A 144,179-nucleotide genomic window follows, 5' to 3' on the forward strand; every position below is an offset into this window, starting at 1 on the left:
TGATGAGAATGGCATAAGGTTTTTACTTTGTCAGTGTCCTATATATAATACTGCCAGCAGTTAAATTGTGTTTCTAAAATCAGTTTTACCAGTTTCCTTCAGATGTATGAAAGGCCGTCAAACCTACTCATCCCGCCGCTTATACATTTGTCCGTATCGTTTATAGATCATTGAAGCGCTCTTAAGGCATCGCCACAGTCACAACTTAGTATCAGCTAGCTTTCATATTTTCAGGCAGAGTATTTTTCTCTTGAAAATTGCACTAAAGCCTTAACAGCTGGTCAAATTATCTTCAACATAAGAAGCATATGATGATTTATAGTACATATGTCATTTGTAAAATGTTAGAGTCTCGTTTAGACCGAAAGTTTACTCCATAATATTGAAATTTTATGTTCAGTCAAACTCCAATATAAAAAATATTACAAAGACAAAATTTAGTTAATTTCATAGTACAATATGTATACTGCAAACTCTTATGGATTTTTGTCGAAATTGTTCCTGGTTATTGCATTAGACACAAAAAGACAACCCCATGTAAATTTATTTTAAAATGTTGTTTGTACATGCATTACTGACCACAGGTAGCCAGGTAAATCTATACATAATCCTATAATATCACCTGTTTATATACATGTAAATTATGTGTGAACAGATAACACAAATTGGATAATGGACCTCGGACATTTTCCTATTCAGATTGCCTATCCGATTAAGGAAAAAGTGACATAGGGATAGACTTCTGAAATTGCATAGTTATGATAGTTGAAGACCATTTCTTGATAAATGCGACTTCATTTTAAGAGTTTATTAACAAAAATGAAGACTTTGTAGACATTTCTTATTCTCTTTTCTATTAAAATATGAACATAAATCATTTTTACGTTTTAAACATCTTTCCCACCAGTGACGCAACAAGATAGTTCACATGCCTTTGTAAATAATTATTATATACGTATGCTGCAAAAATGGCACTTGGTCACAGGTGGGAAAGTGTTTAAAATTGAAAAAAACTACGTACAGGGTGTCAGCAAATAAATTTTTACATAAATATTTGACACTTATTGCATGTGTTTCCTAAACCTTACATATATACAGCTTTATTCATTTTTGTAAATATTTCAAGCACAGAAAACACTAAACTAAATAAATAGGGGACATAGAAAGTGAAGCTAGAAAGCAGACAGATCCTTATAAGTATATCTTATGAATTTTTCAATCAGATTTGTTACCTCTTGACAGTCTAAGTCCGTCGATTGAGTGTCATCAGGATTTAGACAACTGCATCTGTCGTAAGTCAAGAACCAAGCAAGTGGCTTCGATATATAACATATGTGTCTTCAGCGTAAACATGACAAAGAAATATAGATGAACTTCTATGGAATAGTGCCACTTAGGTGCAATTTTTTTATCTTTTGTAGGACACAGTTGAAGCAAACCTAGAATGCATTTTAAGAGCAACATTTGCTTTTATTCGATCCAGCATCCTATACCCTAACAGAACTACACCAGACACCATCTCATTAACTAACCTAGTTGCTACCAGAACTTACACTGACACCCATAGAACTAATACTGACTTGACCATAACTAACACTGACACACCCAGAATTAACATCAATTCGCTCACACGTCTGAAACTTATTTCGAAGCCAACCGAAATACTAGTAAGGACCTCAAAGAACTAACACAGACACCCCAAGAATATCTATATAAATGTTAATACTAGCTAGTGAAGTTCTGTTCCACTGATATAAAATGCTAAAAGTAAGGCATCCCTGAACCCGCAGTGGAATCGGCAGTTTCCTGCACCCCTCCGTTTCAACAGAAAAAGGCCAACTACGCCAATGTATGTATTCAATAATAATCCTCCACATAATGCCCGGTCAGTATTATACATGTGTATAAATACAGTATAGCAGTAGATGTATAGAAAACAAACAATAGGATATGATCAATGCATCAGTGTTATCATGGGCACTTGGGTGGAAATAACTGAAGTACAGTTAGGGACCAAATGTTTTGTTCCACTTTTATTTTTTTCCGTTTCGTTTATTTTCAAAAATGTCAATAAAACTGATAATCTGCATGGTATCAGTTTATTTATTGTGTTAAGATATTTCATAGTAGACATACCTTAAATACCAATGCTTATTTTAACTAAAAATACACATTTTAAATTTTTCAAAAATATGACCCTTAGTTACAAACTGTTTGAATTTCAAGAAAACGAATATAAAATAAAACTATTTTTTGTGACAGTTTGATAGGAATATAACTTATTTATCAGTATTTGAAGCTGTTATATAAAACTATCAGCTACTGAAGTCAAGAAATAGCATTGAACTTAGGGCAAAATCCCTAGCATAATGTCCGATGTCCTTGATGGTGTTGGGATTTTTGTATATAATTCAGTAATCAGGTAAAATTTCTAAATAATTTCTGAAGACTTTATTCTTCACAGTCTGCTTTACAATTGGCTGTAATTATCTTTGAAATGTATTGAATATATATTGAGTTTGGCTGCACGTAAAATTGCAAAATTTTGTCATAGAAAAATATCGAATAAAGGCATAATACAGGTAGTGAAATGCACATCCTTTTACTTGCATATGTTCACATAGATATTTAAAACATAATTATGACAAATTTATTGACTTTATTGTTACCACTTAATCATCTTTTATTTTTATGAAAATTTGCATGTAAAATTTTGAGTCAAATGGCCGCCAATGTAGGCGATGCCTTCATCTATTTATACATTCAGACTTGTAAACCAAGTCTCGTGCGCATTCATTTGTTCTTAATACATTTAATACCCGCCCGCTTAGCTCAGTAGGTAGAGCGTCGGTCTACGGATCGCGGGGTCGTGAGTTCGATCCTCGGACGGGGCGTATGTTCTCCGTGACTGTTTGATAAACGACATTGTGTCTGAAATCATTAGTCCTCCACCTCTGATTCATGTGGGGAAGTTGGCAGTTACTTGCGGAGAACAGGTTTGTACTGGTACAGAATCCAGGAACACTGGTTAGGTTAACTGCCCGCCGTTACATGACTGAAATACTGTTGAAAAACGGCGTTAAACCCAAAACAAACAAACAAACAAATAATACATTTAATGTTTTTGGATCGCGCACGTACAACGTCCAATGACATTCACTTTTTGTTACAAAATTACTCAATGGTCATTTCTTCTACGGACATTGCCGAAGACTTGTTATTTTCTGTTGCTAATTGTTACGTCCAATGATTTCACATCTGTGCTTCTTCCACGATAATGAGGCGGGTACAGTGCCGAGTCGAGATTCAGCCCGTTACAGATGTTATCGCCAGCAGGTAAATGATGTTTCTACGACCAGCTTTGTCATTTCTTTGGGTATGTCACTGCCAGCAGTTAAATATTGTCACTTACAGTTGCAGTTTGTGGAGTTTTATATATGATATTGAAAGCTGTTGAAATACGAATTTTTGAGTTTTTTGTTTTTACATTTCCTATAGCAGTTAAATGACGATATCTGCTATCATGCAGTGTCAGAAAGATGTTACTGTCAACAGTTACATGATGTTTCTACGATACGTTTCCTGTATATGTTACTGCAGGTAGTTAAATGATGCCAGCAATAAAAGGATATTACTAAGAGCAGTATCGTCACCTTTCTTACCATTTTACTGCCAGCAGTTAAATTGTTTATGAGAACGTTTACCAGTCTCCTATATACGTAACTGCCAGAATTCAAATATAACTAAGAACAAATTACCAGTTTCATATATGTTAATGGTTTATGAGAGCAGTTTACCGTGTTTTATATCTGTTATTGCAAGCAGTTAACTGGTTTATATGAGCAGTTTAAAATTCACCTATACATTTTGTAATACCAGCAGTTAAATGGTTTACCAGTCTCATTTATGTTTCTGCCAGCAGTTAAGCGGTGTATGAGAGCAGGTTACTACTAGACATTGTCGGTTTATGTGAAGTCTGACTGTGAACATCGAATGCGGACTGTCTAGCTGTCTAGGGAGCGTTTCAAAACACCTTTATTCTTTTTGTTGTTGTTGTTGTTGTTGTTGTAAGCGCCGTTTTAACAGTATTTCAGTAATGTAACGACAGACAGTTGGCCTAAAAAGGGTTTCTGGATTGTGTAATGGTGCAAGTTAACCTGTTCTCAGCAAGTAACTGCCAAACTCCTCAAATGAATAAGAGGTGGTGGACGAATGATTTCAGACGCAATCCTTCCTATCAAATCGTCACTGCTACTATAATTCTAAACATTGTGTGTCTCAAAACATTAAATTTCATTGATTGCTTATAGTTAATACTGTAACATTTGAAATTAAACATTTGAAATTAAAAAGAAAGTCCGATACTGATTAAGAAACAATTGTCTATATATCTGTTTCTTTTTGCAAACATTGTCATGAACCAGGTTGTATGGTCTGTTTGGATGAAATAAGTCTGACTGAAATTGGTCAGTACTTCCTTCCTTTTTGAGCATATGTTACATTTATGAAAATTATTAGATGACTGTTGCTGTTTATTCATGGAAAATGTTAAAATGTAACGAATAGATAATTTGTAAGTTGCTTTAACACAGTGATAAGTCACACCCATTAACTGTGCATACTGAAATTAGACTGACTGGAGACCATGTAATTACAGTTTGGTGATCATCTGAAGTTCACTTCAAATTAGTGTGTTTTTAAACTATCACTATTTGTACGCCTAATGGATGAAACTGTAAGAACCCGTGGGTTTCATTTTCAGTGACTGAAATTACGTGCTTAAAGTGCGCAATCCTATACAAATTATGGTCTTTTTTACATTATTTTCTCGACAATCTCTTATACATGAGAGTGCTAGTCATCCCCCTGGGCGGATCTGTAATTATTTTTGAGAGATATTTCAACAAAAAGTCCTAAACATCACTTGATATTTGTTATAGGAAAAAGATTTTTCTCCCTTGATGAGAAAGTTTTTTTTTCTTGTTTTTTTTTTTCGGAAATAAATCGGGGAAGTTAATGTTAACTTACAGCAACATATACTGAATACTATGAAACGTATGAACGGTGTTATGTGAAATTTAGTGTTAAAATCAAAGGATCATAATATTATATCAGTGAAAAATTGTTTAACGGCAGGACCCGTACCTAGGTTTGCTACTCATTTTATTCAAAAAAGATTTTAAAGGTAATAACTCCGGAACAATATTCCGAGCGGGACGTACCAATGATATGCTCAACAAGGCTTTATACCAAGCACTTCCTACTATCATTAAATTATGGACTAGAATTTTAAAATGAAGCGTTGACAAAAATCTCTCAAACAGGGCTTTTTCCCCCAATAAATCTCCAGTAAAAGGAGATAATCCCAAAGCAAAAAAGTATGTTTTTTCCCAATTCTACATTTAAAATTCCCAAACGAGTATTACCTTTTAGGAATATTGTCGTTTTAAAATAGTTTTGCAAGTTTGTATGTATATTGCTGTTTAAAACAACAGTTATACTGTTGAACAATTACTGAAATGCAACCATTAATATTTCACACAAAACATATCTTACATAGATTTTGTTTATTTGCAAACTTTCCTAATTAACGTAAAATCCATAATTTATTAATAATTAGGCCTGTAACTATCATTCCTAAGAAGTTTCAGAAAAAGCACACAAATAGTATACTAGGAGAAGTAGTCCGAACAAATTCTATTAATAAAATCATCGGAATAATGAACATAACTCCGGAAAAATATTATTTCGATCACTCCCGTAAAGCTTCAGTGAAATCTGGGTAGAAAGATTGGAGATGAATTACATAAAATAATCTTTTGATAGACTCTATGTATGATAATCAAAGAGCCATTATAATCAGTACAAGATCATTGAAATATGAACCCCGTAATACATGCTACATAATACATAAAACAGAGTTGGTGCGGATCATTCCTATGAAATTGTATTGAAATCCTACCAATTATAAAGCAATTCGGACAAATCTTATTCAAAAAATACTTTAAAGGGACCCTAACTCTACAAAAAAAAATCCGAGGATACTCACTACAAGGCTTCATACATATCATTTCTATTAAAATCCTAGCAGAGGATTCTGAGAAGCTCGATCAAGCTATACGTAGACGGACAGACAGACGGACAGATGACGAAGGCAGAAACAAGATGTATCCAATGAAATTGGAAACATAATTTATGGTATTTTGTAGATTAACTCTCTGTTTATATAATACTTGAATGACGTTCTGGCATAACCAAAGTCAGCTACAGTGAACGAAATACAAGTATGTCTTGAGAAGACCCCCAGGACTTACAGCACATTCACAGTTCATTGTCCGCATCAGCTTAGGCCGACAATGTATAGTACCAGACTCCTGTTACTACCAGCAGTGAAATGACCAATGAAAGCATTTTCCGAGTTCTCTGTGTGTTACTGTCAGCAGTCAAATATAATTACATTGTATAAGACCAGTATACCAGTTTTCTACATGTAACTACCAGAAGTTAAATATTTTATGAAAGCGATCAAGTTACCAGACTCCTGTTACTGCTAGAAGTAAAATGGTTTATGACAGCAATTAACAAGACTCCTGTTATAGACAACGAGAGCATTAAACAATTTTGTACAAATTTCTTGAAAGAAAGCTTCAACCCCGTGTTCCCCTAAACAAGATTTTTCCCGGCAATAACCGCCCGACCTCGACCCGGGTTTCTCCCAAACAAGAGTTTTCCCGGAATGGCGGCCACCCGTGCCTGGTGGGAGACAACCCTCTCTACAATGGCCACCCGGTCTCATCCCAAACTCAAGATCCCCTAGGGACCTCCTATTAACTGCTGGAACGATTTTAGGCCACCCCGGACCCACCCCCGCCTCACACCTCGACCCGGGTTTCTCCCAAACAAGAGTTTCCCGGAATGGCGGCCACCCGTGCCTGGTGGGGGACAACCCTCTCTACAATGGCCACCCGATCCGATCCAAAACTCAAGGTCTGGGGCGGGGCTGGGGACGCCCAAACTAAAAAAAGTGAAAATTTCCGAAAATGACCTAAAGCCAACTTTGAGACCCGCTCACGAGTAAACAAGAGTTTTCCCGGAATAGCCACTATGCTGGCCCCCCATAAACCGTCACCCTCTACAACGGCCACCCGGTCTCAACCCAAATTCAAGATCCCCTAGGGACACCCTATTAACTGCTGGAACGATTTTAGACCACCTCGGACCCACCCCCGCCTCACACCTCGACCCGGGTTTCTCCCAAACAAGAGTTTTCCCGGAATGGCGGCCACCCGTGCCTGGTGGGGGACAACCCTCTCTACAATGGCCACCCGGTCCGATCCAAAACTGAAGGTCTGGGGCGGGGCTGGGGGCGCCCAAACTGAAAAAAGTGAAAATTTCCGAAAATGACCTAAAGCCAACTTTGAGACCCGCTCGCGAGTAAACAAGAGTTTTCCCGGAATAGCCACTATGCTGGCCCCCCATAGACCGTCACCCTCTACAACGGCCACCCGGTCTCAACCCAAACTCAAGATCCCCTAGGGACCTCCTATTAACTGCTGGAACGATTTTAGGCCACCTCGGACCCACCCCCGCCTCACACCTCGACCCGGGTTTCTCCCAAACAAGAGTTTTCCCGGAATGGCGGCCACCCGTGCCTGGTGGGGGACAACCCTCTCTACAATGGCCACCCGGTCCGATCCAAAACTCAAGGTCTGGGGCGGAGCTGGGGACCCCCAAACTTCTCAGTTTTGCAAAATCTACATGATCTGATAGATGGACTCCTAGATAGATGGACTCCTAAAACCTAGTTTAGTCCTAATTGTCTTTTCGGAGTCAGGAAATTCGATTCCACCGCAAGCAACTTTTTTTTAATATTTGTTCCTATCGTCACCTCAATAATCATGAAAAATATCTCATTGAATATATATGCCTGTTAAATACACGTACTCATTTTCTTTAGAAAACGTGCCACATACGAAACCATAATTGATTATACATGTAACTATCTAGAAAAACGCGGGTTTTTCTACTTTCATTTTCATAACGAGCAAATCAGGGGAATTAATTATATCAAACTTGTTGAAACAACTTTAACATAGGCGTATGAGCAGGAGGAGAGGCGTGGGGATTGGGGGTGGGGGTAGGGGATGGGGGGGGGGAGTTCGGGGGGGGGGGGCAGGTAGCGCACCCCTCTCTCTTATTTTGAGCTTGAAATAACGGTACATAAAGGAAAGATTTAGATGTACTGAATGTACTTATATATGGATCTACTTGATGTGATGTATATTGTGAAGAAGGTGAAGTTTTTTCATTTTACACAAAATACACAAAATACCTGATGATGTCAGCAACATAATCAAACTAGTGTAATAGCTTATTAACTGCTGTAACTGCTGGCAGTAGGAGCAGTTCACTGCTGTAACTGCTGGCAGTAGGAGCAGTTAACTGATGTTACTGCCAGCAGTAGGAGCAGTTAACTGCTGCTACTGCTACTCCTGCTGTACTGCCAACTTCACGCCGATAAAAAACTTTAGGAAATAGCTGGTGTTCATTTAGCATTGTTCGGACAATAGCTAGGTTGGATAAAATGAATCCATTTACCATGTATTTACTCCTGATATGGATTTTTTGTGTCTCAGGGTCAAGGCAACAGAGACGGCAGGGACAGCAAGGTAAATTGTATCTAATTTTCTAACAGAAAAATTACCAAACACAAACGGTTATATACTTTATGTTACTTCTAATCAGCTAATTATATCCACGCTTTAGGTTACAACACACTAAATAGCTGTTCTTTATTCTATATAAAATTGACATATTTCCAATGGCCGCAGCACTCATCAGGTCTGTAACTTACATTTTCTTGAAGATTATTGTCAGTGCAGTATAAAAATCAAAAGAAAAGTGGGGGTCATGTTTGATGCAAGAAAAATATTTTCAGTCAAACACACAAACTGCAAAATCAGCTAAAAAATGAGACCCCAAATTGTAGTTGTGGTGTATGATCTATGTTTCCATGACAAAACCTGTCATGTTATTATTTCATTATGAAAATGCTACCTACATGTCAAGCATAGATCTGTCATGTGATTTCAGAAAAAAAAAATGCAAAGGAAATAAGGAAAATAGCTCTATAGAGCAAAAAAAAACTGAGGACTATTTGAATCCGCCATTATGCGACTACCATTCTTTTGCGCCATTTTCCTATTTAGTGTCTGTATGCCTATAGCACATATATTTCTAAGGCGTTTTGCTTTACGGATTTTTATTCTTAAAGGGTTGAGCCAGGGGTTCGAACGTATTTGGGCTCGTTAAAATTTTAAGCGAGAGCAAAAGGTTAGTTAAACTAAAATGGCGGATATCAGCGAAAGTGAAAGTAGGTAAAGACACATTTTACCTAATTTATCTCAAGTTTGCTAATTCAAAGAATAAAGTCGTCCGTACACCGTGTGACGACTACACTGGTTAGTATGTTACAAGTTTTAACAACGCGCGATGAAACGTATTAAAAAAGTTATTGAATGCATAAGTTGTTGTGTTTGTAAACAACAAAATCCGCACACTCGGCGGGCTTTTAAAACTATTTCATTGTTTTTTGGTTGCGTGCATTTTAGAATTTCAATTTATATGATTACCAATTGATAATACATTGTTGGTAAAGGACCTTGTATGATAAGGGGTGTTATGGGCCCCCGATCTAATTTTGCTTTTAAATGCATCATTAGATTATAAAATATGTCTTTTCTTGATTTAGTTGCCAAATATCTGAATAAAGACAGTATTTTAAACAAAAAAATACTGATTTATATATACATGCGTCCAAGTGTGTAAATATTTGGTTTATGAGGGGGTATGCTTAAAAAAGTGCCATACTGAAGTTATTATTTACTTAAATTAGAACTTGACCTGATCATTCATTGCTAATACAGTGTACAGTTCATTTTGACATTTAATACCCATTATAATACTTGAATAAGAAAAACAATATAAAGGGAGATAACTCTTCTTTACTCAAAACAGCTGAAAAGTAAGGTAAAAACTGTATTTTCTCAATTTTCCAAAATAAAGACAAAAGAAATGTTTATTGTTTTATATCTATTTTATCTTATTTTGTAAGTTTAGAACTTGTCATGGTTACAAATCTAATTACTTGTTACCTTGGTAACAGATTGATTTTTTATGCATTGTTTTTTTTAAAGCATCTATTATTTCTCCTCAAATGCTTGTAAATGACCTTGTCAAATCAGTGTAAAACAAACAGCAGGTTGACCTGATACTATAAGATTTTCAGCAAAGCATTTGATATGGTGAGCCATGAGAAAAGTGTCAGCTGGACTTGGATATGGAATTCAATTCTTCCAAGTGTCAAGTTATCCGCGTCAAAAGAAGGAAATATCCTATTCCCTCATAATACCACCTGCATAATACATTACTAGAATATGTCACCTCAACAGAATACATTGTCGTGGATATCTCAAACGATCTGTCGTGGGACGCCCATATAAATAGGTCAACCAAAAAGGCAAATCAAACTCCATGGCATATCAGACCCTCGTCAGACCACAGCTGGAATATAGTTCCGAAGTCTTGTTTCCATACACACAAACCAAAATAGAACAAACAGAAGCGGTCCAAAGACGGGCAGCACGTTGGGCTATGTCTGACTTTGGCCGCAACTCCACTGTCACTGACATGCTATAGGCCTACAGACTAAAATGGCGCAGGCTAGATCTCCGGCTCTCTCTAATGTATAAAATCTCAAATCAACTGGTTACATTCCCCATGGAAGATTATCTCATCCCCTTAACAAGGCAATAACGCCATTATCATTAGCTGTCTTACAGGGTAATCTCTGTCACCACTGACAACCTCGAATATTCCTTTTTCCTGTGGAATAATCTTCCACCTGACATTCCCTTCCTTCCAACCCTTGTGCAGTTTAATGCCACTGTTTGCAACATTGAACATACTTCACCATAATCTTGCTCTTCATCCCTGTTTTTATTACTAACAAATGTTTCTTTCCCTTTTATTTGGCTCGATTTTCTTTTATTTTCTACTAACGGTTTTTTGGGGGGCTTGACGCGGGTTGGTCAGTATCGGGAGATAGATAGTGTCGGAAAATAGTTTGTATGAGCGGTTAGAACAGTCCCTGACAAAAATACGAAAGGAGTTCATGTGACTTTAGCCCAAATTCGCTCAAAACACAAATCCAAGGGTACAACAAGATCTTACATAACAATTTTAACTTTTCAATATAGACATAATTAAACAATCCAAGCTCTTTGCGCTGTGTAGTTTTATAAAATGAAAAATAAGACAGAAAAGATTTACAATATTAGTAACAAGGTACCAAATATATTTTGTTTTCTGTCTATTATACATTGTAACTCAATAATTTACTATGAACTATCTAACAAACATACATAAACAATATGATATTGAAACACATCACTTAAACACTTGACCCATCTTGTGGTGTAAAAGAGCAAAATTATATACGTTACCATTTACTTCCTGTTGCAATTCACGTTTAAAATAAGTGGTTGAAACTAAATGACTTGCTGTAAATACATATTGCATTGTCTTCGTTTTATTCAAGTGCCGCGCGACGCCCGCAAGAAGTCACTCTGTAATTGTACTCAGGAACTGACTCATGAAAATTAGGGAAAAATTCATACAGTTATCTTTTTATATAGCAGTTTCACTCATTTGATGATCATCAAATAATACCAGATTAAGTTTCATATATACATGCTTTTTGAAACTTTGTTTTATGCTGAAAGGCTTTTCTAACTGGATACCTGGCCTTGTTGTTACTGACATACATTGAATCCCACCAGGATTGTATTAATTCTTTAATCTATTATTTAGGATTTCAATAATTAATATGATGTGTAAAAGATAGTACGAAAATGTTTATTCCCATCCCAACGCGTAAGTATTTCAATTTATTTTTAAGTATATTTAATTGTTCAAATTTCTTCTTCTTAGAATACCACACCTGTCTTCCTTGTTGTACTATTTGTCATTCTTAAAGACAATTAGTCCATACGGACATTTGAAATAGGGATAGGACACGAGCACTTGAGATGCATTGTGTTTAAAAGCCGTCTTCTTAGAATACCACACTTGTCTTCCTTGTTGTACTATTTGCCATTCTTAAAGACAATTAGTCCATACGGACATTTGAAATAGGGACAGGACACCAGCACTTGAGATGCATTGTGTTTAAACGCCGTTACTTCCAGTTAATGATCACGAATTTTTCGAAAGAAGAAATCCAAATTCAGTGGATTGTTCTCGATCATTTAAAGTCAATTGAGATGATTGTTTTCCCTTGAACGGAACAAGGAACTTCTAAATCACGTATTGGCTCTAAGATGCAGAAGAGGTTTTTGGAACAATCTTCTCTCATGTATCATTCTCCGTGTTTTTGTAATCCTCAACACATATCCAAAAACTAAAATTGTTCTCCCCTGCGCTCGTATCGTACTTTGCTGATAAAGTGCATGAACATGTCTAAAAATGTACAAAATCTGTGTTGATGACATGAAACTAGACCATGGATCACGACTTTTAACGCAAAACTGATACATTTTTTCTTCGAAAAATGCAAGATTAATCCTTTATCTTTCAAATAATCCATATCGTTGAGATGTATTTTTACTTTCATTTTCTTCGAAATTTGGGGGCTATTGTTAATTCGTATGTAATATTAAGGCCTTCGATCTTTTTGTCATTTGTATTTGGGTTCAAATTTTTCCTAAAAGGACAGTTGGTTTTGGAAATTTTATTATCTACCTTTAAAGGTATACTAGACTCAAATTACATATTTGAAAATATGGAAAATTACTACATAATGTTTATGTAGTTTATATGCACACATGTATTAACGGTGTTATGAATAAGGTTTAAAAAAGTGGACACTCTAAACCTAAATAGCAAAACACAAGTTAAGTGTGCACTCCCAATAAAAAGTGGCAGTTTTTTAAACAATAGACTATTTCTGCATTACTTAAATTATAATTCTAACACGATCCGATTCATTTTCCTATTAAACAAAGAAGGAAGAAAGCAGTGAATTATCATACAACAAATCACTGTTCTGACGTCACAATTATTACGTCATGGCGTCAAGCGGCATAGCGGCGCGCTGGAAAAGAAACCGATTGAAAACGGGCAAATATTTAATGCATGTCATCAAGGATGTACTTTAAAATCCTTTATAACGTGTTAGAATCGAAATAATATATCTCATTTAGTGATTTGCTCTTGAATAAATCATTGCTTGTCGTTCAGATGCGTATTATTATATCACTCGGGCTACGCCCTCGTGATATAATTCCTTCGCATCTGAACTCCAAGCAATGATTTATTCAACGACAAATCACTGGATGAGATATATTATTTCTTAATTCTAACACGATTCGATTCATTTCCTATTAAACAAAGAAGGCAGAAAGCAGTGAATTATTATACAACAAATCACTGTTCTGACGTCACAATTATTACGTCACCGCGTCAAACGGCATAGCGGCGCGCTGGAAAAGAAACCGATTGAAAACGGGCAAATTTTTAATGAATGTCGTCAAGGATGTACTTAAAAATTCTTGGTAACATGTTAGAATCGAAATAATATATCTCATTTAGTGATTTGCTCTTGAATAAATCATTGCTTGTCGTTCAGATGCGTATTATTATATCACTCGGGCTACGCCCTCGTGATATAATTCCTTCGCATCTGAACTCCAAGCAATGATTTATTCAACGACAAATCACTGGATGAGATATATTATTTCTTAATTCTAACACGATTCGATTCATTTCCTATTAAACAAAGAAGGCAGAAAGCAGTGAATTATTATACAACAAATCACTGTTCTGACGTCACAATTATTACGTCACCGCGTCAAACGGCATAGCGGCGCGCTGGAAAAGAAACCGATTGAAAACGGGCAAATTTTTAATGAATGTCGTCAAGGATGTACTTAAAAATTCTTGGTAACATGTTAGAATCGAAATAATATATCTCATTTAGTGATTTGCTCTTGAATAAATCATTGTTTGTCGTTCAGATGCGTATTATTATATCACTCGGGCTGCGCCCTCGTGATATAATTCCTTCGCATCTGAACTCCAAACAATGATTTATTCAACGACAAATCACTGGATGAGATATATTATTGATATGAAATATAATAATACGCATCTGAACGACAAACAATGAATTATTCAACAGCAAATCACTAAATGAGATATATTATTTCGATTCTAACACGTTAGCAAGGATTTTTAAATACATCCTTGACGCCATTCATTAAATATTTGCCCGTTTTCAACTGGCTTCTTTTCCAGCGCGCCGCTATGCCATTTGACGCCATGACGTAATAATTGTGACGTCAGAACAGTGATTTGTTGTATAATAATTCATTGTTTTCTGCCTTCCTTGTTTAATAAGAAAATGAATCTGATCGTGTTAGAATTCTTAATTCTAATATGATTAGCAATGCTTAAATAATCACAACAATTTTATGTTGACGTCACGTCGACGTGATATTTAGCGCCATATTGTATGCATCGAGAAATATACACTCGGAACGAGCTATTTTATAGATTGAGAATTATTATCATTTTGAGAAAAAATGTCCAACCTCACATGTGTAAACCCTTCACTGTGGACACATTTTTGCAGCTGGAACATGTGTCTCATTAAAACAAATTACTTAAGAAATAATATATCTCATCCAGTGATTTGTCGTTGAATAAATCACTGCTTGGAGTTCAGATGCGAAGGAATTATATCACGAGGGCGTAGCCCGAGTGATATAATAATACGCATCTGAACGACAAGCAGTGATTTATTCAAGAGCAAATCACTAAATGAGATATATTATTTCGATTCTAACACGTTATAAAGGATTTTAAAGTACATCCTTGATGACATGCATTAAATATTTGCCCGTTTTCAATCGGTTTCTTTTCCAGCGCGCCGCTATGCCGCTTGACGCCGTGACGTAATAAATGTGACGTCAGAACAGTGATTTGTTGTATGATAATTCATTGCTTTCTTCCTTCTTTGTTTAATAGGAAAATGAATCGGATCGTGTTAGAATTATGGATTTTTCACTCGTCCTTGTTAAATGATGTGGTCCAGAGTAACGGGACGGACTGGAAGTAAGGTTACCGGATAATAACCATAATCTGATTTAAATAGTCATATTGCTGAAGTAAGATGTTCCAGAGGCCTTACCTTTTATTAAACTGTCTTCATGTAACAATACACGAAACCCGCAATAATGGGATGCGTATGAAAAACTTGTCTTGTTTGGATACAGGTCTGCATATAAACTGCATTTCCATGTGTTCATCACAGTTTTATATTAACCGCAGTGTATGCCATGAATATGCTATACATACCCTGATTTGTAAAGGTACCCTGCTTATACTAGGAAAAGGTATGCAATGCATACCATGTATCTACCACAAAAAGGTATGCTATGCATACCCTGCTTCCACTACTAAAAGGTATGCAATGCATACCCTGTATCTACCACAAAAAGGTATGCTATGCATACCCTGCTTACACTAGGAAAAGGTATGCAATGCATACCATGTATCTACCACAAAAAGGTATGCTATGTATACTCTGCTTAGACTACAAAAAGGTATGCAATGCATACCATGTATCTACCACAAAAGGTATGCTATGCATACCCTGCTTATACTACAAAAAGGTATGCAATGCATACCATGTGTCTACCACAAAAAAGATATGCTATGCATACCCTGCTTATACTACAAAAAGGTATACAATGCATACCATGTATCTACCACAAAAAAAGGTATGCTATGCATACACTCTGCTTAGATTAGGAAAAGGTACGTCAATCTACAGTGTATGCCGTGCATACCATGTGCCTACGGTAGCAGTGTATGCTGAGTATATTACTAAAACTGCGTATATCGTGCATATCCCGTATCTACTTAAGTAGTGTTTGTCGTATCTACATACTATAATTCCCACCAAAACAATATTTCGCCATTTTATTTGAACGCTAGAACTGAACATTTGTATGGGACATCATTCACTGACCTATCTTAAACATTGTCTAAATACATGATAACTTGGTTCTGCTATCTATTATTTCATAAACTGCAATTATAACAGAATACAATGCCTAGGAATATACATTTTTTATTAGTTTTGATTTATACATAACATGTCACACAATATACAAGTCATAGCATCACAAAATAACTAATAATTTTATAAGACATCAAATTCTATTGACATTATTAAGAAAATGGGGACAAGGGACAGTAAATTTGAAAATTCCACAAATCTGCGTCGATACCAGTGAAAAAAAAATCATACGCAAGAAGGCAAAGATGGCCCTAGGTCGCTCGCCTGAGAAACACACCATAACAGTGTAAACATCCATTTCAAATTCGTCCGAGTTTTTCATGTAATAAACATTCTGCCCAAGTTACATGAACATTGGAGCACAAATGTATACTTTAGTGTATAAACAAGATTTGGCATAGTGACCTAGTTTTTGACCCATAAGACCCAAATTACAACTCGTCCAAGCTTTTACAGAAACAAATATTCTAACAAAGATTTGTAAAGACTGGAGCAAAAGAGTGGCATCTACAGTGTAAACAAGCCTTTCCCTTGATTTGACCTAGTAACCTAGTGTTTGACCCCACGTAACCAAGATTCAAAATCCTCTAAGACTTTGTGAAAACAAACTTTCTGGCCAAGTTCAATGAAGATTAAATGAAAAATGTGGCCCTAGTGTGTAAACAAGCTTTTTCTGACATGGTGACCTAGTTTTTGAACCGACGTAACCCAGATAAACAAACTAGAGATTTCATGGAGACAAACATTCTGACCAAGTTTCATGCATATCAGATAAAAATGCACACACCAAGTTTTTCTATAAGTTGACAGAATGATCCAACTTTTTGACCCCATATGACCTATATTTAAACTTGACCAAGATCTGATCAAGACAAACAATCTGTTCAAATTTCACAAATATCCATTTAGAAAACGCAGCCCCAATTGCTTACACAGCGTTTTTGTCAGATTTGACTTGGTGACCTAGTTTTTTACGACAGATGACCAATATTTAAACTTGACCTAGATTTTTTCAAGAATATCATTCTGATCGAATTTCACGAATATTCAGTGAAAAATGCAGCTCCTGTTGTACACACACACACACACACACACACAGAGTATTTCTTTTTCCTTTTTTTGATCGGGTGACGTTGTTTCTAAACCCAGATGACCCATATTTAAACGATCTAGATTTTACCAAGACAAACATTCTGATCAAAGTCCACGAATAATCAGTAAACAAGAGGGTCATGATGACCATATATCGCTCACCTGTTAAACTTGGCCTTTGAATCATCAAGATAAACATTCTGTCCAAGTTTCATGAAGATAGATACGTGTGGCCTCAATAGTGTTTACAAGCTTTTCCTTTGCTCTGACCGGGTGACCTAGTTTTTGACCCAATATGACCCAGTTTTGATCTTGGCCTAGGAATCGACAAGATAAATATTCTGAGCAAGTTTGTATTACCTCAAAGCATAAATCAAACCTCGATATGGCTGAAATGGCCAAAATAAAATTTTTTGCCACTTTCAGGGGCAGTAACTAGAACTCGTGATGGAATCTTATTGTGACTTGTGTGTCAGTTTGGTTAAAATCAAATATAAAATGTCACTTATTTCGTGTTCACAAGGTAAAAATAACACATTTTGGCTTTTTCAGGGGTCAATCAGGGGCCGTAACTTGGGAACCTATGAACGGATCTGACAGATTCATCATGGAATCCAAGAGATATTGTTGTTAAAAATATTCTGCAAGTTTGTATCAAATCAAACCATGAATGAAGTCTCTATATGGCTGCAAAAGCCAAAATAGCACATTTTGGCCCTTTAAAGTGCCATAACTCTAGAACCCATGATGGGATCTGGTCAGTTTTCGAAAGGAACCACGTTATTACGCCAATACAAATTGTTTGCAAGTTTAGTTAAAATCAATTTCAAAACGTCTACATCGCGTTCACAAGCCAAAAATAGCAAATTTTGGCCCTTTAATTGGCCATAACTCTCGAACCCATGATGAAATCTAGCCAGTTTTTGAAGGGAACCGAGATATTATGCCAATACAAGTTGTGTGCAAGTTTGATTAAAGTTGGTTACAAAATGTGGTCTCTATCATGTTCACAAGCCATAAATAGCAAATTTTGGCCCTGCAAGGGGCCATAACTCTAGCACCCATGATAGGGTCTGCCTAGTTTTCGAAAGGAACCGAAATATTATGCTTATACAAATTGTGTGCATAGTTTGATCAAAAATGATTGCAAAATGTGGTCTTTATCGTGTTCACAAGCCAAAAAATAGCAAATTTTGGCCCTTTAAAGGGTCATAACTCTGGAACCCATGGTGGGATCTGCCTAGTTTTCGAAAGGATCCGAGATATTATGCCAATACAAGTTGTGTGCAAGTTTGATTAAAGTTGGTTACAAAATGTGGTCTCTTTCGTGTTCACAAGCCAAAAAATAGCAAATTTTGGCCCTTTAAGGGGCCATAACTCTAGAACCCATAATGTGATCTGCCTAGTTTTCGCAGGACAACGAGATATTATGCCAATACAAGTTGTGTGCAAGTTTGATTAAAATGGATTGCAAAATGTGGTCTCTATCGTGTTCACAAGCCAAAAATAGCAAATTTTGGCCCTTTAAGGGGCCATCACTTTGGAATCAGTGATGAAATCTAGCCAGTTTTCGAAAGGATCCGAGATATTATGCCAATATAAGTTTTGTGCAAGTTTAAAATTGGTTGCAAAATGTGATCTCTATCGAGTTCACAAGCCATAAATAGCAAATTTTGTCCCTGTAAGGGACCATAACTCTAGAACCCATGATGGGATCTGCCTAGTTTTTTTAAAGGAACCGAGATATTATGCCAATACAAGTTGTGTGCATAGTTTGATCAAAATTGATTGCAAACTGATGTCTCTATCATGTTCACAAGCAATAGAGGACGGACGATCACAAAAGCTCACATTGTGACAGGTGAGCTAAAATGCAGCCCCTATTGCATACACACAGTTTTCCTTTGATTCGACCAGGTACCACGTTTTGGAATCCAGTTGAGCCATATTCAAACTTGACCTAGATTTCCTCAAGACAGACTGATAGATCCAATTTCATAAGGATCAAGTGAAAAATGCAGCCCCTATTGCAAACACAATGTTATTTTATTTGAATGGGTGACTCAGTTTTAGTCCCAGATGACCCATATTCATACTTGAGCTAGACTTCCTCAAGACGAACATTCTGATCAAACTTCATGAAGACCTAGTTTTAAATGCTGCCCCTATTGCATATATAGGTTTCTCGTTGATTTTTAATCGGGTAACCTACTTTTCAAATTTCACCGGGAAGTCATCAAGACAAACATTCTGACTAATTCTCATGAGTTTTAAACTTATGTGGTCTCCAGAGTGTTAACAAGAGTTTCCTTAATTCTGGCCTCATGACCTAGTTTTTGACCCCACATGACCCAGTTTCAAACCTGGCCTAAAGATAATCAAGACAAACATTCTGATCGAATTTACCGAATATTCAGTGAAAAATGCAGCCCCCATTGCATACGCACAGTTTTCCTTTGTTTCGACCAGGTGAACTAATTTTTTACCCCAGATGATACAAATTCAAACTTGACCTAGATTTTATTAAAACAAACATTCTGATCAAATTTCATGAAGATCAGTGAAAAATGCGGCCTCTATTGCACACAAGGTTTTGTTCTTTTTTATTTGACCGGGTTACCTATTTTTTGACCCCAGATGACCCATATTCACACTTGATCTAGATTGCATCAAGACAAACATTCTGATCAGATTTTATAAAGATCCAGTATAAAATGCAGCCCCTATTGCATACACACAGAGTTTTCTCTGATTTAATCGGGTGACCTAGTTTTTTACCCAGATAACCCATATTCAAAGCTGACCTTGATTACAGCAAGGTAAACATTCTGATCAAATTTCATGAAGATTCAGTGTAAAATGCACACCCTATTACACACACACATACAGTTTTCCTTTGATTCGACACAGAATCAAATTTAACCTAAAAGTTATCAGGACAAAAAAATCTGACTGTCATGAGTTTTAAATTTAAAAAGTGGTTTCCAGAGAGTTAACAAGATTTTCCTTTAATCTGGCCAAGTGACCTTGTTTCTGACCTCACTTGAACCATTTTCGAAACTTGCCTAAAGATCGTCAAGATATACTTTCTAACCAAGTTTCAGAAAGATATGTTCATAAATGTGACCTCTAGAGTTTTTACAAGATTTTCCTTTGATTTTGATTAAAATTGCTTTAAAATTGTTGATGCTAGAGTGTAAACAGACTAAATTTAACGGACGGACAACGGACATTCATCGATCCTAATCGCTTACCCGACCTGGACCTTAAACCTACTGGTCGCTAGAATAACAGGTTTCATCTACTGGCCACCTGCAATTAGCTTTTACATTTAATGTCCGAGGAAAGATCATTATTCCAGATAGTCTGCAGTAATGAGATACCTGTCACCTTTACTTTTTACCTAAATAATGTAAGAGGTAATTTTCTGACAGCAGGCTACTACAGTATGAAGGTTGACCATAAGAAGCTTTTTATTTTGTTTTATACCTGCCTAATACATTTTGACAGGTGTCTTTATAAATCAATTGTCAAACGAACAAGAGCACCGCCTTGCGGGTGCTGACGCTCATCTGATTTTTTTTTGTGTAATAGAAATATTGTCCTACCCATGATTTTCTAAGTCTAAAAAGGGCCATCATTCTTGCAAAAAGCAGGATAGAGTTATGTTTCTTGATGTACAGTGTCCACTTATGATGGTGAAAAACTGTTGCAAGTTTTAAAGCAATAGCTTTGATAGTTTATAAGAAAAGTTGACTTAAACATAATACTCAACCAAGAAAATGATTTTCTAAGTCCAAAAGGGGCAATAATTATTGCAAAAAGCAGGATGGAGTTATGTTGCTTGCTGTACAGGGTCTGCTTATGATGGTGAACAAGTGTTGCAAGTTTCAAAGCAATAGCTTTGATAGTTTAAGAGAAAAAGTTGACCTAAACATAAAACTTAACCAAGAAATCTGATATTTTCTAAGTCCAAAAGGGGCCATAAATCTTGCAAAAAGAAGGATGGAGTTATGTTTCTTGCTGTACAGGGTCAACTTATGATGGTGAACAAGTGTTGCAAGTTTTAAAGCAATAGCTTTGATAGTTTAGGATAAAAGCTGACCTAAACATAAAACTTAACCAAGAAAACTGATTTTCTAAGTCCAAAAGGGGCAATAAATCTTGCAAAAATCAAGATGGAGTTATGTTACTTGATGAGCAGGGTCTGCTTATGATGGTGAACAAGTATTCCAAGTTTCAAAGCAATAGCTTTGATAGTTTAGGAGAAAAGTTGACCTAAACATAAAACTTAACCAAGAAATCTGATATTTTCTAAGTACAAAAGGGGCCATAAATCTTGCAAAAAGCAAGATGGAGTTATGTTTCTTGCTATACAGGGTCAGCTTATGATGGTGAACAAGTATTCCAAGTTTCAAAGCAATAGCTTTGATAGTTTAGGAGAAAAGCTGACCTAAACATAAAACTTAACCAGGCAACGCCGACGCAGACGCCGACGCCGACAACCGCTCAAGTGATGACAATAACTCATCATTTTTTTTCAAAAAATCAGATGAGCTAATAATATGGATTGTCCAACAAATAAAAGTCCACTGCATTAATTCCGTTTACACTAGTCCAACTATGATGCATCATTTGTTTCTGGAATTCTGGATTGTGGAACTGTTTTGCTCTACTGGGTAATCATAGCTTTGTCTATCAGCACTTCCTAAACATCTACTGCGGTACCTGTTTTCAAATATAAGAGGAATTTTAATACAATAAACCATTTGGAATATGCATTATTGCATCCTGACACTAAAATGTAATAAAACATACAATAATAAGTTGGATACTTGGAACACAACATGGAGATAAATAGAGAATATTAGGTTACTGTCTGATAAATTTAAATTTATTAGGCGAGTTGAAGAAAATATATTAGGCGAGGCTCTGTAATGGTTTCGAGCGATCCATAAAAAGAATAGACAGTATAAGAACAAATGGCAGAGGCTCGTATGAGTTGCCCGAAACAGCTCTAGTGCCAGAGTTGAGCGATACTCGAGCGAGCGGTGTCACTGCTCGTGTATCTTTTTATTTGTTATTTCATACATCATTGAAAGTCACAGAAACCATGCCGTTGCAGTTACAATAGTAAAAAGCTATGCACAGTGGGTAGCTAGTTAAAAACTGTAAGGTTTACTGTATTCAGGCATTTCTGCTCTTTGGTTGCTCTTTGGTTGTAACATCGTAAAGTTATCTCATAGGTGTTTGGGGAAAGCCAAAGCGAGTGTCCCGAGGTTGCGAGGACGACTTTCGAACTGTTGCCAGAGGCCGATAGGTCAAGGGCTATAGTTTGATAATAAGGGACAAAAGTTATTTCAGTGTTCCCCTATTATCTAAATAATAAATATTTTTTATCATCTAGTTAAATAACAAGCGCCATGTGAGATATTGTATACGCATCTCTGTTGCGCACGAAACTGAATCACAGGGGCAACAGATTCAGGGTTCACACTTTGAGCGAGAAAAGGCTAATTTCCACTTGTATCATTGGATAATAATTATTATCAGAATAAATAAAACAAAACTTTTGAAGTCTGAAAAATACCATGTACAGCATGTTGCATTCTTAAGAAAATATTATGAATTTGAGCCCGCGAAGTGGACATCATTTTTTTTCTCATTATCAAAGTAAATCACGATTATGTTTGTATTAAAACAATGCTACATTATGTGTGAATTTAATTATATCGACATTTCCTGTGTCATTTTCTTTTGTTGCCTAGATAAAGCCATTGGTATAAAATAGTAAAGAAATAGAAATAGAATAGAAATAGTAAAATTGATACCTGTATTTGTCTCTGAAATTCTTAAACAGGGGAACAGTACTTTTTTTAACATTTTATCTTTCGTTTGCTGCAACGTCAAACTGCGCAACAGCAACGCTATATTTCCAAGGAGGTTTTTGCCGGGAGAAAAGTCTGCTCGCAAATTCCAAATTGCAAATTGCTTGTTTATAATGATCTAGCCGTTAGCAAAACTCAATTACTGAACATATAAGTAAGAAAACGCTTGTTTTCTGAAATGTGTCCAAGAAAAAATGTGTTTAAGTATTCGTTCCAAACTGCTATATATATAATTCTGCAGGACATGACAAAACATTGCTTAAGAGCGCTCGTCTTGTCTCTCGGTTACTCATGACTTCTCGGGTCTCTGTAGAATTAGTTCTAGTCTTTAGAGCAGCGTTCGGATATATGAGCCGTGTCATGAGAAAACCAACATAGTGGCTTTGCATCCGCGCAGTCTGATCAGGATCCATGCTGTTCGCTTTCAAACCCTATTGCAATTGAAGAAACCATTAGCGAACAGCATGGATCCTGACCAGACTGCGCGGATGCACAGGCTGGTCTGGATCCATGCTGGTCGCAAACCCACTATGTTGGTTATCATGGCGCGGCTCATTATAATCCCAGCGCAAAGACAACAGCAACTCATCTGTGTTAAAAGCTTTTCAAGTAAATGTGCAAGGACTTTAATAGTGCCTTTGCAAGACCTTTAAAACACCTGTCATAAATAAAGTATTTCGTCAACGTAAAGCAACATTTTAAGTTATACAAGACAATAGGGTTATTATAGGTCTATATTGCTCACCTGAAAATAAGAATGACATCAGTGAAGAAATGATGTCTGATGAAAGATCGCATTTTTTGCTAATTCAAGGGTACGTAAATTTGGATTAAATGGTCCTGCATGGCCCTAAATACAAACTAAAAAGATTTAGTTTATACTAATTTATTTTAGCTCGATTGTGATGAAAGCTTCAAGCTTATTTGAACCACTCTCGAGTCCGCTGCCTGGAAAAAACCAGTACTGGTGTCATATGAGAAGGCGTGGTCGTGATCGAGTGGGGCTCGAACCCACGACCCCCGGGTTGAGCAGCCGACACCTTATCAATTAGACCACCGTTCCCCTTTCTATGTGGGGAAAAAGCTCTCTAAGTCTTGGTAGGATTGGTAAAGAAACAAAGATGCTAGAGTATTAAAAAGGTGAAACCGTATAACAAGAGGGTCATGATGACCCTATATCGCTCACCTGTTAAACTTGGCCTAGGAATCATCAAGATGAACATTCTGACCAACTTTTATGAAGATGGGGTCATAAATACAGTGTTAACAAGCTTTTCTTTTGATTTGCGTGGTGACCTAGTTTTTGACCCCACATGACCAAGTTTTGCATTTGGCCTAGGAATCTTCAAGACAAACATTCTGACCAAGTTTCATGAAGATAGGATCATAAATGTGGCCTCTAGGGTGTTAACAAGCTTTTCCTTTGATTTGACCTGGTGACCTAGTTTTTGACCCCACATGACCCAGTTTCGAACTTGATCATCAAGATAAACATTCTATGCAAGTTTGTTTATCAATGCATAAATGAAACCTTTATATGGCTGAAGGAGTCAGAATAGAAAATTTTGCCCCTTTCTGGGTCAGTAACTCAGTGTGGTTAAAATCAAATGTAAGATGTCACTTCTATCGTGTTCACAAAGTAAAAATGAACAAATTTTGTTTCTTTCAGGGGTCAATCAGGGGCCGTAATTCCGTTATCCATGACTGGATCTGACGGATTCATCATGGAATCCAAAATCTATTGTTGTTAAAGATACTTTGCAAGTTTGTGTCAAATCAAACCATAAATGAAGTCTCTATATGGCTGCAAAAGCCAAAATAGCAAATTCTGGCCCTTTAAGGGGCCATAACTCTGGAACCCATAAAAGGATCTGGCCAGTTTTCCAAAGGAAATGAGGTATTACTTCAATACAAGTAGGGTGCAAGTTTGATTACAATTGATTACAAAATGTGGTCTCTATCGTGTTCATAATCCAAAAATGGCAAATTTTGGCCCTTTCAGGGGCCATAACTCTGGAACCAATGATGGGATCTGGTAAGTTTTTGAAAGATACCAAGATATTATGCCAATACAAGTTATGTGCAAATTTGATTCAAACTGATTGCAAAATGTGGTCTCTATCGTGTTCAAAAGCTAAAAATAGCAAATATTGGCACTTTCAGGTGCCATAACTCTGGAACCCATTAAGAAATCTTGCCAGTTTTCAAAAGGAACCGAGATATTATGCCAATACAAGTTATGTGCTAGTTTGATTAAAATTTATTGCAAGATGTGGTCTCTATCGTGTTCACAAGCCAAAAATAGCAAACTGCCCTAACTCTGGAACCCATGATGGGATCTGGCCAGTTTTCGAAAGGAACCGTGATATTATGCCAATACAAGTTGTGTGCAAGTTTGATTAAAACCAACTGCAAAATGTGGTCTCTATCGTGTTCACAAGAAATTGTGGACGGGCGGACGATGGGTGATCACAAAAGCTCACCTTGTCGCTACGTGACAGGTGAGCTAAAAAAGGCATATATCTCAAGAACACATGGTCCGCTTTAACAACTGAGACCTTACCGTTTAAAATTCTGCTTAGATATTAATGGGACTGGCAAAGAAAATTTAATAATATTGATGAAGGTGATAAAGTGTATAATAGTATAATATAGTATCTCCTAAATCAAAAAGCATATACAATGTATATCTATATATAGACGTATTATTCCGATCTGATGACCCAGTATCAAACTTGCACAAGATTTTATCATCTTTTCAGTCTAAAGTACGCTGCAACCTTCACCTTAACAAAGTAGTGTGTGGTTACTGACCAGAGAATCACATCCTATAAAGTATGACAGCTGTACATCGAAGCATTCCCTATATGAGCCACGCCATGAGAAAACCAACATAGTGGCTTTGCAACCTGCATGGATCCAGACCAGCCTGCGCATCCGCGCAGTCTGGTCAGGATCCTTGCTGTTCGCTAACAAAGCCTATAGCAATTAGAGAAACCGTTAGCGAACAGCATGGATCTTGACCAGACTGCGCGGATGCGCAGGCTGGTCTGGGTCCATGCTGGTCGCAAAGCCATTATGTTGGTTTTCTCATGACACGGCTCATATATTGATCAGAATCATTTCCAGTCTCAAGGTCACTGTGACCTTGATCTTTGACCTATGGATCCAAAAGCAATCAGGGTCATCTCTGTCCCATGGGCAATCATCCTATGCAGTTTGAAAGCAAATGAAACAAGAATTCTCCGTTTGTTGGTCTGAAACTATTTTTAGTCTTGATGTCATGTGACCTTGACCCTAAACAACAAGGAAAGGTAATCATATTAAGAAGTTTGGTCCAATAGTTCTTAAGTTACTGATTTAGAAACTGTTTCCAGTTTCGAGATCACTTTGACCTTAATTTTTGATGTACTGAACCCTAAAACTTCAAGGTCATACACTGATCAAAGACAATTATCCTGTTATGTTTTACATCAATATGACCAAGAATTCCCACCTCACTATTCAGAAACAATCTTCAGCTTTATGGTCACTATGACCTTGACCTTTGACATACTGACCCCACAGCAGTATGGGTCATTTACTGACCATAGGCAGTCATCCTACACATATAACACCAGCAGGTCAAAGCATTCTTTTGTTACTGATTACAAAACTTTTTTTCAGTCTCCAGGTAACAATCCTATGAAGTTTGATGGTTATAGGGTTAAGCATTCCTACATTATTGACTGAAAACTAGGGGTCTTCCACTGATCACATACAACCATCCCTAAGTTTGATCATACTGTAGGCCTAAGCTTCCCCAGTTATTCAATCCATCCTCTCTACTTAGAAGTGGGCATTAATCAATAGGTGTGTGGGTACAAAGTTAACAAAATACATAAATAATTTCATACATTTTATTGGTTTTTGTATTCTTCATTTTGATTTTTTTAAATATAAATATATATAATTTCGTTCACAATTTTATGGAATTGATGATCCCTGAATAATATACAACATGATGACAATCTATACAATATATTACACAACAAAAACTATTAACAACAAAAACAACAAAATCATACATTTATAAATAAAACACTCCAGTACAAACTAAGGTCTTAAACCGAACTAAAATTTAACAGTGCTAGCAAACGATAGTTCTGCTACCATATTTGAATATTATTTAGTAATTGAAGGTCAAAGCTCTAGGCAAATGTCCAAAGTTTGAGGGTTTATAAACTTTAGTGGAATCTTTAAATTCAGCGGGTTAGGACAGTTTTCCGTCTAGTCCTATTTGGTTATCAGTATTCTAAGTTGTAAAATTTAGAGTTTACTCTTTTCACTTTTTTTTTCTTTGCTGGTTTTACTATCATAGCACTTTTTATACAACACCCTAACATGTTAATAAGCTTACTGATGAATATATATAGGCACTTATACCATAATCTGAGGAACTAAAAGTTTTATCAATAAGCATTTAAGATATCTGACAAGGCCAAAACCCTCTAAATGAGATCAGTTTCATAAATTAGTTCACTTGGCCATCAAAAACATACACATAATTATATAAACATAACATGAGATTGGCACACATATTATTTTGATTTTTAGACATGCCATACAGCATTAAAAGACAAGACTTATACAGTCAAACTTATATGTAAAGACCATGTTTGGGACAGCTAGAAAAAAACGTTTCTTGTTGCAGGAGGTCTTTCTTTTGAGTGTTTAAATCTGAAAAAAAGCTAGTAGTCTTTTACAATATGGTCTCTCGGAACAGATTTGAATGTAGATAAAACTGAATAATATGTGAAGCATATATTCTACACTTTACATCATTTTCTAAAATTCTGACATTTTTTTATAAACTTTGTTGCCTTGACAACACTTTTTGCATATCACATTAACTGTTAAGCATTCACACTGTGGACTGCTTAATACACTGTTTGATCATATAATTTATTATGTTGAAAAACCCAATGGGAAATTGTTAAAAACCAATAGATAAGAACAATTTTGTATAGATCTGATAATGACTAATTTCACTTTTATTTTTCTAGTAATGAGATTATTGTCTCTCCTCACTAAATTACGAATTGTGTGGACAATTTAACATGACAAAAACCATAATTTTAACAATTTAAAGATTTGAGTTTCACCGGAAAAAAAAAAATCAGAAAATATGGCAAGAACACAATTTAGAACACATCAAATATTCATTTATACTACATGCGAAATTAAAACATTGCTCAAATAAAGTTACATTTGGTACATGAAGGTGTGTTTGTTTCAACTGATGCAAAACAGTATGCAAACCAGATTATATACAGAGTCTATCACTTTTCACACAAATATATGATTATTCTGTATAATAATTTATCTAATTAGAATGATATACAGAAGACGGAACTGAAATTTCATAGATCAGTCTTTATGCCAATTAACTGTCACACTATAAAAATCTCAGGGGCAGTTTTTGACGTAACTGTTCACCATGAATAGTTTTCTTGTCCCACTACCTTGCACCAGGCTTTAAAAACTGACTTAGAAAACCAGTCTCAAAACTCTAGCATATGACTGGTTGATTTTGAGTTCAGTCTTGAAATTGACCAATGAAACAGCTAAATTCCAAGACTGGTCTCCATATTCAAGTATTATAGCCTTGAATCCATCTAAGTCAGCCTCAACAACATTCCACAGACTGTTTCACTGATGCCTATTCAAATCTGACTAAATCAAGTGAATTCCATGTTTGTATTAGAATTGCACAGCCATTTTAGCACACACAGTTTCAGTTTATTACAAGTTTTACAAATTCACTAACCCTGTTAGGAAATAATATCACATACCGCACAAGTCTGAATATTATAAGTCAATTATAGCACAATTAAGGAATTATCACACGAAAGTATCCGGCTTATAGAACATATCTTTGGTTTCTGACGCTAATATATCGTCCTGTATATCATTTATTGTATAACTTCCCGACGTCGTAGTCGTATTATCGTCATCCTGAGATCGTCCCGTTATACTTTCATTTTCGATTGAATTTCCGAAATTAAGATTCGATTGTTTAGAAGAGTGTAATAATGGATCGAAATCCATTTTATTTTGCACTGATTTCATACCCTGTCCATTGTTTACGTTTATGGCAGGCGGGGGAACGTTTATTTCACCCGGATGTCTATACTGACTGTACAAGTTATTCCTATGTGGATTTGATAAATCGTTCATAGGATATGAGTTTTTATGTGCTTCATCATTTTGCTGTCTTTTCTGTTTTTGTTTTAAAAATGATGATAATATAGGACCAGTCTTATGTACATTGTTTCCATGGAAAGACGAAAATGTGGGTTGACGATTGTCCGATGTGTAGAACGGATGCGAGGTGGACGTGTTTGGACTCCGTGACTCATCTGTAACAATAAAGAAATAATTATAAATGAAAATTTAAGATTTCAAATGAATTCAATACAATATAAATACTGAATCCTACAAAAAAAGATTTCAAATCATTAAATTTGCTTTTTAAACAGGGAAATTTAAAGTAAATTTTTGCTATTAAAAATGCTAACCATATTAACTGGAAAGAAATTTTAAAGTACTGTCACCCATGTACAAAACATTGCTTTACACTTCACTCAGAAAAGTTACAAATCATGAAGCAAAACATTGTGCATAAAATTGTGCTTGAAAACTGCAAGTAACTCTGTATAAAATATATTGTGGATTTGTTGGAGTTGTTTGCCTTTGATATACAATACTGCTGCTACCTGCGTCGTGTGAGATTGTCATACTGCTATGGATGTCTTCCTCACTCCCGCCACGTCCCGAGTCGCTCGTAGTGGTCTCCCCTGAACTCTCGCTGTGAGAGTCGTCCAGATTGTGGCGTTTCGTCAATCCAATAAATGTCCTCGCCGGCTGTGAAAGTGTGAAAAGAAATAAGCCTCAAACAGTGCATAAACAAAATCTGAAATCCCTCCATCACAATTAATCTACAAACTTGAAAACACCTTGTGCTAGAAGACTGTTCCCTTAGGCCATACCAAATTGATTAATAGTTCTTCCGAAAATTTTCAAAAAAAATAGGAGCGAGCGAAATTTTTATTTTATTTTTTTTCTTCTCAATTTTGATTTTTTCAGAGGCGGATAGATTTTACATGGAGCGAGCAGGCTTTTTTAATTTTTTTTCCCAGCTTGGACCCTTGAGCAGGCGGTTATAATTATACATGAAGTTAACATTTCTTTAGAAATAACACAAAAATCAAACATTTACAGTGTGGGTAACACAGTATATAGCTTTTCTATATGTTTTAGAGACTACATGAATGATTTTGCAAATAAATTCTTGCCAAAACTCACTGAATCACTTTGTTTCTTTATTTTGTAATTATAATTACCGAGGGATGAGTGCCTTATTTTTAATTTTGATTTTTCTACATTAATCTGAAGACGTGTCTATTTAACGGCACAGGATGAGGAATATTTAAGACAAAACAGGCACATGTGTGGAATAACATTTCTACTGAAACACAGTTAGATGGATTCGATACATGAACAACTTTGTGCCCCTAGTGGAACTCCAACCCATAGAGGTGAGGGGAAGTAATAAACCACTTGACCAGTGAGACCAAACAGAGTTGGGCATACAGATGCTTCGACATTGCTTTAATCTCTTTGGAATAATTTCTTAACAGATCAGGCTAGCTTATTTTTTGTGTTAGAGATTCATTTCAGGCAAAAATGATAACAGACGGCCAAAGAATGATCCCAATATGGCCACCCTTAAAAGTGTTATTTGCTGTGCTTTGACTGATCTAGAAATTTAGAGTTGGGGAGGTCTGTTTTTTTCAGTTTCTTCCGTTTAATCAATTCACAGCCAATTAATATACGAACAGGCAAAATTAGGGTTACAAAAGGACAGATTTTGTTAGAAATATTTTTCATATCTACACTACTTATTTGAAAAGCTAAACAATTTATGAATTGACTAAATGCATTTTGATAGAATATCTGACTGCTGTACTAAAAATGTTACGTTCAAAAAGATTTGGGCCGAGACAGGATCTGTGAACAAACATTTTTTTTAAGATAGGAGTCGGCCTCGGCGTTGGGGTCTAGATCTAACATACTGAACTAAACAACTGATAACAAATGGTTTGAAAACTTTATATCTGAACAATATTTTCTATGTTTAATCCAATTCCAAATATTTTTAATTGCATCCCCGTGCACGTCTTACAAGTCGGGCTTCGTTCTTTTTACTGTACCGAACAAAAGTAGAACGTGGCTACTCCATTACCTACCGGCACATCGATGGCCATGTGTGGCCATAGCACAGACACTCCAGATTAAAAACAAATGTTGAACAACACCATAATTCCTGACTTTATGAGTTTGGGTCATCAGCTACATGTATTACGGACGCATGAAATCCGATCAATATCACTTTGACGCATTAAAACGGCGATAAAACCTGTCTTACCGTTATTATTCCGGACCGCGTACTCGGAAAAAAAATATTTTTTTCGGAAATTTTTATGTACGTGCGGGCGGGTGATTTTTTTTTCTCGGGAAAGAAATTATTGATGCGGTAGTTCCGACGAACGACATATCAATTTGGTATGGCCTTATTGTGCAATTTACAGATGTAAATAAAATCATAGATATTTTTGAGAAAAGCACAAAAAAATGTAATTACCTTGTGCTACTTATTAAAACCATTGTTCATATGCAAAGAAAGAGAAAGAGATAGGTTCAGCGAAATTTCTTTGTAATGAAGCAACTTCTATAATAACTATAATAACATATATGTGTATAAGGAAAAATGTTTCGACCGGACTTTTTTTCTTTTACTATTCAACAAAAACAAATATATAAGTGTAACAGATATACACACACAGAAGAAAAACCATAAGACCATGTGCACAGTGTTTTACCCCTACCTACAACAATGAAAACTCGCACAAATTTCATGTGCACACCACTGAAAAAATCCCAGCCCTTAGTGCGTTGGTACCTGATATATATGTTGATGAAACAGATGCCTTTGTAGACATTGTTCTACGTGGAAATGTCCAGTACCCTTCCTACAGAGAAGTGTTAAAATGTATTTAGTTTATTACATTTTAATCGATTTCAATCAAAGAGACAAACTAGAACTACCGTACGTATAGGGACGTATTAAACACATCCATAAAATAAGCAGTTACGCAGAAACAAGAGACAAAGACTGTTCAATTAGAAAAACCCAACCAACACAAAAACAAAAATATCAAAAAAGAGCTTCGGCTTTCGATATTTCAGAAAGAAACGTTCACTTTTTCCACAAATCAACAAGTCATTTGACCTTAAAAATCTGTCTAAATCAGACTATCTTAATTCAAATTCGACTTTTAACGCACTGGTCAATTTTTTGAAATTCAATATGACTGAAGCAATTAATGTGTCTTTTGAAATCCGGACAATTTGCTGTAGGTGATGGTCAATTGTCTATGACAGACTAATGACTAAGGTATCTATAGCAGATTGTTAATATTTAACGAGACCTCAGGTTGATCAGGCAAAAGTTCAATTTCGCCATTTTTATGCTAAATATATAAGGTTAAAGTTGAAACTTCAAGAAATACGCCACCACCAACAAACACAATCATGTAATTTAAATATCATCTTCTAAAAAAACGATTAAACAAAGACAAAAAACGACTGAAAGCACACTTAGTTAAATACATGTATGTTATTTTTTTTCTTTCAGATGTACCCAAAGACAATAATTAAGCAAAAAGAGAAAAAAGGCACATAACACATAAATTTACACTTTGTCATTACCTAATGTAAATGTTACTGGTTATAAATTAATGAAATAAAGTCAGGAAACGTAACAAACTTTACAACCAATGAGTTATTTGCGTTTTATAATAAATTAGGTGATGCAGATAAACTTAATGGCTGCCTTCGATAATTAGAGATTCTGAATGACTTTAACATCTCATTTTATGTTTGACGATATACTGCCGAACCGTAATAGCTAGATAATTACAAGTGAATGCCTATATTTATATGTCATAAAATTTTCCGAATAAAAACTGAAATCAACACTTTTAATGATTTATGTAACTTGTTTGTGAATTTCAATGTCCTTATTTATATGAGATACAAAAAACGGAAAAGTACGCTTATGTTTAATTTCATTTCATTTATTACTTCTCGAAACTGACAAAATTGATATAAAAATTCAAGGAACTTTATAAAGATTTTCTATCCTGCCCGCTTCAAGCTGAGCTTTACTTTTGATTGGAAAATGGTATTTTTTTCAGTTTTGGTTTCAGTTTTACCCAACAAAACATCCTTAAATGCAATCTTTCCTGTTTTCCATAAATTAAGTTTCTACACACGAGCTAGACGAAAGTCCAAAATATCTTATTTTTTTTCTTTTTGGATTTTTTCATTCTGTTCATCAGCCAGATGCCACGAACAATATTTTCTTCTTTTTTGTGCAACGATAAAAAACAAACTGAACAACTGCAACATATGTTGGCTTTCTGTTTTGTCCAACTGATTTATTAAATTTTAAATGTTTGCAATTACGTTTTTCTTTCTCAAATGTCTTGCGAATCGACAAAAAAAAAGCTTGTAATTGATTACGTTAAACCTCAATACGTTTCCTGTAATGTGGTACGATCTGACAATTTAAGTGCGGACATTATTTGTTTTTCTCTACAAACAAGCAATATAAGACCTATCTATCAAACTCCTAAGTCATTCCTTATCAGTTAAAAGCAAACAAAACTGTAAACTTCTTCTTTTATTTTATCTTGATTAAGTTTAACTCCTTGTTGCAAAGGGTTTTATATTTGCCCGTAAATAGAACCAGTCTAGACTATGGCTTAACACAAAAACTAGAGAAAAAAAACCCATATCAGCTATTTTTCTTACAAGAAATTATCCAGTTTTCAATTAAATTTCGATCATCTAAGATTACGCCATAATCACTAAATCACTTAAATTTTGGCTACTCTGTCAATAAAAGTAACAAAAGTGGTTTATTCTCTATTTTTGTTAAATATTTTCACTTCTGTATGAAAACAAAATTTAGTCTGTTTACAGGACCAACACCTTTTGTGTAAAATCAGCCCTAACAAAACATTGTCTCCATTACGCTTTCCTGCGAAGTGGCCGGAATTACAAATGTGGCTCTGGCTAATTTCACGCACATGAATTACAAACAAAATAAATCAATTATTGACCAATCAGATTATCTGTTAGATAATATTTACTGATCGACTATCTCAGCAATGAAATCAGGGAGTGCTTCAATGATGACAGTATTCCATAATTAATGTCAATAAATTTTGCTTTGGACAGTGAAAAAAGCAGACAGAACCAAGGTCTGGTGAGAATGTTACAGCTGATCAAATTATTGAAGTCTTTCCAAAGATAAATCTATATGGAACAAAAAATAGATGAGACCCGTTATACTGAAGAGATGAAAAACAGCTATGCTCAAATATGCAATATAAATGTATACAGAGCAGATGAAAAAACACTGCTCACAGATCTACCTTGTTTTATCATGAATGTTTTATTCTTTATCCCCAGTAAATTAAGATCATAAAGAAGATGTTTCACTTATAATGCAGTTCATCATTTCTAAGACAACTAATCTGCTACAATTCAAATTCTAACATGATGCACTCTAAGGATTATTGTTTAAACCATTTGATTTCAAACTCATATTATATATCTCCATCTCTTGCTTTTCCCAGCTGAGATGATAGTTCTAGATCAGATATCTGTATATGCAAACTGGGTCCAAGGTTCTAAAGCTAAATTTAGAGACCAGTCTATAAATCGCAACACCTGATTGATTGTTTCCGAGTTCAATTTGAAACTGACCAATGGTAAGGCTGTATTCCTAGTCTGGTCTTCATACTCACTTCATACTCTTGGACCCTGAACAATCTCAGTCTGAGAATAGACAATATTTGCTCTGTGTATTACCTCATCTCCGGGTGACTGCGGCCACTGTTTGTTGTTGTTGTTGTTATTTTGTGACTGAATAAGAGCCTGATGTACACGTAGTGAAGTCATTCTGTGAATCTCGCGTTGTTTGTCTTCACTTTTCTCTGACCTCGGCGGTGAAATTTCTTGATTATAATTCTCATATTCAGGACTCTGAAATAAAATTAACAACTACATTTTCTCAAATCTAAAAATAACAGGTAATGACGAATAATTGAAAAAATTCGATAAATTTATGATGATTATCATCAAACTTAAACCAGCAGGAACCAAAAGAATTCATATATTGATTACAGCCATACATTTTAACCACTTAATTCATTTTTTTCTCAATTTATTTTCCTGATATTTTTATGGATTTTTTTTCTATTTCTCACTTTACTGGCTGAAAACATAGTCATTGTATATGATTATATTTATCAAAGCCTTACATATTATTAAATAACAACAGCCTGTTGTCTTGTTTTTTCTTCTTCATTTTTTTATGTCATCAAGTCAGGAGTTAATGAGCAAATTCCTCAACCAGTAATTCTTTGTGCATTTTATCAGTTTAAATATTTAAACCTTTAATAGATCAGGAGTCAACAATAACAGGCAAACATTTGGTCAGTGAAAGTTTACATACAATCTTTCTCCTTTTGTCCGATATGATGTAATAGCGAGACTTAAAGTCGGGTGCCTACATGGACATCTTTAACGTATAGAATTGAGAAAGGGATTATGGGATCTTATAAAATTTGTGTCATATATCTCAAAACCACAGTTGACAGGTCTTTGCTAATTGTAAGGCGATACCCTTAATCATTGTTGTAATATTTATTCCCGATTATTTACGTTCCGTTGACAGATTTCTTGAAGATGTTTAATATCTGCTAGAGATGGGTACCGATCACGACGATCAAATATAGCCATACTGGGGGGCTAGTAAATAGATTTTGTTCTCTCAATTAACGGTATGGGTCATCGATGTCCGGACCTTGTTAGCTAATATAACATTTTATTAAAAGACAGTCACTAACAAACGTTCAATGTTTAAACCTAAAAATTCCGCTGAACATATGTTCATTAAAATTGAAAAATAAAATCTGTCATTAGTTCTATAATCATAACATTTTGCGAAACTTCGAAACTATAAGCTAAACTACCTACTAGTAATATTTGTAAAGAACAAAATAACTTTTCTGTATATCAATTAAACATGATTTATATACTTCATCAGTACTTAACAAGCATGCCTCTGAAAGTAACGAATACAGTTCCCAAAAAGTGAAACTTAGTGTATAGAAACAAAATTGTGGATTTTTAGAAACTCATATAACTTAATGGTACTATAGACTTTCCTTCTAACTGATGCTTCATTTATTTCATATATTGTAAAAAGGTAACATATAAAATCATAGTTTCTAACAATTAGAACAAGTTTGAATGAATTATAGAAATTTACGTTTTAGATTCCTAATGATAAAATTATAGCATATAGAACATTACAATCAGATTTCAATAAGAACATCTTCATTGGTATCAAAGTACTTGAACATCTGTCTATTTAAACTATATGAACTCTGTTTATCATATTTTTCAGCTGCAATTGGTACATACATGCAAATTGTAAATCAGTTATTAACATCTAAGTCCTATTGTCCTGTCTTTTCTTTTTGTTCTATAGATATAGAAAAAAATTACTGCAAAAAAAAGACAAGAGGGGAAAAAAATCTCGTGGATAAAGTAAATTATTGGCCTGTAAGAAATTTCTCAATCCTGTAAAATAAAAAATGTTCAAGAGTTGTTTATTTCAGCTGCTAAAAATAATTACCGGTACTTGTGACAGTTGTGTTGTTATGGATATTTGTGTATATTTCACACACATCCTGAATATTCTACCTAAAACTAAATCCAATTCTAAATATAGACAAATTTTCACCTAGTGAAAATCTGATTTTAAGGTAACAATTTTTTCTTGAAAAACTTTGATTTTAAGTAAATGGTGCATATTTCATTATATAAATCAATTAAGGTATTAGATCACTAATAGAGAACCTCCTTTTTGAAGAGTATTCAATTCCTACCATAAACCTACTTTTACTGCAGTTCTTAGGGGTGCGTAGGTTCAAGCCCTACTGGGACCCAAATTTTTTTTGCCTTATTTTCCTTTTTTACTAGTAAGTTTTTACTTCTTTCAAGACTTAATATTGATTTTTTGTACAAAAATGGAAAAAGATGAATCTTATAAGCGATTTCTTGGTGTTCAAAGTGAATTTACTACTTAAACAGAAAGGGTAGAGTTACACATCTTTAAAAATATTGAGTTACAGGCGGTGAAAGTTCTCTATTTTGCTTTCACTCTTAGATTATATATTGTGGAAGAAATTTAGGTAGGTTTTACATCTTGTCTAAGGTTATTTTTAAATGGAGTAAGTAAAATCCAAAACTGAAACACATCATTCGACCTTATTTTTTCAATGTTGAAGTATGAATTCTGTCTCATTAAATCCGTTTACTTGAGACACCATGGAAAAAATTACATTGACATGTTTATTTTGTGTTTTATAGTTGTTTACCAATAGTGTGATGTTTCCTCTATTGAAATTAATGGTAAAATGAGTTCTCTGCAAACGTTTTGGATAGTGGCTATCACTTTGAAATTTGTCTCTACTTGAGCTTGAGGAGATACCATAAGTTATTCAAAATTTATAAAAAACGGCACGGTAGAAGTTGTTTAAAATTTGCAAAATAGTGCAAAACACGGTTACCTTTCAGAATATACCAAGCAAATGCCATTTTGTAAACATTACTATTAGTGACCTAATACCTTAAGGGGGAGCGGTGGTCTAGTGGTTATGATGTGTCAGCCACTCAACCTGAGGGTCATGGGTTCAAGCCTCTCTGGGATCATGACCACATCTTCTCATATGACACCATTACTGGTCTATCCAGGAAGCAGACTCAAGAGTGGTTCCATTAAAACCTTGAACCTTTCATCACAATCAAGCTAAAGTAAATAAGCACAAACTATAAATCAATTAAAAATTTACCATGTTGGAAAGTTGTATAAAAATTTACCTTAGATGGCACCGGAGATGGAGATTTACCAGTGAAGGTTGACACAGAATCAAACTGTCCATTTGTTTCCATGGAGACACCAGTATCCTGATCTTCTTCCACAATAAAACTGACCTCTTTCTTTGCTTTCTTTGCGTATCCATTCTCCATATAAGCCTTTTCACTCGGATACAACATTTTATCTTGCGAACCTCTTGACGAACTTGACCTATTACTGTTTCTATGACCTTCCATAATTTTTTGTTCATCGTATGCTTTGGCATTGTATAAACTGTTTTTACTGTCTTTTCTTCTTATCATGCAAATTATTACAATGATAATAACGGAAAGTACGAAAGTGACGCACGATATAACGATAGCTATCAGGATATTTTGTCCCTTAGAGCCAACCACAGCATCTGCTACAGTGTCTGTATCAGCGAGGTAAAATGTCACATGCAAAGTTGCATGAGTTTCTTGTGGCTTAACACCATTATCTTTGATAGATAGAGTTAATTAATGTATACCGTTTGATATCACCTCGTGAAATACGTTTTGTTAGGTAAATTTCACCAGTCTCTGAATTAATATGAAACAAACCTTCACTATCCCCACTTCGAATACTGTACGAGAGACGTTTGTTTTCTTTATCATCATTGTCATCGGCCAAAACACTAGCAATTACAATATCAGGACCTGTATCATGAGCAACTGTAACAGTATCATTATCTCCATACGGAAATTCTACAATTGGTGCATTGTCATTTTGATCAAGCACAGTCACGAAAACTGGCACACTGCTGGTACGTGGAGGATTCCCGTGATCTGATGCAACAACGTTAAAATGGTAATAATCTCTGACTTCGCGATCTAAAACTTCAGTGGTTATTACGGTTCCATCGTCAAGAATCGCAAATGGAAACATAGCATACTTAGCGGGTATCATATACGAAACTTTTCCATTGTCGTCAAGGTCAGCATCCGTAGCAGTTACTGTTCCAAGACTATTACTGATGTTGGAATTCTCCAGTATAGACATGGCGTAACTGTCACCAATAAAAGCAGGAGAATTGTCATTTACATCTTTGACTTGTACAATAACCTGTGCAGTAGCGGAGCGCTTATTTTGGCCCTGATCTCGTGCAGTTACTATGAAATAGTACTCATCTTCAGTCTCCCTGTCAAACCTTTCCGCAGCTTTGATATGCCCGCCATCAGGATCAATTTCAAACATATTCGATTCTGCAAATGGTTCAATTTCATACACTATTTTTCCATTTAGATCAATGACACGGTCTGTGGCCTGGACTTTCTCAAAAACAGCACCAACAGAAATATATTCTCTAAAATATCTACAGTATAAATAGTCTTTGCAAATATTGGAGTATGATCATTTTCATCAGTAATTGTAACAATAAATGTGCGATTTGAAGACAATGGGGGTTGACCTTTATCGCTACAGTTTATTTCTACAGTATAAAAGGCCTGCAGTTCCCTATCAAACTCAACGGCACTTACAAGACTAAATGTATTTTGTGCAACTTCATTCGCCTTCATAATTGTAAAATTGGAATTAAGACACTCGCAGTCTGCCTCTCCGTTAGGACCCCTGTCCTCGTCCGAAACGATAACCAAGGCAACGTGTGTACCGATATTCAAATTCTCTTTTATGTTGATATTACTAGATGGACTCATCTGAATTACTGGACGATTATCATTTTTGTCCCTGATATTAATTGTTACGTTCGATTGGCTCTTTTTCATTGGATCCCCATGATCTTTGACTTCTATTAAAAAGATAAAAGGCCGACTTGCCGAATCAAGCATCTCTTTCACAAAAATGTTACCACTTGTCTCCTTGATACCAAAATACTGTCTTATATTTGAAGTTAAAACTGTATGCTGTAACAAAAGCAATAGCATAAAGTCCACAATCAATACTGTTGTTTTGTTTCATAACTGTTGGTATTTGAACCTTTAAAACGTCTTTATTTTGTCCATATATCTGTGAAAGTTGGATTTTTAAACCATTAGGAATTATTCGTTCAATGTTCCGGTCATTTCCTAAAGTATCCAATAAATAAACTATGTTTTCATGATACACAGATGCAACCCAGTGATCACTGTGGGTGTGATGTATCTGACAAGATGGCGACTGAACCGGTTCCATATGCACTTTTGTCAACCATCTGTTTTCTGTGTCATTAAAGATCGGAACCTTTTCAGTTAACTGAAGCCCGCCCACAGAATCTCCGACATGTTTTCTTAGTAATTTATTCACTGCTTCCATATGATTAGAATTTAGTTTTTTGTTGTTGATCAAATCTTCTTTATCAGTAATTGTTAAACCTAGGTCACTGAGCCACATTTCGGAATTTCCAGCTGCAGTGCCTTCAGATACACTGTCGTCTCGGCTCAGTTCTAATTCAATAAATTCATTGTCTTCATTTATATTAGATAAATTAGTCTCTAACCTCGGTATTTTGATATTATCTGATTCTTCAAACTTTAGTTTACGTTTTCTTAAAGTGGATTTAGGTGATTTCGATGTTGTTCGTTTCAGAATAGATTTCGGTGTAGATATTTCAAATCCGAGTTTCGCCTGCTGAACACTTTCTGAATTAGGCGTTGTTTGTGTCGTAAACATTTAAATGTTTATCTTAATCAATACTATGATATATATATATACATATATATATATATATATCCATGTTGTATTGTAAATTACCTTGATGAAGTTAAAGAATATGTTCTGTTCTGAACTGGTTAGCTACTATCCGCGCTCTTTTGGCGAAATTTTACCAATTATTTACAACTCATTGAAGTGATCAATTTTAAATTTTGTTCTTGTGTCAAATTCACGATGGTATGTGATTTTCTAGTAGGACTTGCATCAGTAAAGACATGTGTTCATGGACACGTGCGTACTAGTGCACATGCCCTGCACGTGCAAAATATGCTTTACTGGTCAAAACGCTTAATGCGGTTACGTTTGCCGTAAATCGACCAAAAGTAAAACAATAATTAGCTGCAGTACCTATTCCAATGTCAGATTGCGAAATTTCTTGTAAATGCAAGAATTAAAAAGTAAATTAGTAAACTTACCGAAAAGAATGGTGCTACATCATAAATAATATCCTGCTTAAGTATGTCACTAGTAGTATATCCAGGATATGAAAACACACTGAAATCATCCTCTGTCAAATATTCACTAAGATATTTGGCCTGGCTATGTCCTATCACTAAAGCCATGGTGTGAGTGATGCAAGTTTCAATAATATTAACACACAAGAAATAACACAAAATAATACTGAACAATATTGAACAATAAACACTATAGTAAGCAACCAATATTCGCAAAAGAAGCACTTTTTGTAAATTGGTAAAGAGAATGTAGATAGCACTGAAAATGTTTATATATGTTATATGTTACTCATTTCTTTTACTCATTTCTTTAAATTGGTGTTGGAATTCTATACTTAAGCAAAATGATTATTATAAGATCAAAGACATAAAAAAAAACAAGAAAAAAAAAACAACAGAACAATAACAAATCGGCATTTAGGTCTTTTATTGAGATATACTTTTGGTATAATTACGCTTTCATGCATTCTCGCAAACCAGATGTCTACCATGGTACCCCGGTTCGTCTCGGGTACCATGTCGAAGATCTGATGAATGAGAATGGCTTTCGTTTCGGGTACCATGTCGAAGATCTGATGAATGAGAATGGCTTTCATGTAATTACTCATTTATTACAATTTAACGGTTGAACTCGAATGATCAATCACACATGTATACATTTTTGATTAACTTAAAAAACTGTGACTGTCAGTAGCAGATTAAAGGATATCATAATTATAGGATAACATTTTAATAAAAAGGTGAGAACAAACAAAACGATTGATTTAATCATTGTGTGAAAACGGACGGGGAAGATTAAAGATGGTGCGCTTTCTAACAAAAAATCACAAACATTTTCCGTTTCATCCCCTTGTATAGAAGACAATTATAATTTTTGTATGAAACAAACAAATAATTATAGTGTATTCCTAGATTATCGGTCCATGTGCTGTCTAAATTGATTTTACCATTTTTGAAATATGAAGCGCATTACTTGTCCGTATGATTGCCTCGCTCACTTCATTGTTGTCTATGATTAAATAATGCTAAAAAAAAGAAATATTAGAGATTTTATTTCATTTAAGTAAGTTAAATACTCTTTTGTATAAATGATATATACGCAGTTTACTTTTGCAAGTAATTTATATAACGTCTGATTAATGTAATTCACGCATAATTTTTAAAAAATTTAAAAGAAAAAACAAGAAAGAAACAAAAAAAAAAATACAGCGGTGCTTAATTATAAAGTAGATTAATTACAATTTCATTATTATTTCACATTATTAATGGTAATACAACTTGAATTTATAAATGCTTTTATTGATTTCTTAACTTTAACGAATTAAACACATTGAACACTCAAATACTTTTCTTTTTTAATGTATATTTTAGATAATATAAAATCAACCCAGCGTATTTTCTGTTTAAATTATGTCAGTTTTGCGCTATTTTACAAGTCATTTCCAATTAATACTGTTTTATTAATACTTGAAAGACAACAATAATAATAATTCTTTGTTGTCAGTGTTTCCTAAAAACCTTCTATTTCTATATCGTCAGCATTTTCTTAATCGCCTCTATATACATATCGTCAGCATTTTCCTTCTTTGTGTATATTGTCAGCACAGCGCGTCAGCATTTTAGCCTGTGCCCACAATAGGAGGTAGGTATTGTGGGTATGTTGCGGATTAATTTTTTCACCGACCTTGACATTGGTAGAAACAGCTGACTGGCATTTCACTAGGAACTGCATAACACCATGTTTTCTTTTTGTTTTTCATTTGCAGACACATGGAACTAAAGAGAAAAGGTAGTCTACCAGAGATTGATGTTTTAGAAATATTTTTTACAGAGCTTTGTTTGTAGTTCATTTTATATGAAATATATAGGCAATTTTTTTTGTTTCAAGTTGTAAAAAATCTTTACAGTGGTGTCAGATTGGAAAGATAAAAGCAAGAACTTGGTGTTTTATCTTGTGGTACATCAATTGCTCCAACAATAAAATTCACATAAATTACAAATTGTACATGCAAAATTGGACAATAAAATTGCAATAAAAATTTAATTGAAAAAATATTTATGCATTAATCTCAATAACAAAAGATACGATTAACACGTAACTACTTTTCTCATATTTTCTAATGTTAAAATTCATGAAAGAAATAACTGACTAAACTTGTAATAAATAATATATTCAAATTCCCTTTTATGTTGATATTACTAGATGGACTCTTTATGTTGATATTACTAGATGGACTACTAGATGGACTCTTTATGTTGATATTACTAGATGGACTCATCTGAATTACTGGATCATATTCATCAGTAATTGTAACATTAAATGTGAGATTTGAAGACAATGGGGGTTGACCTTTATCGCTACAGTTTATTTCTACAGTATAAAAGGCCTGCAGTTCCCTATCAAACTCAACGGCACTTACAAGACTAAATGTATTTTGTGCAACTTCATTCGCCTTCATAATTGTAAAATTGGAATTAAGACACTCGCAGTCTGCCTCTCCGCTAAGACCCCTGTCCTCATCCGAAACGATAACCAAGGCAACGTGTGTACCGATATTCAAATTCTCTTTTATGTTGATATTACTAGGTGGACTCATCTCAATTACTGGACGATTCTCATTTTTGTCCCTGATATTAATTGTTACTTTCGCTTGGCTCTTTTTCATTGGATCCCCATGATCTTTGACTTCTATGAAAAAGATAAAAGGCCGACTTGCCGAATCAAGCATCTTTTTCACAAAAATGTTACCACTTGTCTCCTTGATACCAAAATACTGTCTTATATTTGAAGTTACAGAGTCTGCGAAATAGTAAGCCAGTCTACTGTTTTCACCTATATCTCTATCTATGGCAGAGACTGTGATTACCACAGTATCCATTTCAACATCTTCATCAATAGTAGCATTGTACTCTGCTGGCTGAAAAATTGGTCGGTTGTCATTCTTATCGGTGACATTGATATTCACAGTTAAAGTTCCAGTAAAGGGTGGCGTGCCCCCATCCACTGCCTTTACATATAACGTGTAGTTATGTGTGGATTCCCTGTCAAGACTTAAATTCAGTATGAGATTCAAGGTCGATGACCCGTCCAGATTTTGCTGCTTTTCGAGTTCGAAGTCAGTTCGCGACGGTTCTAGTATATATTCTTGGATCGCATTGATGCCGGAATCTAAATCAATAGCCGGTGTCAGAGTGTAGCTTGTCCGAATCGCGGTTCCCTCTTGGATGTATAGATTCTTTACCGATTCCGAAAATGTTGGAATATTATCATTTATATCCTTTACTGTGACATTAATGTTAACAAATTCAGTGACTGTGCCAGAATTACCAAAAAGTATCACTCTCATTTTACATACTTCACTTTGCTGGCAGACTTCCTCACGATCAACTTTTTGCTTCAAATAAAAATCAGAAGTTGCTGGACTGAAGTCAAAATAATCCGAGTAGTCTACATCACCTGACTTCAAGATGTTATAGTTTGCACTTTCTAAATTGCCACCAAATATTTCGGTTTCATTTGCTCCTAATTTTGCTGCAATGTTTCCCAGAAAGACATTTCCTGTGATTTCTTCCTCTGTTTCGAAGGTAATAGTCACAATTCCTTTCACTGACTTAAGCACTATCCCGAAGAAAAACAAATAAAGTAAACAATTAGACATCATCTTGCTGCTTTAGGTTACTGTGCTAGTTGACTATGTCTGAACGAATCATTTTTTGAAATTTCACCCTACTCTTCCAATGTATTATACTCTTTGCTTTTTCAGTTTACGCTAACTGGTGGTTAAATCCCTTTGTACTATAACGTGCCTTCGTCCTGTGATTCCGTCTTACTGTTGCCTCTTACGTCCTTACTTCAAAATCTGAAACGAGACAAGAAAGTATGATCAGAGTCGAAACTTATTTTCGGAGTAAATCAATTCTTTACAAAACAAGGTTTTAACGTGATCCTTTAATCTGATCACGGATAAATGTAACACTTTATACCTTATAATATGAACAGCATATCCCCGCAGAGATCAACTACAATATTTTTGTCATACAAGCAAATCCCTTGATAAGTCAACCTACCTATTTTTAATCCATATTTATAATTTTCTAATGTCCCAGCTTGAGACTTAGTTTGCGCATGAAAAACATAAAAATGACTAACATCTCTACTCGATTTTTTTTTTCGCCCACCATAAATTTGTCACAGATCTTTTCTGCCATACTCCAGAATGTTAAAAAAAAAAATGAGGAAAAAAAATTTTGCAATCTTATAAAACACATTATCAGAAATTTACTCATAAAATAATATGCCAAAATAACATGCAAATATCAACTCGCAAATCAAAAATGGCGCAGTCTATGACACCTTAATGGCCAACATCTTTTTCGATTCAGATTCTAAAAATGCAAATGTTATTATTTTGTATAAATTCGTATATGGCAATTGAATTGCCATGGAAAAGTGATAAATATCTTCACAAGTATATCCCAAATGTACCATTTACAGTCATTTTGTATTTATTTCAAGAGTATTAATATTATAAACTTAACGCATAAAATGGTACGAAGATATATAAAAACAAGAGGACCATGATGGTCCTGAATCGCTCACCTATCCCCACATGACCCAGCGTTGAACTGAGTATGACGTCGTTATTTCTATTATTTGACAAAGTGACCTAGTTTTTGAGCACATGTGACCTAGATATCATCAAGATAAAAAATTCTGACCAATTTTCATGAAGATCCATTGAAAAATATGACCTCTAGAGAGGTCACAAGGTTTTTCTATTATTTGACCTAATGACCTAGTTTTTGAAGGCACGTGACCCACTTTTAAACTTGACCTAGATATCATCCAGGTGAACATTCTCATCAATTTTCATGAAGATCTCGTGAAAAGTATGGCCTCTAGAGAGGTCACAAGGTTTTTCTATTTTTCGACCTACTGACCTAGTTTAGTTTTTGACCGCACATGATCCAGTTACGAAATCGACCTAGATATCATCAAGTTGAAAATTCTCACCAATTTTCATGAAGATCCATTGAGAAATATGGCCTCTAGAGACATCACAAGGTTTTTCTATTTTTAGACCTACTGACCTAGATTTTGACCGCACGTAACCCTGTTTCGAACTTGACCTAGATATCATCAAGATGAACATTCTGACCAATTTTCATGGAGATCTGTTGAAAAATATGGCCTCTAGAGAGGTCACAAGGTTTTTCTATTTTTAGATCTACTGACCTAGTTACTGACCACACGTGCCCCAGTTTCAAATCTGACTTAGCTATCATCAAGGTGAACATTCTGACCAATTTTCATAAAGATCCCATGAAAAGTATGGCCTCTAGAAGGTCACAAAGTTTTTCTATTTTCAGACCTACCTGATCCAATAGTTTTTGCGATTCACGTAAACCCAGTCTTGTATCTCAATTACCTTTTGACACCCATTTTACTACTCACTTACTAGTTTGGTAAACATTCTGACCAATTTTCATGAAGATCTCATGAAAATATGGCCTCTAGAGAGGTCACAAGGTTTTTTTTTTATTCTATTTTCTAGACCGTTATGACCATCATAGGTTTTTGATTTTGGTCAGGAACCTTGGACCCAAGTTTCAAAATCTATGACTTAGAATATCTCCTATCACAAGGTGAACATTCTGACCAATTTTCATAAAGATCCCATGAAAAATATGGCCTCTAGAGAGGTCACAATGTTTTTCTATTTTCAGACCTACTCACCTAGTTTTTGATCGCACGTGACCCAGTTTCAAACTTGACCCAGATATCATCAAGATGAACATTCTAACCAATTTTCATGAAGATCCATTGAGAAATATGGCCTCTAGAGAGGTCACAAGGTTTTTCTATTTTTAGACCTACTGACCTAGTTTTTGACCCCTCCTGACCCAGTTTCAAACTTTACTTAGATATCATTAAGGTGAACATTCTGACCAATTTTCATGAAGATCTCGTGAAAAATATGGCCTCTAGAGAGGTCACAAGGTTTTTCTATTTTTATATCTACTGACCTAGTTTTTGACTCCACGTGACCCAGTTTCTAAATTGACCTAGATATCATCAAGTTGAACATTCTGACCAACTTTCATGAAGATCCATTGAGAAATATCGCCTCTAGAGAGGTCACAAGGTTTTTCTATTTTTAGACCTACTGACCTAGTTTTTGACGGGACGTGACCATTTCGACCTCGACTTTAGAATCATCAAGGTGAACATTCTGACCAATTTTCATGAAGTCTCATGAAAAATATGGCCTCTAGAGAGGTCACAAGGTTTTTCTATTTTTAGATCTACTGACCTAGTTTTATGACTCCATTAACTCAGTTTCAAATTGACCTAGATATCATTCAAAATTGAACATTCTGACCAATTTTCATGAAGATCCATTGAGAAATATGGCCTCTAGAGAGGTCACAAGGTTTTTCTATTTTTAGATCTACTGTCCTAGTTTTTGACCGCACGTGACCCAGTTTCGAACTTGACCTAGATATCATCAAGATGAACATTCTGACCGACTTTCATAAAGATCCCATGAAAAATGTGACCTCTAGAGTGGTCACAAGCAAAAGTTTACGCACGCACGCACGGACGCACGGACGACGGACGACGGACGCCACGCGATGACAAAAGCTCACCTTGTCACTTTGTGACAGGTGAGCTAAAAAAATCAGTAAGAAAATGTAAACGAACTTTGGTTTCGGATATTAAAACAAATTTATTTTTCGAATTTCTTATCAAAAACAGTTAAATCAAATGTTTAATAATACAGGAAGGCTTTTTCCGACAGCTATATTAGACGTATTTGTCAAGATAAGGCCGTTTAAGGTAGCGTACAAGTTGAAAATGATCGGCTGAGTACTTAAAACTTTCACAACAACACAATTTACAATATTTAAAGTAGGTGTTGGAACCCATTTTTCTATGTAAGTTGCACATTTCCTTGCTATATAGCCACAAAGTCCTGAATTGTCCACACTTGAAAACACTTTAAATAACATTTTACAACCTTTTGAAAATGACTGTGAATTTATAACCCAAAACCTAACTAAATATAAAGATAAAACTTCATTTTCATACTAAGATATCATGCACAAATAGTGTTCACAACGTGAAAAGTCTTTCAAAATTAAAACGCTTTATTTCCCCCCTCAAAAATTGCATCCAAAAATTATTTTAAATTTTAAAAATATTAATAAAATCTGGGATATATCACCGGTTATTCACAGATATTAGTAATGCAGAAACAAATTCTGTATTAATAATTATGAACACTGAGAAGACAAATTAAGCAATAAAATTTTATCCAAAAAAACAATGTTTGAAAAAAACGGAGGTATCAAATTAAATGTGGAACTTTTGGACAGTTGGTAGAAGTTTTATACTTGAGCATAACGATATTACAGGTACTAATTAAAATCTTCATAGGACATTGCCATTTCCTTGCCAAACACTTCAGACTGTACACATACATCACCAGTCCGCAAACTTTATAAAGATTGTATTCCGCACCTGTAACGATTTTCAAATATGACCAAACAGTATAAAAAATATCCAATTAAAACAAATTTAACCACTGTCCACTAAAACATTAACCCCCGTTATTTCATTTGTGAATAGATCATTTTGATTTTAAATGGTTCTGAAGTGAGGAAAAAACACTTCAAGACTTGTTACCCGGAGAATGTAATTTGTAACATTCTTGTTGACACTTGTAGTCAGCAGTCGTTCCAAATATGGTCATAATTAAAGTGACCCCTTACTGTGACCCCTTAAGTCCCAAGTCATTATGCCGATAGCCCCCATACGGTGAAATTTGACCAAGTATTATATAATTAACAAAATCTCTGATCGGTTTTAAAACCACAATCATTGCTAATAAAATCAGCTGCACTGAATTCTCAATAAAACCTTTTTTAACCCTTACTCTGCTGAATTTCTATAATGAACTTGTCCATCTTTCAATTTGGATAGTACCATTCACTGTTAAAAGGGGTGCTTACCAAAAAGATACTGACAGAATGGCAAACAGTGCAGACCATGATCAGCCTGCACGGATGTGCAGGCTGATCTTGGTCTGAACTGGTCTCTGAGGCAGAATCCATTGCCACCAGCAGGCTAAACGTTAAATGACACATCCAGAGAGCACATACCTCTCTATAAAGGCTGATAAGTTAAAATTCTTTGTAAATAAACCTCTATGCTGCAGCCATACTTCTAAATCATCAAACACATTTCAGTCCATTATAGAGAGGTAGAGCTGTATGTAACAAATGTATGGTAAAGCATTGACATGCCAAAGAGCGAAACTTGATCATGTGTCAAAATAAACGACATGATGTAATTATCATATCTTTTTGCAATTTTCATTTCTGCATCGATGAGTTTTTTTTAATCATATCTTATTTTCAACAAATTATATAGCCATTTTTTGTCTAGTGTCATAAAACTGAGATGGTGCTTCCATTTTTTAGTATATTAAGCTGAAATTTGCATTTTTTCAAGGTCATTAATAAAATGTGACATGTGTTCATGGAATAACCAAAGAAAATACATTTTACAGGACTTTCCATTTCGTATATGACTACATTATACTCCCTCTTCTTTCGATACTTCGGAATTATAATATTTTTCAAGATTTAAGAACTTATCAAAACTGAGACTGATTATAAAAAGCATTATTGGAATAAGGTCAGTAATTCGGTTGTAAGCTTCCGTGGTGTAGTCGAAAATAGTGCCTATATATAAATAGTTCAATTTTTTTCTTGGGTAAAATGCAAATTCTATATGAGCTGAAGCATTTATTCTGCACATGTTATTAATTCACTCATCTGTGGATATTAGAAACATATTTACAATGTTTTGTGATGTTTTGTTTGAAAACAGGAAGCCACAATAGGAGGTAGGTATTGTGGGTATGTTGCGGATTAATTTTTTCACCGACCTTGACATTGGTAGAAACAGCTGACTGGCATTTCACTAGGAACTACATAACACCATGTTTTCTTTTTGTTTTTCATTTGCAAACACATGGAACTAAAGAGAAAAGGTAGTCTACCAGAGATTGATGTTTTAGAAATATTTTTTACAGAGCTTTGTTTGTAGTTCATTTTATATGAAATATATAGGCAATTTTTTTACTGACCTTTGACCTATAAGAAAGGGAGACTATTGTGTAAACATTAAAATCTGTCGTCTGTTTTCAGTTTATTTGAAAGAATTAATTGAAACATGGCAAATAATGAGTTTTTAGCAGTATTAAAAGCTAGATTAGATGAAAAATTAGAAGATTATGGCCTTTTGGGCTGTAAGCGGTGGACCGGCGTTGTCTGTGGCACTAAATGGCCTCGTTATGGAAAGATGAGGGCAAAATTTCCACAAGATGCTCATTCTAAATATTATTATGTACACAGACTGGCATATATGATAGATAAAAAACATAATAGAACTAGAAAATAATGATCATGTGTCCCATTTATGCAAGTTTTCGCTTTGCTGTAACCCGGAACATTTGAGTTTAGAGCCTCAAATCATAAATAATTCAAGACAGCAGTGTATGGAACAGTGTTTTGGTCATAAATGGCAAGGCCGGGTTTATCCAAATTGCATTTTACAGGTATTTCAGTGTATGACAGCCTCTATAAAACATGTAATATGGAAAAAGAAATGAAATTTTTATATATACATTGATCAGAATATAATACAGTATTTACAGAAAAATAGCACTACTCGTACAACATTAACCGAAATATTTTCCAGTACTTAGAAATGTGACCGGTTCAGTGAAAATACATATGATCAGCAAGTTCGGGGATTTTCGAAAAGTCCGGGGTAGGGTCAGTAAGCCCTTTAGAGTAGTGGACATCTGCGTGAACCTTATACCTTCGCATACGTGATGCGTAGCGAGAGTCGTTCATTTTTTTCTGACATTGTTTAGATTTCAATCTGAGGGCAAGTTTTTGAGACTTAAGTAAGTGTTTAATAACTGATGTACCCTTAGGTAAACTTGCACCTAAACACTGTGACTTTAAAAGAGTGGAGTTAGTATATCCATGATTCAGTTTCAGGATTTGACCGTGTATACGACCCAAACAGTTCCTAGAATACGTGACAGACTTTGGCATGCATGAAGTATATGCACGATTGACCGCTTCACATTTCTGAGTTGAAGTCTGTATAGTTTGGTTAACTCAATGCTATATGGACCAAGCAAAACTTGAATACATGAATATAAAGTTGCTTCATCAGATTTGGTCATTTTCAGTTTTAGATTTGCTGGCAAGTAATTCTTTGATTGTTTAAAGTTACCGGGACAAACAAAGCTGTATTTCTTACAGGATTCACCGCAGTAACCTTTGAAGCAGAGAATAATTGTCAGTGTCACATTATGCATAGCCCCTTTAATTGCCTCAATGTTTCCCTGGTATACAGAATGGGCCTTTTTTAGCTCACTTACACACCTAGATCTGATAGATAGTGACAGCCTACTTTGAAGGTTAGCCATATGGGGGCCACTAAACATATATTTGCTGAACTTTGCCTTATTTATTTGACGGCGCATTGAATTGCTAAGGTGTCTTATGTCTTTTAGATGTGAAACAGGTTTAGACTGGCCCTTGTCAACACCACTATGTCCCTTAGAGTCCCCATCACCAGTGAAATGGGCAATACTGAGATCATGATTTATTTCAGTAGCCACCAGACTGTTCCAGCGTGATTCATTGCCAATGGAATCAGACTCAGCTAATGATGCTGTACAGTGTCCCCTGTGGTTAGGACAGACTACAGTTTCCCCTTTATTTCTAAGCTCAGAGGCAATTTTACAAATTTTCACCCCCACAAAAGCACCAATTATTTGCTTGTTTCTTGTATTATTTTCACACATAGTGGTAGTGACAATGGTGCCAGCTTGGAAAGGGGTACTATCAACATTGAATAGAGGGTTGTTGTAACAAGAATCTCCCTCAACATAAGTCATTTCTGGGTTTTTGTTGCCACATGCCTTATTTTCAGCCTTTAATTTTTGCCTTAACTCATGCATATTATTCTTATTCAGTTCAACAATAGCCTTGCCAACACTATTAGACTGTAAGCGCATAGAATTTTTAGCCGGTGGAGTGATGTTTGTATTAGCAAGAATTCGCACCAAGCCGGTGTTCCCAACCGGGGTAGTCATGGCTCCTAACTGTAGACCTACATTAGCTTTTGCAGACTTTCTACCTCTTACATTGGAATCTACATGTTCAAATAATTGGTAAAACTTGCTCTTGTAATTGCATTTACTACATTTCAGGCGTTCATACCAACAGATTCCCCATTTACGTGAAACAGAAGCATCAATAATCAAGTCACCAGTACATGCGTTATTTCCAATACAGTGCATTTTTATTTCAGAATTAAACATCTGGTTCAGTTCAAGGGGACGGTACAGTCTATTAGTCAAAAGGTCAGGGTGTACAACCATTTTATCTGGTACAGAGTAATCATCAGACAGTGTTCTAGTCTCAGCCAAGCTGCGAAGTGGTACAGCATTGGTGTCAGTACCATCAACATCTTTAAAGGTAAAGATACCTTTGTACTCATGGATGCGGGACTTATAAGACTGCTTTGGGAGCCTAATGTACCTTTTATCTGTGTTGTGCTTGACATAAGTACGTTTCTTACCTCTGTGCACATTACTGACGCCTTTCTTAAATCCACAGAGCCTTAAATGTCTTTGCCGCTTTGAGACAGCTGGCATTGTGTTAACCGTAGCACTAACTATAGAAATTTTTACTATATGAACCTTAGAAAATCTGTCAGAGGAATGAAATTAAAATACCAAAAACATGTATATTTAACTGGGGCAAACATTCTTAGGTCATGTCAAAGAAGCCAGGTGGTAATTGCAGAGGTGTGAAATTTGTCATTTTTTTCATTGTTATTGGAGTCACAGCCATAATTATGTTTGGTATACCCAGAAAGAGGTCTGATTGAAGCTTAATTACTCTTAACTGCTCACTGGGACATCAAAGCATTTTGCTAAAGCAATTATATGGCTATTTGTCTAAAATAATGTTTAGAAATGCCTTCTGATACTAATATTTTATGAAAAATTTGGTTAATTTTGCATAAAATTTGATCTTTTGGTGACAGTCTGCCAATGAAAAACATGTTCTACTATTTTTAAAATATGATTTCTGAATAATATGAACAGTTTTCAATACACCGGTACCATTTCCTTTAATATATCCATGAAAAAATGACGCGAAATAAGAAAAATCTATTATAATGTAATTGACCGTAAAACCTCGATTTTGTGGCACCTTGGCACACTTGACATGACCTAACAGTTATGCCTGTATTTTCTATACTGTTGGTATTTCAGCCATGAAACTTGGTAGGAATGTTGGCAAAGGATTATATTTCAAGGAGAAACCAGTTTAATTTAGATATATTATCAAAAAAGTTTCTTATAGGAATAAGGTCAGTAATTCGGTTGTAAGCTTCCGTGGTGTAGTCGAAAATAGTGCCTATATATAAATAGTTCAATTTTTTTCTTGGGTAAAATGCAAATTCTATATGAGCTGAAGCATTTATTCTGCACATGTTATTAATTCACTCATCTGTGGATATTAGAAACATATTTACAATGTTTTGTGATGTTTTGTTTGAAAACAGGAAGCCACAATAGGTGCCATTATAGTGTCATTATCGTGACTCAACTTTGCTTCTTTTCTGATGTTGCTTTGTATATTCTTTATTTGTTTTGTATTTCTAGGCACATTAACACCTTCGATCTTTGTATTAAGTGATTCTTCACATTTCATTTTGTCAATTAACTGTTTAGGCTTTTCATCCACACCACGTCTTTTGATGTCTTTGATTACAGAGGGTTTCGTACGCTTATATGGACGCGAGTTCTTTTTCCTGTTACCATGTGGTAATTCTTTATACGCTACACTGTCACCGTAATACACTATTACTGTCTTTCCATTATAGTCACTATCCGTGAAACGAAACACATGTTTTTGGAATCCGTCGCTGTCGATACCCTGGTTTCTTATTTTAAAGAATGTTCGTTCGATGTCTTTTCCCTCTGTCTTGTAAACACGTCTACCGTTATTTTTCCAAGTGTAACCGTCTGCACGCCAGTCTTCCTTTTTTGTGACATCCCCTGAATCGTCATAAAGAAAAACAGAACCTGACTCTGGTCTGTACGGCGGATCATATGTTATACTGTCCTTAATATTTTGATGGAGTATATCAGCAGCTTCATGATGTGTAAGTTTTCGGTCCGTTTTCGTGAACATAGGTGCGTCATTCCCACCACCAAAGAGCTTAACACTATCTGTACTTAAATAGAACTTTGTATCGGTTTCAATTAACACAATTTCACACTTCTGCGGACGATTTCTTAACATCATTGGCACATCAGGTTTGGTAACTGTTTTTGCACGAGTAAGTGTAGGCGGATACGCTGAATTGCTCGTGGCCGCCTCATAGTTCCATCTGTCTAGGAAATCTTTCGATCGCTCACATCCATCAAACATGTTCTGACACCTTGGAAGAATTTCAGATACTACAACAGTGGCACTGAAAAAGAAGATTTTTCATCATTATTAACATATATCGTCAGCATTTTCTAGACACCAGCAGTTCATACAGTTACAATATATATCGTCAGCATTTTGTAGACCCCGGGAGTTCATACAGATACAATCTATATCGTCAGCATTTTCTAGACCCCGGCAGTTCATACAGATACAATCTATATCGTCTGCATTTTCTAGACCGCGGCAGTTCATACAGATACAATCTATATCGTCAGCATTTTCTAGACCCCGGGAGTTCATACAGATACAATCTATATCGTCAGCATAATTATTATTGTTATTATTATTTTAGGGATACAGCTTAACAAAATTCATTATTATCATAAAGGCAAGAAAAGTGAAAATGTAAATACCTTGAAGACTCACAACGGAGTTCGGTACAGAACTTCTTTATGTCGGATACAATGGCCTCTGATGATTTGCGCCCAATATCATTCGCCCCAACTATAACGACAATGACCTGTAAAATAAAATATTATATAAACATATATATCTTATAACACTTTCAGCATATACGCAATGCTGACCACATACAAAAAGAACAAAGTCGTCAGCAATATAAATTGTACATACAGCCGCCGTCAGCATTTTCCAGAGTATTTCATTCTTTATTTAACTGGTCAGCAAATTCTAGCGCTAAGTATCGTGTATACATGTGTGAAAATGCTGACCACATACAAGAAGAACAAAGTCGTCAGTAATATAAATCGTAAATACAACTGCCGTCAGCATTTTCCAGAGTATTTCATTCTTAATTTTACTGGTCAGCAGATTCTAGCGCTATGTATCGTATAACATGTGTGAAAATGCTGACCACATACAAGAAGAACAAAGTCGTCAGTAATATAAATTGTAAATACAACTGCCGTCAGCATTTTCCAGAGTATTTCATTCTTAATTTTACTGGTCAGCAGATTCTAGCGCTATGTATCGTATAACATGTGTGAAAATGCTGACCACATACAAGAAGAACAAAGTCGTCAGTAATATAAATTGTAAATACAACTGCCGTCAGCATTTTCCAGAGTATTTCATTCTTTATTTAACTGGTCAGCAAATTCTAGCGCTAAGTATCGTGTATACATGTGTGAAAATGCTGACCACATACAAGAAGAACAAAGTCGTCAGTAATATAAATTGTAAATACAACTGCCGTCAGCATTTTCCAGAGTATTTCATTCTTTATTTAACTGGTCAGCAAATTCTAGCGCTAAGTATCGTGTATACATGTGTGAAAATGCTGACCACATACAAGAAGAACAAAGTCGTCAGTAATATAAATTGTAAATACAACTGCCGTCAGCATTTTCCAGAGTATTTCATTCTTTATTTAACTGGTCAGCAAATTCTAGCGCTAAGTATCGTGTATACATGTGTGAAAATGCTGACCACATACAAGAAGAACAAAGTCGTCAGTAATATAAATTGTAAATACAACTGCCGTCAGCATTTTCCAGAGTATTTCGTTCTTTATTTAACTGGTCAGCAAATTCTAGCGCTAAGTATCGTGTATACATGTGTGAAAATGCTGACCACATACAAGAAGAACAAAGTCGTCAGTAATATAAATTGTAAATACAACTGCCGTCAGCATTTTCCAGAGTATTTCATTCTTTATTTAACTGGCGCTATGTATCGTATACATGTGTGAAAATGCTGACCAAATACAAAAAGAACAAAGTCGTCAGCAATATAAATTGTAAATACAGCTGCGGTCGGCATTTTTACAGAGTATTTTATTCTTTAATTAACTAGTCAGCAGAATCTTGCGCTATGTATCATATATACGTGTATAAAAATGCTGACCAAGATTATCCAACGTTTTATCAAATATTTATTTAGAAAAAGTAATATATAACTATTCATCTCGTAAAATTATTTATATTAAACCAGATTGGTTCCAAGTTTACACTTTTCATAAATTTTCTTTGAACATGGTTAAATTAAAGATACCTGCCATGATGATCAGCGCCATGCAATTCTATTAAATTTGTCCTTCAGTAATTTCAGTGTTATTTCAAGCAATTAAAGACGACACGTGTGACATTGCACGGTAGTGGCATATCATTGTCCAATAGTTGTTTATTAAACAATCGATTGAGATAAAATTTTAATTTAATGAAATGTTTGGTAAATGACATATGACTCGATACATTGTCGGTAGATAACATAAGCTAAGTATATCTTTGACCAACATAATAATTGCCTTTATAAAATTTATAAAATTACGGAAATTGCATGAATGAAAGAAGATGGCAGTCAGGATATATACATTTCACTGTATCAAACAGTTCTTGAATTCTAGGTATTAAGCCAATATACCAATACCAAAAAATTTATTCGGTGTAAATGTTTATTGATAATTGTTACTATTGTTAAATTATTATTTTATTTTTGTTTGTGTCGTAAACATTTAAATGTTTATCTTAATCAATACTATGATATATATATATATACATATATATATATATATATATATATATATATATATATATATATATATATATATATATATATATATCCATGTTGTATTGTAAATTACCTTGATGAAGTTAAAGAATATGTTCTGTTCTGAACTGGTTAGCTACCATCCGCGCTCTTTTGGCGAAATTTTACCAATTATTTACAACTCATTGAAGTGATCAATTATAAATTTTGTTCTTGTGTCAAATTCACGATGGTATGTGATTTTCTAGTAGGACTTGCATCAGTAAAGACATGTGTTCATGGACATGTGCGTACTAGTGCACATGCCCTGCACGTGCAAATTATGCTTTACTGGTCAAACGCTTAATGCGGTTACGTTTGCCGTAAATCGACCAAAAGTAAAACAATAATTAGCTGCAGTACCTATTCCAATGTCAGATTGCGAAATTTCTTGTAAATGCAAGAATTAAAAAGTAAAGGACTTCGGACACTATCATATGTTTCTAGCCTACATTTTGAATGCAAAATTCTCATTAAGTAATCAAATAATACCCAAATCGTTTCAAATAATGTATAAACCAATGTCTTACTGAACATATTGCAGCAAAAACTGTTTTGTATCCGTTCTTATCAAGATGTTTTTTTTTTTTATTAAACTAGGCCAGGGTATATGTTTTTGAAAAAATAAATTGTTTAATTTCCGTACAATTTTGATGTCGTCAGTTTACGGAAGTTACAAATATATGAATTCCAATTGAAAAAAAGTGGCAAAATCTGTTTATTTACGGAAAAAATAACATTTTAAGATTACAATCCTATAAATAAATAAAAAAAGGAATCATATTTTTGCAAACAACCTGTACTTGATTTAAACTTACTTTACATTCTTATCTATACACTGTTCATAATGTAAAAGTTATTGATGCATTACATAGGTGAATAGGAATGCTATAGATATAGATGTACAAGTGACCGGTCAGTTTTATTACAGTTGGTTATACATGTACATGTCTCTATAGCTTTATTATAAGTAATGGCAGATAAATGTGGGCTTTGTAACTTTAATACTAAGAAAAGGCAGTCATCTTATCAAGGCCGTAGGGTTCTTGCTGGGGATAAGTACCAGTGGCACAGACAATATTTAGCTGAAATATGCAATAAAAACGTATCCGAAATGACAGTTCTTTGTGGGGCTTGCCTAAGGAAGCTGTATCGAAAAAAGTTAGCTCAGGACGAGTCTGACTGCAACCCCACTAAAGATAATGTTGTGCAAATCAGGGCAGAAGTTGTGGGCAAAACACATTCGAAATGCATCATTTGTAGGGTTAAAGTTGAAACAGGCCGTTGCATAAAAATTCCATCTGAAGCTCGGCTGGACCTTTTAGTCCGTTTTAGAGTTTTATCCCACGAATCTAGTCGTATTTGTATATGCCATCTCCATGGAAAGCGACTTGACACATCAGTTTCATGGCATCACACTGAATGTGAAACCATCGCTGATATGACCTGTCAAGAAGCTTCTGATCTGATTGAACAGTTCTTGACCTATGCATCACAGGAAGAATTTTCATTTAAACTGGATTTCCTCAGTCCAATGTTCAGTGAAAATGATTGCATTATTTGGACTAGCTGGAGCAAGCAACAGTTTCAGTCCATGCTTGTGTATCTTGAAGATACTAGGTCCAGTTTAAATCGCGACAAATGTCAGGCACTGCTTGTATTTTGGGTCAAGTTGAAAACTAATATGTCATTTCAACAAATAGGTTCTCTGATTATAGAAAACACCGATAATGGACGCAGAGCAGCTTCGCGTGCTTTCAGGACGGTTGCTACGGATCTAGATAAGCATTTTGTCCCTATTTACCTTGGAGCTAACCACCTTCAAAGACAAGTAGCTCTAGATAACCATATGACAGCATACTCAATGGTTCTATATGGCGGTAAACTTTGTGTAATATGGGATGGAACCTATTACTTTATACAAAAAAGTGGTGACTATGCTTTTGGTAGAAAAACATACTCCGGTCAGAAACACAGGCCTCTGTTAAAGTTCATGTCATTGGTCTTGCCAGACGGTTATGTATTAGACTCTGTTGGTCCTTACCTTGCCGATGGCAAGAACAATGATGCAGGTATAACGAGGCACATTTTATCCCTGCATGGTGACCTCATTGAATGGTTTCAGGAAGGAGATGTTTGTATAGTAGACCGAGGTTTCCGTGACGTACTAAATGTATTTGAAGACCTTGGTTTGGAACCAAAGATGCCCTCCTTCCTAAAGGCTGGGATGACCCAACATTCTATTGAGGAAGCAAACCAATCACGGCTTGTAACAAAAGTAAGGTGGGCAGTAGAGGCATATCATGGGCGAATGAAAAAGTGGCTGTTCTTCGACCATGTTATCCACCATGATTTGATTGACATTCTCGGACCCTTAAACAGAATTCTGACAGCCGCCATGAATGCCTTTCGTCCACCACTAATACAAACCAATGATCATGATATAGTCCTTGCTAATGATATGCTTCGTAAAGCAGAATCTACCCGCAATAAACTTTTCAGCAGAATTGAAAAGGGGCATCTCTCAAGCCGTGGCAGGTGGACATCTATTGATGCTAAGGATGCTGTACCAGACTTCCCAAGGCTAAATCCGCAACAACTTCAGTCTTTAACATTTGGTAGTTATCAGTTAAAACAAGCCAAGTGTTACGCCCGTGAGCATGTGTCCAAGGACGGTGAATATAATATTGATATTCACGCACTTGCACCAGGCCTGCTTAGGTCACGAATCCAGTCCAGGCATATCAATGCCAAACGTTATTTCTGTTGGATAGACTATAGTCAGGATCAGATCAACGCTTGGTATTGCCAATGCAAAGCTGGGCAGAGAACCGTTGGCTGCTGTGCACATGTTGCCTCTTTGTTATGGTATTTAGGCCTAGTCCGACACAAAGACCAACCTTCAGTTCAGTTAACCCAAAAGAAAGAACATGAAGTAATGAATGCAAGTGACATCTAGAAGGTGTCAGAAAGAAATAAACATAAAGGCATAGCAAAAATAAAGAAATAAAAAGTATATAAAAAAATAATAAAAAAAAACAATAAAAATTAAAAAAAAAAAAAAAAAAAAAAAAAAAAACACTTCCTCATTACTGGTGGCGTGCACGTCGCGAGGAGGGCATGCAGCAGATTGTCTAGTGTGTTGCTAGCCAGACATCTGCCAATCTACTGCAACAAACAACCAGGATAATTCAAATTTAACCCAATCAATAATAATGATGTCGCAGTATTTGCTTCTCTAACTGCTTTACATGCATAACATATAGATTATTTGAACGCTTTGCAAACATTTGTACATTATTTGAGTCACATACAGATGTGAAATATGTGAATATCAAATTATTTAAAATTAATATAAAAAGTATTGGTTAGTTTACATTTGGGAACACCCTGTAGTTACATTTTTTCTTTAAAAGTACTGTTCCCCCCCCCCCCCCCCCCTTGCATCAACACAATAGTTACAGAAAATTTTTATTATTAATATCTTCATATACTGGTCAAATATGGTTTTGATGCACGGGTGGGAACAATGTCGTTTAAAGAAAAATAGCTTTTATATGTAAATAACAGGGTACGTAATGCTATTTAGAGCAAAAAATCCCCGTTTTACGAAACTAATTTTGAACATTTAAGTTAAAAAAAATACTCGCAAGTATGTCTTTTGATGGTATTTGTAATTAAATATTTATTTCTGAGTGGTTTATTTTTCACTCTTGGAGTAGGCAAATTCATGTAGAAAGTGTCCGAAGTCCTTAGTACACTTACCGAAAAGAATGGTGCTACATCATAAATAATATCCTGCTTAAGTATGTCACTAGTAGTATATCCAGGATATGAAAACACACTGAAATCATCCTCTGTCAAATATTCACTAAGATATTTGGCCTGGCTATGTCCTATCACTAAAGCCATGGTGTGAGTGATGCAAGTTTCAATAGACCTTTACAATGGACACGGACAATGTAAACGTACTATGTACTATGGTCAAAATCTGGGGGATTTCTCAAAACATAAAAATTGGAACACATAACCGCAGGGATTCGTTTTATTATTCGATTATTTTTTAAGACATCAAATTCAAATGTTTTCATCTTATTATCAAGACACAGGATATCTTTATAATTCTTGGAAGCGTTATTCTCTGCAAGGAATAAATCTTGTCTACAAAGAGAACACAGACGAACCATATATCTACATCTTACGAAAAAAATACCATGTTCAGTATAAACAAATTTTAAACAGTTGATATTTTTCATCCTAGCGACCGAAAATACATTCTTAAGGTAAGTCCTGATATACGTTAGCAATAACCAAGTTTGGTGACAATGTTTCTCAATCAGAACTAAATTCATTTGCCGGTAACTCTTTCTTTGTTTAGGTACAATAATATTGACCGCAATTCAAGCAGCCTGAAATGCAATCTTATGCTAGAGTTTTTGTAAGCATGTTTTGTGAAAATATGTCATTCCAAATCCCCCCCCCCCCCCCCCCCCCCAAAAAAAAACGAAAACCTTTGTCTCTATTTTCAGTAGCAAACAAGTTGAAATTAGCTACAGCTACCAATATATCCAGGACTTTCCATCTTATATACTACCTATAAACAAAGTGTTATCGTAATATCTCATTCTTATTTACAGTAATGTGGTTCAAACCATTTAAGCGAATAAAGAGGGTTGTATAGCTATCACCAACGTTGGTGTCGATGTTGTTAAAGTTGGCCACATTCTAAACTTCACTATCAACTGCCCCTATAATTATCAAACCTCATACTTTGTAATAATGCTGGTTAAATATTTATGTCAAGCTTCTCAATACCTGCTTAACTACGGCCCTAGGCTCCAACTCTTTAACGCCTACACAATCGTTTTTTTTTTTTTTTTTTTTTTTTTGCATTTTGCAATTTCAAATACAACCCGATTTTTGCATTTTTAAATAATAAATTGTTTTGCATTTTCAATTCGAATTGCAAACTGTTTTGCAGAATTTGCATATTAAAATATACACTGGCTTCATATCGTATCTCAAAAATGTATATAGACAAGTCAAACCAATTAGTAAACTACCTAATTTATTTTGTAGTGAATTACGTTTCCCAAACTTTTTCAACTTTCATTTTGGAACCGGCTCTATTTCGCTACCCTCAAAACTTGTCAAGTCAAAAGTGCTAACTTAAGACAGTAAATCTATGCAAATCGCTCTACATATATGTAAGTTACAGTCATTTATGTCTATAACTTTGTATTGCTCGTTTAATTGAAATACGTTTATAAATTATTACAGAAAGTAGCCTTTCTTTACAACTTAGTGCCACCTTGGAAGTATCATTAGCTCTTTCTTCCACTCACCTCATTTGCTACCAAAAGCAGATGGAGCCACTGGCACCAGATCAGAAAGAAAATGCCTCCGTACGTGTTATACCCTACCCCTAGGTATTCTATAAGAACCATGGTCATGAACGGGAAAGTGCACTAACCCGTTTCAATCGTACATTTCTCAACTTAAACGCGCAGTTCGGTGAATGGGTACCTAGTATATTGAACAAGCGATAATTTATCTTCCATCGTGCACCATCACATTGTCTCAATATTCCATATTGCTGAGATTATCAACATATTTTATGCTTTCGTCAACGTTACAGAAAAAACTTGCTTGAACTTCCCTAATGAACATCCGGTCTAGAGGTCACGGCAGTGCGCACATGTTTGGCGAAACGTAAACAAACAAAAACAGATTTTAAAAAAAATCACAATTTTACACTAAAACTCGAAATGATGAATGAAATTCATCTTGTGTATGATCTTTAATTTGAAATCGTACATTGGTCTGCATCTGTTCTGTATATTTTATTCATTTTGCACATTTTGCTGCATTTTCACATTTTAGCGAACACGTGTAGTAAAATGACGATTGACATACATTTTTACAACAGCCAATCAGAATGGTTTTGTAATCTAGAACGGAACTTCATCAGGGAAGTTCAAGCAAGTTTTTTGTGTAATGTTGAAATTACTATAAACTACGCGTTGTTTTTCTAAGATAAGATGTTGTTATGTTTACACTATTTTATATTATAATTCACTATTTTGGGTGGATGAACCCTGGAATAGTTTGAGGACGAAATTCAACAAACACGTTTATATGTAAACATTTAATTTCGCAATGACTTCACAAACCTTCTATTGATACGACATATGACAGTAACTAGTTTCAGAGTACCAATACATAACACACCCCCACACTAAGATTAAACTTATCAAGTTCCAGTTTTGAAATAATAAACAGGGGTGGACTGAGTTTAAAATGTTCATACAATTTAAACCAACATTACTTTTAATCAGAGAATAAGTATAAAGAATAATAATGATGTTGAACTTCTAAATGTGAAATGAATATTTAGTCATAGAATGTTACTTTTAAACACTAGTTACACAAAACAATACAAACATTTAAATGAATAAGACTAGAAAACACAGACTAGAACTATAAAATCCAAGTTTGAAATATCTTTTTATATTAAGTATGTTTTACTCCACACTGTTTAATTTCAAATCAAAACGAATATAAGTTCAACACAGAACAAAAAAAAAATTGAACACATTATATCCACTTAAGCAATATCACGCAAAGGGGATTATTATGCCCCATTAACACTCGTGATATTTTTCATAGATCCATTAATACACGTTTCTTAACTGTGCGTGAAGAACGCCTCAATTCGACAACAGGAGGCGGTTCTTTCGGCTTCGGTGTCGTAACTTTCGCCTTCTGAGGTGATGTAGGACCTGAACTTTCCACAGGCTGAGAAACACTTTCAACTGATGATTTAGACCGAGTTGATTGAATCACTGGATCAACGAAAATTTCAGGGCTTCCTGCAGGTGTTACATTAGCGGCTCTGAGCTGATCTGCGTGACGTCTCCAGGTAACTCCAGGATATATTTCCACATTGTAAGACACTGGACCAGTTTTGGTTTTAACTACTCCTGGAATCCATTTCTCATGCTTGTCACGGTAATCACGAATCATAACACTGTCCTGAACCTCGAAATTTCGCTCTACGTTAGAACGCACCATTTTTGCTTGGTTTTTGCTTACACGATCTTCTAAGTTGGGTTTGATTTTATCCAAACGCGTAGTCAGATTGCGCCCTAACATAAGTTTGGCAGGCGTTACTCCAGTAGTTGAATGTTCAGTATTCCGGTAGTTCATTAAGAAACGAGACAATTTTGTTTGCAATGTTCCTTCGTCATTTGTTGAGGATTTCAATGCCTGTTTAAAACTTTGAACAAAACGTCCAGCGAGTCCATTCGTCTTAGGGTGATACGGAGCACTAGTAATATGCTTAATTCCATTAAGTTTCATGAAAATCTTGAATTCCTCACTAGAAAATTGAGGACCATTATCACTCACTAACTCGTCACAAAGTCCAAATTCTGCAAACGTTGCTCGTAATATCTCAATAGTTTTACTGGTGGATGTTTTGTTCATGATCTTCACAATCGGCCATTTGGAATACGAGTCCACAATTACTAGAAACATATGGCCCATAAATGGCCCAGCAAAATCCACATGAACTCTTGTCCAAGGTTGATTCGGGTATTCCCAGGGATGAATTGGAGCTTCAGGAGGACTAGGCTTCGCTGTGAGACACCCATAACATGATTGAGCAATTCCCTCCAAATCTTTATCGATTCCTGGCCACCAGACGTAGCTTCTTGCCAAGGATTTCATCTTGACAATTCCAAGATGTCCAGAATGCAACTCCTGTAGTACAGAATTCCGCAAGGAATAAGGGATAATTACTCTGAGTCCCCACATTAAGCATCCTTGGTGAACCGATATTTGTGATTGTCTGTTCATGAACGGTTGATACACTGCCGACATTTCGTAACTATTCATCGGTTTTCCTTTCGCGACATATTCAAGTACATTTGATAAAATTCTGTCACGTTTTGTTTCAAGCGCTACTTGATCACTACTAACAGGTAAAGTATCTAACTGTTTACTAAAGAAGACATCGGTTTCATCAGCTTCTAGCGCATTTGACGTTTCAAGCGGTAACCTTGATAGTGAGTCACAATTTCCATGCTGCTTTGTATACCGGTAAACAATATCATACTGGTATCCACTTAGAAACAAAGCATATCGTTGTAATCTAGCTGCGGTCGTGGCGCTAATTCCTTTGCTGGGACTAAAGATCGACAATAACGGTTTGTGGTCTGTCACTAGAGTAAACCTTCTTCCGTATAAGTAAGAGTTAAATTTCTTGATTCCCCAGATCAAGCTAAGTGCTTCTTTGTCAATTTGACTATAGTTCTTTTCAGCTTTATCGAGACTACGCGATGCAAAAGCTATCGGTCGCTCTGTACCATTAGGTAGCTTGTGACTGAGAACTGTTCCGATTCCGAAAGAACTTGCGTCGCACGCGAGAATAATCGGTAGATCAGGATCATAGTTGATCAGTACTAGATCAGATGTTATCATCTCCTTCACTTTGGCAACTGCATCTTGACACGCTTTGGTCCACTTCCATTTAGCATTCTTGGTCAATAGTTGATGCAGGGGATGTAACACTGTTGCCAAATTTGGCAAAAACTTAGCGTAATACTGGACAAGTCCTAGGAATGATCTTAGATCTCTGACATTTTTGATTGGCGGTGCATCTTTTATCGCGTTAATTTTCTCAGTTGTCTTGTGGAGACCATCTTTGGTAATCTCATGGCCACAGAACACCACTTTGTCATTCATGAACGCACATTTCTCGACATTCACTTTTAACCCGTATTCACTCAACCGACTCGGAACTTTTTCGAGTGTTTCTAAGTGTTCATTGTCATCCTGTCCTGTGACTATCATGTCATCTAATATCACTTCTACGTTAGGAATATCTCCTACAACCTGTTCAATCAATCTCTGAAAGATTGCTGGGGCTGATGCGATTCCAAATACGAGACGATTATATCGAAAAAGACCTTTATGTGTGCTAATTGTCAGATACTGTTTGCTATCCTCATCTACTTCAACCTGTAGGTATGCATTTTTCAAATCAATATTTGAAAATTATTTGCCTTTCCCTAGTGACGCAAATATGTCTTCTATTTTAGGCAAGGGATGTTGGTCCACTTCCAACAATGGGTTAATGGTCACTTTGAAGTCCCCACAGATCCTAATGCCTTCCTTCTTAGGAACAGGTACTATAGGGGTTGCCCATTCACTTGTATCGACTTTCTCCAGAACTCCATCTTTTACAAGACGATCTAACTCTTCTTCAATCTGCGGCTTCATAGCGAATGGCACGCTTCTAGCCTTTACAAACTTTGGCGTACTTTCTGGCTTTAACTTCAACTTAGCCTTAAAGTTCTTCACTTTACCCAAGTCTCTGTCAAATACATCCTTGTATTTGTTCTTAAGTTGTGCAACTCTGTCTAGGTTTAAGTTCCATATTTCTGTCCAATCTAACTTTAGGGCGTACAACCATTCTCTTCCAAACAAAGGGACTTTTCCTTTTCTCATTACATACAACTTCAAATCCTTCTCTTGACCGTGGATATTAACTTTGCACTTTATATAACCTTCTGGTAACAAGGTTTCATTTGAGTATGTTTTCAATTTCAAGTCTGATTCATGCACTGTGTCATTTGGAAACAAGGTATCTTTCATCTCCATAGGAATTATAGAAACTCCCGAACCAGTATCTAATTCCATTCTGACCTTTCTGCCATTTACTATCGGTTGTAACCAAATAGGTTCCCTGTTCGTTCCGGTGTCATGTTCATCTAGTTTGAACAAACTATCTATATCAATCTCTTCCTCCTCCACTTGATGTAACTTAGCTCTACCCTTTTGTTTCTTTTGCTGTTGACTAGGTCTTTGTTGCTGATTGCATGCTGGGGAAATGTGTCCTTTCCGTCCACACTTATTACAGGTAGCGTCTTTGAATCTACATTGGTCAGGTTTATGGTTTGTTCTGTTACATCTGTAGCATGGTGATTCGCTTTTTAGTGCCTGTGGTTGTGTTTTTGCTATTTGTTTCTTTCTTAATGTCAGTTTATTCAGAGATTGGGTAGCTCCATGCAGCTCCTTAACGTCTTTCTGTGCACATTCCATTGCTGTGGCTAATTCAATGGCTTTCTCGTAGGTTAGGTCCTTTTCAGATAATAATCGCTTTTGGATACTTTCGGTCTTTAAACCACAAACAAATCTGTCTCTTAATGAATCATTAAGATTTCCTCCAAATTTACAATGTTCCGCGAGTTTCCTGAGACTGACATTGAATTGACTCACAGTCTCATCCGGTCTCTGGTTGCGTTTCCAGAATCTAAAGCGTTCCGCAATTAACAGGGGTTCAGGGTTATAGTGCTCTGAAAGCAATTTGCAGAGTGCGGCATAAGTTTTATCCTTGGGTAAATCCGGTGAACACAAATCCCGCAATGTACCGTACGTTTTTGAACCGATCAGAGATAGCAAAGCTGGTACCTGCTTGCCATCGTCTACTTCATTGACAATAAAATACTGGTCTAATCTTTCTTTATAGCAAGTCCAATTTTCACTTGAATTGTCAAAAGGCTCAATTTTTCCAGTGGAGACCATTTTAATTTCAACTGTGTGTAGAATTCACTTTAGAAATTTTTAAGCCTGACACAGAATCTTCATCCGTTATTATATAGATTTGTATAATCTGATGACAACGATGGAAGAATAGTTCGAACAGAATTTAGTCCGTGCCCAACAAGTAGCGTACAATTCGGACAGTACATAAATTCGGATAAAATTTCCGGCGATGACTGTCACTCCCCTGTGAAATTCAGGATTTTTTTACCACTATCATAAGTTAATCCTCGTCGCCAATTGTTATGTTTACACTATTTTATATTATAATTCACTATTTTGGGTGGATGAACCCTGGAATAGTTTGAGGACGAAATTCAACGAACACGTTTATATGTAAACATTTAATTTCGCAATGACTTCACAAACCTTCTATTGATACGACATATGACAGTAACTAGTTTCAGAGTACCAATACATAACAGATGTATTGAAAAAATGTGACCGGTACACAATGGAAGATAAATTACCACTTGTTTGATATCCATAGTACACATTTACCCCATTGCGTGTTTTAGGTATGAAATGCGCGATTGAAACGGGTTAGTATATTTTCCCGTTCACGACCATGGTTCTTATAGAATACATAGGGGTAGGGTATAACACATACGGAGGCATTTTCTTTCTGATCTGGTGCCAGTGGATGGAGCCAGTGTTTACAGGCCGTGTTATAGCTCATTTTGTTTCTAAGTATCCATTTTCCTCCAACCCAGTGACACTTTCACCTTGACCACCAAAACATAAGACAACAAAATAAATAGAATTTTATTCTCCCAAACATCCAGACCTTTAACCCCCCCCCCCCCCACACACACACACACTCCCTCAAGCACCCCCTCTCCCCTCCCTCCCCCACACACATACAAGATACAATTCTACATCGACCCTCAGTTCCTGGTCTTACTTTTCATTGACTGTTTTCTGTAAGCTTACACAACATGCAACTTTACTGGGTTAAACCTCAATCTCTACATATTTTTTTTAAAATGCGCTTTAATTTATAACCAGACATATTCTCACAAGTTCCTAAAACATGTTTGAGAAAACCCCCCAAAATTTGAACGAAGTACAGAGTACGTTTACATTTACATTCCCATGTCCGTGTCCGTGATAAAGGTCTAATAATATTAACGCACAAGAAATAACACAAAATAATACTGAACAATATTGAACAATAAACACTATAGTAAGCAACCAATATTCGCAAAAGAAGCACTTTTTGTAAATTGGTAAAGAGAATGTAGATAGCACTGAAAATGTTTATATATGTTATATGTTACTCATTTCTTTTACTCATTTCTTTAAATTGGTGTTGGAATTCTATACTTAAGCAAAATGATTATTATAAGATCAAAGACATAAAAAAAAAACAAGAAAAAAAAACAGAACAATAACAAATCGGCATTTAGGTCTTTTATTGAGATATACTTTTGGTATAATTACGCTTTCATGCATTCTCGCAAACCAGATGTCTACCATGGTACCCCGGTTCGTCTCGGGTACCATGTCGAAGATCTGATGAATGAGAATGGCTTTCGTCTCGGGTACCATGTCGAAGATCTGATGAATGAGAATGGCTTTCATGTAATTACTCATTTATTACAATTTAACGGTTGAACTCGAATGATCAATCACACATGTATACATTTTTGATTAACTTAAAAAACTGTGACTGTCAGTAGCAGATTAAAGGATATCATAATTATAGGATAACATTTTAATAAAAAGGTGAGAACAAACAAAACGATTGATTTAATCATTGTGTGAAAACGGACGGGGAAGATTAAAGATGGTGCGCTTTCTAACAATAAATCACAAACATTTTCCGTTTCATCCCCTTATATAGAAGACAATTATAATTTTTGTATGAAACAAACAAATAATTATAGTGTATTCTTAGATTATCGGTCCATGTGCTGTCTAAATTGATTTTACCATTTTTGAAATATGAAGCGCATTACTTGTCCGTATGATTGCCTCGCTCACTTCATTGTTGTCTATGATTAAATAATGCTAAAAAAAAGAAATATTAGAGATTTTATTTCATTTAAGTAAGTTAAATACTCTTTTGTATAAATAATATATACGCAGTTTACTTTTGCAAGTAATTTATATAACGTCTGATTAATGTAATGCACGCATAATTTTTAAAAAATTTAAAAGAAAAAACAAGAAAGAAACAAACAAAAAAAAAAACAAAAAAAACAGCGGTGCTTAATTATAAAGTAGATTAATTACAATTTCATTATTATTTCACATTATTAATGGTAATACAACTTGAATTTATAAATGCTTTTATTAATTTCTTAACTTTAACGAATTAAACACATTGAACACTCAAATACTTTTCTTTTTTAATGTATATTTTAGATATATAAAATCAACCCAGCGTATTTTCTGTTTAAATGATGTCAATTTTGCGCTATTTTACAAGTCATTTCCAATTAATACTGTTTTATTAATACTTGAAAGACAACAATAATAATAATTCTTTGTTGTCAGTGTTTCCTAAAAACCTTCTATTTCTATATCGTCAGCATTTTCTTAAGGTGGCAGGGGAGTGCAGATTTGCGAATTCCACATTGACGTGTGGGTACCAGTGTTGAAATATCCATAGAAATCTCGTTTTTGCTTATTTTTCTTTGAAACTACTATGGACTATTGCAGATACTATAGACTACATAAAGACGACTCTCCGGTCCTATGCACCTGTCGCTTTCCATGCCAGATGTAGTGAAAATTGGCCAAATCACCCAAATTTTATAGACCAAAATTAGCCTAACCGGGCCTCACTTTGAACTCTGCCATTCATCCATTTTGTATTTTTAAATCCAATTTCGTAGCATATATGTATAGTGCAAACATAGATGCATACCCAGGTGGTGTGGAATGTGTCTCCCAACCACCACTTTATTTCCCTAATTTTCACTTGAAAAAAAGTGGATGGATAACAGCCGAGCGTCTGGTCGACTTTTTGTTCTGATGTTTATGTTTTAGCCTCAACCGGAAGTACGGAGCTAGGAATTTTAAACACCCGCCATGTAGAATCATTAACCGTTCCTCATTCCCCAGATATATTAAAGAATTAATAATGATAAATAACCAGTAAGATAGATATGCCTTTATATCTACCCTGTCCTGTTAATACAGAAAATCGACCAGGGCCAAATTACGAAACCGCTCCCCTGCCACCTTAAGTTTTTAAGATGTTTAGATAAAATAAAATGTAACCTGTCCTGAATCCTAAGACACTTATAGTGATATCAACTGAACAAAAAGTGTTGCCGTACCTTGCAAGATAGCCGGTGAATAAGCCAACAAAAGTGCCCACCCCTCCACGCAAAAATCAGCCAAAATTTGCATTCTGAATCAAAGTAACCCCGAAAAACTATTTACTGCCTTTAAAGTTAATTTCACATGATATTTACATTTTAAAGCCTTTCAAATGTTAAAACCATGTACTTTTAACATAATTTTGGTATACAAATGCAGATTACCGTACTTATCCTATCGGGACACCCTTTAAAGGCCACCCATCCATCCTTTGGGGCCACCCCAGCCACTATATAGCTTAATGGCATTGCTAGATATAGACACATGTGTTGCTTTTAAACAAAATGGCATGAATAGTCATTATCTAGGCACTAATTCTTTTTATTTATTTATTAACATGATACGTCAGCATGTTTCCCTGTAACATTTCTTTTGCGGTAAGCTTGTGATTCCCAAAAACTATGGTTCGCCTTAATATAACTGGAATTATTCCCGCACTATTATTATCACTTAATACTATGTTGTAATAATAATATTTTCTGTATCATCGGCAGCTAAACTTCGGGCGGGTTCGTGCGTTTCCGCACGCGTCCGGAAATACCACGGACACGGCAAATAAAGAAATAATACAAAAATCACCAACTTTTAAACGTCTAGGGAAGCAAGAAGACATAAAAATAATTTCAAAATAAAAACATATATAAAAAGTTTATTGTCTGTAGAATACTTCAATAGGATAATAAATATTCTCAATGTATGAATAAGTGGCTACAGGGAAAAGAATAAGATACGTATCACAGGTTTTTGCTTATTTTATTCAGTAACTATATGCCGTAAACAGAGACTGATAGTGATGTTTTTTAATCGCCAAGGGAAGCATTAATTCTTCATTTTAGATAAATAATTTTTTATCTTTGTAAAGAGAAAAGAATGACGAACACTTCAATAGGATAATAAATATTGTGTGTTCATTCTAATTAAAACAATATTTGTTCAAACTTTTTTTCCTTCTTTGTTTCTATTGGAAAATATCAACCAGATAAAAATCGATATCGCACTGCCAGGTGATTTCAAGGGGAATAATTTTACCGATAAGACGACAAATTTTACCTAATTGTTGATCATGATTTCCACAAGATGCTCATTCTAAATATTATTATGTACACAGACTGGCATATATGATAGATAAAAACATAATAGAACTATAAAATAATGATCATGTGTCCCATTTATGCAAGTTTTCGCTTTGCTGTAACCCGGAACATTTGAGTTTAGAGCCTCAAATCATAAATAATTCAAGACAGCAGTGTATGGAACAGTGTTTTGGTCATAAATGGCAAGGCCGGGTTTATCCAAATTGCATTTTACAGGTATTTCAGTGTATGACAGCCTCTATAAAACATGTAATATGGAAAAAGAAATGAAATTTTTATAGATACATTGATCAGAATATAATACAGTATTTACAGAAAAATAGCACTAGTCGTACAACATTAACCGAAATATTTTCCAGTACTTAGAAATGTGACCGGTTCAGTGAAAATACATATGATCAGCAAGTTCGGGGATTTTCGACAAGTCCGGGGTAGGGTCAGTAAGCCCTTTAGAGTAGTGGACCTCTGCGTGAACCTTATACCTTCGCATACGTGATGCGTAGCGAGAGTCGTTCATTTTTTTCTGACATTGTTTAGATTTCAATCTGAGGGCAAGTTTTTGAGACTTAAGTAAGTGTTTAATAACTGATGTACCCTTAGGTAAACTTGCACCTAAACACTGTGACTTTAAAAGAGTGGAGTTAGTATATCCATGATTCAGTTTCAGGATTTGACCGTGTATACGACCCAAACAGTTCCTAGAATACGTGACAGACTTTGGCATGCATGAAGTATATGCACGATTGACCGCTTCACATTTCTGAGTTGAAGTCTGTATAGTTTGGTTAACTCAATGCTATTTGGACCAAGCAAAACTTGAATACATGAATAAAAATTTGCCTTAGGGGTCTGATGATATCTTAATATTTCTTATCATAGAATCAATTAAATTTAACATTTTTATATAAAAGAGGTATGATATAAATCATTTATTTTAAGAATCTTTTGTTTCAAGTTGTAAAAAATCTTTACAGTGGTGTCAGATTGGAAAGATAAAAGCAAGAACTTGGTGTTTTATCTTGTGGTACATCAATTGCTCCAACAATAAAATTCACATAAATTACAAATTGTACATGCAAAATTGGACAATAAAATTGCAATAAAAATTTAATTGAAAAAATATTTATGCATTAATCTCAGCAACAAAAGATACGATTAACACGTAACTACTTTTCTCATATTTTCTAATGTTAAAACTCATGAAAGAAATAACTGACTAAACTTGTAATAAATAATATATTCAAATTCCCTTTTATGTTGATATTACTAGATGGACTCTTTATGTTGATATTACTAGATGGACTACTAGATGGACTCTTTATGTTGATATTACTAGATGGACTCATCTGAATTACTGGATCATATTCATCAATAATTGTAACATTAAATGTGAGATTTGAAGACAATGGGGGTTGCCCTTTATCACTACAGTTTATTTCTACAGTATAAAAGGCCTGCAGTTCCCTATCAAACTCAACGGCACTTACAAGACTAAATGTATTTTGTGCAACTTCACTCGCCTTCATAATTGTAAAATTGGAATTAAGACACTCGCAGTCTGCCTCTCTGTTAAGACCCTTGTCCTCGTCCGAAACAATAACCAAGGCAACGTGTGTACCGATATTCAAATTCTCTTGTATTTTGATATTACTAGATGGATTCATCTCAATTACTGGACGATTATTATTTTTGTCCCTGATATTAATTGTTACTTTTGCTTGGCTCTTTTTCATTGGATCCCCATGATCTTTGACTTCTATGAAAAAGATAAAAGGCCCTTTTGCCAATTCAAGCCTCTCTTTCACAAAAATGTTACCACTTGTCTCCTTAATACCAAAATACTGTCTTATATTTGAAGAAACGGAGTCTGCGAAGTAGTAAGCTAGTCTACTGTTTTCACCTATATCTCTATCTATGGCAGAGACTGTGATCACCACAGTATCAATTTCAACATCTTCATCAATAGTAGCATTGTATTCTGTTGGCTGAAAAATTGGCCGGTTGTCATTTTTATCGGTGACACTGATATTAACAGTAAGAGTTCCAGTAAAGGAAGGCGTGCCCCCATCCACTGCCTTTACATATAACGTGTAGTGCTGTGTGGATTCCCTGTCAAGACTTAAATTCAGTATGAGATTCAAGGTCGATGACCCGTCCAGATTTTGCTGCTCTTCGAGTTCGAAGTCAGTTCGCGACGGTTCTAGTATATATTCTTGGATCGCATTGATGCCGGAATCTAAATCAATAGCCGGTGTCAGAGTGTAGCTTGTCCGAATCGCGGTTCCCTCTGGGATGTATAGATACTTTACCGATTCCGAAAATGTTGGAATATTATCATTTATATCCTTTACTGTGACATTAATGTTAACAAATTCAGTGACTGTGCCAGAATTACCAAAAAGTATCACTCTCATTTTACATACTTCACTTTGCTGGCAGACTTCCTCACGATCAACTTTTTGCTTCAAATAAAAATCAGAAGTTGCTGGATTGAAGTCAAAATAATCAGAGTAGTCTACATCACCTGACTTCAAGATGTTATAGTTCGCACCTTCCAAATTGCCACCAAATATTTCGGTTTCATTTGCTCCTAATTTTGCTGCAATGTTTCCCAGAAAGACATTTCCTGTGATTTCTTCCTCTGTTTCAAAGGTAATAGTCACAATTCCTTTCACTGACTTAAGCACTATCCCGAAGAAAAACAAATAAAGTAAACAATTAGACATCATCTTGCTGCTTTAGGTTACTGTGCTAGTTGACTATGTCTGAACGAATCATTTTTTGAAATTTCACCCTACTCTTCCAATGTATTATACTCTTTGCTTTTTCAGTTTACGCTAACTGGTGTTTAATCCCTTTGTACTATAACGTGCCTTCGTCCTGTAATTCCGTCTTTCTGTTGCCTCTTACGTCCTTACTTCAAAATCTGAAACGAGACAAGAAAGTATGGTCAGAGTCGAAACTTATTTTCGGAGTAAATCAATTCTTTACAAAACAAGGTTTTAACGTGATCCTTTAATCTGATCACGGATAAATGTAACACTTTATACTTTATAATATGAACAGCATATCCCCGCCGAGATCAACTACAATATTTTTTGTCATACAAGCAAATCCCTTGATAAGTCAACCTACCTATTTTTAATCCATATTTATAATTTTCTAATGTCCCAGCTTGAGACTTATTTTACGTATGAAAAACATTAAAATGACTAAACATCTCTACTCGATTTTTTTTTTTTTCGCCCACCATAAATTTGTCACAGATCTTTTCTGCCATACTCCTGAATGTTAATAAAAAAATGAGGAAAAAAAATCATTTTGCAATCTTATAAAATACATTATAAAAAATTTACTCATAAAATAATATGCCAAAATAACCGATACAAATGTTTCGTCAATGAAACATGCAAATATCAACTCGCAAATCAAAAATGGCGCAGTCCATGACACCTTAATGGCCAACATCTTTTTCGATTCAGATTCTAAAAATGCAAATGTTATTATTTTGTATAAATTCGTATATGGCAATTGAATTGCCATGGAAAAGTAATAAATATCTTCACAAGTATATCCCAAATGTACCATTTACTATCATTTTGTATTTATTTCAAGAGTATTAATATTATAAACTTAACGCATAAAATGGTACGAAGATATATAAAAACAAGAGGACCATGATGGTCCTGAATCGCTCACCTATCCCCACATGACCCAGCGTTGAACTGAGTATGACGTCGTTATTTCTATTATTTGACAAAGTGACCTAGTTTTTGAGCACATGTGACCTAGATATCATCAAGATAAAAAATTCTGACCAATTTTCATGAAGATCCATTGAAAAATATGACCTCTAGAGAGGTCACAAGGTTTTTCTATTATTTGACCTAATGACCTAGTTTTTGAAGGCACGTGACCCACTTTTAAACTTGACCTAGATATCATCAAGGTGAACATTCTCACCAATTTTCATGAAGATCTCGTGAAAAGTATGGCCTCTAGAGAGGTCACAAGGTTTTTCTATTTTTCGACCTACTGACCTAGTTTTTGACCGCACATGATCCAGTTACAAATTCGACCTAGATATCATCAAGCTGAAAATTCTCACCAATTTTCATGAAGATCCATTGAGAAATATGGCCTCTAGAGACATCACAATGTTTTTCTATTTTTAGACCTACTGACCTAGTTTTTGACCGCACGTAACCCTGTTCCGAACTTGACCTAGATATCATCAAGATGAACATTCTGACCAATTTTCATGGATATCTGTTGAAAAATATGGCCTCTAGAGAGGTCACAATGTTTTTCTATTTTTAGATCTACTGACCTAGTTATTGACCGCACGTGACCCAGTTTCGAATCTGACTTAGATATCATCAAGGTGAACATTCTGACCAATTTTCATAAAGATCCCATGAAAAATATGGCCTCTAGAGAGGTCACAATGTTTTTCTATTTTCAGACCTACTGACCTAGTTTTTGAAGGCACGTGACCCAGTTTGAAACTTGACCCAGATATCATCAAGGTGAACGTTCTGACCAATTTTCATGAAGATCTCGAGAAAAATATGGCCCCTAGAGAGGTCACAAGGTTTTTCTATTTTTATATCTACTGACCTAGTTTTTGATTCCACGTGACCCAGTTTCGAATTTGACCTAGATATCACCAAGGTGAACATTCTGACCAATTTTCATGAAGATCCATTGAGAAATATGGCCTCTAGAGAGGTCACAAGGTTTTTCTATTTTTAGACCTACCGACCTAGTTTTTGAGGCACGTGACCCAGTTTCGACCTCGACTTAGATATCATCAAGGTGAACATTCTGACCAATTTTCATGAAGATCTCATGAAAAATATGGCCTCTAGAGAGGTCACAAGGTTTTTCTATTTTTAGATCTACTGACCTAGTTTTTGACCGCACGTAACCCAGTTTCAAACTTGACCTAGATATCATCAAGGTAAACATTCTGACCAATTTTCATGAAGATCCATTGAGAAATATGGCCTCTAGAGAGGTCACAATGTTTTTCTCTTTTTAGACCTATTTACCTAGTTTTTGACCGCACGTGACCCAGTTTCGAACTTGACCTAGATATCATCAAGATGAACATTCTGACCGACTTTCATAAAGATCCCATGAAAAATGTGACCTCTAGAGTGGTCACAAGCAAACGTTTACGCACGCACGCACGCACGGACGCACGGACGACGGACGACGGACGCCACGCGATAACAAAAGCTCACCTTGTCACTTTGTGACAGGTGAGCTAAAAAATCAGTAAGAAAATGTAAACGAACTTTGGTTTCGGATATTAAAACAAATTTATTTTTCGAATTTCTTATCAAATACAGTTAAATCAAATGTTTAATAATACAGGAAGGCTTTTTCCGACAGCTATATTAGACGTATTTGTCAAGATAAGGCCGTTTAAGGTAGCGTACAAGTTGAAAATGATCGGCTGAGTACTTAAAACTTTCACAACAACACAATTTACAATATTTAAAGTAGGTGTTGGAACCCATTTTTCTATGTAAGTTGCACATTTCCTTGCTATATAGCCACAAAGTCCTGAATTGTCCACACTTGAAAACACTTTAAATAACATTTTACAACCATTTGAAAATGACTGTGAATTTATAACCCAAAACCTAACTAAATATAAAGATAAAACTTCATTTTCATACTAAGATATCATGCACAAATAGTGTTCACAACGTGAAAAGTCTTTCAATATTAAAACGCTTTATTTCCCCCCTCAAAAATTGCATCCAAAAATTATTTTAAATTTTAAAAATATTAATAAAATCTGGGATATATCACCGGTTATTCACAGATATTAGTAATGCAGAAACAAATTCTGTATTAATAATTATGAACACTGAGAAGACAAATTAAGCAATACAATTTTATCCAAAAAACCAATGTTTGGAAAAAACGGAGGTATCAAATTAAATGTGGAACTTTTGGACAGTTGGTAGAAGTTTTATACTTGAGCATAACGATATTACAGGTACTAATTAAAATCTTCATAGGACATTGCCATTTCCTTGCCAAACACTTCAGACTGTACACATACATCACCAATCCGCAAACTTTATAAAGATTATACTCCGCACCTGTAACGATTTTCAAATATGACCAAACAGTATAAAAAATATCCAATTAAAACAAATTTAACCACTGTCCACTAAAACATTAACCCCCGTTATTTCATTTGTGAATAGATCATTTTGATTTTAAATGGTTCTGAAGTGAGGAAAAAAACACTTCAAGACTTGTTACCCGGAGAATGTAATTTGTAACATTCTTGTTGACACTTGTAATCAGCAGTCGTTCCAAATATGGTAATAATTAAAGTGACCCCTTACTGTGACCCCTTAAGTCCCAAGTCATTATGCCGATAGCCCCCATAAGGTGAAATTTGACCAAGTATTATATAATTAACAAAATCTCTGATCGGTTTTAAAACCACAATCATTGCTAATAAAATCAGCTGCACTGAATTCTCAATAAAACCTTTTTTAACCCTTACTCTGCTGAATTTCTATAATGAACTTGTCCATCTTTCAATTTGAATAGTACCATTCACTGTTAAAAGGGGTGCTTACCAAAAAGATACTGACAGAATGGCAAACAGTGCAGACCATGACCAGCTGAACTGGTCTCAGAGGCAGAATCCATTGCCACCAGCAGGCTAAACGTTAAATGACACATCCAGAGAGAACATACCTCTCTATAAAGGCTGATAAGTTAAAATTCTTTGTAAATAAACCTCTATGCTGCAGCCATACTTCTAAATCATCAAACACATTTCAGTCCATTATAGAGAGGTAGAGCTGTATGTAACAAATGTATGGTAAAGCATTGACATGCCAAAGAGCGAAACTTGATCATGTGTCAAAATAAACGACATGATGTAATTATCATATCTTTTTGCACTTTTCATTTCTGCATCGATGAGTTTTTTTTTAATCATATCTTATTTTCAACAAATTATATAGCCATTTTGTGTCTAGTGTCATAAAACTGAGATGGTGCTTCCATTTTTTAGTATATTAAGCTGAAATTTGCATTTTTTCAAGGTCATTAATAAAATGTGACATGTGTTCATAAAATAACCAAAGAAAATACATTTTACAGGACTTTCCATTTCGTATATGACTACATTATACTCCCTCTTCTTTCGATACTTCGGAATTATAATATTTTTCAAGATTTAAGAACTTATCAAAACTGAGACTGATTATAAAAAGCATTATTGGAATAAGGCCAGTAATTCGGTTGTAAGCTTCCGTGGTGTAGTCGAAAATAGTGCCTATATATAAATAGTTCAAATTTTTTCTTGGGTAAAATGCAAATTCTATATGAGCTGAAGCATTTATTCTGCACATGTTATTAATTCACTCATCTGTGGATATTAGAAACATATTTACAATGTTTTGCGATGTTTTGTTTGAAAACAGGAAGCCACAATAGGAGGTAGGTATTGTGGGTATGTTGCGGATTAATTTTTTCACCGACCTTGACATTGGTAGAAACAGCTGACTGGCATTTCACTAGGAACTACATAACACCATGTTTTCTTTTTATTTTTCATTTGCAGACACATGGAACTAAAGAGAAAAGGTAGTCTACCAGAGATTGATGTTTTAGAAATATTTTTTACAGAGCTTTGTTTGTAGTTCATTTTATATGAAATATATAGGCAATTTTTTTACTGACCTTTGACCTATAAGAAAGGGAGACTATTGTGTTAACATTAAAATCTGTCGTCTGTTTTCAGTTTATTTGAAAGAATTAATTGAAACATGGCAAATAATGAGTTTTTAGCAGTATTAAAAGCTAGATTAGATGAAAAATTAGAAGATTATGGCGTTTTGGGCTGTAAGCGGTGGACCGGCGTTGTCTGTGGCACTAAATGGCCTCGTTATGGAAAGATGAGGGCAAAATTTCCACAAAATGCTCATTCTAAGTATTATTATGTACACAGACTGGCATATATGATAGATAAAAACATAATAGAACTAGAAAATAATGATCATGTGTCCCATTTATGCAAGTTTTCGCTTTGCTGTAACCCGGAACATTTGAGTTTAGAGCCTCAAATCATAAATAATTCAAGACAGCAGTGTATGGAACAGTGTTTTGGTCATAAATGGCAAGGCCGGGTTTATCCAAATTGCATTTTACAGGTATTTCAGTGTATGACAGCCTCTATAAACATGTAATATGGAAAAAGAAATGAAATTTCTATATATACATTGATCAGAATATAATACAGTATTTACAGAAAAATAGCACTAGTCGTACAACATTAACCGAAATATTTTCCAGTACTTAGAAATGTGACCGGTTCAGTGAAAATACATATGATCAGCAAGTTCGGGGATTTTCGACAAGTCCGGGGTAGGGTCAGTAAGCCCTTTAGAGTAGTGGACCTCTGCGTGAACCTTATACCTTCGCATACGTGATGCGTAGCGAGAGTCGTTCATTTTTTTCTGACATTGTTTAGATTTCAATCTGAGAGCAAGTTTTTGAGACTTAAGTAAGTGTTTAATAACTAATGTACCCTTAGGTAAACTTGCACCTAAACACTGTGACTTTAAAAGAGTGGAGTTAGTATATCCATGATTCAGTTTCAGGATTTGACCGTGTATACGACCCAAACAGTTCCTAGAATACGTGACAGACTTTGGCATGCATGAAGTATATGCACGATTGACCGCTTCACATTTCTGAGTTGAAGTCTGTAGTTTGGTTAACTCAATGCTATTTGGACCAAGCAAAACTTGAATACATGAATATAAAGTTGCTTCATCAGATTTGGTCATTTTCAGTTTTAGATTTGCTGGCAAGTAATTCTTTGATTGTTTAAAGTTACCGGGACAAACAAAGCTGTATTTCTTACAGGATTCACCGCAGTTACCTTTGAAGCAGAGAATAATTGTCAGTGTCACATTATGCATAGCCCCTTTAATTGCCTCAATGTTTCCCTGGTATACAGAATGGGCTTTTTTTAGCTCACTTACACACCTAGATCTGATAGATAGTGACAGCCTACTTTGAAGGTTAGCCATGTGGGGGCCACTAAACATATTTTTGCTGAACTTTGCCTTATTTATTTGACGGCGCATTGAATTGCTAAGATGTCTTATGTCTTTTAGATGTGAAACAGGTTTAGACTGGCCCTTGTCAACACCACTATGTCCCTTAGAGTCCCCATCACCAGTGAAATGGGCAATACTGAGATCATGATTTATTTCAGTAGCCACCTGACTGTTCCAGCGTGATTCATTGCCAATGGAATCAGACTCAGCTAATGATGCTGTACAGTGTCCCCTGTGGTTAGGACAGACTACAGTTTCCCCTTTATTTCTAAGCTCAGAGGCAATTTTACAAATTTTCACCCCCACAAAAGCACCAATTATTTGCTTGTTTCTTGTATTATTTTCACACATAGTGGTAGTGACAATGGTGCCAGCTTGGAAAGGGGTACTATCAGCATTGAATAGAGGGTTGTTGTAACAAGAATCTCCCTCAACATTAGTCATTTCTGGGTTTTTGTTGCCACATGCCTTATTTTCAGCCTTTAATTTTTGCCTTAACTCATGCATATTATTCTTATTCAGTTCAACAATAGCCTTGCCAACACTATTAGACTGTAAGCGCATAGAATTTTTAGCCGGTGGAGTGATGTTTGTATTAGCAAGAATTCGCACCAAGCCGGTGTTCCCAACCGGGGTAGTCATGGCTCCTAACTGTAGACCTAAATTAGCTTTTGCAGACTTTCTACCTCTTACATTGGAATCTACATGTTCAAATAATTGGTAAAACTTGCTCTTGTAATTGCATTTACTACATTTCAGGCGTTCATACCAACAGATTCCCCATTTACGTGAAACAGAAGCATCAATAATCAAGTCACCAGTACATGCGTTATTTCCAATACAGTGCATTTTTATTTCAGAATTAAACATCTGGTTCAGTTCAAGGGGACGGTACAGTCTATTAGTCAAAAGGTCAGGGTGTACATCCATGTTATCTGGTACAGAGTAATCATCAGACAGTGTTCTAGTCTCAGCCGAGCTGCGAAGTGGTACAGCATTGGTGTCAGTACCATCAACATCTTTAAAGGTAAAGATACCTTTGTACTCATGGATGCGGGACTCATAAGACTGCTTTGGGAGCCTAATGTACCTTTTATCTGTGTTGTGCTTGACATAAGTACGTTTCTTACCTCTGTGCACATTACTGACACCTTTCTTAAATCCACAGAGCCTTAAATTTCTTTGCCGCTTTGAGACAGCTGGCATTGTGTTAACCTTAGCACTAACTATAGAAATTTTTACTATATGAGCCTTAGAAAGTCTGTCAGAGGAATGAAATTAAAATACCAAAAACATGTATATTTAACTGGGGCAAACATTCTTAGGTCATGTCAAAGAAGCCAGGTGGTAATTGCAGAGGTGTGAAATTTGTCATTTTTTCATTGTTATTGGAGTCACAGCCATAATTATGTTTGGTATACCCAGAAAGAGGTCTGATTGAAGCTTAATTACCACACTGGTTATTCGGGTACCTACTCGAGTGAGCGATACCGCCCTCGTGTGATTTATATACATGTAGGTTGTATAGGGTATATAAAAACAATGCCAACGTATGACACATATTTAAGTATGTTGAACATTTTAAAGACAGAATCGTCCGAGGAAATGCATTAATTCGCACTGGTGAAAATATCAGTCCTCAGTAATATTGATATGACTACAAAATTTGAAGAAATGTAACGAAATTCATGTAATTTGTCGTTTTGAGACGTATTTTCCTTTGTTCGAAGTTGAGATATCTGAATTTGCCACTCTCCTTGGTAAAACTATGCATACTCAACTATAAAACGAATGGATCGTGTACCTGCAAGTTATTTTTGTTGATAAAATTTCAATTATATGCATCCTGTCGCTGTTTTTGATGGTACCTCTGACGATGGTTGAAAATAAACAATGATACCTACCCGTTTGCACATGGGTACCGTCTTCGTTATGTCAATGAACATTTATAAAACTCCCCGCAGCGACTACTTCCGCAATACGGTACACTTAAATGAACAATTAAAGATACGGTAATCGCTTTGAGGATCTGAAAATAAGAACTGGAAATGTAAAACCCGACCTTTAGTAGATCTATTTGATTAGAATGTTAACTTTAGAAATGTAAAGAAGTGAGTTAGCAGTATTTCACCAATATCAAATCTTCCCTCACACCCACCCTCTATTCTACACATTCTGTCATCTTGCCTACTTGGAGTTTTTCTTTTTCTCCTTCAGTCTCATTATGAAAGCGACCAAACTTGTCGTTGCACCGTGCAAAAGTGCTTATGTTAAGACCTTCTTTTTCTTCCTGAAAGGGAAATCGGGCCCTCTCTCTGGGCATGTATGCGTATAGGGAGAGGCTGCGGCTTCATAAATCTGCCTTTTATCGTATCTTGTAATTATAGGTGCACCATCCATTAAGTTCGTGCTAATTATGCGACTTATTTACAAGTGCATACAATATACACTACTGTATAAGTGTCTTACAGGTGACTAACTGAAGAAAAGGAAGTAGATATGGAAGTCTGGTTATCAGATCCAATCTCTTTTTAATGTTTGTTCACACACTCCTCACAGCGGTTGTAAACGTTAATGTACGTCAAGGGAGGAAATCTGCGAGATTCAAGATTTCAAGATTTTATTTATAACTGGACCCATACTGGCATCAGTATTATAATAACAACAAATTTAACAAAACAAACACTTAAAGGGCTACATAAAAACAGTAGTTTTACGGTCATAATAGATCTGATACAAATATTTTGTAAGCTAAAAGATAAAAGACGGTGTATATTTAGAATTAACCAGGTTTGAAAACAGTGTTTTAACTGGCCAGCAAATAACTGCCAGTGACAAAAACCTATTCCTCCCAAAAAAATTGAAGTATTTTCTGTACAAACAATGCTTACTTAAAAAGAAGAATACTATCATTACTATGAAATAAACGTTGAAATGACATTACATTTGACTGTTGAAAGTCATTTGGTATATATTTTACTCTGTCTAAATTTAAGTATGGACATTCTATAATGTAATGAAATTCATCTCATAAAGATGTATTATTACACAGATAATAAATCCCGTTATTGAGCTCAATATTCAAAAATATCCCTTTTTCAACTTGTAACAAATTGTTCCTACATCGGGAATGACACGTGGATATTGCGAGATTTGTTGGTAAAACTTTAAAATAATTTTCAAACTCAAAGGCTGTTATAAATATTCTGTAACACAAACATTTTCTGGAAATTTGCAAAGTTTTTTTTTCATTCCAAGATTGAATAAACTGGCCTTCAACCTCTGTTGTACAATATTGCGAAAATACACTGGTGAAAATACTGATTGATTCAACCAGTATTTAGCAAATCCAAGTTGTTCTAAAAGTTCTTTTACATATGAAATCCAAGAACAATAATTTACATTTTCTGATGGAGTCTCTACATGAACCTGTAAAGTACGTTTTTGTTTACCATTAATAATTGTACACTAGTAGTTCAATATTCTATTTCTAATTATAACATCTATTTAATGCAGTTTGTAAATCATTTTCAGATTCTGCAAATAACACTGTATCGTCTACATAAAGTAACAAAAATAACTTGAAAACATTTCTGAAATATCATCATTTAGCAGGTCCTTTACATTGTTTGATAATTCCACTAATCTTGAAAAAAATAGGCATACGTGAGTCTAAATCATTCAAGAAAACAGAAAATAAGATTGGTGATAAATTTTCACCTTGTCGTACACCAGTTGAGCTATAATGAAGAAATTTGATAGACCTTGGCTACTCTTTACACAAGATTTGGCTTTATCATATATTGTATATTTAGCCTCAAAGACTTTGTAATCAATGTTATGCTGCAGCAATTCATTTCATAAACACATAAAATCGGCAGAATCAAACGCTTTCTTGTAATCTACAAAGGCACAATACAAAGGCACAATATAAGAGCAGATTTGTTTGTGTATACTTTAACTTACTCCCCTTAGATTCATAATCACCATTTGCAATACAGAAGTAGCAACAGACGATTTTCAACATTTTGATGATAAGCAAATTCCTCGATGCTTGAATTGTTCGACAAACCTGCAAACCTACTAAACTTCATGTCCTCTTTACCTATCTTAATCAAGCGCTTAGCTACCTTTACGCAAATACGCAGCTGCGTAGTGAAATTCTGGCAACTATACACAATTAATTGGCTAGTGTCATGCAACGGAGATGGCTTCATACACTATCATTGCTTACTTCATATTGTGTTGAAGTACAGTAAACTCCGGTTTTAGCGAACTCATCGGGACAAGCAAGTGCGTTTTCGTTATAACCTGAGTTTGTAATAAAAATAAAGCGAACCTGTTTCTTATAGACATTATTTATATAGCAAACTGATTTATATGATTAGTTGATTTAACGTGCATTGAAATTCACCAATTGTCTTTGTAGTTTTATAACAATTTAGGTACAGTTTTGCAATTTATCTCATAATCCTACTATCTGATTGCTTATTTTGTAATAATCCTGACCATGTGAAATATTACAATCATACGCTGTCTAGGAGGAAATTTCTATAACAAAATTATAATACAGTGTTAACAATTAATAAAATGTTGGTTGAGAAATCGGAAAAAAATTACATTTTCAAGGCTAAAAGCTTTTGAATATGACTTTTTGTATAACACTGCAGACGTAATTTGTCTCGCATAATATTTACTTTATCTTGAGCTGAGCGCGAAACTATTGTAACGGTATATTCGGTACCGTATATAAATAAAAAATAAGATATAATAGCTTCACGTTCAGCCTTTGATATCATAGAATTATGTTATAATTGTACTTAAGTGTATGAAATTATCAATTATTATTCCATAGAAATTAAAATTCAATAGAAATCCATTCATTACACCTAGTTAAATCTTATGCTATTGACACCGGTACAAGTCATACGATATTACAGTATTTGACAACCAATTCACAGTGAGATAAATATGCTCTTTCTATATAATTGGTGATTTAATATTTTTAATGCGTATTACCTAACTAAATTATATGTATAATATTTCGAAAGACCTTAAACAACATTTTTAAAAATCATCAAAACAAGATTTCAGTGTAATACTTGGTTTTACATGTCGTTTAGATAATATTATATCAACAATCCCGCTACGTTTAAATACTTGTTTTATGATTCAATATTGTTGGTACGAAATCTGCCCAATGCTAATATTAAAGCCAGAAATTTTCATAGTTTCGCACTTCGCCGTTGTGATCTCGCGCTTCGTCTTTCACGCTTCTCTGTCATGGGAAGGCGATACCCGAAGCGCGAGATCAAAATGACAAAGCACGAAATGGAGTTGTTGTGTTTTTTGTTGTTGTTTTTTTCTCGAAATTTTTTGCTTCACCACCGTGATGCTTAGCTTCACCATCGTGATTTCGCACTTCACGCTTCACAATACGCAAAGTGTTCACAGCACGAAATCACGATGGCTTCACCATCGCTATCTCGCGCTTTACAGCTCGCCAGAGATAGAGATGCATGAAGCGCTAAGCGCAAGATCACGATTGCAAACTGCAAAATAATTTAAAAGGAGTAAGAAACATTTTGCAGAATACTGTTTTAGTTGAAGAAAAGATAATAATACATTTTAACGAAGTTGACATAATGCAGACGTCGATGACATTCGCCGAAATAGTTTCCCTATGCAAGGCATCAGTTTCTTATTTGGTACATTTGTAACAATATCATGAAACTTAGCATGTCTTTGTTTACTAGTATTCTGTTTGGAGTTATGGCAAAATTACTTTTAACAAGGGGGCCTCCGTGGCCGAGTGGTTAGAGTCGTTGACTTCAAACCATTTGCCCCTCATCGATGTGGGTTCGAAACCTCATTTGGGGCGTAGAATTCTTCACGTGAGGAAGCCATCCAGCTGGCTTACGGAAGGTCGGTGGTTCTACCCAGGTGCCCGCTCGTGATGAAATTATGCACGGAGGGGCACCTGGGGTCTTCCTCCACCATTAAAGCTGGAAAGTCGCCATATGACCCAAAATTGTGTCGGTGCGACGTTAAACCCAACAAAATAAAAATAAAAACTTTTAACAACTCTCGAATATAAATTTATACACACATCTCTTGTTAATCAATCATAATGATGTTTTGAAAGTGTGTTACCACCAACCATCTGTTTTGAATACTGCACACATATAACATGGATCAATGAACCACAAATTGCACGTGCAATAGTACACACATACCTAGTAAAATAATAGATTTTATATAAAAGATTAAGAACGAATAAGGTTTTCGTGCAATGTTTAGCTTCAAATACACGCCAAAATGCACCATTTGCGGTTCTCAGATGAAAAAAATATCATGGGGAGGATACCAAGACCCCTACGCATTACCTCTGCGTACTATGAAGAATGCCCTAGCTACGCGCCTGTTAATAAAACATCACTTTTTCCAACACCTATTTTTCACGAAAGTTCTATCATAACTTAAAGTAACGATGAAAATAAAGAGGGAGTGTAATAGTTCCTAGTAAAATGCCTGTCAGTTGTGGTCTGCTACCCTAAAATATGCTCATGTCCGCACAATAAACCCCTACTTTCGGTTTCGATCCGCAAAACTTGCAGTGTGGAGTGTAGGCCTATAAATATAAACCATCTCATTTCATGCACCAGGCCCGGATCCAGGGCTAGGCCGAGTGGGCCCGTGCCTCCCCTTTTGGTCGAGAAGTGACATACTCATCAAAGATGCACCCTACTATTTTGGCAAAGGAATAATTATTTCTGAAAATTTAGACCCAGAAATATAGCAGAGGCCACCATCTCATACCTGTATTTCAAAATTTTCCAGTGGGTGGGGGCCTGACCCCACAATCAATAGGGAAGTATCGTACCCCTCCAATACTTCAAAATTTAAACCTAAAATACACCAGAGGACACCATTTCCTGCCTGTATTTCAAAAATTTCTAGGAGTCTCCCTGACCTACACCCCCGCCCCCCCCGACCCCGGAAACCCTGCCTAACGTCTAACATGGGCAAAGGCACCCCCTTCAATACCTTGCAGTGTTGCACCTCGGCAGTGATGTCTTCGTTCAAGACTGGTGCCCCCTTGAAGAAGCACATTTTCGACCGAATTACTGGCTTTATTCCTCAAAAGTTTCAAAACGAAGCTTAGAAACATGGGTCGATTGCAATAAAATATTTGACAAAAATCATAGAATTTCTGAACAAATTTAATTTTGTTTTTGCTATGAACATTTTATACCCCGTAACAAGTTAAATAACAAGACAAAATGTACGGAAGCAATATTCAATTGAAAATACACATAAGAATGTGTCTATGTAGATGGATCTTGATACTAAGTTGATAGCGAATTTGAATGTAATGCTCATTTCAAAAACGAGGACGGTATCCGCTCGATTGACAGAAACAACGAGGATGGTACCATGGTACATCGTCAGAGGTATCTTTTTTTCTACACACTGTCTTCGTAAAAATCGATCTAATTTTACTGTGATTCCAGTTTTTGTGAAAAGAAAGTAACGGCTAACACATAGAATGACTGCTTTTCATTTTCCTAACAAAAATTTCCTCATATAATCCGAAATAATACCATCAATCGTGAAAATATATACCATTGCCTTAAAATATCTTCATTTTCGCAGCAAAAAACGTATTTTTTTTCACAGTTATTCAGATTATATTAGATAGATATTTGACATGGATATAGTTAAGGTATGATCTTACACATTCATTACTAAAACTTTTCAAATCTTCAGTTAAATACGGAATAATAACCTGTTAAATGTGTGAATTTCCTGTTCACCAACATGTACATAAATCACATGAGGGCGGTATCGCTCACACGAGTAGGTACCCGAATAACCAGTGTGTACAGGTGCTGATGGCTACAGCACGGCAACTTTAAACATGGCAAGAAACAAATTAAAGATGATTTCCTTGCATTAAAGAGCCAGACTAAGAAGTTTAATTATTATTTGTTATGTTAAAAGACACAAAGTACACTGAGTGACCAACCTCTTTCATCCTGAAATTCTGCTGGTCAGTGCTAATTAGGTAAGAAAGAATGTGTATCAATAATTCTACACTCATTAACAGGTCAGTTGGAGTCCAATTTGCAGTCATTAATGATCAAAGAAAATAAATAGCAGGATAATGACTGAGATTAATGGGCACCTGTTAGTATGTACAATGAAGAAATGAGATGGAAAGTGGAACAGAACAGAACAGAACTTTTCTGTTCTATAATTATGTAAATCATGTACATCCTAAGCCATTGGGTCAGAATATCATTATCAGCCTTTCGGTAAAGTGGCCATTTTAAATGATGAAAAATGAAAATGGTATTATTTTATCCAAAGAGCTATAAAAATAAATGTATTTTATACTTCTTTGTTTTGCTCTAGATCTTTACTAGGCCATTATAGTTATAGTACAACTTCTAACATTTCAATAACAAAGTAGAACATAAACATTTAACATTTTACAAACAGTACATTTTTGGTTAAACAATATAACTAAACAAAATACTAATTAAGAGATATCATTCACAGTTACATTATTGCATGATATTTTCTATCATCATAGATAACTGAATGAAGTATTACATGTAGTTAATATATATCCTTCACTAGTCTATACATTCCTGAACAGTTATCCAACAAAGACCCCTTTTCATGCAGGTGTGATCCCTAGAGACTTGTAGCCTTTGCTTACATTTTTCTTGGGATAACACAGTCTGAATGAGAAGTGTCATGCTGTGATAGCAATATTACATTAGCAAAAATATAAATAAAACATAAAAATATGTCAAGCAGATGTAGAGAATAAATCTTATTTTAAAAGAAAAAAAAACACTTTGTAAATTCATACAGTCTCTGATATTTCTATTCACTTTAATATAATCATGATAATGCTATGACTATTGTACAGTGATAGGAATAAAGTAAAAAAAAAAGAAGAAATAAAAGAAAATCCGTTAAAAGATGTGTTTCAAATTTGCCTCAATTTTGATAAAATTTAAATTTTTAAAACAAACTTTAGAATGTGAAGAAAGCATGTCATCTTTTCTAAATTAAGTCCATAAAATTTTACAGCCGATTTAAAAACCAACAACAAAATACATATGATGTATCATCTGACTTACCCAACCTGGTATTTTTAATGCATTCTACATCCAAATTATCCAGGTATTTTCACATATCATTAACTTTTAAATTATGTTAAATTTCAACAACTTTCTTTTTTCGTCTATTTCCAATAGTTATACCTCTCCGCGTACAAAAATGTTCCGTCCCAAATGTTTCACTGTAAAATAATAAAAAGTTTAACGGCAGAAAAATCACTATTTATTTCTTAATGCCAATCTTGTAGTCATGTTACGACAAAGTTTATTTGTAAAACAATGACTGAAACAAAGCAAATGGATTTCAATACACTTGTTCGCTTTTTTTTTTTGGTTTCGAAATAGATCAGATTTCAGACTAAACGACAGGTCACGCTTATTACTCACTTTAAAAATTTCTAACAGAAAATCCATTCCACTAAATTAATCACATTTGTCTAATTAATGAAAGGAAGCTATATAGAGCAAATCTGTTAATGAGCTAAAATATTCTACAACAAGATGTGTTCATAGAAAAACGAAAATATGACAATAAAAACGGAAAATATTTTCAGATTTATCCAACATTGTCTACAAATATAATTATCATTTTACTCATTCTTGTCTAAAACAAAAGCCAACATTTTCGCTACTACTTAGATGCTTGGCAGATAGCACTGGGTGAGTGATTTCCCAAACATTTTGTTGTTTCGTTGTCACACTACCAAATCGTTCAGCCTTTGGTAAAAACCGCGACTAGATAACTTGATGGCCCAGGATCAGTCAAGCCTCATTCTAGTTGTTAACAATAAAGTAACTATTCATTAATTTCCCCCCTTTTATTTTTCCAATGATAAAATGAAACAACAGTTATCACAACCACTTTATTGTCTAAAATCATTATCACAAATCTTTAATTTTCTTCAAATGAAGTCTTCACCACATTTCATAGTTATCTGTATCATTTTAAAGAGAATTACATTTTTTTTTTGTAAATAAACAACAATTTCTGAATGCATCTTCTAATAGAATCAGTGACATCAAAAGAATGCATATTTAGCTAATTGAAAAAAAAACACACACACAAAAAAGATCTTCAATTCAATGAAAAAACATCACCACTTGTCAAACCTTATATGAATTTAAACATTAAAAAAACCCCCCAGTCTCAACATCATTCGATTAAGTTTACTTCAGTATCTTTGTCTTCAGCACTTGGGGCCCTGAGGTTCTAAACTTTGTAGACCAGTCTAAAATCTACAGCATCCGACTGGTTGATACTGAGCTCAATTTCAAAACTGACCAATGGCAAGAATGCATTCTTAGACTAGTATCAAAACCAGGGCAAACAGAGGACAATTCTTAAATCCACCAGATCATCAACTTCCAGCAATTCTGAGGAATCCTTGAAAGAGATCTTTTACATATTACAAAGTGTTTTTATGGCTCAAGTAATCTGGCCTGCTAATTCTGCATATTTTTAATCAATTTTGGACAAAGGTCTTACAGGATTTCCAGACATTATTTTGCAAAAAGTAAAAATAAAATCATGATGACTGTATACACAAGTTAACAGCTGCTACTATTAAAAACATCACCTTTGGAAGAGTATAATGATTATCTTGTGCAATACAGAATTGTTAGAGGGTTTTTATTGAACCAGTATTGACCTCTGAGATACTTTTTTCCTCTATGTGTTTAATAGCATATCAAAACTTAAATTCAAACTTACCATCTGCTAATTCCTAAATATAGATCTGTCTAAAATACCATCTGCTAATTACTAAAAACAGATCTGTCTAAAATGAGTATTGCACTTACATGGAAAAAAGTTCGTTTGAATCTGCTTTCCTGAAGAATGACCTTCAAATTTTTTACTCCTTTCAATTATTACCAATAACACCAGTTCTTCCGTTAAAACAAAAGTGTCCCACTAAACACCACTAATTGCTAGTCAATATATTTCCTATCGTTAATAGATCAAAAACTGTTTCTTTGTAAAGTAATGGAGCAAGCCTTCTATCACGGCAGTCCATCTACAATTGAAGATACATTTTGTACATCTATCGAAACAATCAACATAACTGACCTTAAGACTGCCGTTAGGTTTACCAGATGGACATACCGTATATAGAAATCAATTGCAACACACTGAACTATCATTAACAGAAAACGTATAATTACTGATACAAAAAAGCAACTGCGACTTGTGTCTTAACTAACTCATAATATATTAACCAACCCATGATATCTTAATTTAAATCCATAATATCTTAACAAACTTATAATATCTTAACCAACCCATAATATCTTAACCAAACCATGATATCTTAATTTAAACCCATATCTTAACAAACTTATAATATCTTAATATCATAAACAACCCTTAATATCTTGATTTAAGCATGTCATATCTTAACCAACTCATAATATCTTTACTAACCCATACTATCTAAACTAAACCCACAATATCTTATCCAACTCACAATACTTTAAACCAACAGATAATATCTTAACTATTACCCATAATAATTTAACTAACACATGATTAACTTAACCAAATATTTTAATACAAGACTGTATGTGGTCAATCAAGAGTGCCATGTAACTTAAAAGACCATAACAGTGCAGTCCATACTCATCAAGACCTCGAATGTTCACACCAAATGTTGGAAATTTCTGATAAAACCAAATAGATATATAATAAGTGTCATTCCACCTGAACTAATAAGTATTAAAGTGTCTATTCCGTTTGAACAATCAATTTGTTAATAACTACTTTCATTTTCTAGTTCATAGCAATCCTACAAGAAGTTTAATATTCCTGAAGGAAATAATTTCACAAAGATTACAGAAAGATAAAATATCATTTATATTTTCACCAAGTAATATAAAAAGATCGCAGAAAATATCTAGTACTTCTAAATGAGAAAAAATAATCAATTAAACCAATTTTGAATTAAATTGAATCTTGTCAGTTTTTAAAAACAATAGCACTGCAATGTGGAGCCATATAAATGCCCAAATATGTATGACCTTTGACCCTTTAAGTGTGACCTTGACCTTGAAGTGAGCCATCCGTAACATGCGTTCTGCACGTCGTCTCGATGTGGTTAACCTTTATGCCAAGTCCCTTTGGGCGTATAAAAGCAGAAAATGCCTATACAGTTAACAAAGGTAACACTTAAGAATAAACCATCATGTGATGTTTTATATTCAGTAGACAAAAATATGATTTTTTTAACAAAATAAACTAAAAACGAAGAAAAGCAACACCTACTATAATGGTGTACTGTATATATATTTATAATCCATTACATCAGAAAATAACACTATAAATCATTATGCAGCAGTGATTTTTTAAAATCCATGTCATGACTATCACATCTCCATGAGAAAATATTTATAAAAGACAAAGACTATTGTGTAAGAAATCTTTGAGAATCTTTTTATGTATGATCCTCCATCATATCAAATCCCCCATGATATAATTATAAGAAGTCACAACACAAGGTCTAACAATACCCAAGATACATTATTCTGACAAAGGCATTGATTTTTTTTTAACTTTTCGTTTTCCGAAATCTATTTGAATTCTATAATACTGTACAGATGTCGTAAGACACACGTTTTTTCTGATCCTGACAAGACATTTATAACAAAATAATCATTTTGCCGATATGCTGAGATGTGAAAATCTCTAACATGTTCTGACCAAAATTCAAATCAATTCTGTTTTATGAGACAGAATCCGAAATAAAATCAACTTTTGGAAAATTATTTCATAATCAAAAATTCTGATCTGTTCTCTTTGATTAGATAATAATTATATGATGAAGATGCTATAATAGTGCCAAAATTTTTGTGAAGTTTTGACTTAAAAAGGTATTTATCCCAAACCAGACAATGGGCAGAAACCAGATGTGTTTTTTCATTTTTGTATGGTTCGATCGGAACATTTTGTAACATAAACAGAAACAAAGATTTTAAGACTTAAAGACACTGCTAAAACTTTCAACAAAGGAGAAGACACGTCAATGATCCAGACAATCCAAGTTTGCAATCAGAGTGATTTTCACAAAATGTTTTTCAGCTATCTAAACATTTTTTTTTAAAAAGCTCTGGCTGAAAATATTTTTTATTCTAAAATGGCTCGATTCGACTGCCAGTTAAACAAAGAAGAAATACAAGCTACGAAAGTGACGCACGATATAACGATAGCTATTAGGATATTTTGTCCCTTAGAGCCAACTGCAGCATCCGCTACAGTGTCCGTATCAGCAAGGTAAAATGTCACATGCAAAGTTGCATGAGTTTCTAGTGGCTTAACACCATTATCTTTAATAGATAGAGTTAATGTATACCATTTGATATCACCTCGTGAAATACGTTTTGTTAGGTAAATTTCACCAGTCTCTGAATCAATATGAAACAAACCTTCACCATCCCCACTTCGAATACTGTACGAGAGACGTTCGTTTTCTTTATCATCATTGTCATCGGCCAACACTAGCAATTACGCTATCAGGACCTGTATCATGAGCAACTGTAACAGTATCATTATCTCCATACGGAAATTCTACAATTGGTGCATTGTCATTTTGATCGAGCACAGTCACGAAAACTGGCACACTGCTTGTACGTGGAGGATTCCCGTGATCTGATGCAACAACGTTAAAATGGTAATAATCTCTGACTTCACGATCTAAAACTTCAGTGGTTATTACGGTTCCATCGTCAAGAATCGCAAATGGAAACATAGCATACTTAGCGGGTATCATATACGAAACTTTTCCATTGTCGTCAAGGTCAGCATCCGTAGCAGTTACTGTTCCAAGACTATTACTGATGTTGGAATTCTCCAGTATAGACATGGCGTAACTGTCACCAATAAAAGCAGGAGAATTGTCATTAACATCTTTGACTTGTACAATAACCTGTGCAGTAGCAGAGCGCTTATTTGGGCCCTGATCTCGTGCAGTTACTATGAAATAGTACTCATCTTCAGTCTCCCTGTCAAACCTTTCCGCAGCTTTGATATGCCCGCCATCAGGATCAATTTCAAACATATTCGATTCTGCAAATGGTTCAATTTCATACACTATTTTTCCATTTAGATCAATGTCACGGTCTGTGGCCTGGACTTTCTCAAAAACAGCACCAACAGAAATATTCTCTAAAATATCTACAGTATAAATATTCTTTGCAAATATTGGAGTATGATCATTTTCATCAGTAATTGTAACAATAAATGTGTGATTTGAAGACAATGGGGGTTGACCTTTATCGCTACAGTTTATTTCTACAGTATAAAAGGCCTGCAGTTCCCTATCAAACTCAACGGCACTTACAAGACTAAATATATTTTGTGCAACTTCATTCGCCTTCATAATTGTAAAATTGGAATTAAGACACTCGCAGTCTGCCTCTCCGTTAAGACCCCAGTCCTCGTCCCAAACAATAACCAAGGCAACGTGTGTACCGATATTCAAATTCTCTTTTATGCTGATATTACTAGGTGGACTCATCTCAATTACTGGACGATTATCATTTTTGCCCCTGATATTAATTGTTACTTTTGCTTGGCTCTTTTTCATTGGATCCCCATGATCTTTGACTTCTATGAAAAAGATAAAAGGCCGACTTGTCGATTCAAGCGTCTCTTTCACAAAAATGTTACCACTTGTCTCCTTAATACCAAAATACTGTCTTATATTTGAAGAAACGGAGTCTGCGAAGTAGTAAGCTAGTCTACTGTTTTCACCTATATCTCTATCTATGGCAGAGACTGTGATAACCACAGTATTAATTTCAACATCTTCATCAATAGTAGCATTGTATTCTGTTGACTGAAAAATTGGCCGGTTGTCATTTTTATCGGTGACATTGATATTAACAGTAAGAGTTCCTGTAAAGGGAGGCGTGCCCCCATCCACTGCCTTTACATATAACGTGTAGTTCTGTGTGGATTCCCTGTCAAGACTTAAATTCAGTATGAGATTCAAGGTCGATGACCCGTCCAGATTTTGCTGCTTTTCGAGTTCGAAGTCAGTTCGCGACGGTTCTAGTATATATTCTTGGATCGCATTGATGCCGGAATCTAAATCAATAGCCGGTGTCAGAGTGTAGCTTGTCCGAATCGAGGTTCCCTCTGGGATGTATAGATTCTTTACCGATTCCGAAAATGTTGGAATATTATCATTTATATCCTTTACTGTGACATTAATGTTAACAAATTCAGTGACTGTGCCAGAATTACCAAAAAGTATCGCTCTCATTTTACATACTTCACTTTGCTGGCAGACTTCCTCACGATCAACTTTTTGCTTCAAATAAAAATCAGAAGTTGCTGGATTGAAGTCAAAATAATCAGAGTAGTCTACATCACCTGACTTCAAGATGTTATAGTTTGCACTTTCCAAATTGCCACCAAATATTTCAGTTTCATTTGCTCCTAATTTTGCTGCAATGCTTCCCAGATAGACATTTCCTGTGATTTCTTCCTCTGTTTCAAAGGTAATAGTCACAATGCCTTTCACTGACTTAAGCACTATCCCGAAGAAAAACAAATAAAGTAAACAATTAGACATCATCTTGCTGCTTTAGGTTACTGTGCTAGTTGACTATGTCTGAACGAATCATTTTTTGAAATTTCACCCTACTCTCCAATGTATTATACTCTTTGCTTTTTCAGTTTACACTAACTGGTGTTTAATCCCTTTGTACTATAACGTGCCTTCGTCCTGTGATTCCGTCTTACTGTTGCCTCTTATGTCCTTACTTCAAAATCTGAAACGAGACAAGAAAGTATGGTCAGAGTCGAAGCTTATTTTCGGAGTAAATCAATTCTTTACAAAACAAGGTTTAAACGTGATCCTTTAATTTGATCACGGATAAATGTAACACTTTATACCTTATAATATGAACAGCATATCCCCGCAGAGATCAACTACAATATTTTTTGTCATACAAGCAAATCCCTTGATAAGTCAACCTACCTATTTTTAATCCATATTTATAATTTTCTAATGACCCAGCTTGAGACTTATTTTACGTATGAAAAACATTAAAATGACTAACATCTCTACTCGATTTTTTTTTTCGCCCACCATAAATTTGTCACAGATCTTTTCTGCCATACTCCAGAATGTTAAAAAAAAAAATGAGGAAAAAAAAATCATTTTGCAATCTAATAAAATACATTATAAAAAATTTACTCATAAAATAATATGCCAAATAACCGATACAAATGTTTCGTCAATGAAACATGCAAATATCTACTCGCATTTCAAAAATGGCGCAGTCTATGACACCTTAATGGCCAACATCTTTTTCGATACAGATTCTAAAAATGCAAAATTAATTTCCCCCCCTTTTATTTTTCGAACGATAAAATGAAACAACAGTTATCACAACCATTTTATTGTCTAAAGTCATTATCACAAATCTTTAATTTTCTTCAAATGAAGTCTTCACCACATTTCATAGTTATCTGTATCATTTTAAAGAGAATTACATTTTTTTGTTGCAAATTAACAACAATTTCTGAATGCATCTTCTAATAGAATCCGTGACATCAAAAGAATGCATATTTAGCTAACTGAAAAAAAACACACACACACAAAAAATCTTCAATATATTCAATGAAAAAACATCACCACTTATCAAACCTTATATGAATTTAAACTCAATGTGTACACAAGGATTTTTAAATTTGTTTACTTCAGTATCTTTGTTTTACAGCACTTGGGGCCCTAAGGGCATAAATCTAAACTTTGTAGACCAGTCAAAACACTACAGCATCTGAATGGTTGATTCTGAGCTCAATTTCAAAACTGACCAATGGCAATTAAGGCTGCATTCGGAGACCGGTATCAAAACCAGGGCAAAATAGAGGACAATTCTTAAATCCACCAGATCATCAACTTTCAGCAATTCTGAGGAATCCTTGAAAGAGGCCTTTTATATCTTATATAAGTGTTTTATGGTTCAAGTATTATCTGGCCTACATAATCTTGCACATATTTGATAAGCTTGAACAAAGGTCTTGCAGGTTGTCCAGACATTTTTCTGCAAAAAGTAAAAAAAATATCATGATGGTTGTACACATGTGGGTAAGTTAACAGCTGCTACTATTAAAACACCACCTTTGGAAGAGTATAATGATTATCTTGTGCAATACAGAATTGTTAGAGGGCTTTTACTGAACTAGTATTGACCTCAGACAATACTTTTTTCCTCTATGTGTTCAATAGCATATCAAAACTTAAATTCAAACATACCATCTGCTAATTCATAAAAAATACATCTGTCTTAAATGAGTATGTGCACTTACATGGAAAAAAGTTTCGTTTGAATCTGTTTTCCTGAAGAATGACCTTCAATATTTTTACTCCTTTCAACTTATTACCAATAACACTAATCCTTCCATTAAATTAAAACAAAAGTGTCCCACTAAACACCACTAATTGCTAGTCAATATATTTCCTATCATTAATAAATCACAAACTGTTCCTTTGTAGAGTAATGGAGCAAGCCTTCTATCAGGGCAGTCCATCTACAAATGAAGATACATTTTGTACATCTATCAAAACAATCAACATAACTGACCTTAGACTGCTGTTAGGTTTACCAGATGGTCATACCATATATAGAAATCAATTGCAACACATTGAACTATCATTAACAGAAAAAGTATAATTACTGGTACAAAAAAAGCAACTGCAACTTGTGGTATCTAACCCATGATATCTTAACTAACCCATAATATCTTAACCAACCCATGGTATCTTAATTAAAACCCATAATATCTTAACCAACCCATGATATCTTATATCTAATATCTTAACCAACCTATAATATCATGAAACTTAGAAGACCATCATAGTGCACCAAACTCATCAAGACCTCGGAATGTTCACACCAAAAGTTGGAAATTTCTGATAAAACCAAATAGATAAGTGTCATTCCACCTGAACTAATAAGTATTATAGTGTCTATTCCGTTTAAACAATCAATTTGTTAATAACTACTTTCATTTTCTAGTTCATAGCAATCCTACAAGAAGTTTATATTCCTGAAGGAAATAATTTCACAAAGATTACAGAAAGATAAAATATCATTTATATTTTCACCAAGTAATTAAAAAGATCACAGAAAATATCTAGTACTTCTAAATGAGAAAAAATAATCAATTTAACCAATTTTGAATTAAATTGAATCATGTCAGTCTAAAAACAAGAGCACCGAAATGAGGAGCACTATATGCCCGAAGATATGACTTTTGACCCCTAAGTGTGACCTTGAACTTGAAGTGAGCCATCCGAAACATGCGCTCTGCACGTTGTCTCGATGTGGTAAACCTTTATGCCAAGTCCCTTCGGGCGTATAAAAACAGAAAATGCCTATACAGTTAACAAAGGTAACACTTAAGAATAAACTATCATGTGATGTTTTATATTCAGTAGACAAAAATATGATTTTTTTTAACAAAATAAAATAAAGACAAAGAAAAGCGACACCTACTATAATGGTGTACTGTATAATCAAAAATTCTGATCTGTTCTCTTCGATTAGATAATAATTATATGATGAAGGTGCTATAACAGTGCCAAAATTTTTGTGAAGTTTTGACTTAAAAAGGTATTTATCCCAAACCAGACAATGGGCAGAAACCAGATGTGTTTTTTCATTTTTGTATGGTTCGATCGGAACATTTTGTAACATAAACAGAAACAAAGATTTTAAACCTAACCAGTTTTCCTGGATTCTGTACCAGTACTAACCTGTTGTCGCCAACTTCCCCACATGCATCTGAGGTGGAGGACCAATGATTTCAGACACAATGTCTTTCATCAAATTGTCATGGAGATTCAAGTTACATATGCCTCACCTAGGGATCAAAATCTCAACCCCGTGACCTGTAGACCTGCATTCTCCCTGTTGAGCTAAGCAGGCAGACAAGAAACTGCTATAAAAGAACATTTATCTATTATAACCACATCCGGAGTAAGGAAAAGTAATGTTCATATCACAAGGCTCTGAAAGAAATTCTGACAGTCACTTTGTATGAAATGAAAAAGAGATGACTTTGTAAGAACAAAAATGATCCAGACAATCCACGTTTGCAATCAGGATGATTTTCACAAAATGTTTTTCAGCTATCTAAACATTTTTTTTAAAAGCTCTGACTGAAAATATATTTTATTCTAAAATGGCTCGATTCGACTGCCAGTTAATTTGTTTGTTTGTTTTGGGTTTAACGCCGTTTTTCAACAGTATTTCAGTCATGTAACGGCGGGCAGTTAACCTAACCAGTGTTCCTGGATTCTGTACCAGTACAAACCTGTTTTCCGCAAGTAACTGCCAACTTCCCCACATAAATCAGAGGTGGACTGCCAGTTAAACAAAGAAGAAATACAAGCTCTGTATATTCCACGATAAACAACAGTTGATACACAGACCGGTAAGAAAGCATTATGACGTCAAATTGCAGCATGACATCAAGTTCGAATTCTTTACTACTTGTATAAATGAAGCCCAACATAATTTTTATCAAAATATTTCAAGGAACATGTAAGAATGAAAACAATCAAGGCCATCTTGCGGTTTGAATTTACCATTGTTCACCACTCAGATGCTTAGATATTAAACTACTCGTGCTAACGCCCATGTGCTTCATCAATTCCTGCGCATCTGAACTCTGTACCACGATAATTAGACGACAAACCACTCGAAGGCCTTGATTATTTGTTAAATCATGTTCAAATGTATAAAGATCAATATACCCTATTTATCAGAATACTTTTGACCAAATTAACAAACTATAGCTCATTTTTAAGCCATTAAATACAAAATCATAGATCAACACACAGTGTATTTCTCTTAATCATGAATGGGAAACAAATCTGATTTATTTCTTTAATATCATTTTTTGATACATTATCATTATGAATGTCCTTTTTCATCTTTTTCTACCACTTAAAATCCCATCCACTTGAACATTTTTCATTTCAGTACTTTTTTCTTAGAGAACAGAAATACCATCTTAAAATTTTCATTATTAGAGGCATTTTTAAAAACAGTTCGCCATGAGAATCCACTTGTCTGCAGCCCTTAACCCAAGGTCTTTCCGAACTTCAGATTAAGCAAATAAATTTGGAATAATTAAAAGAGCCATTAACTGTTAAAAGGAGTGCTTACCAAAAAGATACTGACTAAAAGGCGAACAGCGCAGATCATGACCAGACTGCATGGCCATGACCAGCATAAGGGTTAAAATATATAGATATACAGACCTTCTTCAGCACCAGTATATATAAGAATGTATAAATCTCACAGAACTATTATACCACTCTCCAGCATGAAAACATTGTCATTGTCAAGTGTTTGCAAAAGATCTATGTGCAGGTAAAATTTATAAAAAAAAAAATTGAAAATAATGAAAAATGAAAAGAAAATTTACTCGTTCATAAAACTTAAAAGTTACAAATCTTCTATACAAAAATCTTGTCATAAAATGGAAAGAATGATTACCTAAGTCTGCCAGCATAATGGTCAGAGAATATTTATATCCCATTAAGAAACTGTCAGCACACTATCTACACCAACACTGGTCTGCTGATTCTCACCAGATTATTCCTGGCAAAATTATAGACAGCTTTTCTTTATTCCTGCAAATTAAATTTTACGAGTTGCTCATAAGTAGATGGGGGTACAGAATGGTCAAAGAAAATTAATACTCTTCTTAATTATCCATGCTTTCTGCTAATTTTCACGGATGAATTATTTTAGAAATTGTTCTGACCTTTGATTAACTAGACAAGTTCAGCTCTTGACACCAGAAACCCGCTGGAAACCCGCAACAAAATCTGCGGTTTTAGTATTTTTTTTATTGTTGTATATGTTTGTACGAGGATATTAGGTATATAATATCGCATTAACGAGAGGCTGAAATATTTTTTCTTATAAAACCTTTATGAGAAGCGAGAAGAGCCTCAACAAATATTTCCAAAATTAGTAAGTATTTAAATATTCAAGAGGGCAACAGCTAAATTTTCCATCATAATTATTATACTGATACCAGTCTTAACAAATATGAAAGTGACACATTTTGTGAATAATTTTAATAAAGTGCTTTAAATGCATTATAAAATTTCAACTTGGTTTTATCTCATTATTGCACATTCCTTTTATAAATCAGAAAATTAAATCAATTTTTTTCAAAATAAACAAACACACTTTAAATTTAATAGTCATGAACATATTCTTTGAATGCCAATTTAAAACAAGTTTATAGCAAAACTTCATAATACTATTAAAAGTTTCAACCTAAAAACATACTCGTTTCATATCTCAAAACATTTAGAGTCAATTAGCCTAACGAAAAAGCAAAAATCATTAAGCTAATAGTGCATAAAATCGACTAAAAACCTTACAGCTATTATAGATAATTTTGTCATTGTACTTTATCAAAATTATGACAGTCTCGACTAATACGCTGACAAAAGTTTTCGGCAATTGGTGCCCACAATGCCACAAAGACAGAGGAGTGTCAAATGTCTTGGCCATGGTTAACTGTCTCCAACAGGACAATAGTTGTCTCAGAGAGATTTTCTTTAAAAAAAAAAAGAAACGTATGACACTTGCACATGAAACGAAAGCAAAGGTATTTTGATTGGCATACAAAGAGAAGCTGCAAACATTAGAGTTAATGTTTTATGAAAGATCATTGTGCAATTTTTTGACAATAAAATGTTGTATGTTCTAGAAGAGTGTACTTCACTATCATTCTTTTTATTTCACAGATATTTTTCATTTCTTGTTTTATTGTTTTCCTGTTTTCATACCGGTAATATCATTGTAACCTTTAGCCTGCTGGCGGCAAGTGATTCGAATCTGCCTTTGCGACCAGTGCAACAAACATCACCTGCACATATGTGCAGGCTGATCATGGTCTGCACTGTTCGCTACTCAGTCAGTAAATTTTCAGTGAAAACACCCCTTCGAATATAAATAAGATTGCCCAAATGGAAAATGACTAGTCCATGTGAGAATTTAGCAAGGTAAAGGTTAAAATCAGATCTGTTGCAATAGTTTGACATTTTACTGACATGCCATACATATAAATTTGAGCCACACCATGGAAAACCAACATAGTGCATTTGCGAGCAGCATGGATCCAGACCAGCCTGCGCATCCACACAGTCTGGTCAGGATCTATGCTGTTCACTTTCAAAGCCTACTGCAATTAGAGAAACCGTTAACAAACAGCATGGATCCTGACCAGACTGTGCGGATACACAGGCTGGTCTGGATCCATGCTGGTCGCAAATGCACTATGCTGGTTTTCTAATGGTGCGGCTCAAATATGTAATACATCCAATTTTCAGAAATACTTAAGATAAATCAATTCTATAGTTATTAAAATGAAAAACAAGCAAATCATTAAGGAAATACATACATGTATACAAATTACAGGAAAAGAACAGTATAAGGTTCCAGACTAATGACCAGTCCTGAATCTGAAAGACGTTTGTCTGCCTAATTGCTTACGATGCTTGTTGACATCACAGAGCGAAAAAATTATCAAATTACTTTTAGTACATTAACACCTATAACACTTTTTCACGGTTCATAGTAACAAACAGATCTTTAAAATGACTTCATCAACTTTACCGCCTTTTACGAGAGAAAATGACAAAGTATTAAAAATCACGCAAGATGACTATCTATTGCTAATACCTTATGAATTTAACCGCTTTTAAGTTCAAATGGTGTTTTCTTTCATCCTTTTAAAAGTCTAAAACAAAAAATTAAAAACAAAGATAGCTATCTAGGATAAAAACAGAAATTTAAACAAAAACGATGGTGACCTGTCAACAGAAGTACAGATTTTAGCAAAAAGATAATACTAAGACGCAATGGTTTGGTTAACAAAAATATGACGTGTCATAAGGTGAAACATCCATTTTTTTTTTATTCAAACTCAGTTTTACCAAATGATTCATTAAGTCCATGACAAATTAATTAAGCACTTAGTAAAATCAATATGCACTAATGATGATTTTATTTTTATTAATTAACTGTAATAATTGATGAGCATGGTATATTTTGAGAATCTATTTTCACACGGCTGCACATGTCACATTTAAAACAGCAAATAAATAATCTTTTTTTTTTGTTTTCTAAAAAAATATTTTTCTCTCAGAAACTTACCGCACAGTTTTAAACAATTTTTCTTATAGAAAGATTAAATCTACTGGTTTAGTATTTATTCTTTCAAATGTAAGCATTTTGTTCCTCCCATATTTCACTTTTTAATATCCAGTATAATAACACATCATACATCACTTCTTCTTCACCAAAAAAAATCATAAACTACTAAATAGGGCACACTAACCATAAAAAACAACTTCAAATAAAACATGAAACAAGATGTTTAATTCCACAACAAATCAGATATTTATCAGCTCTGTTTTAAGCTATAGTACGAAGTCTACTCTTTCAGGTCCGCTTAATCTGAATTATCATGCTCCTCCAAAACGATATCTTATATCGCGTATAAAATAAATCGGAATATAATTTTGTGGCACATGGAACACACCCGTTAACCGGTTCCGAGCAAAACAGTTCGTGGCGGACAAAACAGTTCACCAATATTTTTGCCGGTATCTGCATTGGGGTAAATATTCTATATCCAAGAATCGGTTGGTGCAAAATATGTTAAAGATTTTTATTTCTGTAAAAAGTGGCATATACGAAGAACATGTCATGTGCTTCCCGTTTAAAACTAACCTATATTTAGTAAATTATCACAAGTTAAAAGTGTGATTTTGTTGAAAAAATGTGAAAACGAAAGTTTACCGCGGTATATTTAATTCGCTTTTCAACTTCGGTCTATGGTATTAACGTCAACCTTTAAAATAATGTTTGCCCTGAATATTGTCCAATTTTTAAGCGACAAAATGCAATATTCAACGAGTTATAGACATTCAAACATGACATGGTCGAAAAAAAAGTGTGGCGGCAGTGCACAGCTTGAGGTTATTTGTGTGGCGATCAAAAGCAGTCCTGTGTATTTTTTTTTATTTTACTTTAATAAATGGTCTAAATAGTGATATCCAGCTCGTAAGTCTTGAAAAATAACGTGTGTAATCAGACAACATCAATTAACACTAATTTTTATTAACAAACAGATGTAACTCAAAGCATATATTAGTCACAACCATCTAACAATGTAATAATCATCAACACTTCTTCATACATTTTTAAATTATGTTTTACAGTGGTACGGTAGTTTGATTTGATGCCTTCCCATTTAGGACGTTCCACTTACTTTATTATATCATTTTGTGATATTTCTTTCAGGATCACAATGCATATGTACCTGTGCTACTACTGCAATACAACAGCTGACGTTTATAGGCACTTAATTCAGCACCTCTGTAATAGCCATAGGTTTGACACGTTCAAGTACAAACAACTTGAGCTTGACTGTCGTAAAGGAAAAACTAGATATCGAACAAAATTTTTTGAATGTATTAAACCTGTGTCACATATATTATCGTTGATGGAAATATCAGTTACACATATCTCTTCTTGAAGAAAAAACACTGAAAATTCTTTTTTATCTGAAGTAACAGAAGACAATCTTTCACTAAACGTTAACGAAAACAAGGAATTAGAAACACTTCAACATTCAAGTTAGAATCCTCTCCCTGTCTTTTAGAAAACATACCCACCTGAAGTAAATTTAACTGATATTAATGACAATGACAAGGTAATAGAAACATTACATGAACATGGTCAGTTAGAATTATATATAAAAAAATGGCTATCACTAGTCGCTAGTAAACAGTTCCCAATGGAAAAACATATGTTATTTGTTGTTCCTCGATTTTGTAGAATGGTCTTCGAAATCCTCTTCATATCGGATGAGATATATGCACGAATTTTTAAAAAAAGTTTTGGAAAGTTGGTTTACAAACTGTTTCATGGGAATTGTTGCATTTCATGCTGGTCCCCGAAATAACAGGTCAAGTTGTAAGTTGCAGCAAGTTCATGGTGATTGTTCTACACAAAACTCAAGTATAAACTTTGCAGTGCTTCTAAACCATCATAGCCCAGGACGCATTGGAACAAATACTACTAGGTATTTTTTGTAGACACTATGAAGATGTTTGCAAACTATGTAGGGGAAACCCCTATCAAAACTGGCATAGACGGAAAGAAAATTGCAAGGGGTAAAGGCAAAACAATGGGAAATATAGATTGCTGGTGGTTGGAGCCTGATCCAACACTGACTGACAGAAAAGCCTGATTAAAGTGCAAAAAAATGTGTTCTTTTTACAAATACATGTGCTGGTTTAATAATGCCAACTATGGACTGGGGTATTTTACATCACTATATGCATACGAATTGCATCATGTCATCCCCGCTGTATTTTTCTGAACATTGCTGTGCTAGTACCACTTGTTTTTGTCAGATTTACAACGAGATAACACGCTCTATATCACTATTAGACCATTTATTAAAGTAAAATAAATAAAAGGACACACGGACTGCTCTTGCTCGCCACACAAATAATTTTGAGCTGTGCAATGCCGCCACACTTTTTTTTCGGCCATGTCATGTTTGAATGTCTATAACTTGATGAATATCGCGTTTTGTCGCTTAAAAATTGGACAATATTCAGGGCAAACAATATTATAAAGGTTGGCGTAAATATAACAGACCAAAGTTAAAAAATGAATTAAATATACCGCGATAAACTTTCGTTTTCACATTTTTTCAACAAAATCACACTTTTAACTCGTCATAACTTATTAAATATAGGTTAGTTTTAAACGGGAAGCACATGACATGTTCTTCGTTCATGCTACTTTTTACAGAAATAAAAATCTTTAACATATTTTGCACCAGCCAATTCTTGGATGAAGAATACTTACCCCAATGCAGATACCGGCAAAAATATTGGTGAACTGTTTTGTCCGCCACGGACTGTTTTGCTCGGAACCGGTTAACGGGTGTGTAATTCGTCGTCGTATGTTAAATCACAATGGCGAAGTGCGACTTTGAGAAAATTTCGCTATTTTGCGCTTGTGATCTCGCTCTTTGCGTCATGGATCGGATCCAACGCTTCCCTCATCACCTGCGCATGATGGAGAAGCACAAAACGCAATATAACGATTTCGAAGCGCAATTGTGAAGCGCGAAATTCCGAATAATTCACTATTTCGCGCTTCGCCATTGTGATTTCGTGCTTCGTCATTGTGATTTCACGATAGCGAAATTATATAAACAGTTAATTTCAACTAAAACGAACACTGTTTTATTTAATTTTCGGTAAAATGTGATTGAAAATGTCCCTATTTTAGCTCTTATTTGATCTATGAAAACAAACATGGTTTGTAAAGAACATATTTCCATGCCCCAATGTTAAAATATATATACATTGAAATAACACATATTAAGATATAGCGAACCAAAAAAAGTTTGTTTTTTTTTTTCAGAAGTTTTATACGAGGCTTTAACATTAGCATTGGGTAGACATTGTAATAACATATTGATTCGTTGATATATCTGAACAACATCTAAAACCAAGCAATACACTGAAATCTTGATCTTAATGTAGTTTAAGGTCTTCTGAAATATAATATATATAATTCAGTTAGTAATAGGCCCGATTAAAAATATATAACCACCAATTATAAAAGAAAGAAGATATTTATCTCGTTGTGAACCGGATGTCACAGTAGTATCCTACGACTTGTGGGGCAATAGCATAAGATTTAATCGGGCGTAATTATTTGATTTCTATAGGATTTTATTTTCTACAACAATGTGACCATGGACTTATTGATAATTGTATACATTTAAGTACAATTATCAGACATAACAAATATTCTGTGACGTCTGAAAATAACTTAATAATTTTTTTTTATTCTTTTTTTCAAGTTTGCAAGTAATCTCTGAATTAACTGACTTACTTAAGTTATATTCAAATTAGTTCAGAACTATATAGAGTAGAATCGAGATACAAATTTTACCTTTTTTCATTTTTGTACAGATGTATCGTAATCCGGAGGTCGCGGGGTCGAATCCTGTCAGCGGATTTTGACCGTGACTCCAACAGTCCCTACTTTCGGTGCGAGTACTGGTTAGTTTCCAGGAAGCAGTCATCGAGTGTATTTCACATTAGTTGGTGAACCAAAACTCGACGCAAAAAACAAATCTTTTAAATGGGAACAAAATTACCATTTAACTGCACTCAATAAAAAGAACGATTCACACTGTTCGTGAAAAAAGACCAAGTAAAAACTTGTTAAGGTTCGTTTGGATATTTACCAATACTCTACACTTTCAGATTATGCATTTAGATACTTCAAGATTAAACTTCTATGGTTAGACATATCTTGCAAAACTTTGCAACTTTGCAATTTATTTAGGTTGATTTGATATATTATTGTATACAGAATGCCCTTTCAGTCAGTTTGCTAATGCTCGGCATTTTTGATACATAACAACAGAAGAATCATTTGAGCCCGCTAATAAGTCTGGAAAAAGCAAAATAAAACTTTGAATGGATGTTGTTTCTTCAAATCTCACAAATTTCTTCATTAAGATTTTTTTCTTTTTGTAAATTTATCAATATCACAGTGTACTGCAGACAATTTACTCTAACATTGCTTACTTTACTATGGTCACGTGACTACACCAGAAGTGAACTGTACTTGGATCTATATTGAGCAGCTTTAACGCTGTCGCATTCTGAGACCCTACGTTTTGTGAGTTTTTCACAGGTAGAACCAAACCTGTTGTAATTATGCAAATTAAACTGTTGCTCTTTTTATATATATATACATACAGAGTAATTGTACAATAGTTTGCAGTTTTTTACGAAGGATCTGAGTGTAATTCTCCAGCTAAAATGGTTTGTTAAACTGCCCATGTGTGGCCAAATCCATAAAGCATCTCAGAAAAGTTTTAACCTTACATATTTTTTTTCAACGGTAAAGAAGGTGTAATGAGCGGGATTTTCCAAAAACAAGTTGCATGCATCCTTCAAAACTTGTTTAAATAATAGTAAAAGTTGATCTTCACCCGATATTACATTGTATTGAAAAGGTAAAATTCGTACTTCTTACGCAAATGGCGTCGAGAAATCACATTTTAGCTCAACCCTAAATATACATATAGTTGTGACGTTTCTGTTTTTACGGAAATTAATTTATTTTTTGGGTTGTCCATTATATCCAAAAAGTAATTATGTTTCATTTTTCATTTGGTGTAACAGGCCCATTGAAACCTATATATTTTCAAACGGAATGGCTAAGTAGTGTGTTCTTTTTTTCACAAATACAATTATGATAAAAAAATTTGAAATTGTAATATGAGCGAAAAATAAACAGGGGTCTTTCTCGTTTCGCGGGTATTGTCTTAATTTTCTCCTACCCTATTTTCACGCGCAGCTATTGGACACTCAAATTTTTACATACAAAGCTTGTATCTAAGGGAAAAATAAGTTAATCACCAAAAAAGTTTACAACAGCATAAATTTCATTTTAATTATATTCTATTTTGTTTAGCCATTTTCGATTTCTTTCCGATCTTTATTGTTACGCGTTGTACACCTGAATACATGTTACACACAAAAGCGGCGTAATGAAAAACATAATAGTACTTCTTATTATTAATTTTACTGATCGTTCGCCCACTCAGTATGTATCTTTTATTTATCAGAAAATGTTCCTGAAATGTTTTTGAATGAAATAAAATTATAAAATGACTACCAGTTCAATTTCATGCTGCGGGCGCTAGAAAATTTGACTGTTCATACAAAGTCCCGACCAACTTAAAAGTCAGAATTAGCGGGAAGAATTATTTCCTAGTTGTAGCCTTTTAGGTTTTTAAGCCCATTTTCGTCAACATTTTATTATACATTTACATTTTAAATACTAAACTCTTTCTTACAGTAAACTACATTGTCGCATGAAAAATTAGTCACGGATAGAGTTATTTCGAGGGATCACCCTCTCAGGATAACATTATTTATTTTATTATACCGAAAAATTAATGAAATGATTATTTAACATTAAAAGTTATTACTTACTAAATAATGAAGACAGAATTAAGGAGGATTTACTAGTAAGCACTTAGAAATTGTCGCGACTTTGCTGTATAAAAATACTTTTGATAGGTCTGGTCTTGAGGTTACATATCGCTGTATTATGGGCTACTTCAACAAAATCAGCAACAGAACCATTCGAAAAACGGCGATAACTACGGTACATATAATGAGAGCACTCATTTTTTAGGTAGTTAGTAGTTAGTTAATTTTTCCCAATCTGATGGTGATAGTTTCGGTTTAATATTTGATGAAAAATTGTTTTCAAAATATTTGCTGTAGAACAAATCATTCAAAAGCAGAAAAGAAAATAGGCCGGGTTCACACATGTATGAACACAATATAAAGTAATTTAATAATTTAATCCTATGTATAAATAAGCGCATCGTCTTTTAATCAGTACGAAAGTATCGATCTCTCATAGGGAGACCATGAAAAGTAATATCACATGCGCAAGAAAACAAAATAGCGTTGTTGCGCATGTGATATGAATTATTGTTTTTTATCATTAAATCTATATTTATTAGTCCTTTCCATTGTTCTAGATGTAGTCACATGTTCAACGATAAAAAGTCCTATTTTCTCGAAGGCGGGGCCAAACACACGTATTGACCTCCAGCTGTGACGTCCACACGTTATTACGTTAAAACAATCCGACGTCGTATACAATTAACCACGAAAGATGACCTAAGGCTGCAGACATTTGTATCTAATGTTTATACTTATGAGTAGGCTGGATTTAATATTTAAACAATTGTCGCCTTTTATGTGTGGTCGATATGTGGATTTATCGACCTGTTAAAGCGATATCAAGTCGATAAATTCGCCCGAGGTTGATATTGCTTTTATCAGGCCCATAAATCCACATATGAGCCACGCCATGAGAAAACCAACAATGTCTATTGCGATTAGAGAAACCGTTAGCAAACAGCATGGATCCTGACCAGACTGCGCGGATGTTGGTTTTCTCATGGCGCGGCTCATATCGACCTCACCAAAAGGCAATTATTGTATAATATCACATGCGCAGAAATTGAAAATAACGATTTTGCGCACGAGATATAAAAACGCTTGTAAATATGATATACTCTTCAAGTTAAACTAATGGGAAAATTGCATTGAACATTGTGTGGGGTGTAATAATTTAACATCTGAATTGCACACATTTGTAATCCATGCTTTAAAATGTTCATTTTAAAAACAAAAAAGTTAACATTGTGTGAATAGTTGTGGAACGGGCCGTTTGCTGATGTTGATATAACTCTAGGCCCAATCCATTTGTATATGTTACTTTTGTGTTCATACAATTGTACATATGCCTAGTAACAAATACAATAAAATATTATTAAACTAATAGTTGTATAAGCATAGGCTGAAATAGTTCGTAGTCCGACCAGACCGGTTTTTTTTAATTCTGTGTTAAAAAGATATGCTAGTATTATTTCAAATATAAAAGAAAGAGAAATCAAAAATTAAATAATCTAAAAACAAAAATAACGTTAGCAGTAAATTGTTTAAAACACGAAAGTTCATCGCTATCACTACCCTCCATTTATCCTATTAGATATTTACCGGTTTGTTATTGTTTTGTTTTTAAACAGACTGAGCGGCATGTTGCGGGGGGTGTGTGGGAAGGGGGGGGGGGGGGGTCCGGGTTCGAAACTTTGCGACCGATCTTTTTATTTTTATACTCAGTTCATTCATTTCTACAACTTACTGTAATCGGGTATCATCTCCATACATATCACCCGGTATTGTTTAAAGCTAAATCATATGATTTAATCATTTGAGCAACATTTTATGATATTTTTTTTCAGTTTTCTGTATTTCAGGAACAAAACCTATTATATAGAGTTATAACTCTTCTGGAATGTTTTACTCTGATTCTTTATGAAATTTTGTTAATTGCCTCCTTTAATATGAAGAAATGTAAAAGTGGACTATTTTTTTTAGCTTTTGATATAATTTATAGTTTTATATTCAAATTTTGAATACTCCAACAACCTAAACAAATGGCAATTATGAAAACAGCCCATAGCTTCGAAGTTCATCTATTTTCGATCTATCTTGGTTGCGCAACCGAGATAGGCAAAAGGAATATAATAATAATTTCATAAACTTACATTTCTTTAATTTTCGCAAAATGTGTACTTACCAATGCAAATCTTTGACAACCTTAATATAAGAGTGTTTATATTCATATGTTTCCTAAGGCAAGATATTTTTATTAAATTAATACTTATGCCAAAACGCTATCTTGGTCGGGCAACCAAATTTTATAAATACTTCCAGTGCACGGTATAGACCCCTTCTCCGTACTACACAACCTAGTGTCACATCGTTAGGTGTGAAATAACGATGTACCATTAACTAGCCTGTCAAGTTCTGTTGAAAGTATCCTGCAAACTGCTATCTCATGTCTGTCCGGTACACAAAATGACATATCGACTGCCGAACGTATTACTTCTTTGATCGAGTGTGATTCAAATATCTTGTCATTTTAGGTCTTTGCTTATGTCAAGTGCAATACTTCATCAAACATACGTATCATCAATATTAAATACTTTGCTTCTACTTTTGTAATAATGAAACAAAATACACATAAATTTGCCTTGATTAAGATGACGGTATCACCATTCGTAATTATATTAGCCTTCCGTCCATAAGTTTCCGGTTGTTTCCGTACAATCGGAATCGGTTGTTTCCGTGGTTTGGGCCGGGCCGGGCCGGGCCGGGCCGGGTTTTATCAATAACCCCATAATACACCATAACAGTGTAAACATAGACCTAGTGATTGCATGGAAAAAAAATATTCTGACTAATTATCATTAAAATTGGAGCAAACACAAGTATTTTTTTATTTGACCTAGTGACCTACTTTTTAACCCCAGACGACCCATATTCTAACTTGACCTAGATTTTATCAAGGCAATCATTCTGACCAAATTTCATGAAGATCAATTGCAAAAATACAGCCTCTATCACATACACAAGGTTTTCCTTTGATTTGACCTAGTGACCTAGTTTTTGATCCCAGATGACTCATATTCAAACTTGACCTAGATTTCATCAAGGTTATTATTCTGACCAGATTTGATGAAAATCAATTGAAAAATACAGCCTCTATTGCATACATAAGGTTTTTCTTTGATTTGACCTAGTGACCTAGTTTTTGACCACAGATGACCAATAACCAAACCCTAGATTTTATCAAGGCAATAACTCTGACCAAATTTCATAAAGATCAATTGAAAAATACAGCCTCTATCGCATACACAAGGTTTTTCTTTGATTTGACCTAATGACCTAATTTTTCACCCTAGATAACCCATATTCAAACTTGACCAAGATTTTATCAAGGCAATCATTCTGACTGAATTTCATGAAGACCAATTGAAAAATATAGCCTCTATCGCATACATAAGGTTTTTATTTGATATGACCTAGTGACCTAGGTTTTGACCCCAGATGACCCATTTTCAAACTCGGCCTAGATTTCATCAAGGTTATCATTCTGACCAAAATTCATGAAGATTAATTGAAAAATACAGCCTCTATCGCATACACAAGGTTTTTCTTTGATTTGCTCTAGTGACCTAGGTTTTGACCCCAGATAACACATTTTCAAACTCGGCCCAGATTTCGTCAAGGTAATCATTCTGACCAAATTTCATGAAGATCAATTGAAAAATACAGCCTCTATCGCATACACAAGCTAAATGTTGACGGACAGACAGACGACAGACAGACGCCGGACATCGAGTGATCAGAAAAACTGACCTGAGCATTGCTCAGGTGAGCTGAAAACAAATAAAAACAAGAAGCTGCATTCAGTAAACGCTTGATTCCCCCAGTGGCATCCTTGTCGATACAAAGCAACCTAAGTCCAAAACGAGGTCAAGTTCAAGGTCAAACTGAGGTCAGGTGATGTCTGAAGATGAGGAATGGTCACAGGTTACACCTGCATTAGTATCAAGTCATTCTAATAAGGGGTATTGATGCTAGACGAAACGATCCCATTTGGTTAACCAGGAGATGGCCCATACAAAGCAACCTAAGTCCAAAACAAGGCCAAGGTCAAGGTGAAACTGAGGTCAGGTGATGTTTGAAGAAGAGGAATGGTCACAGGTTACATCTGCATTAGTATCAAGTCATTCTAGTAAGGGGTATTGATGCTAGACGAAACAGTCCCATTTGGTTAACCTCGTACAGACGGACAAACGGACAGGACAATCACTATATGCCTCCCGCATCAGATGCCGGGGGCATAATTATCACTGTCTAATCTGCAATGACTGGTGTTCCACATGTCAGATGAACACAGTGTCTGGTTTTCCACATGTCAGATGTGTACAGTGTCTGGTATTCCACATGTCAGATGTGTGCAATGACTGGTATTCCACATGTCAGATGGACAGTGTCTGGTTTTCCACAGGCCAGATGTGTACAGTGACTTGTACTGCACATGTCAGATGGACACAGTGTCTGGTTTTCCACATGTCAGGTGGACACAGTGACTGCTTTTCCAGATGCAAAATGGATACATTAACTGGTTTTCTAGATGCCAGGCAGGTAAAGTTATGGGTTTTTTTCATGAGCTACATCACGGGTACTAAACAGTGCCTGCGGCACTGCCTGTGCCGACGTGGATTGAAGGCACTTCGCTTCCTGTACCGCAGGTACTTCGTCAATGTTTACAAAACGAGCGAGATCGGTGAGTGATTTTTGTCATTTTTATCATTTTGCAACAGCATGAAGCATTTTTTCAAAAATCGGGGAATGTAGCGGGGTGTAGATGTATCTTATCTACATATCCGTTTTTAAATTTGTGGCAAAAGATCAATTTCCTAGAAACGTAAGGACAAGTAAGTTGGGAATGAAACGTGATTTTTTCACATCAGTGACTGTTTAGACTCGATTTCTTTTCGCTGACCCAAACGATGTCGTCTCTGCCTTTCGTAAATTATATTTAAAATGACATGTGATCTGCAAAAAACATGAATGTGTCCAAAAAATTCCGAATTTTTTTGAACGTTATGCCAATTTTGGAAAAGTTCCGCAGGCTTTTCGATGAATGCCGCAGCCCTTCGGGTGCCGCATGCACTTTCAAAAAGTATCGGGACATAAATTGGCCGAAACTAGACAATGAAGACTGTGACAGAGAAAAAAGAAGGGCAAAGCTAAATGCACCCATGATACTGTAGTAAATTGACTTTATAGTTGTAAAATAAAAGAGACCAAACCTTTGTAACGCTTAAAATATCAATCCATTATGGGGGTTATAGGCTATATACCAATAAAAAATTTCAGATAAAATTCAGCTACTTCAGAACAATTTTGTTACAGTTTCTAGTTTTTCACTCCGTCGTAGACCTATTTTCCACAAGATACCCGTACATTTCCTTCAAGTAAACGAAAAGAAAAAGGGATGTTTAATAGTATGCAGTGAAATGCAAGTCAACTGAAGTCAGGTTACCCTCTATTGCCGCATTTCAGAAAACGGTCAGCAGAATGAAAACTACTTTTGTTTCACGTAAAAACAACTCGAAAACATGCGAGTATTTGCATGAAAGTGTCCTATTTTATTTAAAATTCATTCCCGAGTGAAATAATGCTCATTTGGCTCCCGATTTACGGGGAATTGCGCGAAAAATGGAAAAAATAGGATCTACTTACTAGAGACTTTTTTCGACTACACCACGGAAGCAATTTTTGACCGAATTACTGCATTTTTAACCTCTGCCATGAGATAGGAGGTAGCTGTCGCGATACTTCAAGAATTACCGTGATAAAGCAAGTTTTTTTAATAAGAGTCTCCCAAAATCAGAATTTTCCTGTAAATATTTTTGCGATGATTCACATTATAATCTCGATACATTGTGTAAGAGCCCATTGTGGACAGCTAACACTTACTAGCTAGACAGTTTTTTTCGGGATAAAATCCGAAACTATATTGATGTTGAAATTTTCTGTAGTTATTTTAATAGCCTAACGTTTCCTGGAAATGTTAAGTATATCTACAAAAAGATATATATATATATATATAATATTTTATAATATAATATATATATATATATATATATAATATATATATATATGATATATATATTGTAAAAATGTTTTCAGAAAATTGAGAACTTATAGAAGTATAGCTCATAAACGATCAAACTGGATAATTTTTACATGTACGTAAAAACCTATTCGTTTCCTCTGAAACAAAACTTTGAAAAACAGAATAACATTTGGGCAGCATAGGACGGACAGAGAAGGCAATTTTCAAAAAGCATAATTTTGGGAAATTAACGACCGGAACAATCGCGTACTAGATTTAAGATTACCCGCGAAGATAAACCGATTGCTATACTTTTTTATATTTGGGGAAAATAAAATATAATCGTACAATGCGAGTTATTTGAGATTTGGTTTAGTTATGGGCCAAATTTATGAAACTTTTAGAAAACCTGCGGCACCTCGAAGGGGGTGCGGCATCGCGAAATGCCTGCGGCACTTTTTCAAAATTGGCATAAAAGTTCAAATTCGGAATTTTCGGACACATTTTATGTTTTAGCAGATCACATGTCATTTATAAAAATGATTTACGACGGCAGAGACGGCATCGTTTTGGTCGCGAAAAGAAATGAGTCTAACAGTCACTGATGAAAAAACAGGTTTCATTCTAAACTTACTTGTCCTTACGTTTCTAGGAATTTGATCTTTTGCCACAAATTTAAACATGGATATGTAGATAAAATACATTTACACCCCGCACATTCCCCGATTTTTGAAAAAATGCTTCATGCAGTTACAAAATGATAAAAATGACAAAAATCACTCACCGATCTCGCTCATTTTGTAAACATTGACAAAGTACCTGCGGTACATGAAGCGAAGTGCTTTCAATCCTCGTCGGCACAGGCAGTGCCGCAGGCACTGTTTAGTACCCGTGTACACAGATAACTTTCATAAAAGTTATAACTTCTTACTAAAAGTGTGTATGTAATTCTTAGTCATTATGATTTGGAAACAAATTCCAAGTCAGTACTTATAACCATTTTAAGATAAAGGTTCAATTAAGTTTATTCTATTTTTATCTAAAATGCAGAATAAGCACAATAGCTGAATTTCTGCATATTTAAAATGTATACTATCAATTCTGTCCATAATAACTTCAATACTGCTTATTAACTAAAATTGTGTCCACAGGACACGGATGCCCCACATACTATGCCATTCTCTATATAGCAAAAACTATCAAAGAGCCGTAACTGCAGTAAAAATACTCACAGAAAAAATTCTTTCTGTATGGTCATTTGCACAACATGCTTGTTCTTCCGTGAAAGTTTGAAGCAAATCAATCTAATAGTGTGGGAGAAGTTGGACACACAAGACTTTTCTCTATATTCCATATAGCAAAAACTATCAAAGGGCCTTAACTGCAGTAAAAAGTCACAGAAAATATTCCTTCCCTTATTGTCATCTGCTAATCAAGCTTGTTCATCTGTTAAAGTTTGAAGCAAATCAGGCTAATAGTGTGGGAAGAGTTGGACACACAAGATTTTTCTCTACATTCCATATAGCAAAAACTATCAAAGGGCAATAACTGTGGTAAAAATAGTCACAGAAAAAGTTCCTGCCTTTATCTGCACATCTAGCTTGTTCATCTGTGAAAGGTTGAAGCAAATAAGGCTAATAGTGTGGCAGGAGTTGGACACACAAGATTTCGGGACGTACTAACGTATGGACGTACATACGTACAGACAGCAGCATCGCTATATGCCCCCACATAAATGTGTAGGGCATAAAAAGCAAGATTAAGTGTAGTCAGCATTTTAATAAATTCAGAATGAAACCCTGTCTCCCTGACCTTATTATTCCATTTTGTTATTAAATATGCAAGTACACAAAAATTAATATTCACACTCATAATTTAGATGTGCTGAAACATAATAATGTTACCCAATTGAATATCAGGTGTCCAAATGTATGTAATTTTGGGTATAAGGTCAGTAAATAAATTAAATCTGTATACCTTTTAACATAGTCCTGTCTGTCATAGCTGTGGAGAATGATAGTCACACAGAAGCTGCAAGAGGAAATATATTATATTTATACATCTATGAATTAATACGAACCTGTCACTGTAATTTGACATAAGGATGATATTTCCCCCTAAATACTGAAATGATGTTTTGACAATTTCTCCTCAAAGCTGGCTTGATTATTTTCTATAATATAACAGACAAGGAAAATGGACAAGGGGAACAACTCAAACAATACTGAGCCAAGAGTAACAGATTCCGTTCACTACACACTTCTCCACATGTATCACTTCCTGTCTATATTTAAAATTTGAAATCAATCTGTCCCTTCCTTAATTTGTGTTAGTCAAATCTGTGGAAGCACAGATCACAACCAAGAAACATATAAGAATATTTAAAGGGACAATAACACAGTACCATGATCTACAATGGTGAATCTAGCTTTCGTTGATTTTACTAGACTGGATCACACTTTGCACAAGGGCCTCGTGGGATTCTAGCCTGGAAAAATCCACACAAGCCAAATACAAAATTGCGGACCAAGATACTAATATAATAACCCTATCATATTTTTTAAAGAAATCATCCATACAGAACTAGCAGCAATTCATCATACTCTTTCTTTTTGATCAGAGCATAATCACTCACTTATAAAACAGAAAAAAGCTAATACTTCTGGGAGAAATAAAGTCAGACATACTATCTCTTTTATAAGAGATGAAAACACTATAATGTATTCCAGTGTATGAACATCAGTGGAGCAAACATTATATATAGGGAAATATTCTTCATGCTATTCAGATCTACTTTTAAATGGCGCTAGAATTGTTGAGCAGATTGACAATTGTAGCAAATATACTTGTTGATTAGTGGGTTTGGGACTGCTACAAGGCATGGTCTGACCAGTGTCTGCTTGTTCCCGGTCTTAAGTTGTGTAAAGAACTAGAACAGGAACCTGTAGTTTGTATCAGCAGGTCTCACTGGCTGACTTTGTCACAAACAGATGGATTGTCAGATTCCTTAACAACAACCATGGTAGATGGGCAAACAAGCTGACTAGGCAAAAACAGTGCCTGTGTTTTGCCATTGTCTTAATTTTGTACAACATATAAGCTGAGCAATGGTTAAGTGGACAAGTTCACTGAATCTGAATCTTATACCTCTTGTAAAACATTATTGATTTTTATAAAAGGAAACACAATTAATATATAGTTTCAAATCAAAGATTTGTTTGTTTGTTTTGGGATTAACGCCATTTTTCAACAGTATTTCAGTCATGTAACGGCAGGCAGTTAACCTAACCAGTGTTCCTGGATTCTGTACCAGTACAAATCTGTTGTCCGCAAGTAACTGCCAACTACCCCACATAAATCAGAGGTGTAGGACTAATGATTTCAGACACAATTTATCAAACTGTCACGGAGAACATACGCCCCGCCGGAGGAGAACTCAGGACCCCGCGATCCGTAGACCAACAATCTACCTACTGAGCTAAGCGGGCAGGCGAAAATCACCTTAGAAGTTTCTCCAATACATTTATACCCATGGTGGTTGATAAAACATTGAAAACTGGTGACATAGAGAAATAATTCCAAGACAGTTTACAATTATATTCCATTAATTTCAATGATGATGGAATGCAACTAATTATTCAATAAGTTTTGACTGATTTCAGACCGAAAGTTTTGTACATGTAAATGATAAACTGTCAGTACAATATTTGCATATTGTAACGAAATAGAAGCATCACAGAAAACTTTTCTTCAATGACATTATGTAGACATATTTGTATAAACTGAAACACAAATGCCCTTGATAATATGCTGTAACTCAATTAAATTTGTAATTTATCAAATGGTAAGCAAATTTACTTCAGGCACGAAATCACACCGCCAACACCCGATACCAGATACTCCGAAGTGAGACATGTTGTCTACAAGCTGCAGGGCCCCCATAGGCATGTTGGTCTGGAAATGAAACAATAAAAGAAAAACTTTCTTAAAAATATAAACACATTGCATCATTTTCATAAATAATTTATACATTTTGTATTTTGCCTTGAGAAAAAATTCCCTCCCTATGGCGAAAAAAAAACAACATTTTCTCAGAAAGTTATGTTACATACACTCAGGTCAGAGCCGTTTGAATCACTTATGAATTAGACCAGAAAGTTGCGGATCTAAGAATATATCGTCATGGCTAATTTCTCTTGCAGTATTATTTTCAGAGCAAAATGCTTAGAACTTGTACTCCATATGGTTGAATTTCATGCTCAATGTGGACTGAAGTTTTTTATCTATAAAATGTAAGTGCGATTTATGAAAAATCAAGATAACAAAAGGTGCTTATTTACATAGTTTAATGTTCTCACATTGCGTGTTTGCATTTTGATGACGATTAAACAGAGAACATGTTTTTTTCTTGCCATATGGTACGAAACTTGGTGGTCAGTTTTACTTAAACAACTACTTATGACATAATATCACTTTTTGTACATTCTGTTAATTTCATTCAAGAAAAAGAAATGCCATTTTATACAGCCTGATTACTATTTATTGTCTTTAAAAAAAATTGTAATAACCTCCCTTTAAGGATTTTTTTTTTTAAATTTCCATTTGATAGTTATTAAGGCTTGCACCAATCTTTAAAATTAATTATTTTTAACAACCAATAAAGAACAAGAGGCCCAAATGGGGCCTAAGTCACTCATCTGAAGAGGACCTTGACCATCTTACACTGCTTTTTTACCAAAATTTGGTGAAAAATCCTTTACGCAATTCATACAAAATAACAGTTATCAAAAGGTTTTTCTATAGTATGCTGTGACACCCCAAAATAGCTAAAACCATTAGAACAAACTTCATGATACAAAAGGGGACCGAGCGGAACCATTACAATGATGCTACAGAGTTAGAGCAAAGTTAATGAAGATCCATCAAGCAGTTCAAAAGAAGAAGTTTTTCTATTTTTAGCTCTAGCGGCCCCTAAAAGGAGCCAAGAGCCCCCTTCTGAACAAACTTAGGAGAGGACCTTTCAATGATACCACAAAGTTTAATGAAAAGCCAGCCAGCGGTTCATCTATTTTTAGCTCTAGTGGTCTCTAAAAAAGGTCAAACACCACCACTGAACAAATTTGGGAGATGACCTTACAATGACGCTACAAACCAAGTTTGATTAAGATCCATCAAGCATTTCTAGAGAAGAAGTCATTTAAAGGTATTCCTATTTGCCTCCATTTAAATGAATTTAGGAGATGACGTTGATCAAGATCTATCCAGTGGTTCATGAGAAGAAGTCGCTTAAAAGTATTTCTAATCTAAGCTCTAGCAGCCCCTAAAATGGACCAAATGCACCCATTTGAGCAAAAATTATGAGAGGACCTTATAATGATGCTGCAGACCAAGTTTGATGAAAACTGTTTACAGCCTTTTCTATTTTTTAGACTGGCAGCCCCTAAAATTAGACCAAGGTGGACCATCTGAACAATCTTGATAGAGGTTCATGCCACGTTGCTACTGACCAAGTTTGGTGTAATTCTGACCAGTAGTTTCAGAGGAGTATATGTTTAGGTACGAATGCTGACACAGGATGCACGGCAATGGATGACAGACCACCTAAACTGCACAAAGTTCAGGTGAGCTAAAAGGGATGTTAGCATAATTTTTGGAACTTGCACATTTTGTTAATGACCTGACGCTGCACAAAAAAAACTATAAATACAAATCTCTGACAAATATAATAAACATTCCTTTTGAAAAATAGGTTCATCTCATTTTTCTTTTTATTGAAAAAGATTGGCATGCCCATTTGTGTGAAATTATTTCAAAATCAGACTAGCAGTTTAGGAGATGATGTCATTTGAATTTCTTCTATTTTTTGCTCTGTGGGCCCCTTTATGCAACCAAGCAGAATGGTTTGAACAATTTTGGAAGAAGACCACCTAAGGAACATCCAGACCAAGTTTTATCAACTTCCAACACACTGTTCCAAAGGAGATGTCACTTGAAGAAAAGTGTGCATGGATGGACAGCGGACACAAGATGGATGCTGGGCGGTGAGTGATCACAATAGTTCACTACAAGTACTTTGTGCTCAGGTGGGCTTAAAATGCAAAACTAAGTTATGGAACTTGTACAATACATGCCAGCTCACCACATTGGACAATTGTGTGAAGTTTCAATACATTCCCATTGGTGGGTATCCAGCTATCAGCTTACATTCAAAAGCTTATACAAAAATTGCTTAGTTGAAAAAGGAGCATAATTTTGTAAAAATACAAAAAAAAGAGTTATGAAACCTGTGCAGTGCATATCAGTTCAACATAGTAAACAAGTGTGTGAAATTTCAATCCATTCCCACAACTTTTTACTGAGATACCAGCTTGCATACAAGAACATAACCAAATTGGGACGCTGATGCCGGCGCACAGGCGAGTCCAACAGCTTTACCTATTCTTTAAACAATCAAGCTAAAAAATATCAATTCAGGACAACAAATAAAGTACCACTGAAGCTGATTCAACCACCAATACTTATAGCTCACCCTGAACCTGTGGCTTCATGAGACCTAATAAAAAATTGACTAATCTTCAATAACATGAGACTGACTGTCTAAAACTTGGAATTCCAGAACTGCTACTGGCAATATTTTCACTTAAATTAACATTGCGACTGTCTGATAGAAATGATTGTGAAGTAATAAAGAAACATGTGTCAATTACAGCTTAGCATATCTCTTTGAAAAAAAGCTTTTTTAAACCTTACTGAACCAGGTGAAACCAGTGTATGCATTTATATATAGATAAACAAGGAGATACTACCATTTTGCAATTATCTCTGTATCATTTTTTCCATAAGGCAGTATGGCTGGTAAAAGTCAAATATCCAGGTCAGCTGTCAATACAACCAGGCACAATGCTCACTGATCTTATCTCTTCATTTTTACTGATTTTTCTGTTGGTTTTACTGCCTTTCTGATCATAAAATATTGATCTTTGATCTAACATGAAGACCTTACAGTGTCTTTAAAAAAAGGTGTTGCCTTTACCTCATGTAACAGTAAAAATGACACATTAATGGTCCGGCACTAACAATGCATCTCTTAATTGGTTTTATTGGTAGTATTTCACTTGTTTGGTAAATCATAAGACAAGAAATAGCTCAAATCGCATGCCTGATAAGGGAACCACATTTATAAACAAAGATTTTGGATAAAAGTGTCAGTACTTTCAGAAAAGAAGTCTCAAAGAAGAAAACATTCCTACACATAAGTTAACAGTAGCAACACATTTTCTCTTTCAGAAAAGAAGAAGCCGTTCCTACACATAAGTTAACAGTAGCAACACATTTTCTCTTTCAGAAAAGATGTCTCAAGGAAGAAGCCATTCCTACACATAAGTTAACAGTAGCAACACATTTTCTCAGTAGTTTGCATATGAGCATTTTGCTGAGGTGAGCTAAAAACTTGATCTAAGCTATGAACAGACATAGTCACATATTCATAGTCACATACCTCCAACATTTGTTTCTCTAGTTTGTATGCAACAGTAGAAAATCATGAAGTCATGCTTAGAGATTCAAACACAAATTTTGACCTACAGACAATGCACCATTATATAGAGTTCCCTGGAACTCTCAGAGACAAGTCTCTGGCTTGATGTCATAAAGCTTAGGGAATTTGGACACCCATCTCAGAATGAAACAACATCATTTAACTATTTCAAGTTTTTGCTAAGAAAAAGCTAATCAGAATTTATTTAATCTAGTCTCCAAATTTAGTGAGATACTAGCTGACATCTGACTTTCTTCCAAGACTCAAACAACATTTTGCCTTCTTTTCTGATAATGTCCAGGCTTATGAAAGCTAACTTGGACACTGATTGGCTGTTTCTGAACACGATTTTTAAACCGACCAATGGCTTAATTTCAACAGTTTCTGAGAAGCCTAATTTGTTAACATTACACAATTTAAAACAAACATTTTCTTACTTAAATCAATATCAATGTCAAAATGTATTACCAAAAATGTGTAATGACTTTGATAAATACAATTGAAATATGATAAATATGTACTTGCAACAACAGTACAGATTAGAATTTTGTGTGCTTAGTTAAACTTCTGTCATTAGCTAAATGGAACAAGCCTTAACATAATTGTTGACCTTGCCCTTTGAGCGACCAACCTCAAAATTATTACCAGTCATCTGCCAGTCATGACCAGAGGCCTACTAAGTTTTAGATTCCTGCACTGAAGCATTCTTCAGTTATCAATCAGAAACCAGTTTTCAACTCGGGGTCACTGTCACCTTAACCAATGAGCAACAAGTCTCTGAATCGATAAAGGTCATCTGCTGGTCATGATCAATCTGCCCACCAAACTTGAGGCAACTGTTTATCAGTTGGAAACCAACATTTACCTCAAGTCCATCACAACCTTGACTTTTGAGCAACCAACCTCATAATCAATGTCGTTTATCTGTCAGTAACAATCAACCTGCCTACTAAGTATGAGGTTTCTGCAAACCGAATATCAGCACTGGTTCACCATGACCTTGACCTTTAAGCAACTGACCTCAAAACTAATACACTTTACTTGCAAGTCAAGATCAACCAGCCTACCATGTTTGAGGTTCTTGCCCTAAAGCGTTCTTCAGTTACTTACTGGAAACTGAAGGGACAGATGGACAGACGGATGTTCCATTTACTATATACCACCAATCAGGGGCATAACTATAAGGGATAGAATACTGCTGATTTAATTCAAAAATAACAAAATCAATCATATATCAGAGAATATAATTTATTTCATTTATACCTAATAGTCCTTAATAAAATTTGGTATACAAAGGGAAGGAGGGAAATATATTCACAAGAGTTGTTGGGTACAATTAATTCCTACAGCAGAAAGTGTGAAATGCTGAACGGTTTAATTTACCTGTCAGTCACAGTCATACCTGATCGCAGACAAACTGTGAGGCATATTAAATGTTCAATTTTAACGGCATTTTGTATTTATATTCAAAACAGATTGATACAAAACCAGAAATCCATCACTAAGTAAGATAAATGTTTGACCACGGAAACACCCTAATACGAAACTCATCAATTTTGTCAAAAGTATTTGTATATAAATAAGATATGATTTAAAAGACCAGACGAAAATACTGTTTCTTTAGATTCATTTTAATGTCATCAATGTTATTGTGAATAGAGATTATCTCAGACTGCTGCAACACGCTTACTCAGAATACTTGTCACGTATGACTTACCCGATACTAGGTCAAGTACAATATTTTGACGTCAAGTGTTAAAAAAATTTGATTACAGTACAAAAATTTTGAATTGAATTATGATTGATTTTCCATTTAGATGATGGACTGCTGCAGACGTTCAGAGCGCCCCCTATGAGTGCTAGGTTTTGGTCAACTGTCAATGAACAGTCGCATAGATTATTAATGGCCCCTATTTCTCATTCATCATAAACTAGAAGACAGGGGACAGTTTTGTCACAGCAATGCTGAGAAGCAGGGAAGTAATCTGGACTTGCAATTAAATGCTAGCGGGACTGGGACCTCTGTGTCAAGTTCAAGTATGTTTGAAACATTTGTGTCGCCACAAAAATATTAAAGTATTTCATCAAGACCTGCACTGTAACTCGAATCTTTTGCTAAACTGCAGTAGTAAGTGGATTAAAATTTGACAAAATCCCTCGCACAAAACACAAGCTCCTTCAGACTTCCGACATGTATAGAGTTTTCATGCTAAATTTGTCCTGAGCAATTACGCGGAAACCGTTTTTAGGGTTTATTGAATTTTGAGACCACTTTACATGCATGCATCTGTGCCGAATGAGTGACAAGTTGCCTCAAACCGTCCTGAGGCATCAACTTAGAATTCAAATATTTTCTTTTCGTGTGAAGCTACGTGCAAACAAGTGTTGAAATATTAGATCTGGTTTGAACAATCTTAAAATATTCAGCCCCGGAAATTAACACCAGCATTTAATGAACGAACAACTTGTCACAATTGTCAACTTTTTACGCCAAAGACTTAAAGTCAGCAATAGCGGGAATCTGCGCTTATTACCACACGATTACTTAATAATCGTGAAGTTGGGGCTCACTTTCATGCCTGAGGGAACCGTTTAAGGTAAATTAGTCAATTTAATTTGATATTTGTAACCGAGCCCCATGTAAAGCCAATGTTATGACAATTTTGCCGAAAGCATCATTACGATACTTTGTTATTACACAATGGAAAACTTTTGGGTTTGAGACTTTAGGCTCTGTATTGTCAAGACAAGAGTCAAACAGAATGACAAGATTTTGATTTAAATGAATAGATTTGTTTGTTGATTTTTGTGATGATACCCAATTTCACTGTCCAAATATTCAAAGAAATCAAGTGGAAAAATGCTATAAGAAAAGGCAAAATGGTTTGTACACGGATACTATTAAGAAAATAACAATTGAAATCAAGTTCTTTTTGTAAAGCATTTACAAATGATGAGGCAATGACTTTTACATGAACTTTTCACTGGTATTTTAATAGAGGTATATCAAATGTATACCTAAACATTGGGTAACTCAATAGGGATGGACAAAGACTATATATACAGATCTTGTGGTTAAAAATTCTAGATTGAGTCTCTCAGAAAATGACACCAAGGTAATACTGAATAAAACAGCTAACCCACAATTTGTTATTTTAACCCTTACCCTGCTGAATTTCAATTTGATTTTTTTTTTTTTTTTTTTTTGTAAAACTGGTTTTAACCTTTAGCCTGCTGCCGGCAAATGATTTTGCCTTTGCGACCAGTGCAGACCAAGATCAGCCTGCACATCCGTGCAGTCTGATCATGGTCTGCACTGTTCGCTATTCAGTCAGTAAATTTTCAGTAAACACCCCTTGGAATAATAAATGGTATTGCCCAAATTGAATGATGGATCAGTCCATTTTAGAAATTTAGCAGGGTAAGAGTTAACCACATCACCCAGCTGTAGAGCGAGGCTGTCATGCTGAACTATCAACCTGGAAAACATGAAAATTTAGATTATGAAATTAATCTTTCATAACTCACCAAACTGTCTTCAATTATATGGATAACAGCCATTTTCAATAATAAAAATATGAAATCTGAACAGACAATTCAGTATTATATTTAATGGACAAAAAAAGGAAGAATTAATAATTTCTAAATGGTCCTAAGCGAGTGACACCCAAGTAGTGCCAGAATATTTTAATACCGAACACCTTGGTTCTTCATGTTTTTCTATTGCTTCTCTGCCAGGGAGACATTGTTAAATGAATCAGCATGTAAGAGATGTGCCAACCCATTTGCGGATTAAGTAATAAAATTGCTATTAAATCATGTAAATGTAATTAAATTGTGCTCATAAAGAACCATCCACGCCAGTAACCAAATGTCAGACATGTCGAGATAGTGGTACAAAAAAAGGTCCTGATTTTTCTGTTGTATTTTGTATAATTATACTTTATTACAGTCATTACAAACTCTGCTATTACCTTTCTTAGACTGGTTTTCAGCATCCCTTATCATTCTAAATGAAACTGTGGTCAGTGGAAATGTTTATGTGACACAGTCCATTAGCCACCTCCATTTTTGAAGAGTATCCTACAATTAGGACTACTGTAGGCGTACATTTATTAGCGCGGCAAAAATTTAGCGCAAACGCAATTTTTAGTGAAATATCTAATTAATGCGTGGACGTGAATTAGCGCTCTCGCGAGACCGCTAATTTCTAATTTTAGCGCTGTCCGATATGAGGTTCTCGGAGATTTACGGAGATTCACGAAGATTTTCGAAATAAACTTAACCGTCGACAATTTTTATGTAATGTGTTTCTGCTGTAATTATTGTAATATGAATCTGACTGTCGATCCAATACAACCTGAACATGTACCAAGTATGACTTTAAGATAGTGTGCCGTGATGATACTTGTACAGTATGTCTAGGTATTCCGAATCTAAAGCAGTTCCGAATCACTTCATTTTTTTTCTCCACATATTGCCAATAAAATGTAAATGTTTTGTCAGTTGAATGTCCCTTAGTAACACGAATAATACCACAAACTTTTGAGAAGTTGCGTGTTATATTGTTCTTGCAAGGGAGATAAATGTTGTGAAAAGTGATTCGGAACTACTTGACTGATTACGTTTGGAAATGACCTCATATAAAATAGAAGGCTTTCTTATTTTCAAAATAACTTTTTTGCAGATGGAAATAAACAGTCATGGCTATGTTTTGAAATGTTTATTGCGTATTTTTCATAATTCTGTATATTTTTCTGTAAAATGGCAATTATTTGCAAATTTTCGACGAAAATCGGTATGTACCCTGTGACCAAACTAGTAATCCCAGAAATGAAATTATATCTTTTATTTTTTCATCTTGCCATATGAACACTAAACCCCAAAGGACACAATTCTGTTTGACATATTGAACGTTTTCTGTTAGGTGATTCGGAACTGCTATACACACTGTATTTTTTCAATGATACTTTCAACTGTGATGTAGCTTTATGTTTACGTACAGTATATAAAGTATAATGGGTCTGTGACAAAACATCGACAGACAAAACATCGACACGACAAAACGCCGACGCGACAACTGATCGATGCGACAAAAGATCGACATGTCGCATAGTGTCGTGTCGGCATTTTGTCGCATTTATGGTCGAAAATAATTATGATCATACGATTATCATACGATCATGATTTTGATCATACGATTATCATTCATAAGCATTTACGTGCTCTAAATGCCCTAAATGATCCGAGTATTGAACATCTTTACAATAAATTGACCGAAAATAATTTTATGATCATAATTGATAATACATAATTTTGATCATACGATTATATTTGGAATTCGTTACTTCACAAAAAGGAAAGTTACAACTTGTGTTTGATGGATATATTTTTAGTAAGGACAGAAGTCGTAAGGATAAAGTAGTAAAAACGTATTGGCGGTGTGTCATACAAGAATGTTCAGGTCGAGCTGTAACCATCGGGGAACCACCGAATACCGAAGATGACCGAGGAACAAAACACTACACCATCACAGAGGCCCTTAGAAATACCAATATCTAATAAACAAACTGAAAAAGAAAGCAAAAACTTACTCTGTAAGTAAATCATAGTGGCAATAAGCAAGTTAATATTATAATTTTTTACACGCGATCTGTTTCAGGCATGTACCACCATAAATATCCGAATATGAGCGAATATTAGTTTTTTAAATGTATATTATATATTTTTGGATTAAATTGATCATAAACATCAAAATACATGGACGATCTTTTCTGAATACATAATGTTTTGATAAGTATAGTAACTGAATTACATCTACTGAAAGTTTTTACCTGTGAGATTCTTGTTCGTGGACTGAAATAAAAACATTGCAAACTTTGCGCTAAACAAGCTATCAAAGAACAATAAGGGAAGGCAAAAAAACAAAACTAAAAAGGTATATATGTATAACTGCACTTGAAAAAAGACTACTTCGATTATTATGAAATGAATACCTCCCTAGGAGATCAAAACAGGTGTTGTTACGCCATGACAAGGTCCAAATTTCTTATAAGTTACTTGAAGGTTATCTATCCATCATGATATGATTATCAAAATTAACGACGTTTGAGACAATGTAGCGCGGCGTTAGTGAAATTCTATAGTTTAACTACAGTAAGTATTCGGTGGTTATTTTTTGACAACTCGTAAAAAACAGTTATGGCGTTGATTTATAACAATAACTCTTAGGCTAATGTTTCTTTCTAAATAATCAAATAATTTAAAGCGATAGTATTGTATACAGGCTTGTCAAATTATCTCTGTTTTATTGTTTTATGCTTTTGTTCATAATAACTAAATGTATACAGTTCAACAACTTATGAATAACAAATACATCGGTTTTAACGGTACAAAGAAAACCAATCTATTTATATAAAGTTTGCTATGATCAAAGGAAATCGCGTAACTTGAGTCGATACTGATATTATATAATCCACTAAATAGACGTTTTGTTGTTTCGCCAATATCTTAAACCTTACCTAATTAATGTCTTTAATTTTTGCAGGGTAAGGGAAGGTATATCTTTTTTTTGTCATACTTCAATTAATTTGAATGAATTTAAACCATATTGCTAACTTTTTTCATTATTGAATAAATTACAGATATTATCTTACGAATAGGAACAAAATGAGCTGTTATCTGTGACATAGAATGATATTATTTGACACGAAACTTGTCTAGTATGTCCTACTATGTCCAAACTAAGCTCATTGTCATCAAAATTGAGTTGTTGTCACATAAAAGATATCAGTGTTGCACTTGATCGAACTGGTATTAAATTTTGTGTCAGCTGTGTTAGTTTGGTCAGTACCTGACAACAATTTTCACAACTGCACATTTTAATACCACCACCCATTAACTGAACATTAACCGTAAATGTTCGAGTCTTAATCTTGACTGTCTGAAGATTTAGACCAAACCTTTCAGATATGTGTAAAGATTTGAAGGTAATTTAACACCTGAAAATGAAGAAAAAGTGTAAATAAATTATGTGTCGATGTTTTGTCGATGTTTGTGTCGAGCTTTTGTCGCGTCGGCGTTTTGTCGTGTCGATGTTTTGTCTGTCGATCTTTTGTCGCGCTCCCAGTATAATATTGCCTACGTAACTGTATTGTCTTCTTGGATTTAATTATAATAATCTGCGTGTTTTATATTCTGTTTACTAGTTATAATTGCTGAAATAAAACGAGATTGTCACACATTTTAATCATTGAATCCCCTTTGACCTACATGCATTGTGTCTTAATATAAAACGTTTACACCTTTCCGTAAACGAGCGACTGCAACAACGGACATGCCCGAAGGTGATACGGAAATCGATAACAACTTGATCAAATGAGAAAAAACACAAACTACAAGCTTAAATATTTTATTTTGCATGATCATATATTTAAAATAATAATATGAACAATAAACAGGAATATCATACGAACCTTAAAATATTAGCAAGCAGTGTAACTAGTGCAAACTCTCAAGAGTATTTATTTGCAAAAGTTCGAAGAAAACATCATCAAATGAAAATGTACATGAAAATGCTTGGACAAATTAATGCGCGGACATGAATTAGCGCATGTGCGATAGCGCTAAAAGCGCTGTTATTAGTACACCGCTAAAATAAGTAAGCCTACAGTATCTGTCCAGTGATAAAATTGAGCTCTGATGAAGTTTTAATGTTGTCGTAAAACTGCACACAAAACCAACAAAACCACACAAAATTCACAACTGAAATAGTAAAAATCAAAAGATGGTTAGATACTGTGCTTTTATAGCATCATAAAAGTGACCAATTTGCTAATGGTTTTTTCTGCTCCTGTTTTTATTTCCCTTTTTTTTGCCCTGGACAGGCTCCTGCCTTGCCTGACCTATGACCTGTGTAACTAGAGAACCCGCATTTAAAACCTTGCTGTAAAAGAAAATTATCCGCTTCCAACCAAGACAGCACACTTTTCCACTTTTAGATGCCTACTGAGATTTTTCTACACTGGAAAAAAAGAAACTTTGTATGAAATTCTTGAATGATTCAAGAAAAAATATGCTAATCTGTTTCTTAAACTGAATTTGTATGACACTGTAAAATTCAAGAACAATTAAAACTAATTACGATTAATTACAGATGTGCGTTGTTCTGTAAGTACCAGTATAAATTCTGAAAGGTCAAAGGTGAATCTATTTTATGACCTTTAAATGAAGAGAAAGATTAGGGCTCTCAAAAGACAATTCAGTGACCTATCACAATATGCACTGAATGTTCATACAAGTGTTATATCACTGGCCTCTGCGGCCGAGTGGATAAGGTTGCTGACTTTAAATCACTTGCCCCACACCAATGTGGGTTTGAGCCTCACTTGGGATGTTGAATTCTTCATATGAGGAGGCCATCAAGCTGTCTTACAGAAGGTCGGTGGTTCTACCAAGGTACCGGCCCATAATTAAATAATACACGGAATGACATCTGCGGTCTTCCTCCACCGTCAAAAGCTGGAAAGTCGCCATATGACTTATAATTGTGTTCCCAACAAAACCAGTATTATATCACTCTAATTTGCATTGAAAGAAGTACATTTCAAACTGTGCTAAGAAAGACATGCTGTTGACAATACAAAAAATTTCCACACTATACACAAGGGTGTTTTTTGAACATTGAAATCATCATCAGTATCACTAAATCTTATTCTAGAACTTTATGGATTTACATAGTGTATTTGTCACTTTTGGTTAAAAAGGTTGAACTTTGGTAATTTATAAGCTGGTATAAATAAAAGGCTGTGACTAAAAACAGGTCTGGTGCGCCTGTGATATATTATTAGACTCTGGTATATACCAGATTCAAGCAATTTGAATGAAAAGTAACTTAAATGTATATATTTTGTAACACTAACCTTTAGTCAGTAAATTATACATATTATACACTAACTGCGTGAGGACATGCAAAAATTTGCGTATTTTTTCCGTGCGCTCAAACTGATAATCACTTCCGAGCATGTGCAGAACAGCTGCACCAGATCTGCATTGAGAAACATCGTAAATAAAATCTGTAAGAAGATCTTTTAGTGCATGAAATCAGCCTAGCAAAATAGTTGACAAATTAGTTCATTGACAAATGAAACTGTTCACAAGGGGTACTGAAAAATAAAATACCTCCCACGCTCCCAGCGTGGCTCAAGTGGAATTCCATTATAGAAAAACTGAATAGAATCCATGACCCATCCCCACAAAAAAGGTAGTGGACTGAAAATGACAATCAGCAGTTTCTGTGTGATAAATAATTTTTGTATACTATTTCGGCATTCTTCGGAAGTTAATGTAGCTCATTATACCAGCACATGCTTTTCTGTATCAGCTGGGGAATGCTGGGATACGTCACAGAACAGGCTCAATATACAGTCAAACTTTATTTGCTTGAACTCGACTGGACCGGCATACTTTGTTCGAATTATCAGTAGTTCCAGCCATCAAACAATAAACATTATACAGGGACTTTGGCGAGACCCAACGACAAGTTCGAGCAAGGGGTGGTGCTTGAATTATGCAATTTCATGATTTTTTTTTTAACACAGTTGATGTGAATGTGCGTTTTTCATGATTTCGCTGACATAACCTTAGGTATTCAACAGAAAATTGCTTCAGAATAAAATATACCAGTTATCAACTTTCCATACTTAAACCACTGACTGGACAATATTTCTAGAATCATTACTACCTTAGATTGCAATGGTTTCATTTCGTTCGGATGATTCAGATACTGTAAGGCAGTGACTTTTATTCAAAGATTTTATCGGAGAAAAGGCAATTTTGTTTCTCTTTATCAATTAAGTACAACGGTAAAAATATATCTAGGATATATTTTATGAAAATACATGTATACCGGAACATCCCATTAACGTCATCTATTCATTTGGGTCTCTACTTCATCTTCCTCCACTGTGTCTTCCTTCACCCATGAATAAATTGGTCAATAAAATCGAATCTGTTACTATGACGAGTGGCAAATATTTCAATATTTGATCTAATCATTTTGAAAACATCATAAAATTTTATTGAAATGGCTAATACTTGAGTTATAACAGAAGAAATTAGTCGATATCAAAGTCCGCCTCACACGCGGAAATTATTTGGTTTTCATCTTGCCTGATTTATGGTCTCTGTCTAGTACGAAACTATTTGTCCCTTTAAATTCCTTTGCAATGGATAAAAAGGACATCTGTATTTCTTTCTTTATTTGTGACAAATAAATACTACAGGTTATGCTGCCCTAAGATGTACTTTGCAGCTAGCGAACCCAATTGACAAGACGAAGACACTGACTGTTCAAGCTCTTTAATGTATATCGTGCCATCGGGTAAATTACTGAAATTAGAATTACATTCGTTAAAAAAGCAGGACAAGAAAATTACTTATTGTTAAATATATTATATAATGGACAATATTAACGTCTAACAAGTCCTAATCATTTACATGATATGCGTAGAAACAGTCTATATTGACATTCAACCTTTTAATAAAGATGTTCGACTTACAAAACAACAATACATGGTTCGAGAAAGTTCAGGTGCGAATAGCATGTCATAAAAATCGCCTGTATCAAAGGCTATATGGCTTGACAGGTTTAAACATTTTTACAGTCACAAAGAACAGCTTCAAATTATACAATGTAACTATAAAACTTACACCATGAGCGGCTATACAAGAGAATTTCGACTCAAAAACTTGAAACTCAGAAAAAACAAACATGGCGCCCTCAGTGGCAATAAAAACGTGCTTAATACCGAAAAGAACTACCGGAAAGATTTTATATCAACAAAAAGTACTCTGGATAGAGGGGCACCACACTCCCCCCTTGATATCGTAGATATCACTCAACTCTAACTAATTAGACATATTATCCAAGATAACAATCTTCTACACAAGAGAACAAGTCATACAAAAAAAAAGGGTATATATATATACACACACATACATATATATAAGAAGTCATATTCCTAATGTACATAGCATGTTGTAGGAAGATATTAAACATTCATTTCTTACTACAGATTCACATTCTAAGCTAAAACTGTTCAAGCATAAAAAATAACATTATTTTTTATACCATGACTCAACACTATTTAAAAAACAATCCAGCTTAATCACTATGACATCATCACTGAATAAGTAAATACTGTCAAAAAATAAATGCCTAATTTTTGGCTTTCACAAGAAGCACCAAGTCAACAATGGGTCTAAGGTAAGTCGATCGTTTTCCATCTTTGTTCATAACAACCTCAGCCTTACGAACAAGGCCATCTGAACTTGGAAAGACCCGAGAAATAAGAGCAATCGGCCACTGATTACGGTTTAGAGTTTTGTCCTTCACAAGGACAACATCACCAACTTCTACAGGAATCTGTTCACAATTCCATTTTTGCCTTTTCTGAAGGGTTTGGAGATAGTCCCGCTTCCATTTTAACCAAAACTGGTCAGCGAGGTATTGAACCCTTTTCCACTGATCCTTATATAATAATTTAATATCCATATCTCCCAATGCCTGTTCACTAACAAACTTTTGAGTTAAAAGAGAAGATGGACTCAATACACAAGGATTTTCAACATCATTAGAAACAGGTACAATCGGACGTGCATTTATAATTGCACAAACCTCTGCCATCACCGTAACCAAAACATCATGAGTGAGGTTGGAAACATTATTAAGCATGGAATCAAGTATTCTTCGTGAGATACCAATCATACGTTCCCAAGATCCACCAAAATGGGAACTATGAGGTGGATTGAATAACCAAATACTGCCAGATTTGTACAGGAAATTTCTAGTCTCCTGATCTTCCACAGTTATAGCATCTATCTTAAGGCTATCTGTGGCACCCACAAAATTTGTTCCGCGATCGGAACGGAACACCTTAACTTTTCCTCTTATAGCCATGAACCGCCTTAAAGCATTAATAAAAGCTGAAGATGTCATCTCCTCTATAACTTCAATATGCACAGCCCGAATTGCTAAGCACGTAAACAGGACAGCCCAGCGTTTAGAGCATGCTTGACCACCTCTGGTCTTCCTTGTAACTACATTCCAAGGGCCGAACACGTCCACCCCTACGTGAGAAAATGGAGGAGACCTTTCAATTCTATCTAAAGGAAGATCCGACATTTTCTGGGTTTCAAAATGCCCCCTTAATTTCTTGCATTTTACACAGTGGAAAATAACACTAGTAACCAATCTCTTGCCCCCAGTAATCCAGTAACCATTGGATCTAACTGCACCCTCTGTAAAGTGCCTACCTTGGTGTTGCACCAATTCATGGCAGTGAGAAGTTATAAGTCTTGAAATAGAGTGTTTTCCAGACAGAATAATAGGGTGTTTTTCATGGTCAGGTAAACTACTTCGCCGCAACCTGCCACCAACTTTTAACAACCCATCACTATCAAGAAAAGGGTCAAGGGAGTACAGTGGCGAACTTTTAGGAACTGGGCAGTTGTTTTGCAAAGATTCTAACTCCTGCTCATACACTTCCCCTTGTACCTGCTGGAGAATGAACAATTCAGATTGTCTCCTAAAATCTGGGGTTTTATAATGAACTTGAGCATTAAGCAAATCACTATCAAGCTGTTTCATGTGATGGGCACGGGCCACATACCTAAGAAAAGAAATAGCAATTACAAGTTTGTTCCATCTAGAAAACCGTGCAAATCTGTCTGACCAGGAGCTGCAAGATAGGCCGGGAGAAGTAACTGTCGTTAAAGCAGTTACTTGTGGGCGGATTTCTGTATCAACTTCAGGATGTAACAAGGGAAAGAACCCTGGTAAATCCTTTGTAATTTTACGCAGAAATGCAGGTCCTGAAAACCATGTACTAAGCTGTAACTGTGCAGGGCTCAAACCTCTGCTACCAATGTCAGCTGGGTTTATAGAGGAACAGATGTAACTCCACTGAAGAGGTTTGGTAGACCGATGAATCCTTTGAATTCGGTTTGCTACGTAAGTATAAAAGCGCCTGGACTGATTATGAATGTAACCAAGAACTATATGACTGTCTGTATAAAACTTAAATTCTGAGATAGTTATCCCTATATGCTCAACTATAATATCTGCTAACTCAACCGCAAGTACAGCAGCACACAGTTCAAGTCTAGGGATTGTGTGTCCTGCTTGAGGGGCAACCTTAGACTTTCCTAAAACAAAACTGGCGTCTCTACCTCCCAAGCCCACTCCAACCGTATATGCCACAGCTGATATAGCTAATTCAGAAGCATCTGAAAAGATATGAAGCTCAAAGTGTGTGAACTTCTCGAGAGACACTTTAAAGTAGGGGCTAGGTATTTGGATGTTACTAAGGGTTTCTAAGGACTCCTTCCAAGATAAGAACTTGGACTTAATATCTGGAGGTATTGGATCATCCCAATCCTTGTCAAAACACATCAACTGTCTCAGTATGAGCTTTCCAATGACTGTTACAGGAGCCATAAACCCCAAAGGATCAAACAGACTATTCACGGTAGCTAAAATGCCACGTCTTGTGAGAGGACGACTAGAGGCCTCGATTCTGAAAGTAAAGCTATCAACCTCTAAAGCCCAATTCATCCCCAGGCTACGCTGAATGGGTAAAACATCTTTGTCAAAATCTAAACATTTAATATCTTTTGCAAGATCTTCAACATCTATCAATTTCATAACATCAGCACTACTCGAGGCTATCTTGTGCAGACGTAAACCACATGCTGCTAAGTCTTTTTGTGTTCTCTTAATCAAATCAACCACCTGACCAGGGGTGGATTTAGATGTAAGACCATCATCCACATAGAAGTCTTTAGACACAAAGTCTTGCACGTCTGGATCAGAATTTGCAACCGACTTACGCAAACCATAGGTAGCAATGGCAGGTGAGGATGTGTTGCCAAATGCATGCACACACATCCTATAATCTATTAAGTTTTGGTTCGGATCATTATCCTTGTACCAAAGGAACCGCAAAAAATTCCTATGTTTCTCATTAACTGAAAAGCAATAGAACATCTGTTCTATATCTGCCGTAACAGGGACCTGCTCCTTACGGAATCTAATCAACACACCTAACAAACTGTTTGTAAGATCTGGGCCACTAAGTAAGACGGAGTTCAAAGATATACCCCCAAACTGAGCTGACGAATCAAACACACCCCGGATTTGGTTTGTTTTTTTCGGATGAAAAACACCAAACACAGGCAAGTACCAGCATTCTTCACCCTTGGAGAGGGGTGGGGCAATCTCGGCGTGACCTTTATCAAAAATCTTAGACATAAACTCAACAAGTAGCTGTTCCTTAGCAGGATTTCTACGCAGACTAGAATGCAAGAGCCGTGCTCTTTTCAAAGCTAAGTCTCGATTGTCAGGTAAACGTTCCCTAGGATTTTTAAAAGGTAAGGGAGCACACCACTGACCACTATCATCTTTTTGCATGCCATCATCCATTATCTGCAAAAACTTCCTATCTTCAACGGACAGAGAAGGTCGGTTATCATCAACTCTCCTAATAAATACTGGGTCATAACTGTAACAGTTGTCAACAACTGCATACACAGAATCACAAGGCTTAAATAAAGACTGTCTACCATTGGCCAAAACTGAAGTTTGTTTACATTTACAGTGTTTTGGGTGTGAAAATCCCCTACACACAACTCCCCAACCACAACTCAACCTAAGCCGATACGCTGAGCAAAGGGTGTTCCTAATGGGCCAACTATTTGTTCTAACACACGGTGTGCATCAATCACATCTCTTCCCAACAAAATGAGAATATCGCTACTGCTATCAAATTGCGGTAATTGGTCAAAAATGCATGACAAATGTGAAAAATTCCTAACATCATCAGGTGTACAAATTTCTGACTTGTTATTAGGTATGTCAGCACATTCAATAACAGTTGGCAATTTATAACAGGTAGAACCATCAATGGATGTAACACAACAATTGCTAACTTTACGACCACTAGTGTAAGTGGTACCACCACAGGAGTTTATGCGATACTCATGAGATTCCGTACTATCAATATGCAATTTGTCAAACAACTCTGGTTTTGCTAATGTTTTGTTACTCTGCTCATCTACTATGGCATAACATTTAACAACATTGTTAACATTATTATCTAAATAAACATTGACTAGAACAATTTTTGCACAAGATTTACAAGCTTGACTATGAATGTTTGTACAGCTGTTGTTGACCTGATCTACTTGTTGACTGTTTTTTCCTGGAGCCTGTTTCTCCCCATCATCACGGAAATAATGCATGACAGTAACATGATTTACACTATTGCAATGGCCGCATTTTACCGCAGCAGAACAATATTTTGCTTCATGATTTGATTGACAACACCTAAAACACAATTTGTTTTCTTTCAGATATTTTCTTTTCTCTTCATGTGATTTTTTCTTAAACACATAGCAATCACTTAATGAATGCTTACTAGATTTATGAATGAGACACAGAACACTAGGAGTAACATTTTTCTTCTGTGATAATTCGGCATCTGTTTTCTTCGCGAATAAGGTTCCCGGTGTTTTCATATTTTCTCCGCGATTATGTTGAACCTGCACTGTAAGTTGTAGACTAGGATCGTTACGAATTTTCGCCTGATCACTAATGAATTCAACAAACACAAGAAATGGTGGAAATACGACTCCTTTCCTCTTTTTGTATGTATTTACAAACACTGCCCATCGCTCTTGTATGTTTTGAGGCAGTTTACATAATACACGAGACATTCCAACTGAAGAATCAAAGTATGCAAGTGTGCTTGAATATACGGAATCATCCTTCAGGCCTGCAATTTCCATTAACAAGTCTGCTAAATCATACCATTTTGTAGTATCATGAATTGTTAACTTTGGAAATGTATCTAACCTTCTTGTAACTGCCTTATGAACTGCTTCCGGCGACCCATATCTATCATCTAGTCTGTGCCAAATCTGCTGTAATCCAGCTATAGGATCTCTGATGTACGCCGACTTCAAGTTTTGTGCGTGTTTTCTTGATTCCCTTCCCAACCATTTGATTAGGAGATCAATTTCTTCAGCCGGTTTGGCATTTATCTCACTAGTAACTTGTTTGAATGTACTCTTCCAAGAATTATATTGTTCTGAACTGTCATCAAAATATGTAAGTCTGTTCATAAGAATATCTTTTCTTAGCAAGTAGGTTGCCAGTGGAATTTCATGAGAAGTTTTATCTGTATGTGAAGGCCCTATGCTTTCTCGGGCATCTTCCTTCTTAATTTGATTAATAGAACTTACAAAGTTTACAACCTTTTCTTCAAACATTTGCTTTGGTAACTGTTGTAGCACACTTTTACCACTACCTCCTTCACTCATATTCTCAATAGCTTCCACTTCAGCTATTGCTGCAGCCGCGATCTTTTTGTGAGATAACACATCTAGCTCGGTTGCTATCTCTGATATTCTCTTAGCTTTTGCAGCGTTCAGAATCTTTTCCTTTTCTTCAAGATCAGCTCGTTCCTTCTTCAATGTTGCTTCCTTTTCAGCATACTCTGCTCTGGCAATAGCTGCCTTAGCTTCCGCATATTTTTCAGTAAGTAATCTACTGGTTGCTGATGAATGTCTACTTGATCGACTGCTTCTAGAACGACACGGCGAAAACAACTCAGATTGTTCAAGTTCAGTTGCTGGTGTTTCAGACTAGCTAGTTTGTCCCTAAAAGCTGTAACTGTCTGAATAGTTATTTCATGTTGCTCTTCAACTAACTTACATAGTTTCAAACTCTCTTCTGTATGTTTTAATTGTAGGTATTTATAGAACTCTTGATATAATGTTTCAAAATCTTCAACTTTAGATGTAAATTCTTTATCTAAACTGTGTAATGTAGACAATGTTACATCTTGCTTTGATAATTCAAGCAATGTCTGCACCAAAGTTTTAAAGTTATGTTCAAACTTTTGTACCTTTTCTTCGTAAGATGACATGGCCTTTTCTGTTAATTTACGAAGCCTTTTTGTTGACATTGGAACTCACTACTCAAATCCACTCGTAAGCCACGGTTAATTTACTATGCTGCCCTAAGATGTACTTTGCAGCTAGCGAACCCAATTGACAAGACGAAGACACTGACTGTTCAAGCTCTTTAATGTATATCGTGCCATCGGGTAAATTACTGAAATTAGAATTACATTCGTTAAAAAAGCAGGACAAGAAAATTACTTATTGTTAAATATATTATATAATGGACAATATTAACGTCTAACAAGTCCTAATCATTTACATGATATGCGTAGAAACAGTCTATATTGACATTCAACCTTTTAATAAAGATGTTCGACTTACAAAACAACAATACATGGTTCGAGAAAGTTCAGGTGCGAATAGCATGTCATAAAAATCGCCTGTATCAAAGGCTATATGGCTTGACAGGTTTAAACATTTTTACAGTCACAAAGAACAGCTTCAAATTATACAATGTAACTATAAAACTTACACCATGAGCGGCTATACAAGAGAATTTCGACTCAAAAACTTGAAACTCAGAAAAAACAAACATGGCGCCCTCAGTGGCGATAAAAACGTGCTTAATACCGAAAAGAACTACCGGAAAGATTTTATATCAACAAAAAGTACTCTGGATAGAGGGGCACCACACAGGTCAATTTACCATAAAAAATGCAAACTTCTTAATCAATAAAATGCATTAAATCAATTTTGCCAGCATATTAAAAAGATTTCTTGATTGACGACTGCCCTGTAATATGTATGCAGAAGCATGTCCAGGGTATTTATGGATGTATATCAAACACGAAAAACTGAATAACCAAAGCTTAGGATGTTTTTAATGATGTGACGGACTGATTGTTTTTTCTGATTACTTCAAGCTACTTGTCCCTCAAATTCCTTTCCCCTCTCCTGCATTGGTTTGATTCCCTGCCATACAAGCAAAATTTTTCCATGTGAAGAAGCCTTCAAACTAAATTATGCAAAGTTCTACCAAGATTTCTCCCCATGCCTGAAATAATGAAATAATGCCTAAACGATTACCTGGGTCTTCAGCCACTAAATAAAGCTGGAATGTCACCGCATGAGTTCGATTTTTATATGTGATGTTAACCCCACCTCCCCCCCCCCCCCCCCCCCCCACACACACACACACAAACAAACTGTACACTTTTCTCCTACTATAAATCTTAGAAATCAATTCTAAGCATAACAGATTCATCCAAATGATCCTGTAAAATAGTTCTTTGAATTCTGAATTTACCTCCGATTGAATGCAGCCATACCATCTTTGCCGCTTTAGTTGTCTAGATGCTATGCTAGACCTGTAATGGTTGGGACATCCATCACCTCAGCTGTAATGAGATATACAGAGGTTAGTTTTTTACACTAATTTATTTTAGCTTGACTGTGATGAAAGCTTCAAGCTCATTTGAATCACTCTCGAGTCTGTTTCCTGGAAAAACCAGCACTGGTGTCATATCAGAAGGCATGGTCACGACCCCAGCGGGGCTCGAACCCACGACTTCGGGGATGAGCGACAAACACCTTTCCACTAGACCAAGGCTCTCTTTTATACAAAGGTTGAGAGTTCAATAATCATTAAGATGTACACGAGGGTCTTTGGGAAGCATAGAACGCAAATAAGCAAAATAATAGCAGACTCATTTAGACTGAGTCTGTTCATGAGAAGTACTAAATGCGCAATGCACCTCACGCCCATAACACTCAGGCTTAAGCAGAATTCTATTATAATAAAATTGGATGGACTCCACGTTCCAAAAGAATAATTATATACATACATATATGTAATAAATATGATGTGATATTAAGTTTTTGCCAAAAAGTGTCAAATTGATAGAGTTGCAAGTTACATGCAACTGTACATGGCGTTTTACAAGTGTTTATGACAGTATACATTTAAGATTTGTCATGGGCTCAAATTATAAAAGTTTGACACACATATAAGTCTTCAACCATACAAAATCTGAACATCTCTTTTGTTGCACAGGTAATTTGGAATGACAGAAATACTAGTTTAAAGGTCCATTACTAAGGGAAAGTGAGTTGGCAATTTTTTTCATAGCCAGTGCATAGACTTCTGCAAGACACTAAATAATGAAGATTGGCAGGTCAAAATTTACAGAAGGTCTATGGAACTCAAAGAAATGTATGTGTATTATGTTGAAATTTCAGTGAATCGACAGAATGACCCCCCAGGTCTTTTTAACTTTCTTCATACTTCATAGAAAAATAATTGTTCATGTGCTGCAATTTATTTCGAATTTCTACATACCAACTTTCATTTTCCAATAAAATGAAATAGTTTCTGTGCTTTTTAAAAGAAATTTAAATGTTCACTTTCCTTAGTATTGGACCTTTAATACAAGATCGACCTCAGACCCAAATAACGGCCTTGATCTTGAAGTTACTTTTTGGTTGAGTTTTAAGTCTCATTCACATAAATTTACATCTTATGACCTTCCTGCTTTCAAAAGTGGAAGAAGACCCCAAGTGCCCTTCTTAGTAATACTTCAGACTCTTGGTAGAACCACTGACATTTCATAGGCCAGCTAGATGGGTCCCTCAAATGAAAGGACTCTACACCCCAAGTGGGGTTTCGAACCGAATCTGTTCTGAAATCAGTGACCTTAACCACTCCCCCTTGACCTTTAAGTTTGGTCGCTTAATTAATACCGGTTTTGGGCATCATAAAAAATAAATATTCCAAGTTATGATTCTAAAACAATTTAAATACACAAACTGAAATATCAGACAATGT

The 144,179-nt window shown here is 35.0% G+C and overlaps 4 protein-coding genes and 1 pseudogene across 4 annotated transcripts; all 5 read right to left on the reverse strand.

Moving 5' to 3' along the window:
• Positions 1 to 27,009: 27,009 nt before the first annotated feature.
• Positions 27,010 to 94,797, reverse strand: LOC128557328 (protein dachsous-like; annotated as a pseudogene).
• On the reverse strand, positions 53,786 to 55,638 carry LOC128557051 (uncharacterized). The gene is made up of 2 exons (XM_053543579.1): positions 55,275 to 55,638; positions 53,786 to 54,901 (listed from the first exon to the last, which is right to left on the reverse strand). The coding sequence occupies exon 2, from the start codon at positions 54,856 to 54,858 to the stop codon at positions 53,953 to 53,955; it is 906 nt and encodes a 301-aa protein (XP_053399554.1). The 5' UTR covers positions 54,859 to 54,901; positions 55,275 to 55,638; the 3' UTR covers positions 53,786 to 53,952.
• LOC123550402 (uncharacterized protein K02A2.6-like) lies at positions 66,469 to 67,998 on the reverse strand. Its single transcript, XM_053544609.1, has one exon. It carries the CDS (start codon positions 67,996 to 67,998, stop codon positions 66,469 to 66,471), a length of 1,530 nt encoding a protein of 509 aa, XP_053400584.1.
• On the reverse strand, positions 69,415 to 105,209 carry LOC128557329 (uncharacterized). The gene is made up of 4 exons (XM_053544610.1): positions 104,890 to 105,209; positions 95,177 to 97,461; positions 80,907 to 82,782; positions 69,415 to 75,176 (listed from the first exon to the last, which is right to left on the reverse strand). Exons 2-4 carry the CDS (start codon positions 97,263 to 97,265, stop codon positions 73,634 to 73,636), a joined length of 5,508 nt encoding a protein of 1,835 aa, XP_053400585.1. The 5' UTR covers positions 97,266 to 97,461; positions 104,890 to 105,209; the 3' UTR covers positions 69,415 to 73,633.
• A 28,484-nt stretch (positions 105,210 to 133,693) lies between these two features.
• On the reverse strand, positions 133,694 to 139,011 carry LOC123558412 (uncharacterized). Its single transcript, XM_053543580.1, has 2 exons — positions 135,101 to 139,011; positions 133,694 to 134,779 (listed from the first exon to the last, which is right to left on the reverse strand). Exon 1 carries the CDS (start codon positions 138,870 to 138,872, stop codon positions 135,609 to 135,611), a length of 3,264 nt encoding a protein of 1,087 aa, XP_053399555.1. The 5' UTR covers positions 138,873 to 139,011; the 3' UTR covers positions 133,694 to 134,779; positions 135,101 to 135,608.
• Positions 139,012 to 144,179: the final 5,168 nt, after the last annotated feature.

Source organism: Mercenaria mercenaria, chromosome 5 (assembly GCF_021730395.1).
Source record: "Mercenaria mercenaria strain notata chromosome 5, MADL_Memer_1, whole genome shotgun sequence".
Taxonomy (NCBI): domain Eukaryota; kingdom Metazoa; phylum Mollusca; class Bivalvia; order Venerida; family Veneridae; genus Mercenaria; species Mercenaria mercenaria.

Excerpts from the sequence above, each read along its gene's own strand:
- LOC128557051 (XM_053543579.1), bottom strand. The coding sequence starts at position 54,858 with ATGTTTGATGGATGTGAGCGATCGAAAGATTTCCTAGACAGATGGAAC.
- LOC123550402 (XM_053544609.1), bottom strand. The coding sequence starts at position 67,998 with ATGGTCTCCACTGGAAAAATTGAGCCTTTTGACAATTCAAGTGAAAAT.
- LOC128557329 (XM_053544610.1), bottom strand. The coding sequence starts at position 97,265 with ATGATGTCTAATTGTTTACTTTATTTGTTTTTCTTCGGGATAGTGCTT. Across the intron at positions 82,783-95,176 it reads TAGCGTAATTGCTAGTGTTG|TTAGTGCTAAGGTTAACACA; the intron begins GCCGATGACAAT and ends AAATTTCTATAG. Across the intron at positions 75,177-80,906 it reads TACGCATCACGTATGCGAAG|CAAGATGATGTCTAATTGTT; the intron begins GTATAAGGTTCA and ends AACCTAAAGCAG.
- LOC123558412 (XM_053543580.1), bottom strand. The coding sequence starts at position 138,872 with ATGGATGATGGCATGCAAAAAGATGATAGTGGTCAGTGGTGTGCTCCC.